General features: G+C 47.1%; 4 protein-coding genes across 6 annotated transcripts; 1 reads left to right on the top strand and 3 right to left on the bottom strand.

Annotated features, from left to right (window-relative positions):
* Positions 1–11,268: 11,268 nt before the first annotated feature.
* Positions 11,269–13,898, bottom strand: LOC132582731 (uncharacterized protein K02A2.6-like; the record flags this gene model as incomplete). Its single annotated transcript, XM_060254432.1, has 4 exons — positions 11,269–11,302; positions 11,405–12,367; positions 13,183–13,369; positions 13,442–13,898. Coding segments are annotated over 4 exons (1,641 nt in total), but the record flags the coding sequence as incomplete, so codon positions are not given.
* Positions 13,899–61,485: 47,587 nt separating this feature from the next.
* On the bottom strand, positions 61,486–67,957 carry LOC132582796 (cystatin-2-like). Its single transcript, XM_060254513.1, has 2 exons — positions 67,754–67,957; positions 61,486–61,635 (listed from the first exon to the last, which is right to left on the bottom strand). Exons 1-2 carry the CDS (start codon positions 67,955–67,957, stop codon positions 61,486–61,488), a joined length of 354 nt encoding a protein of 117 aa, XP_060110496.1.
* A 5,751-nt stretch (positions 67,958–73,708) lies between these two features.
* CCT5 (chaperonin containing TCP1 subunit 5) lies at positions 73,709–102,079 on the bottom strand. Its single transcript, XM_060254408.1, has 11 exons — positions 101,632–102,079; positions 94,405–94,465; positions 94,147–94,311; positions 92,965–93,163; positions 91,207–91,399; positions 90,845–90,994; positions 90,346–90,465; positions 90,077–90,262; positions 81,124–81,261; positions 74,440–74,620; positions 73,709–73,957 (listed from the first exon to the last, which is right to left on the bottom strand). The coding sequence occupies exons 1-11, from the start codon at positions 101,734–101,736 to the stop codon at positions 73,830–73,832; spliced, it is 1,626 nt and encodes a 541-aa protein (XP_060110391.1). The 5' UTR covers positions 101,737–102,079; the 3' UTR covers positions 73,709–73,829.
* A 313-nt stretch (positions 102,080–102,392) lies between these two features.
* On the top strand, positions 102,393–121,300 carry ATPSCKMT (ATP synthase c subunit lysine N-methyltransferase). 3 transcript variants are annotated; one of them, XM_060254405.1, is made up of 5 exons: positions 102,393–102,642; positions 113,602–113,891; positions 116,466–116,603; positions 117,179–117,229; positions 120,941–121,300. In XM_060254405.1, the coding sequence occupies exons 2-5, from the start codon at positions 113,613–113,615 to the stop codon at positions 121,115–121,117; spliced, it is 645 nt and encodes a 214-aa protein (XP_060110388.1). In that variant the 5' UTR covers positions 102,393–102,642; positions 113,602–113,612; the 3' UTR covers positions 121,118–121,300. The 3 variants fall into 3 exon arrangements, with proteins under 3 accessions (XP_060110388.1, XP_060110390.1, XP_060110389.1); XM_060254407.1 differs by lacking the exons at positions 102,393–102,642; positions 120,941–121,300 and adding an exon at positions 117,537–117,626 and having other exon boundaries at positions 113,589–113,891; positions 117,179–117,250; XM_060254406.1 differs by lacking the exons at positions 102,393–102,642; positions 117,179–117,229 and having other exon boundaries at positions 113,589–113,891.
* Positions 121,301–123,430: the final 2,130 nt, after the last annotated feature.

Here is a 123,430-nt window from a genome sequence, read left to right as displayed (position 1 = left end):
TATATGTATTTCAGTCCACTGTACCTTATCCCCTTGTCTGAAGAGGCATACCTGCATGTGAAAGCTTATGTTCTGCATAAAACTTCATTGGTCTTAAAGGTGTGACTTGATTCCTACTCTGTTCTACCGCTTCAGACCAACACGGCTGCTCACTTGGATCTGTTTGACTTTCTCTGCTGTCTCCGTCCTCCTTCATCCCTCAGTCAATTGAAGGAAGGTTTTCTTTCTCTCCTCTGTGAATCAGTGCAATGGGCAGCCTAGCCAATGGGGGAGAGTAGGGAGAGCCAGTAACTGCCAGATCTAAGGTTGGTTGTATTTTACTGACAGAATCAGCTTTGCTGGATAGCAACAGATACTTGGCCAGGAGAGAGGAGCAGACTCAACCAATGACATACAAGTACTCTTGATTGCTAGTTTGACATGCCAAAGGTTGATGAAGTGCAGTCCCACCCAGTCCCAACGAAGCAGGATGCTGGGATTTTCCAAGATGAAATCAGTTTTATGACTATAGATAAAGTATATTGCTTCTCAGCCTCCTCATGTTTTGCTCAACCTTGGCTGGGTTTCCCTTGTTTAGTTGTCCAACTGGAGGTTGGCAACCCTACTTTTGTATCACCTAAGCTACATGATTTGACCTCTACTTAAAAGAGTTGTGTGTTATTTATTTTATTTAATTCACTTGTGTCCCTCCTTTATCCCTGAGTGGGAACCCAAATAGGATTGCCAGGTCCAACTCAAAAAATATTGGAGGACTTTGGGGATGGAGTGAGGAGACTTTCCCATTCCCTAAATATATATATACAGCAGTGCAGTTCCCCTGAATACAATCTTCATTTTCTTGTCCCCCAGCACTTGCACTTCCACTAAATGAAAGTGAACACACCCACACATACTCTCACAAAGCAGCCAAACCGCCCCCCCCCCAAACCACAGTTAGCATGCACACAGTTTTGTGATCTCACTGGGGCAATCTACTGACAGGAGTTGCTGAATGCAACAATCTGCTGTATTTCAACCAACTCCTTCAGACAAACAGGAAAACAAAAGCAGAGCTGCTTAGGGGGTGGAGTTTTTCCTCTTATCTTCCTTTCGCATATGATTCACACACACTAGGAAGACCCACCTGGCTCTGCCTACTTGCCCTTTGCTCAGATTTAAAGGCACATACATAGTCCAAAACATAAGCAGTTTGCAGGCTTCTTCTAAGCCTGCCGAGTTTTAAAGGCGCTTGGTGGCTGTTGGGGTAGGGCTTCCCCTTGCTGGCCAGCTGGCTGGCAGCAGGGAGGAGCCTGCAAAACTGGGAGATCCTCCACTGGGGCCTGGGGGCTGGCAAGCCAAGACCCAAAATGGCTAACTTTGTTATCCTCTCCTACATTTTATCCTGACAACAACCCTCTGGACTAGGTTAGTCTGGGAGTGCTTGACTAGCCCAAGTTCAGTTAATGATTTGCACTAAAAGAGGAGGGAATCAAACCTGGCTTTCCAACACTCTAATCACTACACTACACTCTCTCTCTTAGGAAATGCATGAGGTTGGCAACTCCTAGGTAGGAAATTCCTGGAGATTTGGGGGTAGTTTGAAGAGGGGAGAGAGCTCCGCAGAGATGTGAAGCCATTTTCTGTAAAGCTACCATTTCCTCCATGGGAATTGATTTTTGTAATCTGGACATCATTTACAATTCTGATAGAATTCTAGGCCTCACCAGGAGGCTGGCAACTGTAAAAACAATCGCTAACTATCATAATGTGTAATATGATCAGTGCATTTTCTGGAGCTTTTGTTTTTTTTTTTCTCTTTCTGGTACATTCAGAATTTGTTATAGTTACCCCCATTTCCAGGAATTGAAACTCGAAGACAAAATTCCCCGTAATACGTTTTTTTTTGTTTGTTTTAACTTTTACTCTGGCAAACTCTTTCAAGTGTTCAAGTGGCTCCCACAACCTCCTGTTAAGGAAAAAGTTAATTAGATTCACCAATTGGTTTGGATAACTTTGCACAGGGACATCCGGATGCAGAAGAAACATTTTTACACAAACTCCACTTCATTTCAGTATAAGAAGATGCATGAGCGCTTTGGGGTACATTTAATTAAAAGAAAAATGCCAGCTGTAGCATTTTGGGTTCTTCCCGCCCTCCATCCTAAATACCTTATCTCTAGCAATCATGAGACCACTTCACAATCACAGGAAATGGTCACCATGGATAGTGTATTTGTAATGTGTCTGCAATCTGCAGTATTACAAGCATTGCAAACAGCTGGGAATATTTGAGTGTGTTCAGTTTTGTAAATCAAACCATAACTTCTTGAACTGCATTTGATATTTCTTTATCCACAGACAATATGAGTGCTTTACAAACTATTATTTTATGATTTTTTTTGTATATTTATTGCGTTCAGAATTTCTTGATTTTACAAACATTTTGTTTTTCACATATTTACCTTTTTCCCTCAGCTTTTTTGACTGTTATGATTTTGGATTGGCTGAAAGTTATTACCTCCCCTTTTGCTCTTTCTGTTAGATTGATGACAATGCGTGCATTGTTGAACATTGGGTTTGTCTTGTTTTTTATCCTGGATTTTTAAAAACTTCTGCTTCTGTCTGGAAATATGGCTTGTTAACCCATGTTCCATTTTTCTGTAGGTGAGGTTATCAATCTTGTCCCAATCATGACTTCTCGTTTTTTGGCTGCTGTTGATGTACAAAGAAAAAAACTCCTTGTCTGTGCCATGGAAAAAGAAATCACAGGTAAACTCCTATTTCTAGATATCATGGTCATCTGCAAAGCTAACCTTCAATTAGGTCACAAGGTCTACAGAAAACCAACTGATAGTTATTTACACAAAAACACCAATCATCACCCTTGACAAAAAAGAGGCATGATCAAAACATCAGTAGACTGTGCAAGATGGATATGTGAACCGCATTTTCTCAACTATGAACTAAATCATCTAAGCCACACACTTCAAGCAAATGGCTCCTCCAAGAATGAAATCAGAAGAGCGATTAAACCAAGGATTAAACAAACAACTGAAGAAAAACAGTCTCCCACAAAAAAGGTCTTTTTGCCCTATATCAAAGTAATCACTGATCAGAAGGGAAAACTTATGAAGAAACCTACAAACAGTATTCAGACCCACCAGAAAAATACAAGAGATGCTATGATCAGCAAGACAGAAGAGACCCCCTCACTTCTGCAGGAGTATACCACACACCCTGCAATTGTGGACAGGTTTACATCTGGACCACACAATATAGCATCCAGACAAGAATAAAAGAACATGAAAGACACTGCAGACGTGGCCAACCTGAAAAATCAGCAGTGGCCTAACTCAAACAGGACACAGTATCTTATTCCAAGACACTGTAATGCTGGACAACACATCCAATTACCATGTCAGATTACACACGGAAGCCATTGAAATCCATAAACATAAACACAATTACAACAGGAAGGAAGAGAGTTTAGAAATGAATAGGGTATGGTTTCCAGTCCTGAAAAACACAAAATTATCTACATCTTACAACAGCACTACAGATAAGATTAGAATTTCAATAGCCAATCCATATACAAAAGAACCACCTCAGGAAAGCTCCTCCATTAGCATGTCACAGCCTCAGAAGCTCCTAAGCATCCCTACCCCACTTTCTTGAGTAGATATAAATTACCTGTCTACCATCTTCTTCTCACTTTGACCCAGAGATAATTCCAGTTTTCTGGGTTATACCTTAACCCAGGATGCCAGTCACAGTTGCTGGCAAAACATCAGGTCTCACAAAGCCAAGACCATGGCTGTACATCCAAAAAAAATCTAGAACTACTGAGGCAAATAGTTTCTAGAAAAGGGAGGGGGGGTGATCCCTAGCCAGTCTAAAGAAGAGGATCAAGAATGATCTTGAGTTAGGGAAGTGGGAAGCTTACCCCATCCCTAACAAGTCTGAGCGAAATAGCTAAGCATAGATAAGGAAAGATAAATAGCTAAGCATAGATAAGGAAAGAAATTTGAACTTTTGTGAATGTTCCTGCCTTCACCAGCTTAAGTGTCTACAATAGAAAGAAGCTTATGGTTGTGTATTTAAGCAGAGACTATTAAGAAATCTCTCTCCTCAAGTTTTAAGACCTGTCTGAATAATGGAAACCACTGTTTGTTTGTGAGAAATTATTGGGAAGTGAAGGCACTGTCCCCTATCTCAGCCTCCAGACGTCCTGGCAACAGAGTAGATAGCTAGATAGTCACACTGACCTTTGCTTCCTGTGTTTACTCTTCTGCCAGTATCCCCTTTGAGGTGTAGACTATGTACTCAGGGAACAACTTCCTTCTGTTCACCCACTCACACAACCCCCTTTTCTCCCTGCACACACCAAGAGGAACAACATATTCTCCCTTCTTGCCATCTGCTTCCATCCTTAGCTAGTAAATTAGTACTCTATCCTGTCTCTGCTGTTTCCTATCTAAAAGTGTACTTCTCAAATAAAGAGGAACTTGTCCTTTTAAACCTGCAACATGACTCTGTGCAGCTTTGTAAACTGAGTAACCTGGTAAAGTGATGCTCCTGTGTTCTGTAGCCTTATTTATGCACTTTGCTAACTAGTGGGAACTGGACTAACTATAACAGTTAATCCCAACAGTTAGCTCATTCCTGTTCAACTCATGAGTCCTACACCTGATTCCAACCTGATTTCACCTAGGGTTGCCAAGTCCAATTCAAGAAATATCTGGGGACTTTGGGGGTGGATCTAGGAGGCTTTGGGGGTGGAGCCAGGAGACATTGGGGTGGAGCCAAGATCAAGGGTGTGACAAGCATAATTGAACTCCAAAGGGAGTTCTGGCCATCACATTTAAAGGGACGGCACACCTTTTCAATTCCTTCCTTCCATAGGAAATAATGAAGGATAGGGGCATCTTATTTTGAGGTTCATAGAATTGGACCCCCTGGTCCAATCTTTTTGAAACTGGGGGGGGGGGGGGAACTTTGGGGAGAGGCACTAGACGCTATACTGAAAATTTGGTGCCTCTACCCCAAAAAACAGGGCCCCCCCCCCAGAGCCTGAGATACCCACGGATCAATTCTCCATGATTTTCTATGGGAATAAATCTCCATAAGGAATAATAGAGTTCCCAGAAGACATTTCCCTCCCCTCCCCCCGCTTTCTGACGACCCTGAAGCGGGGGGGGGGGAGGGCCTCCAAACCAGGGGATCCCCTGCCCCCACCTGGGGATTAGCAAGAGAGCCCCTAAGGGTTCTGTGACTAAACCAGCCTCCAATATGCTCAACAAATTCTCATTAAAGTTTATAACAGAAACATAAACAAACACTTAGAGCAATAAATTGTACATAAGATGAAGTCATACAATATGCATGGTCCTTGAAAAGGACAAAATAGGTGAAGTTCTATAATATGCACAGCCTTTCTTGGGACCAATACTCCTTTCAAATGGTTTCAACCAAGAACTGGCAAGATAGAGTCTTCTTCACGAGTCAAACTGCTGCCTCTCTGCCTCCATTTCTCAGAAGCTTCCACAGGCTGAGTGAAGAAGAATACAAACTAAATATACAAATAATACTTACAGAAATAATTTCAAATGTTCAAATGAGCCATTTTACCTTAATGCAAAAAATTACAAAATTGACAATGGAAATCAATCCTTCAAGTGCAATGTAAGTGATGTTTATAATGTGGTGCTCCAGCGACCATTAAAACCCACTATACAGGCATACAATACAAAAACACATTTACAGGTGTTCCAAGTTAACATACTCATTTAAAGGAGCCACATCAAGTCTACTGATGCTGCAAACACTCATATAAAACAGGACAAATCACATTCATTGTTTAAACCATTTGGTTGGAGGGAATTACATTTAAAAATCCAGAATGCCTCACGTTGTAATAACCATTTGGTAACATCATTTCTATTATATACATTGGAGTTGAATTTTTCAATAACACAAAATCTTAAAGACTCAGGAGCATGTTTCTTTGCTGTGAAATGTTCCACCAAAGGAGCTGATTCAGTTTGATGTTTTAATCTGCTCTTGTGTTCCAATAAACGTGTACGTACCACCCGTGTAGTACTACCCACATACACCAATGAACAAAGGCATAAAATTAAATATATACAAGCCCTAGTGGAACATGTAGTAATAGATCTCAACTTGATCCTAAAACCTGTTTGTGGATGCACAAATTCAGTGATGTTTAAAGACAAATTGCATACCAAACAGGTCCCACAAGGTGCATGATGACCATATGTTATTCTATTGTGGTCAGTAAAATCTGAATGAATCAGCATATTATAAATATTCTTACTCCTTTTGTAACCAATCCTAGGTGGTGATTCACAGCCAGGTAAGTTCTTAACTAAAAAACAATTTTTTTTATTAATGTTCTGGATTTGATAAGATAAAGAGTTAAACTGAAAAGCACAACTTAAAACATTCTTATCCTTCTTGATTTGATTGCTGGATAATAATTTAGATCTCTCAATACTATTAGATTTCTCCAAGGCTTGTGTAACTATCTGTGCAGGATATCCTTGTGCCAAAAATTTGTTGCTCATTGACTCAACCTCCTTATTATAGAAAGCATTTTCTGTAGAATTTCTTTTGGCCCTAATAAACTGGCTGAATGGTAGACTTTTCTTTAGTGCATTAGGATGGCAAGATTCAAAATTTAAAGGCATTCTTTTGTCCAAAGGTTTACTATAATATTTTACAGCTAATCTATTTTTGCAGGATCTATACACCACAGTATCTAAAAAAACAACTGAATCTGAATCAAAAACTGCAGAAAACTTAATAGATGGATCTTATTTAGCCACTCAACAAAAGGCTGTACAGCGTCTAAATCTGTCATAACTGCTACAATGTTGTCTATGTATCTTTTGAACCATAGCACATTGATAAAAAAGGGCTCACTTTACAATTCAGAATGTATTCCTTTTCCAAATCAGCCACGAAGAGGCAAGCCACACTAGGAGAAAATGGGCTGCCCATTGCCACCCCTTTAGTTTGTAAATAAAATTGATCTTTAAACCTAAAAAAAGTGTTTTCCAAAATGATATCTACTAGTTCCATGAGGAAATGGGTGGGTCGGACTCTGGTCTCAATTCAAGTACATTTTGATTCACTCTGCGGGCTTCTTCGTGTGGGATGTTAGTATATAAAGCCTGCACATCCATAGTCAAAAGAATGGCATTGTTATTAATTTTAAGTCCCTCTGCTTTCTTAATGAAATCTGCTGTATCTTTCAAAAGGTTCCAAATAAAAATCCACATATTGGCTAAGTGGTTCCAGTATAGAGCCTACAGCTGAAACTATTGGCCGCCCTGATGGTGGAAATAACTTCTTGTGCACTTTAGGAAGCACATAAAAAATTGGGACCCTAGGATGTTTGTTCTTTAAAAATTCTGATGTCTTAACAGAAATGTCCCCCATCAATTCTGCTTCAGTGGTGACCATATGGATTAACCTGGCAACTTTATTGGTGGTATCACCTTCCAAGGGGCAATAAAATTCTTGCTGTCCTAAGTGTTTAGATATTTCTGCCAGGTAATCCTTAGTATCGAGTATTACAATACTACCTCCTTTGTCTGCCTGCTTTATGGTAATATCTTTATTATTAGCCAAAGCATCTAAGGTCATTCTGTCTCTTTTAGAAAAGTTGCACCATCTTTTCTGTTTAGTCTCTTCAAGCCTTTTAATATCTGCTAACACTAATTATTCAAAAACAGAAATGCATGCATCAAAATGTTGTGGTCTGAACATAGATTTGGGTTTAAATGGTAAAGTCTCCTTTGTATCTGTTTCATTTTTGAAAAAATCTTTCAGTTTAAGTTGCCTGATCAGTTTAAACACTTCAACTCTAGTCTGCAACGGATTGTATTGTGGTGTAGGCACAAACCCCAATCCCAAATTAAGAATCCTCTTCTCCTCCTATATGATGAGAGATTAGGAATTAAGTCTGGTTTCTGCTTTTCTTTGAGCGTTTGGGTAAAAAAGTCCCCCTTCTAGTATTAAAATTGTTTCTTTGATTTCTTAACTGATTTCTATTTGGATGGACCTTCATCCCCAGAGGATATAGACTCTTCTATATCAGTAATTTCAGATTCAGAATATCCATCTGCCCAAGAAACCATTTTAGATTCTATATTAGCTCTCCTAGACTGTTTAAATGGAGTAGGAGTCCACCAGGAGTAAACTCTTGAGGATTCATAATCTTTAGTGTCTCTTAAAAAATTTTTTCTTCTTCATCTCCTTAACTTTCATTTCAAATTGTTTAACTTTGTCTGCTATTTCCTGTGTATTAATTTCAAAAGTATTAGAGGATGTTTTTTTTCTTTAAGGGAAGAAATCATAGTATCGATCTCAATTTTCGTTTGAGTCATCTCAGCCATAGATCTCTTGATAATTAAGAGCATGAGAGCCATAGAACATTTATTCAATATTGCTGCCCACTGACCTCTAAACTCCTCATCAGAATTTTAATACTAGCAGGGGGACTTTTTTTTTTTAAACTCAAAATTTTTATTTGTCAATAAACAACACTTTTCAATGCAAATACAGCTTATTCCATCTTATTTGAAAGATACAGCAGATTTCATTAAGAAAGCAGAGGGACTTAAAATTAATAACGATGCCATTCTTTTGACTTTTTTACTCAAACGCTCAAAGAAAAGCAGAAACCAGACTTAATTCTTAATCATATAGGTTGTCTACTGAGGAGAAGAGGATTCTTAATTTGGGATTGTACAGCCAAAAATAGGCAAAATAGTCATTGGGCGCTGGGGAGGGGGACGCCAAATTGGGCTCTCCCCCTCTCCAGGTGCCCTAGACAAATGTCTTATTTTCCCCCAAAACACAACACTGACAACGACATTAGGCTGCCCAGCACGCCATCTTCCACCCCCACACACACACTGCCGCTGCACACTCTGAAGAGGGAAGCCAACCTGCTCCTTGCAGGCTCCGATGGTGGGCTTCTGACTGTGGCACTCTCTCTAAGACCACACAGGCTGGGAGAGCCTCGCTCCCCCTCTCTTCCAGTTCCTGAAGGAAGGGGGAGAGGAGCTCTCTCAGCCTGCATGCTCTTAGAGAGAGCGCCACAGTCAGAACCCCATCGAAGCCAGTAAGAAGCAAGCTGGCTTTGCTCTTCTGAGCACAGGTGAGTGCATGTGTGTGCGTGCACACACGTGGCAGGATATGACACCTTATGGCACCACAAACAAGAGCAGGAGGGAGGGGGAGGGGCAGCAGTGGTGGCACACAGGAGGCTGGAGAGCCGGGGAAGGACTCCTGCAGCCCTCAAGCCATGGGCCGTGCAGGTGGCAGTGCGCAGTGGCACAGGGCAGAGCCGCAGAAGGGGGCGGCAGGCAGCGGGTCTGCCTGGGTTGCCACATGCCCTAAGGCCAGCCCTAACCACCTCATAAGGAAGCCTGTTCCCCTGAGGAACTGCTCTATCAGGAAGATCTTCCTAATGTTTAGTCAAAAACTCTTCTGATTTAATTTCAACCCATTGGTTCTGGTCCGACCTTCTGGGGCAACAGAAAACAACTCAACAGAATCTAATTGCTGCGATCTTCAAATGGGCAATGGGCAGTGCAAGACCTTGCATGGCTCCAGGTTGCTGTTGAGCGGGGCTTCCTGTGTTATGAGCAGCCACTCATGTGCACAGCTTAGAGGGGAAACTGCCCTTCACCCCCTCTCCTCAACTCTTGGACCATCCTCTGATTGCTTAGGTGTGGCCTGCCCGCCACCCTGGGCTCCATCAATGCCCTCCAGTTAGGGGTGAGGTCTGGCTTCCTCCTGGTTTCTGGACCAGTGGGCCTCCCTCTGTGCTCCCGGACACAAGGCTTCAAACCTCTCGCTGGCTGGTGCTGCCCCCAGGATGTAACTGTCAAATAAAATCGCCACAAAAGGTTAAAAGCACTGCTTGTTCTGAAAACTCGCAACGTTGGTCTCACACTTTCTTACTCTTTCCCTGTGTCTCCTTTCCCTCCACTCCCTAACCTCTAGCTTCCATGGTAACACACGTGTTGTTTAGTTTTCTATCAAAAACGTAACAAACGATGTATCTAACCTGGTAGCCTTGTGTGGTTTGTACTCTACTCAAAGAATGCCTGGGAAAATGAACTTATGTATCTTACTATGCTGGGAAAGGGGGGGGGGGGGATTGCTTAGTAGTTTACCCTATATTACTGGAGGAAGATCTGGGAGCACCCCAGATCTGACTCAGACAGGACGTCTGTACCTATAACTCTGGATCTTACAATAAAAGGAACTTTATAAAGAATAAAAGATATTTCATTGATGGGGAACCAGGGGGGGATTTGACAGTAACTCTCCCCTGCCTCCGCCTGACTCCAGGTCCTTCCTGTGGATCCTGCCTGTAAAGTACTGGGGTCGGCGCAGTAAGAGACCAGAGTCGGAGAGTGATTTCAGCAAGCTTTACTTCAGGAACACCAACACAGACTGAGCTCTATGCAAACCTCCCGCTCCTTTATACAATTCTTGCCCCCTTCTGATTGGACCTTAACTATGTACATGGATTGGCTATTTACAGAGGCCTAAGGGCCTATCAGGGTACAGTATGAGCCTAGATGTTGATTGGCTACTTATGTTTCAATCCTTCCCCTGATTGGGCACGCTTAGGCCTTCTCTGGAACCCTGGTGTGGAGTACAAGCTTGGCTTGTTCAGCTTCCCTCCAAAAGTAACAGTTTTCCATTTGAACCTAGGACACAACACCCCTCCCCCCATAGTTCCAGCTATCAGGTGACATAGTCCTGGAGATATGCCGGAGGGCAGTGGTCTCGTGTCGAGCGTCGGAGCTCCGAGGGGACTGGACGTTCCGACTCTGTTGGTGGTTCCGCGGCTGCAGAGCTGGAGACATCTGGGACGGCGGCCCCGGGAGACCTGGGTTCAGCTGCGCGGTCGGGGGTCTCCTCCTGCTGGGCCAAAGCGGGCTCTACGGAACCCTGTTCTGTGTCAGGCTCACGGGGACTTAGGTTGTCCGGATCTGGAGCCTCTGACCTTGGCTCCCCGGCAGGCAGGCGACCTCGGAGTTGGTCGATGTGTCGCCTCAGGAGATGTCCACCCTCCAAGGCCACTGCATAGGAGACCGGTCCGGTGACGTGGTCCACCTTTCCAGGGAGCCAGGCGGGGCCAGTGGTGGCATAGTTCCGTGCCCACACTGTCTCACCTGGGTAGAACCCTCTGGGGGCTTTAAGGTGTTCCGGCGCCGGTCGCCTGTCTGGGGCTCGGTCAGGGTGCAGCTTGTCCAGCAGGGTGGTGATGCGGTGGCCCATGAGGAGTTCAGCTGGACTGCGACCTGTGGAGGTGGTGGGTGTGGTCTGGTAGGCCATTAGGAAACACGCCATGTCTTTTGGCCAGTCTGAGGGGCCCAGACGGTTCAAGGCCTCCTTTGCCGTGCGCACCATCCGCTCTGCCTGGCCGTTGGTGGCTGGATGAAACGGGGCAGAGCGAATGTGCCTGATGAGGTTCCTGGCCAAGAAGTCCTGGAACACTGCAGACGTGAATGCTGTGCCGTTGTCGGTGACGATGGTCTCCGGCAACCTGTGGGTTGCAAAGATGGCCCTCAGAGCTGTGATGGTCGCCTGCGACGATGGCGAGGGCACCTGGACCACCTCCAACCACTTGGAGTATGAATCCACTAGTATGAGTAGAGTCCGCCCATGGAAAGGGCCAGCAAAGTCCATATGCAATCTTGACCAGGGGGTTTTGGTGGATTCCCATGATTGCACTGGGCCACGTGGGGGGTCAGGCCTTGACACCTGGCATGTCGGGCACATTTTAACCCAAGCCTCAATTTCTGCATCGAGGCCAGGCCACCAGACATAACTCCGTGCGAGAGCCTTCATGCGGACTATGCCCGGGTGTGCCTCGTGCAGGGCTCTCAGCACTTGGTCTTGCAAGGGTTTGGGGATGACGACTCTGTTGCCCCATAGTAGGCAGCCTTTGTGGGTGGATAGTTCGTCTTTCCGGGCTGCAAACGGAGTAAATTCCGGCCCAGTCGAGCCCTTGGGCCACCCCCTCCCCACCCAGTCCAAGACACGGGAGAGGACTGGATCACGAACGGAGCGGGCAGCAACGTCGCGGGCGAGCAATGGCCTGTCCGGAAGCATGTCCATCAGTAGGATCTGAGGAGCCGGGGCTGGATTGGGATCCACGTCAGGCAAGGGCAAGCGGCTCAGGGCGTCAGCATGGCCCATTGCCTTGCCCGGGCGATGCACTAGGGTGTAGGTGTAGCCGGCTAAAAAAATGGACCAACGGAGGACCCGTGGGGACAACACCTGAGGGGTCTGCCGGTCCGATGCAAAGAGGCCCAAGAGGGGTTTGTGGTCCGTATAGAGGGTAAAGGGCCGGCCGTAGATGTAATCATGAAATTTTTTGACGCCGGCCACGACTGCCAACCCTTCTTTGTCGATTTGGGCGTAGTTCCGCTCCGCCGACGAGAGGGTCCGCGAGTAGTACGCGATAGGGACTTCGGTCCCATCAGGGAGTTGGTGGCCCAGAACTGCCCCCACGCCATAAGGGGATGCATCGCATGCAAGGACCAAGGGCAGGGTCTCGTCGAAATGGGCAATAATAATAATAATAATAAATTTTATTTGTACCCCGCCCTCCCCCGCCGAAGCAGGCTCAGGGCGGCTAACAACACAGTAACCAATGGTACATTAATAAATAAAACATTAATAAACAACATAGTAACCAATGGTGCATTAATTAAAACCATTACATTAAGAACATTAAATTAAGCATTAACTTAACCTTAAAAACCAGTAGAACTTTAATTGAAACAAACTATAACAAGGACGGAGTTGGACATCAGGAGGCCCTTGATATCCTGGAAGGCTTTAGCATGCTGGCGGCCCCACGCCCAGGGTCGGTTCTTGTCTAGAAGCCAGTGCAGGGGTTCGGCCACCGCTGCCTTGTGGGGGAGAAAAGCATGATAAAAGTTTAGGAGGCCGAGGAAGGCCTGGAGTTCTTGCTTGTTGGTGGGCGCTGGAGCATCTCTGATGGCACGCAGCTTGGCGTCGGAGGGGTGGACCCCCTGGGCATCGATGGAGAACCCCAGGAATTCCACCCGATCCACGCCCAGGAGGCACTTCTCCCGTTTGACCTTGAGGCCGGCTGTTTCAAAACGTTGTAGGACTCCTCTAAGGCGGGCGGCGAATTCTTCAGGCGAGGCTGCAGCGATCAGCACATCATCGAAGAATGGAGTGACTCCGGGAAGTCCTTTTAAAAGAGAGTCTATGAGTTCCTGGAACAACCCCGGAGCCACACTCACGCCAAATTGCAACCGCTTTACTCTAAAGGCCCCCCAGTGGGTCACAATTGTTTGGGCGTTGGCCGTGGCCTCATCCACCGGCAGCTGTTGGTAAGCTTGGGCCAAGTCCAACTTGCCAAAAATTTTTGCGCCGGCTAGGGTGGCTAAAACGTGGCTGACGATGGGCACAGGGTATGCGTGGGCCTGAAGAGCCTTGTTGAGGGTGCACTTATAGTCTGCACAAATCCGCACCTCCCCACTGGGCTTGACTGGAGTCACGATGGGAGTTTCCCAGGTTGCGTGGGTGACAGGCTCTAGTATTCCCTGTGCAATCAGTTTATCCAGTTCCTCCTCAATTTTAGGCTTGAGCGCGAATGGAACTCGCCGCGCTTTAAGCCTAATAGGCCGCACTGTGGGGTTGAGGTGTAGTGTAACCGGGGGACCCGTGTAGCAGCCCAAGGTGCCATCGAAAATGGCCGGGAACTCTTCACAAACCTTGTTAAAGTCCACTCCGAAAGTCTTATTGACCCCCCTGATCTCTATTCCCAGGGGCTTGAACCAGTCGAGACCCAAAAGGTTTGTAAGGTGGTTCTTGACCACTAGCACTTGTAGCTGGCCCTTGAACCCCTTGTATTGGACTGGGACCGGGCCCACTCCCAAGATAGGCACCTTATTCTTCTGGAAGTCCACTAAGGTAAACCCCGGGTCCCTGAGACGAGGCCTCAGCCTGGTGGGGATTTTAAAAAATGTCTCTGCCGCTATAATAGATGATGCTGACCCAGAGTCCACCTCCATTTGGCAGGGCACCCCCCCGATCCCTACATTGACCCGGATTTTGGAGGGCCTGACTGGCGAGGGTAGGTACTGTACCGGGTATGGGTGGGCGTGGAGAGCGTCGGTCTCGAAGTCTGGCTGGCCTTCAGAGTGCGCAGATCTTTGCGGGACGCGTGCTCGGGATGTGGATCTGCAGGCACAGGCGATGTGTCCTTCCTTGTTGCAGAGTCGACAGGTGGCATTCCGGAATCGGTAGGTCTTTCGCTCGTGCTGGCCCCCACAGCTTGCACATGCAGGTGGTGTCTTGTGTCTCATGCCCTGTGGGGCATGGGTGGTCTTCCTTCCTGCTGAACGATAGCCGGTTTGTAGAGCTCTGTCCTCGTCTGAGTCCTCTGTAGATGGTTCAGGGTCGATCTGGTGTGTCGCAGCCTGTCTTGTCAGCCGCGGCTCTGCTGATCTGCCCTTCTCCCAGCTGGTGGCCACGTCGATTGCGTTTGTTAGGTCGCACTCGGAGAGGGACAGGAGTTTCTGTACTAGTTTTTCGTCCCTCAAACCCCATACAAACTGGTCGAGCAGGGCTTCATTGAGGTCTGCGAAACTGCATCGGCTTGCCACCCGGCGCAGGCTTGTCAAGAACGCCATGGTGGTTTCGCCTGCCTTCTGTGTCCTTTGTCGGAAGTCCCAGTGCCGGGTGAGCTTGGTTGGCTGGGGCTGGAAACAGTGGCGTAGGGACGGGGGAGGGGGGGCAGGTCGCCCCAGGTCTGGGGGGCCCCTTGGCAATGCCAAGGGGCCCCTCAGAAGCCGGCTGCACTCGCCGCCTTCCCCGCCCGCGCGCGGGGCCCGGTGGCGGAGGCCGGAGAAGCGGCGGAGAGGACGGCGCTGGTCACTGGAGGGCCTCCAGCGACCAGTGCCGGCCTCTCCGACGCTTCCCCGGCTCCGCGACCGCCGCAGGGCCCCGCGCGCGGGCCTCCAGTGCAGGCGGAGGCCGGGGAGGGCGTCGGAGAAGCCGGCGCTGGTGGCTGGAGGCCCTCCAGCGGCCTCGCCGCCTCGCCGCCGGACTCGCCGCCGCCCTGGAAGCAGGTAAAAAGGGCAGGCAGGGAGGGAGGGTGCCGAAAGCGGGGGAGGGCGGCTGGCGGGAGGGGGCGGCCTTCCTTCCCTCCCTCCTTCCTTCCTTCCCTCCTTCCCTCCTCCCTTCCTTCCTCCCTCCTTCCTCCCTCCCTCCTTCCTTTCTTCCTTCCTTCCTTCCCTCCCTCCCTCCTCCCTTCCCTCCCTCCTTCCTTCCCTCCTTCCCTCCCTCCTCCCTTCCTTCCCTCCCTCCTTCCTCCCTCCCCCCTTCCTTTCTTCCTTCCTCCCTCCTTCCCTCCCTCCCTCCTCCCTTCCTTCCCTCCCTCCTTCCTTCCCTCCCTCCTTCCTTCCCTCCCTCCCTCCCTCCTTCCTTTCTTCCTTTCTTCCTTCCTTCCCTCCTTCCCTCCCTCCTTCCTTCCTCCCTCCCTCATTCCTTCCCTCCCTCCTCCCTTCCTTCCCTCCCTCCTTCCTTCCTTCCTTTCTTCCTTCCTTCCTTCCTTCCCTCCCTCCCTCCTCCCTTCCTTCCCTCCCTCCTTCCTTTCTTCCTTCCTCCCTCCTTCCTTCCCTCCCTCCCTCCTTCCTTCCCTCCTTTCTTCCTTCCCTCCTTCCCTCCTCCCTTCCTTCCCTCCCTCCTTCCTTTCTTCCTTCCTTCCCTCCTCCCTTCCTTCCCTCCCTCCCTCCCTCCTCCTTCCTTCCTTCCTTCCTTCCTTCCTTCCTTCTTCCTTCCTTCCCTCCTTCCCTCCCTCCCTCCTCCCTTCCTTCCCTCCCTCCCTCCCTCCTCCCTTCCTTCCTTTCCTCCCTCCCTCCCTCCCTCCTTCCACCCTCCCTCCCTCCCTTCCTCCCTTCCTTCCTTCCTTCCTTCCTTCCTTCCTTCCTTCCTTCCTTCCTTCCTTCCTTTCGGGGCTCTCAAATATCCGATGTTCATGTCTTGCGGCTCTCAAACATCTGACCTTTATTCTGTGTTGCTCTTTTGTTAAGCAACTCTGGCCACCCCTGGAGTAGACAATACTGACTTTGGTGGACCCAAGCACTGATTCAGTGTAAGGGAGCTTTGTGTTTGTGTCTTCTGGTGCAATTTTGATCTCAGATCCTGTATTTACTTCATCAGTATATGGGATAAGGCACTTTCTCAACTGTGCTGCATAATGCAGCCTATTTATTTTGTCCTGTTTGCTCTGTTGGCTCTATCTGTGCCACCTTCATCACTTTCGGGGTGTGGATCCCCCAGTGGGGTGGGCTCCCGACTCCCTCCACTGGCTGTTTCTGATAGCCCTGCGCCAACAGAGCAAACAGGACAAAATAAATAGGCTGCATTATGCAGCACAGTTGAGAAAGTGCCTTATCCCATATACTGATGAAGTATATACAGGATCTGAGATCAAAATTGCACCAGAAGACACAAACACAAAGCTCCCTTACACTGAATCAGTGCTTGGGTCCACCAAAGTCAGTATTGTCTACTCCAGGGGTGGCCAAAGTAACAGTCCACCACCTCCAGGGGTGGCCAAAGTAACAGTTCCCTCCAAAAGTAACAGTTCTCCATTTGAACCTAGGACACAACACTGCCCTTGGCCTATTCCAGTGTCCTTAGCCTGTGATGACTATGCCAATCTGGTCAGCTGTCCCTGGCTCTGTTGGTGAAGCCTCCTGCCCGTTCCCCCCTTCTGGCAGGTGAGTCTTCTTGGCTCCTTCTCTGCCCTCTTCCCATGGTATCGTGGGCCAGCCAGGGCTCTTCTCTTCAGGAGAAGAGGATTTCTCAAAAGAAGAGGAGCCCCATGCAGTCAGCTCTGAGTTAGTAGAAGCCAACAAGCAGGGAGATGAAGTACAGCAGGCCCATGGCTGTGGAGAGGTTTCTGCCCCTGACTTGTTGAGGAGGCCGCCCAACTCAGGGCCCCTTGAGCTGGCTGTGAATGTGTGCAGCTTTCCAGCTTGGCTGTGAATGTGTGCAGTGTCTTTGGGGAGAGATGCAACTGTGGGGCTGTTGTGTCCTAGGTTCAAATGGAGAACTGTTACTTTTGGAGGGAACTGTTACTTTTGGAGGGAAGCTGAACAAGCCAAGCTTGTACTCCACACCAGGGTTCCAGAGAAGGCCTAAGCGTGCCCAATCAGGGGAAGGATTGAAACATAAGTAGCCAATCAACATCTAGGCTCATACTGTACCCTGATAGGCCCTTAGGCCTCTGTAAATAGCCAATCCATGAACATAGTTAAGGTCCAATCAGAAGGGGGCAAGAATTGTATAAAGGAGCGGGAGGTTTGAATAGAGCTCAGTCTGTGTTGGTGTTCCTGAAGTAAAGCTTGCTGAAATCACTCTCCGCCTCTGGTCTCTTACTGCGCCGACCCCAGTACTTTACAGGGGCCTTTCTTGGTGCACCTCCAAGGAGTCTCCCACTTGCACACCCTCTCCTCATCCATCAGCCCCCAGGCAGGGCCAGCAAGAAGCCAAGAGGGACCAAAATACAAAGAGAGAGAGGTCAGGTATATGCTGCTGCTGCTGCTGCTGCTGCTTCTCTTCCTGCAGTGCCCTCCACCACCATAGGTTCCTTCTTCACGTGCAGCCTCTGCTGCAAGGTCCGAATGCCCCTCACACCTGACTTCAGTCCAGTTCTGCCTGGCAGCAGCTTGGCAAAACAGGAACACAGGAAGACCCAGCAGTCCCCCCTACAGATCCTGGCTGGGAAAGTTCTCTCCCCCACCCCCTGCCACAGCTTCATCAGCTGGTTGGGGGAACAATGTTCTTATCAGAATGCAAACCCCCATCCAGAAAAGAAAAACTGCCCCTGCCCAGAGACCTCTCCCATTGCCTCTTGGCCTCCTCCTCGGGGCAGCTATTTCTGCATGCTGGGCCAGTAGAGGTCCCAGAGATCCATGCCCACAGGTCAGCACCCCCTCCCGTCCCATTCACCAGACGCTCAAGTCCGCACAAGGGCACCTGGGTTGCTCCTCCTCCTGGGTGGCTGCTTCCCCTTCAGCTTTGGACTGGGGCTGCTGCTGGCAGTGGAATCAGAGAGCCGTGCTTCATCTTCTGACAGCAGGAGAGAGTGGTGTGACTGCCCCAGGGATGCCTGCCTCTCCCCCACCCTGCGGCCTGGGTGCCCTCCAGCCGGTTGGCTGCTTCTCTTAGTGGGCCCTCCTTCACCAGCCTGCTGGCCCTGACTTTTTAAAAAAATCCCAGTACCCCCTGATTTTTTAAAAAAAAAATTGACCTAAAAATCCTGGCTACACCCCTGAAGTGCAGGCTTGTCAGAATTCACAGCCAACAACTGATGCAGAGCCACCATCACCCTCCAGCCCTGATTCAGCAGGGCTAAGCTAATTGCTCCCAGCCCTTCAATATCACCTACATCACTGCAGACAGAGGCTACAGGAAAGACAACAAAGTGCTTGCCTCCTGGTCCAACGCCAGCATGCTTGAGCAAGTATGACTCTAAAAAAACCAGCCAAGGACAGGCTGTTAGGCATGGAAACAAGAAGTCACCATACCTTTGGCCATAGGTTTGGCCTCCCTCCTGTGACCCAGGGACCTGCTATTGACTCTGATCTTCTGGAACAGCTCTGCCTGCTTGGACTGCTAGCTCTTGCTCTCAAGACACCTCCCTGAATTCCATTCTGACTTCCCAGTAACCAATCTCTGGATCTGACCCTGATTTAGATTCTGGAATTCTGCTCCCTGTCCTGCTTGTGTCTGTGACACCTGGCTGCTTCCACTGCTTCACTGCTGCCACAGACCTCCAGTGTTGTTCTGCTGGGCCATATGGGTGTGGAGAGGGCTTTTCCTGCCCTGCTGACGTTGCTGCAGCTGCCCAGCCTGGTTCTAGTGCTGATGGTTGGTGGGTTGGGGCTTGTGGGGGATGCGGGGTAGGGTTTCCAGATCCAGGTTGGGGAACTCCTGGAGATTTGAGGATGAAGCCTGGGGAGGACAGGGACCTCAGTGGGATACAACACCATAGATATACCCTCCAAAGCAGCCATTTTCTCCAGGGGAACGGATCTCAGTAGTCTGGAGATGAGCCGTAACTCTGAGGAATCCTCAGGTCCCACCTGGAGACCGGCATCCTCCTCCCCCCACCCCAAAGTTCTCTGTAGCCTCCCAGTCTGCCTCCTAGCTGAGGATAAGTGCAGGGAGGATGAAACAACATCATTTGGTTACAGTGAGTTAAAAAATTGCCACCAGTAAGGTGTTCAGTGCTGGCAGCTTGAAGTTGCCTTTAACTTATAATTGCCAGCCTCCAGGTGGCAAATGGTGATTTCCTGCTATTGCAGTTGCTCTCCAGACAACCAAGATCGGTTCCCCTGGAGAAAATGGCTGGAGTGCAGACTCTGTGCGTTATATACAGCTAAGGTCCCTTCTCTGGACAATCTCTCCCTCCCAGGCTCCACTACCCAAATCTCCAGTTATTTGCCAACCTGAGGCACCAAGAAACTGGACAAGGTGGAAGAACATAAACCAGAGAGAGAGAGAGAATTGAAATGAGCTGGGCCACTGCTGGACTGGGTAGAGAAACTGACATGTCTCAAAAAAAGAAAGAAAAAAGAATCTTTTTCACGTTGCATTGCATCTTGTTTGGATGACCTTAACACTGGAAGCCATCATTTTTTTTGGGGGGGGGGGGGTTGTACTGTAATTTCCTGTCCGTTTTGCAAGAGATGAACTGTAGCCTTTGCTACATAAAACTGGCATTTCTTTATCAGCCACATTCTCAGTTTCCCTCACATTGGCCTTTAGAAGCATGATCTTGATGAATATGCAGAAGAAAAAGCCTGCCAACAGCCAGTCACATAGCTGGCCCCCTTGACCTGTGGATTTTTGCTTGGAAACACAGTAACATTCTTCCATGGTACTTCAGGGGGTAATATATTCCCAAATGCAACAAACGCCTAAAAAAATTAAGTAAGGAAGAACCTTTGGATGAGTTGTAACTGTGCCAAGTGTCTGTCTTGGAGATAACATTCAGGGTGGTCCCATTCAGCTTATTTCCCCAGGACCTATTTGAAGACATCAGTCCTGTCTTATTGCATTTAACCTTCTCTCTAGTTGCCTCCTGGGAAGGCATTCAGGAAATAGGGTGGAGTGGGATGAACTAAACTGGGAAGTCATCCAAGTTTGGAGAACAAAATGAGAGATCTTACAGGAACAAAATTCAAGGATGTTGCCTAATAACAGAGATGTACTAGCCAGGTACAACTGTTGCTCAGGCTGAGGTTGGGAGACTTGAGAGGTTTTGTTGAACAAGCAAAGCTAGAAGACTAGGCTGCCTGTGTCTATACCATACTTAACAATTCTGAAGTTTCAAACTGCCTGTCAGATCCTTCCTCCCTTTCTTCCACCTACAGAAGGCTCTGAGGTCAATCACCCAAAGTCTTCAGTCCCAGGGAGAGAGGGGGAGGCAGGGAAGAGCCCGGGGAGGTAGTAGTCTGGTAAGGTTTAGGAAACTAGGTGATCCTGCCACTACCTGGCTAGAGTTTTTAAAAGGCTACCTTGAGATGAAGGCAAACCTTTTTTTGAAGCACTGGTGTGATCTTTGTTAAACTTCTCCTAACTAGATTCTGGGATAAACCAGATTTCCTTCCAAATCAGGTGCACCCTGTGACAAGAGACAAGCTGTGGTTTACCCTATGGAAATTAAAAAATGCACTGGCCTTCAGTGACTGAAGGCCAGATGCACACACACCCTAATCTCTTTAAAATTGAGTCTGATCTGGCCTAGTTACACTGCCTTTTGGAGAAACCTGTGGTCTTTTTAAAGTGTCCCCTATCTGGCCTAGTCAATTGAGATTGAAATGCTAAAGCCCTTGTTGTGTATGTGATTCTGTATCTGTTGTTGGGGTTTTTTCATTATTTATTTATTTTTATATCCCGCCCTCCCCCGCCAAAGGCGGGCTCAGGGCGGCTCACAGACATGGAATACCATGATTTGAATAAAATACAATGTAAACAACAATTTAAAATACAATTCAGTTACATAAGTTAATTAAAATGAATAAAACAGGTGCTATAAGGTGCTATAGATCACAATCCTGCATAAGATGGCTAGATGGCTACAGGTCAATTTAGCCAGGTTCTGTCTTAAAGGCAAGCTGAAAGAGAAAGGTTTTGCAAGCCCTGCGGAACTGATTCAGGTTCCGCAGGGCTCGCACCATCTCTGGAAGTTGATTCCACCATCGAGGGGCCATTACTGAAAAGGCTTGCTCCCTGGTTGTCTTCAGTCTAGCCTCTCTTGGCCCAGGGATTTTTAAAAGATTTTGAGAGCTAGATCTCAGTGCTCTCTGGGGAACATATGGGGGGAGGCGGTCCCTAAGGTAGGCAGGTCCTCGGCCATATAGGGCTTTAAAGGTAATAACCAGCACCTTATAGCGAACACGGTACACAACCGGCAGCCAGTGCAGGTTCCGCAGCCCAGGCTGTACGTGTTCCCACCAAGGTAGTCCCACCAGCAGCCTGGCTGCTGTGTTCTGCACTACCTGGAGTTTCCATGTAGAGGGCATTGCAGTAGTCTAATCTCAAGGTGACCGTTGCGTGGATCACAGTTGCTAGGTCGCTGCGTTCCAAGAAGGGAGCCAACTGCCTCGCCCTCTTGAGGTGGAAGAAGGCGGATCCAGCAGTGGCAGCTATCTGGGCCTCCATTGATAAAGAGGATTCCAGTAGCACTCCCAGGCTCTTGACCCTGTGCACTGGTATCAGTGGTGCACCGTCAAAAGCCGGTAAGGTGATCTCCCCTCCTGGCCCGCCGCAGCCCACGCAAAGGACCTCAGTCTTCGCCGGGTTCAACTTCAGCCCACTCAGCCTGAGCCAGTCAGCTACGGCTTGTAACGCCTGGTCCAAATTTATGGGGACATCACCAGTCCGGCCATCCATCAATAGATAGAGCTGGGTATCATCAGCATACTGATGACAACCAAGCCCGTACCTCCGTGCAATCTGGGCAAGGGGGCGCATATAGATGTTGAACAACATCGGGGAGAGAACTGCCCCCTGAGGCACCCCACAATGAAGTGGGTGTCTCTGAGACAGTTTACCCCCGATTGCCACCCTTTGTCCCCGACCTTCAAGGAAGGAGGAGAGCCACTGTAAGGCTAGCCCCCGAATTCCTGCGTCAGCGAGGTGGCGGGTCAGCAGCCAATGATCGACCATATCGAACGCAGCTGATAGGTCTAGCAGCAGCAATACTGCCGAGCCGCCTCGATCCAGTTGCCGCCGGAGGTCATCCATGAGGGCGACCAAGACTGTTTCTGTCGCATGGCCCGGGCGGAAGCCGGACTGGCATGGGTCCAGGGTGGAAGCGTCCTCCAAAAAGTCCTGTAACTGCAACGCCACAGCCCTCTCAATAATTTTGCCCAAAAAGGGACTTATTCAGGGACTTATGCTGTAACCAAGTAAAGAGCTTTGATCACTGCAACCCAGCCTCTTCATGTGTCGAACCCACTATTTAACAGCCCTAAACTGGATTACTTGAGACTTGTTTTAAATAAGAAAAAAAAATCCTTAAAAACACCCTTATTAGTGAGGCAGCCTATTAACTGGCCCTAATCAAATCAAAAACATCCTCAGATGCCACAAAACTCCAAAAAAAACCCAACACTGAAGGGAACCAGGCTAATAGGAACAGAACAACAAGACCACTGATCTTTACCTAAAGAACCACACAGTCAAATCACACTAATCCACAACACCACTACAGTCCTCCTCCTCCTGCTCTCTCACCCTAGCCAACAATGCAAAGGGAATTCAGTGGCGAGAAATAATAAGACTAAGGTACACAAAACAGCATGAAACAACTGAGGAACAGATTAGAGCAGCCAGCAGCAACTCCCCCTCCAAGGAGAAGTCCAAAGGCACTAAACAGAACCTGATCCCAATTTTTTTTTTAAAAAAAAAATCTCAACTCAGGCAACCAAAGCAAACTCAATAATACACTAACGGACTGTGACACCCCCTCCCCAGAAAATGAAGGCAAAACCAAAACTTGTGAGCAACCCACCCCACCCCCATCACCAACTCCCTCCCACCAAGCAAGCAACCAGAAGGGAAAAAGAAAAAGGAGTGGGGGGGGGGGGGGTCTTTAAAAAACCAAACCTTGCCTCAACAACTCATGACAAAACCCAAAGAACCAATATCCCTATCAAGGACACAAACCAAGAAGACTCTTTAACAGCAATGCAAAAATACAGATTCAACAGCAACAGTGACCAAAAGCCCCTGCTCCCCCCCCCCCCAGGATTAGCCCAGCCAGCAGCAATGCAACAGCCCTGCAAAATGCAAATATTGGGTTTGATTGGCTGCTGGGACTCCTCTTCCCCTCCCCCTCCCTCCCTGATTCCAGGTGGACTTTGGGAGAGGTGGGAAAAGGCTTGAAAGGAGACAAGCAGCTTCCCTGAAGCTGAAAAACCTCCTTTCCCACCATTTCTTTAGAGTTTCGAATACCACCAAATACTGATTTGGCAATATTTGCAGTAGCCATATTGAGCTCCCGTATAATGCAGGGGAATGGGATCCAGCAGTACTCAGCACCAAGTATTGCCAAATCAGGGGGTATTTGGGGCTGTCTTCGGTTCAGCCGAACTGAATGCACACCCCTATTACTCACCTCAAGTTTCAGATCATTTATTAATAAATTACCGTATTTTTCGGACCATTAGACGCACCGGACCATAAGACGCATCTAGTTTTTAGAGGAGGAAAACAGGAAAAAAATTTGAAGCTGTGCACCCAGATCTGGGCACCTTCCCCCTCTCAATCCTGCCTCCGAACCCAGCCCTTGCTAGAAGCAGCAGCTGAAGCTTGGCAGACAGGCACAGAGAAAGCCCCCCCCCCCGCCCCGCAAACCCAGCGCTTCGCGAAGCGCTGCGTTTGCGGAGGGGGGGGGCTTCCTCTTTGCCTGGCTTCAGCTTCTGCTGATAGCAAGGGCTGGGATCCGAGGCTTGGCTGCCTCCGAACCCAGCCCTTGCTATCGGCAGAAGCTGAAGCCACGCAGACAGGGACAGAGGAAGCCCCCCCCCTCCGCAAACCCAGCGCTTCGCCAAGCGCTGTGTTTGCGGAGGGGGGGGGCTTCCTCTTTGCCTGGCTTCAGCTTCTGCTGATAGCAAGGGCTGGGATCCGAGGCTTGGCTGCCTCCGAACCCAGCCCTTGCTATCAGCAGAAGCTGAAGCCATGCAGACAGGGACAGAGGAAGCCCCCCCCCTCCGCAAACCCAGCGCTTCGCCAAGCGCTGTGTTTGCAGAGGGGGGGGGGCTTCCTCTTTGCCTGGCTTCAGCTTCTGCTGATAGCAAGGGCTGGGATCCGAGGCTTGACTGCCTCCGAACCCAGCCCTTGCTATCAGCACAAGCTGAAGCCACGCAGACAGGGACAGAGGAAGCACCCGCCCCCTCCGCAAACCCAGCGCTTCACAAGCGCTGGCTGTGGAGGGGGTGGCGTGCTTTCTCCCTGCTTGCCTGCCTGGCTTCAGCACTGATGCTTAAAGCAAGCGCTGGGATCGGAGGGTGGAGGGAGCGATCCTGGCGCTTGCTGTAAGCGTCAGAGCTGGAACCAGGCAGGCAGGGGCGGGAAGCGCCGGGACGGAGGCAGCGGATCACCCCCCCCCCCCCCCCCGAGGAAGGTACGTATGGTACCTTCGCTCCATAAGACACACACACTTCCCCCCCCCCCACTTTTTTGGGAGGAAAAAGTGCGTCTTATGGTGCTAAAAATACGGTAAATAGTACCGGCCCCAATACTGATCCTTGTGGGAACTGCTTACTTCTCTCCATTGTGAGAACTGTCCATTGACTCCTACTCTTTGCTTAATGTCATTGAACTACTTTTTAATCCATAAGAGAACCCATCTTCTTATTCCATGGCTTTTGAAAAAGTATATAATGTCTACCAGGTCACTGTTGTCTACATGCTTGTTCACTTTCTCAAGTGCTTTCACTCATGCTAAATAATGCCGTTTCAATCTACTTCAGCGACAATTTGTATGTGGATTTTGCCATTTAACAGAAAAATCCAATTGCAAAGTGCATAGAAAGTGGATTGAAAGTGCATTATTTAATGTGTGTTAAAGCACTCAAAGAACTCCAAAAGGTTAGTAAGGCAAGACTTCCTTTTGCAAAAGTCATGGTGATTTTCCCTCAGCAGAGTTTGTCCCTCTATGTGCCTAACAATTCTATCTTTGATTACAGTTTCTACAAATTTGTCTGGGACAAATGTTAGGCTGACTGGCCTGTAAATTCCTGGTTCCCCTCTGGATCCCTTTTTAAAAAACTAGTGTAGAATCATAGAATCATAGAGTTGGAAGGGACCTCCAGGGTCATCTAGTCCAAGCCCCTGCACAACCCCCCACAAATATCTATCCCAAATTCACAGGATCTTCTTCACTGTCAGGTGGCCACCTAGCCTCTGTTTAAAAACCTCCAAGGAAGGAGAGCCCACCACCTCCCGAGGAAGCCTGTTCCACTGAGGAACTGCTCTAATGGTCAGGAAGTTCTTCCTAATGTTGAGCCGGAAACTCTTTTGATTTCATTTCAACCCGTTGGTTCTGGTCCTACCTTCTGGGGCCGCAGAAAACAATTCCACCCCATCCTCTCTATGACAGCCCTTCAAGTACTTGAAGATGGTGATCCTATCACCTCCCAGCCGCCTCCTCTCCAGGCTAAACATGCCCAGCTCCTTCAACCTTTCCTGATATGACGATCTCCAGATCCCTCACCATTTTTATGTCACAGTGTAACATTTGCTGTTCTCCAGTCTTCTAGTACAGTGGCTGAATTTAGTGATGGGTTACATTACATATATGGGTTAGTAGATCTACTATCTCACATCTGAGTTCCTTAAGAACTCTGAGGTGTATGCTATCAGGACCTGGAGACTTATTGGTTTTTAATTTCCCAATAGGTCTAGAACAGGGGTGTCAAACATGTGACCAGGGGCCAAATCAGGCCCCCAGGTGGCTCCTATCAGGGCTGCAAGCAACTCACTGTCATCTGCTTCCTTCTCTCTCTCTTGCTTCCTTCTGCATTACAGCTTGCTTTGCCAGGCTTGCTCGATCACACAGGAGCTACGGAGTAAAACCTCTATTTTCTCCATTGGCTGAGACTCCTCCCTTGGGAAGGAAGGGGGGAGGCAGAGCTTGCTTTGCCAGGCTCTCTCAATCACACAGCAGAGCTACTGAGCCAAGCCTCTCTTCCTTTTATTGACTGAGGCTCCTCCCTGTCCTGGTCCCCTGGGGGAGGAAGAAAAGAGCCAGAGCTTCCTTTGCCCTGTTCCCTGGATCCCATGGAAGAGATATAAAGAAAGTACCTTTAAGACCAATGACTGCTAATGTTTTAAGCATGTTTTATTTAAATGTTTAACAAATCTTTAATTGTGTTTGTCTGTGTCCTTTATAAAGTCTCTGCTACCCGGCATTATATTTTATGACACACACGGCCTCGCCCAACAAGGTCTCATTTATGTTAGATCCGGCCCTCATAACAAATGAGTTCAACACCCTGGTCTAGAACTTCATCTCCAATCAGCTCAATTTGGCTCTGTTCTTCAGACTCCCTTCCTGAAAATAGGGGCTGTGGCATGGGTACTGCCCCACATTTTCCACAGTGAACACAGAAGCAAAAATATCATTGAGCTTCTCTGTCGTCTCTCCCTATCTTCTGCCATCACCCCTGCAAAAAAAAAAATTCTAAGTTTTTCCCAACCCGGCGCTAGACTAATTATTAGCCATTGTGAAGCAACCTGTCTCAGGCAGTGCGTTCTGAGAATACTACAAAGGGACAGCAAATTGTGAGTGATTGTAAATCATTGCGACTTATAAGTTATTAGTGCTAGAGGAAACCTTTGGCTGGTGTTTCTGCTAAGGCCCCTGTTGCGTATGTGAACCAAAGTATGTATTAATAGGTTCCTGCCTGGCTTATTGGAGCCTGATTGACTGAGCTTGGGGACTCAGAAACAATCGGCAGTAGGATTCAAATCCCTACTGCCCTGCTCCAATCACGGGCCCCTGCTGGTTTGAATGATCCAATGGCGTCCTAGCGTGGGAACCTTTAAGTGTATATAGGTGGTCCCATTGGCCCAGTCCCTCAGTCTTAAGTTCAGCCACTGCCATGCTGTACTTAATAAAAGCCAAAGCAAAACCACTGTTTGCACTCTTTGCATTCTCCTTGGAATCTTCTTGAAATTCATTGCGGAATCCATCCCCTCATAGAAACTTCCTGTATATTTGTGGTGTCTTTATAAATAATTTGGACACTGTACTCGTGTATTAATTGCTTATTTATTTCTGTGTACACAGTGGTTTTGCTTTGGCTCAGTCTTACAGTGTAGCCGCTTTGTCTCCTTTTCCATTTGGATTTGTACTTAATAAAAGAGCTTTGCTTTGATCACTGCTGCCTCATCTTGTCCATGCGTTGAACCCACTATATTATAGTCCCTGAATGCACTTGTGTGGACTTCTTAGCAGTAGCTATAATCAAGGGAGCCTGGTAGAAGATTTTATTTTGTAGGACAAAAAACAGGAAGTAGGAGGCTGGAGTTCTGCCCTGGGTCTTGTCTGAGCTGCTATACTGAATGATGTAGCAGTTGTTTCTGTGTAAGATTTATGATAAATCTTCTTTGACATCTGCTTTGTACTCAATTGCATGATGCAACACTTTGATAGCTACTCACATAGAGACACTCAAGAAAGCCATGCACTAAATTGACTAGTGTTACCATCTCCTCATCGGGAAATTCCTGGAGATTTTGGAAGTGGAACTGATCTCTCATCTGGAGATCAGTTGTAATCCTAGGGTATCTCCAGACTCTAGTCCTTTCTTAGCATTCTTCTCTCGCAGAGGCAGCCAAGTATTCTGATTGGAAATTGGGGCGGGGGGGGGGGGGGCTATTCACTGAGACTGCAACTAAATTTTACATGTAAAATTGGTGAGGTGATAAGGTTGCCACATCAGGCACAGTTTGTAAGCATTTCCCGGGACTGTGAAGTAGCCTCATGATTTCTATTGATGAGCTACGATTTCTTTAGACAAGTTATCTGTTTCTATAGATAACCCACTACAGGATATTTCCGCCTGCCCAAACTCCACTAGGTCCTTAGAACAGTGACTCTGTGGGCCTCACAACACCTTACAAAGTCCTTGCATCCTGCATCGGTCTGCTATGAGGACTTTTGTTCAGACACGTGAGATCTGTGCTCAGAACTCAATTCCCAGGCAAAGGAAGGCTTGATTGGGGTCAGGTTTAGGGATGAGCACTAACTGAACCACAAATCATGATTTGAGCTAAAAATCGCCAGTTTGTGGTTCGTTCCAAACTGGTTCATCTGATCCCACCACACCCAAACATGAACTACCCTTTTTTCTTGGCATGTCCTTTGGTTTGTGTTTGCTTCATTTTTCCAGACAGCCTGGAGTCAACGTGAGTCCTCAGCCCCTGTGCTTCCGGTCAGTTCCCAGGGAAACGGAGCAGAGAAATGGCAGCTCTGCTCTCCCTGGTTTCCAGTGAAACTGACTAAAAGCAGCAGCTCTGCTCTTTCCGGGACGCCCGTGCTTCTGGTCAGCTTCCAAGCTTCCTAGGGGGAAACTGACCAGAAGCTGCAGGGCGGATTTCCTTTCTTTCCCCAGCTTGACATATTCCTAGGAGAGCAGTTTACTGGGGGCACCTGCTTTTGGGGGGCGGGCTTTAGCTCGGCCCCCCAGATTCCAATTTGCACTGAACTTGGGGACCCTCTGCCAGTTTGGCTTTTGTAAGCTGCCCTGAGCCTGCCTTGGCGGGGAGGGCAGGGCATAAATTGAACTAATAAATAAACTTGGAGAGCAGGCAAAGGACAGCCAGCTGAAGAGTTTTCTGCAGGTTTGGCATCTCCAGCCCACTTGGGGGTCATTGTTCATCTCCCCAAACCAAATGATTCAATGAACCATGAATCATTCCGGAAATTACAAAAAAACGTGAAATGAACCAAACCACTGATTCAGGCAACCCAACAAACCATGAAACAAAATGAACCACCATTTTCTCATTCCATGCCCATCCCTAGTCAGGATCATGAGTAGTGTTGTCAGGTTCCCCCAGCCACTGGCAGGAGGTGGGGGGTAGGGTTGTCAAATCCAGATTGGGGGGTGGGGCCTGAGGAGGACAGGGACTTAAGTGGGCTACAATGCCACATAGTCCACCCTCCAAAGCATCCATTTTCTCCAGGGAAACTGATCTCTGCATGAAATTCCAAGGGATCCCGAGATCCCACCCAAATGCTGGCATCCCTCGTCAGTGGCCCCAGTACATGGATGATCAGCAAACTCTCATTCCCAAACAACGCGGGGACAATTTCTGCTTGTAAACCCAGCAAAGTGGAAGAAGAGCTTCTACCTTCCCTCTTGCACTGTTGGCCAAGCTGAAACAGCCAAGATGGTGGCTCTTTGCCCTGCTCAATCAATACGATGGAATCACAGCTTCCTCCCCAGGGCTGTCAAATGGCTCCCCCTGTGGCTAGTCTGAGATGCTAGCTGCTTCCCTTGGGTTGCCAGATGTAAACCTTTGTGTTTCCTCCCATACTATACTTTTGTCTGCCCTTTGAAGGCTGCCGAGCATCTCCCTCTGTCCGTTTGGTAACACTGATTGCTTTCTCAGGGGCCCTAAACACCTCCCTGTGCCCACTCTAAAAGTAAGAATTTAAGTTGCTTTTTTAAGATTGGAACTTTTTCTTGTATCTGTCTGAAATTGTCAGGGTTATGCTGAGAATTTAATCCAAATGTACGGAGATAAGAAGTTACAGTGAGATTGTTGTTATAGTTCCTGCTGCCTGTCACGAGTGCTTTCTTCTGCCGCAGGGCTTGTGAAATCTGGCAAGATCCCGAACAGCAGGGGGGATGGTCCCTCCCTGATAATATGATCCAGACGGGATGGAAAATAGACAAGTTATAGCCAGAAAATGTGTTTCCAATTAAAACCAGTGAAAATGAAAACAAATGAAAAAATGGGGGGAGGGGGAATTAAACTCTATAAAATACAAAATGTGAATATCCCTACTCAATGTTTGTAAATGAGGGAAATATTACAAAGATGCCTAAGGCTGGAAAACTGGGCTAAAACCAATAAAATGAACTGGGTTCCCCTCCCCCTTTTCACTGTCTTCATGCCCTCCAGTCTTTCTCAATAGGAAAGCATGTGAACTATTTAAAAGAGCAATAACAAGCCAGGATTAGGATGAGAGTGTGTGTCCAGCCCAGGTTTATTCAGCATATTTCCCTTGATTTCTCTTTCACATTTTCCTTTGATTGGTGATCTTGAACTTAGATTTCCCAGATAGTAGGCTGATACTGGCCACTGTACATGGCTGTCTCTCTGTTCTTGCACTGGCACATAGGAGTTGTTGTTATTTTTCTGGGGAAGACTATAGTTTTGTTCAGGGCTTTTTTTGTAACAGGAACTCCTTTGCATATTAGGCCACACACCCCTGATGTAGACAATCCTCCAAGAGCAGTACAGGGCCTACTGTAAGCTCCATGAGCATTGACTACATCAGGGAGTGTGGCCTAATATACTAAGGAGTTCCTGCTACAAACTCTCCCCCCCCCCCCCGGTTTTGTAGATAAGCACATAGCCCTCAGTTTGTACTATGTTGCCTTCACATGTTCTTGACCAGCACAAAGCAACTTATGTACAAAAGCTCACAATGTCCAACTGCTTCATGTTTTCCTCTGGGTCTTAGGCTCAAAGCATTGACTATGAGATCTTTGTAATGAATGTCAATAAATCAAAAGTAGGTTTGCAACTTATAGATGTGCACACTTGAACATATTTAAGATCGGTACAGCACAGACATTATCTGCAGTTTTTATGCAATAATTCATAGCAAGAGATGACATTTATCAGACTGTAAAACAAATTATTGCAAGAGTGCTAATGTTTTAAGCATGTTTTATTTTATTTTATTTTAAAAAATGGTGTTTGTGCCCTCTATAAAGTTTATATGTCAACTACCTGGCACTACATTTTATGACACACATGGCCCAGCCTGATAAGGTCTCATTTATGTCAAATCCAGCCCTCATAACAAATGAGTTCAACGCCCCTGATTTATAAAGATGTTGAACAAAACAGGCTCACATATTGTTGAATATGGGGTTGCCAGAGTGGGAAATTCCTGGAGATTTGGGGGTGCAGCCTGGGACCCCTAGTCATTCCCCGCACCCCTAGTTGTAGCCAGGTGGCCTTCTATGAGATTTCTGTGTGAGAGAGTGAGAGTAAGAGGTGTGGGGCAGAAAGAGATTATTAGAGATTACTGTGGTATATCATTCTTCTCTCACAACCCTGTGAGGTGGGTTAGGCTGGAAGTCCATGGCTGGTCTGAAATCACCCACTCAGCTTCCACAGAAAGGACCTGGGTCTGGCAGACTCCACTCTGAAGCCCTAACTTCTCTGCCTTCCTCAAACTCCACCATAGAATCTCCAGGAATTTCCCACCAACCTGGAACTGGCAGCCATAGTCAGGAGTGATCCCAATGAGTTGTGCCTCAGAGGCCTGTAGTGAGACCTTTCAGACAGTATGTCAGACTATTAAACTGGCAAACAGTCTGTTTAATAGGGATGAGTTCTCAGCCATTACATCAGGTTACATCATTTCCTCTCCCCCCCCTTTGATCTGAACAACAACAACCCCGTGAGGCAGGTTAGGCTGGCTTGAAATCACCCAGTCCACTTCTACAGCCCTCACCTGGAGATTGGCAACACTGGTTCCTCAGAAGGAAAGTCCTCTCCCTCAGAGGTTTGTAGTGATACCTTAGGAATTTCCGACTGACCTGGAAAAAGGTATCACTAAAGGCCTCTGGGTGAGTGCCCCCCAACCTTGCTGTCTTCCCACCCAAGTGAAGGCATTCACTCCCCCACCATCACCTCAAGGGAAGCTGATCTCTGCCATCTGGAGAGCAGTTGTAATTCTGAGTGATCTTCACCCCTCACCTGGAGATTGGCAACAGTAGTTGCCCAGGAGGAAAGGCCTCTCCCTCAGAGTCCATTCCTATCATATGAGCACACTGTGGCCTAATTTGAATAGCAAGAGTGAAGAGTATTTGCAGGTGGAAAGAGGGCAGCCTGTTTATTTGCTGCTGTCCCCTTCCTGCTGTGAATGAGCATTGCTTCTGTGTCAGTTGAACTGCTATTGTTTTGTCTCGTGAACACAAGCCCATAGCCCCCATGTTTTACCTTTCCGGCCCCTCCACCATTGCTTGCTGCCATCACTCTTCTGCAACCTTGCCCCCCCACACCTAAAATTTTATCCCCTGAACCCCTCCCCCCCCCATCTAAAATTTTCTGGCTGCAGGCCTGCATGAACATGGTTTCTCTCACAGTTTACTGTTTGCTTCAGTGTTTGTTTGTTTGAGGGTGTGGGGGGAGATGGACTGCCCTGGACTTCCTACAACAGGCCCTGAGGAGAGTCAGTACTGATCATAAGAACATAAGAGAAGCCATGTTGGATCAGGCCAATGGCCCATCCAGTCCAACACTCTGTGTCACACAGTGGCAAAAAAAAAATTATATATATATATATATATATATATATATATATATATATATATATATATATATATATATATAATATACACATACTGTGGCTAATAGCCGCTGATGGACCTCTGCTCCATATTTTTATCCAATCCCCTCTTGAAGTTGGCTATGCTTGTAGCTGCCACCCCCTCCTGTGGCAGTGAATTCCACATGTTAATCACCCTTTGGGTGAAGAAGTACTTCCTTTTATCTGTTTTAACCTGACTGCTCAGCAATTTCATTAAATGCCCACGAGTTCTTGTATTGTGAGAAAGGGAGAAAAGGACTTCTTTCTCTGCCTTCTCCATTCCATGCATTATCTTGTAAACCTCTATCATGTCACCCCGCAGCTGACATTTCTCCAAGCTAAAGAGCCCCAAGCGTTTCAACCTTTCTTCATAGGGAAAGTGCTCCAGCCCTTTAATCATTCTAGTTGCCCTTTTCTGGACTTTCTCCAATGCTATAATATCCTTTTTGAGGTGCGGTGACCAGAATTGAACGCAGTACTCCAAATGAGACCACACCATCGATTTATACAGGGGCATTATGATACTGGCTGATTTGTTATCAGTTCCCTGCTGCCATCACTCTTGATCTTGAACTCCAGATCAGAAAGTCCCCAGGAGAAACTGTCAGGAGAGAACAGTTTTGCTCAAAGGTCAATGGCTTTCTGATGGGGTTCTTGCCTGACAGAGCCGGCGGTGGGTGGGGGGGAGCCAGGGCCTTTTCTAGCTGGAATGCAGTGGAATGCTGTTCCAGCTGACCTGGGCAGCATTCCGGCTGCCTAGGCCAGCGTTCTGGCTCAGCCCAGGCAGTTTCCCTGGCTGGCTGGCAGGGTTCAGGGAAGCCAGCTACACTTGCAGGGGGGGGGGGGTGCTCTACATGTTCAGGTGTCCGGCGGGGCTCGGGGGCCTCCCAACTTCCCGCTCTCCTGCGGGGTTTGGGAAGGCCCGCCATGCTTGTGTAAGGGCCTCCAAATGTCTGGGTATCCGGTGGGGCTCAGGGAGGCCAGCCACATGTGCACAAGGGCCTCCCAATTTCCCGCTCTCCCGCGGGGTTCAGGGAGGCCAGCTGCCCTTGTGCGGGGGCCTCCAGATGTCTGGGTTGTCCAGTGGGGCTCAGGAAGGCCTACCGCACTTGCGCGGGGGCCTCCAGATGTCCTGGTATCTGGCGGGGCTCAGGGAGGCCAGCCGCACGTGCGCGGGGGCCTCACAACTTTCTGCTCTCCTGCGGGATTCGGGGAAGCCAGCTGCACTTGCACACGGGCCTCCCGATGTCTGAGTGTCCAGCAGGGTGCGGGGGCCTCCTGATTTCCTGCTGTCCGGTGGAGCTCAGGGCCAAGCTGCAGAGCACGGGCTTCCTCAGAATCAGCAGTTTTACGGCTGAGTTGCTCCCATCCCCTTTGTTTCCATTTCTTTATTTCTTTTCCATTCTTTTCTCCTTCTTTCTTCCTTTTTTCCCTCCTTTCTTTCACTCCTTCCCTTCTTTTTCCAGATTTCTTGCTTGCTTGCTTGCTTGCTTTCTCTCTCTTTCATCATTACTAATGCATTCAGAGAGATGTTTCCATACTTTGTGCCAAAACCCAGCACATGTTCTTTTTAAACTATTACATGGAATTTCTCTTTTAAAGTTCACATTCCCCAGAGCAGAACCCCACCCCTCCCTGTGGGTTGAAATTGCATCACATGCAAACTCAGACTCTAAGCCATAGATTTCTAGTCTGGCTGAATCAGGTGGAGTCAAGAGTACAGAGGGGAAATCCCATTTACTGCAAGAAAGAAAGTGGGTGATTCAGTGAAATGAAAAATCTCTCCTTTGAGTCAGGACTGGCTGGGGAGGCTCATTGCTTCAGCCAAGCAAAGGTCACAATGCCCAGCCCCTCGTGGAGCATAATCTAATCTATATGGTTGTGGCCAGAGCAGAAGGTTCTGCTCTCCTTGCTAAGATGTTTCTTTTTCTCCTCATATAGAACCCATCCTCACCCTTTCTGCTTTTTCTAGCTGCAGCAGTTCCAGGTTTAAAAACACAGATTTTATATACCTTTACAATAACCTTAGAATAAAGTTGCAGTTCGGTGGCACCTTTAAGACCAACAAAGTTTTCTTGAGAATGCTAGAAACACTTTCGTGTGCTAGAAACACACTTCATTGGACAATGAAATGGGGTACTATTAGCATTTCATTGTCTGATGAAGTGTGCTTCTGACATACAAAAGCTTGCATTCTCAAGAAAATTTTGTTGATCTTAAAGGTGCCACTGGACTCCAACTTTGTTCTATTGCTTCACAAACCAACACCGCTGCCCACCTGGATCTATTTACAATAATCTTATCAAAGATTTCAGGTTTTCACAGCTGGTAACATCATTAGGGTTTGTAGAGTCTTTCGGGATAAAGTTCCGTGTTCTACTGGAGAAAGTTTTCCTTCCAGACGTTTCGTTCTCAGCTGTGGAGAACATCCTCAGTGGTGTTGCAGCCGGAGCAGGCGCTCAGACCTTCTTGGCCACTCAATGCACAGCAGCCAAGAAGGTCTGAGCGCCTGCTCCGGCTGCAACGCCACTGAGGATGTTCTCCACAGCTGAGAACGAAATGTCTGGAAGGAAAACTTTCTCCAGTAGAACACAGCACTTGATCCTGAAAGACTCTACAAACCCTAATAATTACAATAATCTTGTTAGTTGGGTCAGTAGAATTATCTCTTTCTCCCTATTTGCTTTATTTCCCACTCGCCCCTCTCTCTGTCAGTCAGTCAGTCAGTCAGTCTTTTTTTTTTTTTTGCCAGTGTTTTCATTTGTATTTCTCATACAGTTTTCTGGAAACAAGAGCTGATACAGTGAGGAAGCGAGTGAAAGTAGCTGCACTCTCGAGGGGGAAAATTCCCATCTCTCATTTTAAAACTGCACACAGCATTTAATCTGTTGAGGACCGTTTCTAAATTTAAAATGTGTAAGCCAGAAGCTAAAAAAACCTGTGAGTTAGCTCACACTAATTCATCTTAGAGGTGGATGTGGCTGGATCACCGTACTTCTGGTGATGTCAGAGGCATGGCCTAGCATGCAAATGATGGTGATGTCAGAGGTGTGGCCTATTATGCAAATGATGGTGGTGTCAGAGCTGTGGCCTTGCATACTAATAAGTTCCTGGGGAGAGCAGAATCAGCCAATGGCACACCAAAGACAGTGCGAGCCAATCCTGTGCAGGCCACATCCAAGGAATGAAGGTCCTCAGAATTACCACCCCGGTTGGGCTTTCATTATCTTACAAGGAATAAGGCCCATTGTGGAGAAAAAATACAACAGGTTCTAGAAAGAGGCTCTGGGTAAGTGCCCCTCACCCTTGCTGTCTTCCCACCCACCCAACTGAAGGCATTAACTCCCTCCCCACCTCAAGGGGAGCTAATCTCTGCCATCTGGAGAACAGTTATAATACTAAGTGATCTCCAGCCCCCACCTGGAGATTGGCAACAGTAGTTCCCCAGGAGGAGATGGCATTGTACTTGTCTGAGGTCCCACCCCCTCAAACCCCACCCTCTCCAGGCCCCACCCCTTAAATCTCCAGGAATTTTCTAACCTGGAGCTGGCAACCCTATCTTCTTCCCTTATCTGCCTCTCTGACTTCAGGTTTCCATAGCCTTCCTCCTCCCTTCAGTCTCTAAATAGGAAGATGAAGGGAGGAGGAAGGCTATGGAAACCTGAAGTCAGAGAGGCTTTCTTCACAGTGCGGGGGACCAAAGCAATTTACATCATTCTCCTTTCCCCCCATGTGATTTGAACAACAACCTTGTGAGACAGGTTAGGCTGGGAGTCTGTGACTGGTCCAAAATCACCCAGTCAGCTTCCATAGCCAGAAGCTGGGTCTGGCAGATCCCGCTCTGAAGCCTTAACTCCCATGCCACAGTGGCTGTCATAGGGGAGCTGCTGCTGAATAGTAGCAAGCAGCCAGGTGTAGGATAGCCAACCCCAGATGGAGCTATCCCTTTACCTGTCCCTCTGACTTCAGGTTTCCATTGCCTTCCCCCTCCCTGCAGGCTCTACATAGGAAAAGAACAGTCTTTCTTCACAGTGTGTGTGTGTGGGGGGCCAAAGTAGCTTACATCATTGTCCTCTCCCTCTTTGATCCGAACAACAACCGTGTGAGGCAGGTTAGGCTGGAAGCCCATGACTGGTCTGAAGTCACCCAGTCAGCTTCCACAGCAAGAATATGTATTTGGCAGACCACACCCTGAAGCTCTGACTTGTATACTTTCCTCAGAGTCCACCACAGAATCTCCAGGAATTTCCCACCAACCTGGAAAGGTATCACTAAAGGCCTCTGGGTTAGTGCCTCCCCACCCTTGCTGTCTTCCCATCCACCCAAGTGAAGGCATTCACTCCCCCTTCCCACCTCAAGGAGCGCTGATCTCTTCCATCTGGAGAACAGTTGTAATTCTGAGTGATCTCCAGCCCTCACCTGGAGATTGGCAACAGTGGTTCCCCAGGAGGAATGGCCTCAGAGGCCTGCAGTGACACCTTAGGAATTCCCCAACAACTACTAAAGGCCTCTGGGTTAATGCCCCCCAGTCTTGCTGTCTTCCCACTCACCCAAATGAAGGCATTCGCTCTGTTCCCCACCTCCAGGGGAGCTGATGGTCTGTCATTCTGAGTGATCTCCAGCCCTCTCCTGGAGATTGGCAACAGTGGTTCCTGGGGAGGAAATTGCTGATAGCATCAAGGCACCCTGAGGTGCCTTGAACTACAGACAACACATCTCTAACCCCATCCTGGAGGAAATCACTGCATTTGGAGGGTGGACTGTGTGCCATTCTATTTGCCTGAGGCCTCCCCCTTCACTGAGAAATGTAGCCTGGGTTGTCTAGCAACAGACTCTGGCTAGCACTTCCCAGGGGGCAGGAAACACTCCCAGCAGGGCCAGGCTAGGGTTGCCAAGTCCAATTCCAGAAATATCTGGGGACTTTGGGGGTGGAGCCAGGAGACTTTGGGGGTGGAGCCAGGAGACACTGGGGTGGAGCTAGGAGCAAGGGTGTGACAAGCACAATTGAACTCCAAAGGGAGTTCTGTCCATCACAATTAAAGGGACCTCACAACTTTTTAAATGCCTTCCTTCCCTCCACACACCCCTTCTCCGATTCCACCCCAGAGGCGGAGCGGGAGATGCCGCCACGCTGCTGCCGCCTCTTCCCCGCCCCACTGCAGCCGCTCCTCCGAGATGGGCCCAGCCTGAGCCCATCTCGGAGGAGCAGCCACGGTGAAGCGGAGAAAAGGCAGCAGCACAGCGGCGTCGCCTGTCCCGCTCCGCCTCCAAGGTGAAACCAGAGAAGGGGAGGGTGGAGGCAAGCCAGGAGCGCAGTGAGCCACGAGTCCGGGTCCTAGAAGGACCCAGACTCGCGGCCCACCACGCTCCTGGCCCGCCCCCCCCCTCTGACTCCACCTCAGAGGCGGAGCGGGCGATGCCACCGCGCCGCCGCCGCCCCCTCCCTGCCCCATCCCAGCTGCTCCTCTGAAATGGGCCCAGCCTGAGCCCATCTCGGAGGAGCAGCCACGGTGAAGCGGAAGAGAGGCGGCAGCTGCACAGTGGCGTCACCCGCTCCGAGATGGGGCAGCTCGCCACGCTCCTTGGCGCCATTTCCCCCCTTCCCCCCGCTTCCGTTTTTTTGGGAAGAGGCTGGAAATCCTGGGGTCCCCCGCCAGGGCGGGAGAGTTGGGAAGCCTAGGCCAGGCCTTGGGTAAGCTCCGGGCAGAGGGCCGTTGCTGGCAGCCATGTCAAAGTTAGGCTGCAGGAGCTGAAGGCCTCAAACTTGGGCTTCAGAGTGGCTATGTGCCTTTTTTGCTGTAAAGTGGAAGTGGCCAAATTTTTGTCACAGATGGTCGCAGGAAATGGTGGAGAAGCAGTGGAGATGTGTCTCCATCTGTGGCAAGTTCATTTTGGTGACTGGGAGAGCATTTGGCAGTCTGTAGTGGGCAGGTGACACTGAGTAGAGCCAATAGGAAAGCCAAAGGTTGCAGAAGATACTGGAGAAGCAGCAGAGACGTGTCTCTGTCTGAGGCAAGTTCGTTTTGGCAGTTGGGGGAGCATCTCACATTCTACAGTGGGCGGGTGACACTGAGTAGAGCCAATAGGAAAGCCAGTCTGGTGACGGAGGCTTGATTAACCAATTGCTGATGAAGTGCAGTCTCACCCAGTCCCAACAAATGAGGGAGCTGGGATTTCCCAACACGAAACCAGTTTTATGTCTATAGATGATGATGTTGATACAATATGATGATGAATATAAGAAATGAGAGTTGACCTAGGAAACTTGTCAGCCGCAGCCACAAGCCTTGATCATATTCTCTTGGACTAGCTGTAAGTAACAGCCACACTTTCACTTTCTTTGAAGCTACCATTTGAAGTCTGCAAGCAATTACAATTTCACTTCTTGAGCTGCCTTACTTTTTATTATCAACATTGGATACTTTGCTGGTTTTTGAGTCTGTTTCCTCACACATTGGTGATATTACAAAGAATCAAGGGAATACTAACATAGGGTTTTTTGTAAATTTTATTATAATTGTTATTAGAATATTTATTATACAATATATAATAACTTTATATAATATTTATTATTGTTGTTATTATTATATAATTGTTATTATAATAAAGGTTACAAAAATGCTATATAAATATTTGTTTGATTCTTTGTAATACCACCAATGTATTACAATATCATATGCAACAAATATAAGGCATTTTGTGTTATCAAAGAGATTGAACCCAGCTTGCTGGGGGTAAAGTGTAAATGACTGGGGAAGGAATGACTAGGGGAGGGATGGTGGCTGAGTGGTGGAGCATCTGCTTGGTAAGCAGAAGGTCCCAGGTTCAACCCCCGGCATCTCCAACTAAAAAGGGTCCAGGCAAGTAGGCGTGAAAAACCTCAGCTTGAGACCCTGGAGAGCCGCTGCCAGTCTGAGTAGACAGTACTGCCTTTGATGGACCAAGGGTCTGATTCAGTATAAGGCAGCTTCATATGTTCATATGAAGGCAATGGCAAACCACCCTGTAAAAAGTCTGCTGTGAAAACGTGATGCAATGTCACCCCAGAGTTGGAAATGACTGGTGCTTGCACAGGGGACTACCTTTTCTTTACAGATTATGAACAGTTATGAACATACAATAGTGCATATTATACACAGTACACTAGTCATTTTACACAGTGTTCCTGTATTTTTTCGCTTTGCATACTGTTGTTATCCTGTAAATGAGGCTGGCAGTCTTCTATATCTTATGGAGCCAAATTAATCAGCCTAGTATACTGGCAGCTTTCTGAACAAACTTGCAGAATCGTTTTTGATGGATTAGTAATTCCTTTTGCAAGAACATGAACCCTTGTTCCTTGAACCCGTGGCAAGTGGCAGCAGGGGAGGCCTACTATGGGTCTTCAGCCATGTTACTATTGGTATGTTGCTGACATCACTTCCAGTGTCATCGCTGGTGATGAAACGATGCTCTGGTCTTTGGGCAGAAACGCTATGGCAGAAGCCATTTTTATCATGTTCTCTGAAAGAGATATCACCATGTTGCCAGCAGTGCTGGCTTAAGGCGCTTTTTGCTGCTGGTGACATGGCTAAAATACAGCGTTAGGCCCCCTGCTGCTGGTAGCTCCCCCCGCCAGCCAGTTAGTTTGTGACAGGGAGCATGGCCCATGGGTAAGGGATGCCCTGCCACCAGTGGGGCAAAGCAGCCCTGTGTTCACACTGTGGAGGAAATCACATCCTTTAATACCTTTATTATTATGGACACTCTTTCAGTGTTTCCCAATCACAATACTTACCACAATTTCTCATAACATAAACCGTTTTCACACACAGCTTACCACGTGGTCACGTCCCCGTTCTCTCCTCAGCGTCTGTTGGATTTCCCACCATCTGCGCCGGAGTTACAGGAAGTGCCGCGGCTTTTGCGTAGCAAACATAAACTGGGTTTTAGCGGTTTACGTTTGCTACGCAAAAGCCGCGGCACTTCCTGTAACTTCGGCGCAGATGGTGGGAAAACAGACGGATGCTGCAGAGAAAACAGGGACGTGACTGCGTGGTAAGCTGTATGCAAAAACGGTCATAATGTTATTCCCAGTGGCTAAATTCATGAGACTAAGACCCTGTGTTCCTTCAACATATGATGTTTTATTTCTCTGTGTACTCAAAATACAGCAACAGGAAAGATCTTAACACTTGTAACCTTATACCTTATTAGAGTTTGTAGAATCTTTCGGGCTCAAGTGCCATGTTCTACTGGAGAAAGTTTTTCTTCCATTGAGTGACTCAATGCACAGCAGCCAAGAAGGTCAGAGCGCCTGCTCCGGCTGCAACGCCACTGAGGATGTTCTCCGCAGCCGAGAACGAAACATCTGGACCTGTAGTCAGTAAGTTACAAGTGCTTTAAACAGTATGTGAATATTTCAATGAATGGATGTTTCATAAAGTGGCCAATTCTAGAATTTTTCCACAACACACGTTACAGTGAACGCACCTACATCCTGAATGTATATCTGTTTTTAAGAATAAGCTTATGTGCCTTCACATTACAAATGAAACTAGGGACCCATAACCTGGATAAATGTGGGGTTTCAAGCACACATTCAGCTACACTTGCATTGAAGGTATCAGGATAATTTCTCAAGGCACATATTTAAAAAATCAAGCATACGCTGTACACATGTGCTCACTGTAGTGGGGTTCAGCAAATGGCAGGATTTTCAGGCACAGCCTAGCAACAAGTGGGAAACCTGAGGTGCAGCCATTGGAAACAGCATGAAATTACTTCTGGGGGGAACTTAGATGTGACATCAGTCCTTCTCTAGGAATCCCTGGAAACTCTATGGCAAAACTTTAGAGTTTCCAGCAATTCCTAGAGAGTACTAATGTCACTTCCAGGTCTCCTGGAAGCCAGGAAAGTTCAAACTAGGGTTGCCTGGTCCTACCTGGCCACCAGTGGGTGATGAAGGGGGGTGGGGAGGTAGCATTGCCCAATCCATGTTGGGAAACTCCTGAAGATGTGGGGCTGGAGCTTGGGGACGACAGGGACCTTAGTGGGTACAATGTTATAGTCCACTCTCTGAAGCATCTGTTTTCTTTATGACATCATACCCCTCTGAGCTTCTCCCTTCTCCAGAACACTGCAAATGTGCCCCTGTTTGCAATCTAAAGCAGTCTACAATTCTACCACCTCATTTTGTATAGTACCAAAAATGGCTCTCATACTGTTACCCCTCCAGAATTCTGTAGGGTTATGCAAATGATAATGTTAATCAGCATAAAATCTAGTGGGGAATATATTTGGGAAGGGGAAAAAACAGACCTGTTGTTAACTAGTCAAAAGTTGGCCTGTATTGGGTGCAAGGCCAAGAAAAATATTTGTTTAAGCTCTCAGGGTTCTATTGTTCCAGCAGTTCTGTTGGCATTAAACTTTTCACTCTTATAAATATCTGATGAGCCTGCTAACTATCTCTGATGTTTATACAAGGAAATTGGACTTTGAGATATTTTAACTACAGGAAGGCCGAGTGAGTAGACATGTGAAGTTACAATGGCCTCCTTCGGCGGTGTTTTCTGTAGGATATTCAGAGCCTCTTGTCAGTGATTAGGCTGCTTGAAGCAGAAAAAGTTGTTTCCCTTTTGCAGCCAGTGAACGGGAAACCATAACAATGGTTTAGATTTTCTGATATTAGCAGCTATAAATCTCGCTGTTTTAAGACTCATTGTTCTTCTTAGAGGAACCACAGAGGTTCAGCATAGCACTCTTGCTACTTTATATGCACCAAACACCACACAGGAAGAATTTTTGGAGACAATGCTAGCAAAACTTGACTCCTTTGCAGAGGGTCATGTAATCCTTGGAGGCGATTTTAACAGTTATAGATACAAAGTTGGATAGATCTGGTACCTCTAGAAACAAGAATAAATATTATCTAACAAAAACCAAATTAGCAGGATTGTTGGAACAATACAGGTTGTGTGATCTTTGGAGGATAATGCATGGAACTGAATGTGACTATACCTTTTACTCCCATAGACACTCTTCTTATTCTAGAATAGATTATTTGCTGTGTTCACAATCTATTTTGCATAATTTTAAACAGGTAGATATTGGTCCGTTTATGTGGACAGACCATGCATTTGTGCAGAGGTCCTTTACAAAATTTGAGACATTTCAAAACCAGAGGCATTGGAAATTTAACAATTCTATTAGAAGAACATCATAAATTGCAGCTGGAAAAAGAGATTCTTCAAGTTTTTGAGGTTAATGATATAGAAGAACCGAATATCAGCTAGGTCAAAGGGGAGAAGGGGAGATGCTTTTCATTGGTAAAGGGGAAAGGCACTTTTAGATTGGGCATGTAATGGCTGGGACTTAAGGGTATATCTATATGTAGGGGGCTCAGTTTCACCAAGACTCCGTCTTAGAACTGTAACATCTTCATTTAACGAATAAAGCGTTATTTGATTACATCATAGAGGTGATCACTGATGGGGTTTGTGCAGCACTTGACAAAGGGGCCTTTTGCTGAACCACCACTGGGGATGGGTGATCCCTAGTCCTCCTTCCAAGGGGAAAGGATCAGACTCCTAGCAAAGAATCTTCACTTCCCAAAGTCATGTGCACTCAAACATACACAGAATTGCACAAGTGCCCCTACCCGTTCCCCACAATTGCCTATCAACAATCTGGGTTTGGAAACTCATAATCTAGGTTTGGAAACCTTTCCTCAAACACGAACCAGGCGTGCTTCTTTCTCCCCCGCCCCAGCCCCAGAAAAAAAAATCACAGAGAAGGGCCGCTCAATCCTCTCATTCTATCTCTCTAGTATTGCTGTATGAGTGCCTCTGAGTGCATGCAGAGCATCCCTTGCTCCCAGCGGCTTTTCTCTCACAGCCCTGCTTTTCTTCTCTCTCCCTCCCACTGCCTTCCTTCCCCCCCTCAACCTAGTTACCTGGATCTGGATGGAGCCTCTCGCACAGCCAGCCAGTCCTGCTCCCAGTCCTCACTCAGCTCTAGCTCTGGTGCCATCAGGCTACGTGTTGCCAGGCAACCTGGCCAAATGTCTGCCCAAAAGGGGAGAGGTTGGTTGCTGGGAGGCAGTTGAACTGTTGCCCAGCCGCCCCTCTCCCAAGAATGCTGTGGGAGGACTATAAAGATGAAAAAGAGGTGGGCTTGCAAAGAGGGGAAGTTGCCTGTCTGCGTGAGTGGGGAGACAGGAAGAAGAAAGGGTGGCAGAAAAAGGTAAGGCAGCATCAGGCCAAGGGAGGCGCCCAGATCCAAGCCCTCAAATGGCTGAGAGAAATTCACTTGCAGTGAAATCAGGGCTGAGGGCACCAGGGTACAGAACCCTGCCGAGAAGTCAGGAGCCTACCCAGCAGCAGGCAGGGGTCTGAGCCCTCCTTGGAGACATTGGCTGGGCATCGTCTCTCACCACAGAGGCACCAGCAGGCCACAAGGTGAAGTGAGGGCTCTGAGTTCCCCAGCAGCACTGAGTGCCTCTGAGTGCCAAGGAGTAGGAGCGGGGGGGGGGGGACGAGCTGGCAGTCACTGCTCCTCTGGCCTTGACAGGTGCTGCCAAAGGGCTACTGATTTTGTACATTCAATTGGACTTTAAAAACTCTTAGGTGCACAAATAGTATGTTTGTGCAAATTTGCAATCACTACAAAGAAGACTACCTTACCTTGAATTTATAACTTGTCTATCTTTGGCACCATCATGTGGCCATTTACAAAAGCAAAGGAAAAGGAAAGGTCCCCTGTACAAGCAGCAGTCGTCTTGGACTCTGGAGTGACGCTGCTTTCACATTTTCACGGCAGACCTTTTTATGGGGTGGTTTGCCATCGCCTTCCCCAGTCATCTACACTTTCCCCCCAGCAAGCTGGGTACTCATTTTACCGACCTCGGAAGGATGGAAGGCTGAGTCAACCTCAAGCCGGCTACCTGAACCAGCTTCTGCTGGAATCGAACTCAGGTCATAAGCAGAGGGCTCCAACTGCAGTACTGCAGCTTTACCACTCTGTGCCACGGGGCTCTCTCATTTAAGAAAACTTCTTTGTATTTCCGCATTGTCCCAATTTTAACCCTGTATCCAGACTTCTGAGAACTTTCTCTCGCCACTATACTCTGAGGCTGTCTGCTGACAGGGGAAGCAAATCTTCTTGGACCATTCATCAGCACTGGATACCACTGACAAGGATATCCTCCTGGGATAGCCCTCCTCTACTGGCTTCAATATTTTTATGTCAGAAGGTGCTGCAGGGAATCTGACTGGCCCTCAGTGTACAAGGAGCCTCTAGGTTCCATCATACATGCTTTTTCATACTGACATGAAGCCAGGCAGAGAGATCGTTCAGCGTTTCCCAATAAGAACATAAGAGAAGCCATGCTGGATCGGGCCAGTGGTCCATCCAATCCAACCCAAGTGCAGTTCCAGCAGTGGGACCAAAACTCCAAAAGCCTTCCCACTGTTGCCACCCAAGCACCAAGAATACAAAACAACGCTGTCCCAGACACAGTGTTCCATCTATATCAGGGGTGTCAAACTCATTTGTTCTGAGGGCTGGATCTGACATAAATGGGACTTTGTGAGGCTGGGCCATGTGTCATAAAATGTAATGTGAGGTAGTGGAGATACAAGCTTTATAAAGGACACAGACAAACACAATTAAAGATATTGTTTAACTTGAAATAAAAACATGCTTAAAACTCTTGCAATACTTGGCTTAAAATTGAAAGGTCCCCACCTTTCCATTTTTTAGCAAAATATTGCAAGCGTTTTAAGCATGTTTGTATTTCAAGTTATCACCTGCGACTCCTTGAGCGCTTTCATCAGCGCTGCCTTCGCACCATCCTCAACATCCACTGGAGTGACTTTGTGACCAACACTGAACTTCTCAAGCGGGCGGAGGTTACCAGCATCGAGGCACTGCTGCTGAAGACGCAGCTGCGCTGGGCAGGGCATATTTCTAGGATGGAAAACCACCACCTTCCCAAGATTGCTCTGTATGGCGAACTCTCCTCCGGCCATCGAAATAGAGGGGCACCAAAGAAGAGGTACAAGGACTCCTTGAAGAAATCCCTTGGCACCTGTCGCATCAACCATCACCAGTGGTCTGACCTAGCCTCAGATCGCAAAGCATGGAGGCACACCATCCACCAGGCTGTCTCTTCTTTTGAGAACGCACGCATAGCTGGTCTTGAGGACAAAAGGAGATTGAGGAAGAATCGCACTGCTACAGCACCAACCCTAAATCAGACTTTTCCCTGCAGCCGCTGTGGCCGGACCTGCCTGTCCCGCATTGGTCTTGTCAGCCACCAGCGAGCCTGCAGCAGACGTGGACTATTGCACCCTTCTTAAATCTTCGTTCGCGAAGCCAAGCCGAGAGAGAGAGAGAGATTTCAAGTTAAACAATATCTTTAATTGTGTTTGTCTGTGTCCTTTATAAATAGTGGGATTTGGCAATCCATTTTTAAAAATAAAGCATCAAGAAAAAGCACAAGGATCACAGCAGAAACTAGAAATTTAAAATGCTCTATCATGTCACCCCTCAGTCGATGTTTCTCCAAGCTAAAGATCCCTAACCTCTTCAACCTTTCTTCTTAGGGAAGATGTTCCAGCCCTTAATAATTTTAGTTGCCTCTTTTTGCACCTTCTCCAAGGCTATAATATCTTTTTTTGAAGTGAGGTGACTAGAACTGTACACAGTATTCAAAGTGAACCTGCACCATAGGTTTATACGGAGGCACTATGATATTGACTGATTTGTTTTCAGTCAGTTACTGCCAGTTTGGACCCTGTGGCGGAATTTATTTTGGGTTGGCCCTCTTTATGATCTTAAACAGACTCTTTATGAAATTGGCTAGAAGAACTCTTTCTGAAAGTAGCCATGCTCTTAGGAAATGAGCACTAAGCCCTTCAAACACCTTAGAAGCCTCTATATTTCTCTACGGTTTTTGGCTGCAGTTATGAACTTGGCCACCAGAGTTCTGAGTTATTCAACGCTATCATGCAGAATTTGGGGGGGGGGGGGGGGAACTAGGGTAAAGTTGAAAGTCTCTTAAGGGCAGGAAGACCATATATGGTTTGGTCCTTATTTGGCAGGGAGGAAACAAGATGGAGGAAGCAGCCATTTGCAAAGACCCAGAAAGTAGGTGAAAGGGAAGAGTGAATTGGGGACAATCTGAGCTCTGATTGTTTACAGTTGGTTGTAAAATTGTTTACATCAGAGGTGCAGTGTGACCCAGTAGGTCTGATAAAGAGATGTGCTAAAGCCTTTGTAAACCCTGCGCTTTTGAGCAGAAGGGGCGGACTGTATCAGAGTGGGGACCTCTGTGCCAGTCTAGCCCAGAAATTAACAAGCCTTTGTTGATTTCAATGTTGATCTTCACTACACTGCCTCTGTGTCAGATCATGCCAAGCTAATTGGAACTTAGACTCTTGGAGTCTTGGGTTGCTCTGTAGAGACAGTTTCTCTGCTGGACAACCTACGAGGAGAGACAGACTTTGCTGGTTTTAAATCACCTTCTGTTTGGGGCCTCAAACATGCTCAAACATAGCTTAATGCTATGCTAGAATATAGAGCATAGCTCTGTGGTCTAAGACTAAGACCTGGGAGATTCTAAATGGGAAAATGTAGACTAATAGGGGGAAGTCCCTATTGGGACTTATATTTTTCAGTATGCTTTATTGTAGAACTATGCTTTACGTTTGATTGAATTCTAACTGTGTAACTGTTTTCTGTTTTGCCTTTTTATCCATATATCTTAAGCCTTCTGTCTAAAGGAGAAACTGAAATGTACTAAGTTTATCTAACTGCTTTGTTTTCTATCCACTTGAAGCCTTCTGTCTAAAGGAACTGTATGAGCAACTGTACTAATGTAATCTCTTGTCTTGCCTTTCTAACTATATTTTAAGCCTTCTGTCTAGAGAAGAAACTTGGAGTCTAATAAACTGTTTTCTTTTCTAAACATGGAGTCTAAGAAGTTTATCTGTGAAGTCTTAAAACTTATTAGTGAGCATGTATTAGCCTTCTGATAACTGCAGGCTGTTTTGGGTTCCTGCAGGTTTTGATTTTGTGGTTTATATTGTTGGGGGTACAGTATAAATTCCCCAACAGACCCCATCAACATAAATTTATAGTTAGGATTTTTTGCTTCTTTCCTTTGCTCACTTTCCTTTCCTTTATACCCTTAGAGGCTCATTGATTCACAAATCTTGAGCAGTAGAAGACACTTATTCCTTTTTTTTTTTTTTTAATGCAAGGGCTAAAAGTACTGAGACAAATTTCGGAATTGCTTATGGTCCTTATCAATGAGCAGAAGAGGCAGGGTTTCAGGAGCACGGCAGGGGTGGTTGGTTGAATAAAGGCTTAATATAGTAATCTCTCATAATCTCAAAAAAATCTGTATCATCTGTATCAATCCTGTTAAGGGCAGATTCTATCAGTTTAGGCTCTATTCAGAAATCTCCCTTGCAAAACCATTGTAGGTATAATGTTCAGTCTTTTAAAAAAACAAAACAAAAATGGTAGTAAAGATTTTGGGTGTCCCACCTGCTCCCAGCCAGGACTGCCTCCAGCGGCTCTGACACCAGCCCCCCCCCCGACCCCAGAACTAGTGACCACCCAATGCCTGCGCTTACTGGAGAGGCCAGGGAGCCGACGGCCTCTGCTCTGGCCGCTGAAGTGGCAGCCCAACAGAATGGGACAGAGGTGAGCAGCAAAGCTGGGAGCAGCCTGGCAGAGTGGCGTGCCTGACCCAAAACACGAGCAGCGTATCTTCCACCCCCTGCCTCAGCTTTGCAGTCCAGCAGGGCCAGTTGGGCGCTGGGAAATTCAGCAGAGCATGAGGGGAAGCCACGGCTTGAGCTGTGGAGCCAGAAACCAGGCTTCCCAAGCTGCAGCAGGCCCTGTTGACCTGCCACAAGGGCCAATGATGCCATAGCAGGGAGGGGTGAGCCTGGCAGGTCCCGCGACCCAGAACTCACTGGGCGTCGCTCCTTAAAAAGGGGGAGGGGCCTGGCTGAGAGCCAATGGAGGGAGATGGGGGAGTGGGGATGGGTATAAAGGGAGGCAAGGGCAGCGAGAAGGGAGGTCAGCGAGAGCCCTGCAGTTGAACTGGAGCTGGAAGCTAGCCTGCAGCCAGAGAGAGCGACATGAGAAGGCCCATCCAAGACAAGCCGGACAGTGGAGCGACAGGGTGATGCGACAGTCCACCTGCTTCTGAGACCTCCCGGCTGCTCCAGGGTGGGGCCCAGAGCTCCACAAGGCAACAGCCACCCGAGGGGCGTGACAGTAAGAAAGATTAAAAAATAGGAGTGAGCATACTCTGCAGGTTCTCAGATTTGAACTACCATGGTTGATTTTGAGGACTCATTTTTTGATCAGAGAAAATGCTTTGGTTTTGCCCATCTCAAAAATATAATTCTAATTTTAATCAGTTTCTTATCCAGGGCTTTCATCCTGCTTGAACTGTGGGTATCCAGATTTAAAGTAGCAACAAACCACCTTCAGCAAAGAGCTGTTTGAAGGTAGATTTTTTGCTCCAATGTGGATTTCTTTGCACTTCTCATATTGAACCTCATTTGCCACATTGATTCCCATTCGCATTTGCCCAGCCTCAACAGATCCCTCTAGAGTGCCTCACAGGTTCTCACTGCCCTGAATAACTTAGGCCCTTTCTGCACTCACAATGTATTCCTGATCTTTCTAGAGTTTGATTCAGAAGTGATTTTACTCGAGTTCACCTCAGGTTTTCTGTTGATTTCTGCACCTCCTATTTTCCTCCCCTTTTTCTTTACGATCTTCAGATTATTTATTCTGCATTGCAAAGAGATAACATGAACTTCTTATCACAGCTCCAGCCCACTCATAATCTGCCCAATGTGCCCACAAGGCGGTGGAGTGCATGCAAACATGTCCCCAGGACTATTGGCCTTGTCAGTGGACAGGTCTATCCTTGCTGCTATCTGTCTTTCGTTTGTTGCTTACCTTCTTCCTATTCAGTGGCTCCGGATGTGCAATAGCTTTGATTTGCAAGCAAAAAAGCATCCAGCTCTCTCCCTGCTTATCAAGGCAAGCAAATGCTTTCATCTTACCTTCCAGCTATCAGCTTTGTCTAGGGTTGGATAAAAGTCAGATTTAAATGATTTTGAACAGATCCTCATAAATTAATATGATTTTAAAAACTGAAACAAAATAAAACTGTAGGCCCTGTCTTAGTCCAGACAGCTCCACAAAAATCACTAATCTGTGGCTTCGTGATGCCATAACAGTGCAAAAACATGGTTCCTAAGCATCGATGGATGTTCATGATTTTTGCACTAGGTTACTACTAACTCACTATCAGATCACCTATAATGTCAATTGCCACAGATTGCATAGCAAAAACCACACATCTGCAGCTTTGTGACACCACAGCAGTGCAAAAAACCAAAGTGCCAAAACTCAGTGTTCCATGGATTCTCAGTGTTTTGGACTGGGTCACCCCAAGAGCACCATCAAATCACCTATTATGTTCATGGCCACTTGCACTACAAAAATCATGAGTTCATGGCAACAACATGGAGCAAAAACTTGATTCTGAAGCATAGATCCACAGGGTTTTTGCATTGGGTCACCCCAGACTCAACATCAAATCACGTATCATGCCCATATCTACAGCTTGCATCACAAAAATCACAGATTCGGTTTTGTGGTGATACCATGGCAAAAACCTTAATTCCAAAGCGTGGATCCATCAGGATCCTCAGGGTTTCTGCTTTAGGTCACCCCAAGCTCACCATCAAATTACAGATCATGGTCACAGCTTGGCCTGAGGTACCACCTATAGACTAGGACATGGTCTAGAGTATGATCATAGCAACACACAATTGTAAGTGACCTCCAAGAAATTCACAAATACCTCCCCCCTCCATACATCCCCAGTGACCCTTGCTCCATGCCCAGAAGATTGCAAAAACCTCCAAGATCCCTTTCTAAACTGGCCTGAAGAAAATTTGCTGAGTGACCCTGAAGTGGCAATCAGCATTTCCCTGGGCATGTAAGAAAGAGCCCCAAGAACTAAGCACTGATGCAACCCTCCCTGCCCTCCTTCTCATGATCGCCGTAATTCACAGAACCAGCATTGCTGTCAAATGGCCATGTAGCCTCTGCTTAAAAACCTCCAAGGTAGGAGGAGAGCTCACTACCTCCAGAGGAAGCCTGTTCCACTGAAAAACCACTCTGGCAGGAAGTTCTTCCTAAGGTTTAGCTAGAAATTCTTTTGATTTAATTGCAACCATTTTGTTCCTCCTGGGGAAACAAAAAACAATTCTGCACCATCCTTTATATGAGAGCCCTTTAAGTACTTGAAGATAGTGATCATATCACCTCTTAGCTGCCTCCTCTCCAGGCTAAACACACCCAGCTCCTTCAACCTTTCTTCATAGGACTTGGTCTCCAGACCCCTCACCATCTTTGTTGCCTTTCTCTGGATCCGTTCCAGCTTGTCAATATCCTTCTTAAAATGTGGTGCCCAAAACTGAACACAATACTCCAGGTGAGGTCTTACCAGATCAGAGTAAAGCAATACCATCACATCACATGATCTGGACACTATACTTCTGTTGATACAGCCCAAAATTGCATTTGCCTTTTTAGCCACCGCATCACTCTGTTGACTCATGTTCAGCATATGGTCCACTAAGACCCCTAGATCCTTATCGCACAGACTACTGCTAAGACAAGTCTCTCACATCCAATAACTATGCATTGGATTTCTCCTACCTAAATGCGGAACTTTACATTTCTCCCTGTTAAAATTCATTTTATTGGCTTTAGCCCAGTTTTCCAGCCTGTCATCCTGTATCCTGTTTCTGTCTTCTGTGTTGCAACCTCTCCCAATTTAGTATCATCTGCAAACTTAATAAGCTTTCCCTCTATTCCTTCATCCAAATCATTGATAAAGATGTTGAACGAAACAGGTCCCAGGACAGATCCTTGAGGCGCTCCACCTGTCACTCCTCTCCAAGAGGATGAAGAACCATTCACAAGCACTCTTTGGGTATGATCTGTCAACCAGTTGCAGATCCACCTAACGGTAACAGGAGCTAAACCACATTTTACCAACTTGTCAACAAGGATAGTATGTGGAACCTTATCAAAAGCCTTACTGAAATCAAGATAAACGATGTCTACAGCATTCCCCTGATCCAGCAAGGTAGTCATTTTCTCAAAAAAAGAGATCAGGTTAGTCTGACATGATTTGTTCTTGAGAAAACCATGCTGGCTCTTAGCAATCACAGCCATCCTTTCTAAATGTTCCAGGACTGGCTGTTTGATTATTTGTTCTAAAATGTTTCCAGGTATAGACGTCAAGCTGATGGGTCGGTAGTTACCTGGATCCTCCTTTTTCCTCTTCTTGAAGATGGGGACATTGGCCCATCTCCAATCTTCCAGTACCTCTCCTGTTCGCCAAGAATTCTCAAAAATAATAGCCAGAGGCTCAGAAATTACATCCGCGAGTTCTTTTAGAACCCTTGGATGCCGTTCATGTGGCCCTGAGGACTTCGTTTCATTTAAAGAAACTAGGTATTTATGTACTACCCCTACACTGATCCTAGGTTGGAACTTCATATCCTCCTTATATGTTCTGTTTTTGCCATGTTGAGCATCATTTCCCTCAGAAGAGAAGACTGATGAAAAGTAGGAATTGAGCAGTTCCACCCTCTCTTCATTACCTGTTACAATTTCACTTTCTTGCCCTCGCAATGGGCCTATCATGTCCTTGCTCTTTTTCTTACTCTGAACATAAGAAAAGAACCCTTTTTTGTTGTTCTTTGCATCTTTGGCCAGCCTAAGCTCATACTGAGCTTTAGCTTTCCTAATTTTTTCTCTACAAGCACTGGTGATTTGTTTATATTCATCCTTGGTTATAAGGCCCTCCTTCCAATTCCTAAAGGAGTCTTTTTTTATTTCTCAAGTTTTAGAGAGCTGTTTATGGAGCCAACTCGGCTTCTTCCATTTTTTCTTCTCATACGAATTCCCTGTGATTGTGCTTTCAGCATTTCGCTTTTAAGAAACTCCCACCACTCCTGAACTCCCTTCTTCCTAAGTATTTCTTACCATGGGATTTTACCCAGCATAGTTCTAAGTTTGTCGAAGTTTTCCTTTCTGAAGTCCAACCTATAAATCTGACCACGTATAGCTTTTCCCTTCACTAAAACTGTAAATTCCAAAATCACATGGTCACTACTGCCCAGGATGCCCACTGTTTCTACTTCTTCAATCAATTCTTCTTTGTTGGTGAGAATCAAACCCAAGTCAGCAGATCCCCTGCCTCAAAAAAAGGAAGAAGGAAGGCAGCCCTTCTGGCAGAAGAAAGGCAGCCATGCACACGCTCCCAGACTAGCTGGGTTTGCAGGGCTGAGCTGATCTGTGGTGGCAGTAGCTTGCTGGAGCCCAAGCTCATTGGCTGGGCTCATGGGCCAAGCCACACTGCAGTGGTGGCTTACTGGAGCCCAGCTCGCCAGTCGGACTTGTGGGACCCTTCAGAGTCATGCTGAAGTGCTTCCAGAAGAGCTGCAAGTACCACGCTGGCAGCGCCCATCCGCCTGAGCAACACCGATACTTCCCGCCCCTGCTGCACTTGTCCTTGGAAAGCACCAATCAGTGGCTCCCTTGCAGCAGCAATACCTGGGAAGTGGTTGTGGCGGCAGCAGCAGTGGAGCCTCCCCACGTGACCTGCTTCTGTTGGACAACTGGCCAGCCTCGGGCCTCAATGGCTTGGTGGAGTGAGGTAAGAGGAGGCGAATGAGAAGGGGGATGGCATGAGCTGGCATTCTCCTTGGGAGAGGCATGGAGGGACTCAACTCAGCTTAAACGCCTTGCCTGGAAACTGTGCATGTTTACTCAGGAGCAAGCTGCAGTGCGTTCCGTGGGGCTTCATTTCTGGGACCTGTGCATCAAAGTGCAGCTTTAAATCCCAGATGTGGTGACTGTTTACAGATAGGGAATCAGGAATGAAGAACTCTGCATGTGCTCAGAGGCATGTTACCGTTGTCTCCCCAGTTGCAGTGCCTGAGCATGGATTCTCAAAACAGGCTCTGGCTCAGATGAAGTCCAAATGGGCCTACATGCTGAGGCAGGGACATTGAGCCTGAAGCTTCTGCTGACAAGATTCGCCTAATATTGTATAAAATTGGGGCTCTGACTTACCTTGGCAAGTTATCACAGTAGACATGATGAGCGCATGGAATCGGCCTTGTTTAAGCTGACTTCAGTTTCCCTCTCAGATGGATTTTTCTCTTTCTTACGGGTGCCTTTCAAATAGCTGGCAATCAAGTTGCTTCTCCCCCCCCCCCCCGCCCCAATTCCAAAGATGTTTGCAACTGGGCCATCTTCAATGGTTTTTATTAGTTTGGTTTAACTTTTACACACGTTGCTGGTGGACTAAACTCATGCACAAATGAACAGTGGGGGGGGGGGGTACATTTCTTTGGCCTTTCCTGATACCTCAAAGGGCGCCAGCTTTTTAAGATTGTTTTCTCTCCCAGATCTGCTTCTGTAAGAAACCCATTATTGTCAGAAACGCATGAATGTTTCCCATTGGACCAAAGACATTTCTTTATAGCTTTGCAAATGTCCATAAGCTCTCATCCTACATAGGGTTTGCCAGTTCTGGGTTGAGAAATGCCTGGAAATTATAATATGAGCTGATGGTATGCATTAACTGTGCTATGGCAAATAGCCCATACTTTCTCTTGTTTGGGGACAAATCTTACACCTTTCAATTTCTATAGTTGCTTAGAGGTTAAAATTAAACTTGAAAATACTGTGCAGCATATTAAAAACAAATCGTGAGTATAATTTGCTATCTGCTGGAGTGACTACAGTGTCTTTACTCTCTCTAGAACTTCCAGCATCAATCACCAGAACAGAATATAAGATTGTGAGCAACAAATGTCAGTAAGTTTCAAATCTTTTAAAAATCTCATTCCTTCATAAGGTAAATATGGTATCTTTATTTTCAGCTCTTAACCATGACTGAAAACACTAGCTACAAAATTCACTGACAACTACACACAAGAAAGGATTTTTTAAAAAAAATGGCTAGAGAACTCTCCTTTTATAGCAAGGACAGACAAGCAATTCTGAGTTGGCAGCAAGACGTTCTGTTCAAGGAGTCATCAATATCACTGCTCTTCCTGAGCAGGGAAAGGACCTTCAGTCAGCCATGTGTCCCCCTGCAGCGACGGGTTCACTGGCACTCATTTTTTACCAGCCTGACTAAGTTATTCCAAGGAACAACGACCACTTCAAAGGTGCAAGTTGGTGCCTGAAGACAGAAAAGAAAAGATCCTTAAATATGAAATGTGCACTCGGCACTGACAATGCTACAGCACCTTAAAATTATGCCCATCTTAGTAGCAGGCATATCTAACCACCTACCACTGGTGGTAGCACTTTTAAATCAGGTTGATTTCCAGGAGAGAGTTAGCAGACCTTGAGCAAGCTCAAACTATGACAGGATTGTTCCCAGTTTTAGAAGCATCTCACTTTATGCTATGCAAAAACACATATCCATCAGTCCAAACCCTCTGAATACCCCTTTTCCGTGGAAAATACTGTACACACAGCATGGATTCCATGAGCACAAGCCACTGGTGCTGTCCCACCCCCTCCTGCCCTCAATGTTAAAGCTCCACTGGAAGGAATGGAAGTTGCCTGACTGCACCACAGATGTATACAAAAGAGATAGATAGATAGATAATTTTATTTATATCCCGCCCTCCCCGCCGGAGCAGGCTCAGGGCGGCTAACAACATCATTCAATTTCCCTTATACAAAAGACAAGGTTACATTAACATTAAACATTAAAAATTCTGATAAGTTTAAAATCACTTAATTAAGTTGATAAAAGTGCTAATGCTAATTGTGCTTTTATAATGGCGGTAATCATTAGCAATTTCTTTCCTCGTCGGCGAAAGCCAGTCGGAAGAGGAAGGTCTTGCAGGCCCTGCGGAATTGTTCAAGGTCCCGCAGGGCCCGCATTTCCTCTGGAAGTTGGTTCCATAGGTTCGGGGCTGCAGAGGAGAAGGCCCGGTTACGGGTGCATTGCAGCTTCACCTCTTTCGGTCCGGGGGTGGTCAACAAGTTTTTTCCAGCTGACCTCAGTGCTCTCTGGGGTTCGTATGGGGAGAGACGGTCCCTAAGGTAGACAGGTCCTCGACCATATAGGGCTTTAAAGGTAATGACCAGCACTTTGTAACGAATCCGGTATGTAACTGGCAGCCAGTGCAGCTCGCGCAGCCCAGGCTGTATGTGCTCCCATTTAGGGAGCCCCAACAACAAGAGTAACACAGCTGATCTCCTACTACACAGAACTTTGTGAATCATCCCTGCAATGATTTGAATTTATATATGTGTGTTCCTTTACTTGTCGGTAAGTTGCAGTTGCAGTTCCTTTACTTGTCGGTAAGTTGCAGTTGAGAAAGGGAGATGAAAGTGGAAGAGTGAGTGAGGTGATTGGTTGGTGACTGGGAGAGTGTGGGCAGAGCTAAGAAGTATGTGTGGAGAGAGAGGGAGGGAGAGAGATAAGCGTGGCAGCAGTTCACTGTCAGTTGTGGTCAGTCAGCAGTCTACAGTCTGAGAAGTATACAGTGCTGTGAAAAGCATGAAGATTCTATAGTAGAAATACTTTAGAGGACATATTAGAGGCTAGATAGAGCCCCGTGGCACAGTGTGGTAAGCTGCAGTACCGCAGTCCAAGCTCCGCTCACAACCTGAGTTCAATCCTGGTGGAAGCTGGGTTCAGGTAGCTGGCTCAAGGTTGACTCAGCCTTCCATTCTTCCAAGGTTAGTAAAATAAGTACCCAGCTTGCTGGGGGGAAAGTGTAGATGACTGGGGAAGGCAATGGCAAGCCACACTATAAAAAGTCTGCCGTGAAAATGCTGCGATGTAACCCCAGAGTCAGAAACGACTGGTGCTTACACAGGGGGCTACCTTTACTTTTTTAGAGAGCCAAAACCTAATAATGTCAGAGCATTATAGGAGTGTGAGAGAGACAGAAGCTGTCAGAAAGTTGAGTTAAGAAGTTAAAGAGTGACACCTCAGTCAGAAGTTATTATCCATTGAAGAATTAAGCTATAAACATCTTGAACCAATACGCTTATTGTGCAAATAAAGTTTTATTTTGTTTTATATCAACCTGGAGTCCTTCTATGATATTAAATTATAAGAGTCTCATCCTCAGAGCCACATAGTCCAATAAGAAGCCTTAGAGTTTAGGCATAAATTTAGTTGGGAATGTTAAATAACACGCTTTGAATTAAATTCCCGGTGACCGCATTACACACAAATTAAAGGAGAAGTTGTGACAATCCTCATGCAAGGAGAGCACCATAGACTTCTTCACCGTCCCTGAGCCAAGTGCACCATGGGCAAAGAGAGGTGCTGTATGCCCAGTCAGCACTCCAGAGTCCCAGCATGCATCCTGTCCCCCCAAAGAGCATGTGGCCTGTGAGCCAGTGGCCTAGAAAGGGCAGCAGTGATGGACCTCCAGTGGTGCTCTTATTCTTGATCTTCACATAAACCATAAGGATCAACTGGCTGTTTGTAGATAATACAAGTGACTGATTCAACGAAACTAACAGGAAGAGCATGGCTATAAGGGGAAGTGTGCGGGCTAGACATTCTCAAAATAGAATTTGAAGACCACTAGAGATATGTGATGGGATCCATGCGTTCTTTGTATAGAACATGGTGAGAACTGAATACACCCACCTGCTTAGCCACTCTCCTTTATCTACATGTCCCCTTATACCCCCAGGGTTCTGTTTCTAGGTCACTCTAGTGCACAGGTCTCTGATGTAGTGCCCAAGGGCATCATGGCACCCACTGACACCTTTTCTGGTGTTTACCAAGAATTTCAAAGGTGCCGTAGACTTGAAATGGTTGGGTGCCCTGGTCTAGTGTTATGGGAACAAGCTTCAGTTCTGTAATATGCAGAGCCGGATTAACAATTAGGCAAAGGAGGTGATTGCCTATGGGCCTGCCCCCCCTTGGAGGGCCTCATGTGAGTGACACAAATCTGTCCCCTCCCCACTCCCCAGGCTGCTGGTGGCGATGCGAGAGAAGGCACAGCAAGGCAACTCAGTTTGTAATCACAGTTACGGGCCCCACCCCACATGCAATGAGAGCCTATCCCCAGGACGCTACACCAGCATGGCCCTCCTCCCACTCAGCCCGGGGCCTGACTCATCAGGCTGTGCAGCCGCAGAAAAAAACCTGGCTGGTCTCGTGTGGTGTGGAGGCGGAGCAGCTGCTGCACACACCACAAGCGAGAGAAGGCACAAGGCAAAGCGACGGCGCTCCTGCCCGCTGTGCAGTCCTAACAGGACAAGAGCCCCCTGCCCCTGGCCAAGTGTGTGGCGGCAAAGGACTCCTTCCTCCTTCCTGGGGCACAATGGTGCAGCCGGAGGCTGGGAGTCAGGAGGGAGTCAGGGAACAGCTGCTTAGGCTGGCCATGGGCCAGGGGAGGGGAGGCGGCGGCACATGGAAGCTCTGCTCTGCCCCCCCCCCCCCCCCCCGCAGCGTCCCTGGGTGTGTGTGTGTCTAGGATGATGCACCTGCCAGCTGGCTGCCAATTGGGGCTCCCTTTCTTTCTCCCAGACCACCTTGCTTCGGATTTCGTGGGTTTGGAAAGATGATTTTCCTCAGGGTGCGGGGGGGGGGGGGGGGGCGGAGTTTATCAGTTGCAAACCCGGAGCTGGAGGCTTTTGGGAGGTGGGTGGAGCGCAGAGGACAGTTGCAAATAGGAAAGTAGAGATGATTTTGGGGGGGAAGGAGGCTTGAGAGGGCGCTTGGTGGAAGGGGCTTGTAAGGGAAGAACTCGCCTCCCTTCCCACCTCCAGGTCAGGAAGCTGAAAGTACAGGGAATTCTTACCAAGACTGGCTTCCGGATACTAGTGTGGAGTAGGCATTATCTTTGCTTTAAGGGACGGCAGCGGTGGGATCTGGCGTCTGATTCTTGCAGGGAGAGAGAAGAGGGACCAGCTTGGCAGGAATTGGGCCAGTGTCGGCAGAGAGACTGGAAGATGTGCACTTTGTTCACATCAAGTGTCTGATTTTTCTTTAAGAAATGATGCTGAAATTTGCAATGGGATGTGGGCATTTACCTGAGAGTAACATACCATTGACTTCTGTAGGGTTGCGACTTTGTGAGCAGACTGAGCTCTGCCTCTTCAGAAGAACATGCTTTCCAGTGGCGCAAAAAAGGAGAGAAACCCTCCCAGAGGGGAAGGAAGATTTGCCCCTTGCCAAGTTGCCACTAAAGAACTGCCTCCCCCCTTTGAACTGGCAATGGGGCTTTAGACCTTTTTCTTTTCAAGCCTCTGTTATAAATTGGGACCAAGTCTCTCACGGCTTGTTGATATCTGAGCCAAACTAGTGGGCAGTTGGAGCTGAGCCCATCAGCTCTGTTCTGAGCACTTTAAACTTGCTTCCCTGCCCCCTTTGGTTGCTCTTTTGCAGCTGTGAGTTTTGGAGAGCAGACCTGCAAATGAATCCTGTGCCCCCCCCCCTTCCCTGTGCTGCAGAGTCTTGTGTTGGAGTGCAAGTTATTTACATTTCAGAAATTATAGAAGAAGAAGATATTGGATTTCTGTCCCGCCCTATACTCTGAATCTCAGCGTCTCAGAGCGGCTTACAATCTCCTTTAACTCTCCCCACCCCCCACAACAGACACCCTGTGAGGTAGGTGGGGCTAAGAAAGCTCTTACAGCAGCTGCCCTTTCAAGGACAACTCTTACAAAAGCCATGGCTGACCCAAGCCCATCCAGCAGGTGCAAGTGGAGGAGTGGAGCATCAAACCGGTTCTCCCAGATAAGAGTCCGCACCCTTAACCACAACACCAAACTGGCTCTCTCATATTCATAGAGTATGAATATGATGTATTGTAGCTTATATCCAATTAGAAACTGTTTCATATGAGCTCAGCAAAGCTGTGCTGCTCACCATTAGAAATGCAGCTCCTAAAGAAGGGGAATAAAAGAGCAGACTCTGAATGACTGGGAAGGTAGTTTTGGTCTTCTGCACTCTTATTTGCAGAGTAATCTCTTTAGGATAGGAGAAGAGCAACCTATGATCATCTTAGATGTGCGTAGAATTGGGCTGAAAGTTGTTTGGTCTGCTAAAATGGGGAGGGGGGACAGAGGCACTGGCAAGTTGCAGGGAGCATCCATCCATGGTCTGTAGCATCCATGGTCTGTAGCCTTCCAGAAAGTGGACAAGCGCACCTTGGAGAGGGGTGAGGTGGAAAAAAACTCCTAACCTTGCCAGAAACGTGGAAACGGCTGAGCGCAATCACACACTCTTCCGCTTATGAGTTGCCCCAGGGCATTCAGACAGCTGCAGATTATGCGACCTACATCTGATTCAGGGGGATGCTACTGGGAAAATCCAGGTCGCTTTTTGATGCGGATAGGAGGCGTCTGGAGATAGGGTGAGAGCGGGTGTGGCTCAGAGGGCAGATGTGCTTGTGGGATTGTGCACTTTTAATCCAAATGGGAGGCGGGGCTATGTCGGGGCAAATCTCCTGTGTGAAACCACCCTCTGATTCAGAGAGAAGGATGGGGTCTTCTTCTTCTTCAGGATACCCTGGCACTAGAGTCCAGTGCATTTCATATCAGTGGTGAACATCAGGATCTGCCTACCATAATCATGATGTGCAGCAAATGACGTTCCCTGCAGGAGCAAACAGCAATTCTTCTTCAATATGATTAACAGCAGAAGTAAGTACACAAGACCACCAGTGGGGTTCAGGGGAAACCTGCAGCCGCCCCACTCCTGGGGACCCCAGCCACTGAGAGGTCCATCACCCAGGAATGAGAGAATCCCAGTTTAGACATGGTTTCTTGGGCCAGATTTTAAAATGTTGGCAGGATGGACATACCTGTGCAGCTTTGCAGACACCCAGCATCTGGCTTAAATTGGACCACTGTATATGCCATACTGCCAGGACCACAAGCTGGGCTGCCAGCTTTCAGGTGCAGCCTGGGGAGGCCAGGTTTGGGGAGAGAGGGACCTCAGTTGGATATAATGCCAGAGAGTCCACCCTTCAAAGGAGCCATTTTCTCCAGGGGAACTGATCTTGGTTGTCTGGAGATCAACTGCAATAGTGGGAGATCTCTAGGTGCCACCTGGAGGTTGGCAACCTGAGGGTCTAGGCAGCCTGGCAACCCTAAGGTCTGATCCAGAGAAAATGACTTGACTGTGAGGTTGCTGTGATTAGCTTGTGTCGCTGATTTCTGTGGGGCGCAAGGGCAGCAACAGTGGCTGAAACGGGTCTCTCTCCATCCCCCAAGGCCACCTCGTGCTTTTTTTCAGTCCCCCCTGGCATCTGAACAATGTGTGTTTAAAGAATGATCGAGGTATGTTCATTCCTGAGAAAATCTCTCCCTAGCAACAGATGTAGTGAGGGGTAGGATTAAAAGTTTGCCTGGATTTCCAGAGGTGTACCATACAAAATATTTGCTTGGTGTACAAAGAAATAATTGTGTTTGATTGGGTGCGTGTGGAAATTTTCTTGCTGTGGGATTTGGGGTAGGGGCTGTCAGCAGCCCAGAAGCATTCCAGCTGAGCCGGCTTGCCTTCTCTAAGTATTTCAAGATCTTTTTCAGGAGTAGGGGAGGATCAGCAGCAATTAAAAAGGGAGCCAGCTGAAGTTTATCGCATTTTTGAAAACCATGTGCAAGAACACACAATGTGTCCTGTCTCCCCAGGATTTTTTGTTTTTTTGCAATATCCCTGATTCTACCCTTACCTCTTCTCAGCACAACAACCATAGCTTCTAATACATTTAATAATGTTTAACAGTCTGCTTATATCTGACACGCACCTTTGCCTGATCCAACTCCAAGAACGCACAGTCCTCGACAACCGTTTCGGAATTTCTGCAACTTGTTCGCCCAACTTTAACCTTGAAAATGTACTTGATCCCAGCAACAAGCTGTAAAACACACAAAGTGGATTTTCATTAAGAGAATTTAAATAGCTGACATAAAAAGAGACTGGCCCAATTGTGGAAAAGATGCTGGCAAATTTGTAGGGAGCTCTCAGTGGGCCCCCACCCTCAAAATGTGCCCCTGGAACCCCATTCACTCTTGTTAAAGGAGGTGGGTGGGGGGAGAGAGATTTATGCTTGGTCTTTCTGTTTTCAACGGGCTACAATGCTTTGTCTCATATTTCTGGATTGTTACTGTTCTCAGCCAAGGATTCCCTGGAACTATGCCTGGAATTCTGAGGAAGGGACTGGACCTCACCAGAAGACACCTGCCACGAGGTAGAAGAAGAAGAAGATATTGGATTTATATCCCACCCTCCACTCCGAAGAGTCTCAGAGGGGCTCACAATCTCCTTTACCTTCCTCCCCCACAACAGTCACCCTGTGAGGTGGGTGGGGCTGGAGAGGGCTCTCACTGCAGCTGCCCTTTCAAGGACAACCTCTGCCAGAGCTCTGGCTGACCCAAGGCCATTCCAGCAGCTGCAAGTGGAGGAGTGGGGAATCAAACCTGGTTCTCCCAGATAAGAGTCCGCACACTTCACCACTACACCAAACTGGTACATGAGTATTTTTCTTTCTCTGGTTGGGAGGTGGTGGTGGTGCCTATCAATTAAATATATCTGAGGGCCAGTGGATGTGGCTTTCGAATTCTGTTGCTAGATTTGTCTCTTGCCAGGCGAAAAATAATGGCTTTAGTTTTGCAACAGATTATAGTTTTAAATCCAAATTTAACTAACCTTTATCCAGCTGAAACAAATCTTTTTTGGGAGGAGGGATAGTAGTTACCATTCACAAGTCTTCGTGAGTTCGAAGACTCCAGTAGGGGAAACCGGTTGACTTTAACTCTGGGTAGTTCACAGATTTTCTCTGGGGTTGCTCTGAAGGTGCTCCATGTAGTGTGACTGCTACACAGATAGGGAAACTTCCCTGGGGGGGGGGGAGCTATAAAGTCTTCTTCCTCCTCTTTCCCTGCATATTCCGACTCTGCTTTACTGTCACTTCTTTCTTATTCAGTTTTCCTTCTCACAGTGAGAGACCATCTTCCCCTCCCTTCTGCAACTGCTATTGTGTGGAAGCAGTTTTTTGACAAATCCACCCACCCCGATCCCACCATCAGAGACCCAAGACAACAGGAACCAAGGCAAGGATAAAGTTATCATCTAGCAAAGGGGTGTCAGACTAATTTGTTATGAGGGCCAGATCTGGCATAAAGGGGGCCTTGTCGGCCCGGGCCGTGTGTGTCATAAAATGTCATGCCAGGTAGCAGAGATATAAACTTTATAAAGGACACAGACAAACACTATTAAAGATTTTAAATGAAACAGGATTAATACATTAGCACTTGTTGGTCTTCAAGGTGCTTTCTTTGCATCTCTCCTATGGGATCCAGGGAGCTGGGCAAAGGAAATTCTGGCTCTTTCCTTCCTTCCCCAGGGGACCAGGAGGGGAAGGAGCCTCAGCCAATAGAAGGAAGAGAGGCTTGGCTCAATAGCTTTGCTGTGCAATTGAGAGAGCCTGGCAAATCAAGCTATCCCTCCCCAAGGGAGGAGCCTCAGCCAATGGAGAAAACAGAGCTTTGCTCTGTAGCTCCTGTGCAATTGGAGCAAGCCTGGCAAAGCCAGCTGTGATACATAGGGAAGCAAGAGAGAGGGAGAAGGAAGCAGATGAAAGTCAGTTGCTTGGGGGCCTGATAGGAGCCCTCCAGGGCCCTGATTCGGCCCCTGGGCTGCATGTTTGACACCCCTGATCTAGCAGTTAACAGATGGACCAAGAAGAGCCCGGAGTACTTGGAAGACCTGTGATATCAGAAGACCCACTACATTCTCTGCCATCATAGTAAAAGCCCTTTGGAATTCATTGCCACAAGATACAACGGGAGCCAAAGGCTTTCACAAGGACTGGACAAAGTCTGCCAAAGATCACTTGCTGTAATAATTAAGTGGACTATCCAGGCCCAGCAATAGAATACCTCTGCATCTCAGATACCAGAGCCTACCACTGGGCAGATTGTAAGGATCAACCAAGCAGGCTCTCGCTTATGAAATAAGGTAGAGTTTAATAGTTTGATACAGGAGTTAACCCTCTGGCAAGAATTGCCAGGAATGAAAGTAAAGAATACAGACAGTGAAGATATACTCAAAATGTGCAGGCAAAGTTGGTTCTTCCCCCTCTGTTTCTCACACCAAATTGTACATCAGCCAGAGACAACACAGTCCTTTTGGTTCACACATAACCAAGGCCACTGGCATATTCCAGACAAGGGAGGCACAAGGCGCTAAGTCTTCATTCCCATGGTAACAAGATAAGCCATGAGTTACAGACTCCAAATTCCAATAATAAACGACGAGCTTCTGAAACTACAAAGTAAGCAGCATCACCTTCCCCCACCCCCCAACACCAGACTAGCAAGTGACTGGGTTACACAAAGCATGCAGTGATTGAAGGCAATAAAACATCTCTGGGCAGGACAAAAAACATCTCATGACAGGACACCTCCTGACACAGATTCCAAATGTTTTGCTGGGGGTGGGGAGAGCACAGCAGATACCATGCTGGCAGCAGCAAGGGAAACCAACTTGTAGGCTGCTTCTAACAGGAAGGGACAGTTACCCATTGAACTCTGGTTAACCCAGCCCTGAAGCAAGTCATGGGCTTCCTTTTTTTAAGGAACTTATCCAAGTTAGAAAAAGACTTCTGTAAACTGCAGAAAGGACACAAAACAGGAAAAAATGACATGGGGGAAGAGAACCTTCTACCATAGATGGGGAAAAGAAAAACATCTGGCTCCACTTTGGGTGTCAGTGAATCACATTGGCATCTTCCTTTCTGTGTTTACATTTCCAGCTATTGCCTGCTGTGGGGACAAACTAGCTGCCACTCAACCAGTGTCAACTGAGAAGGCCTTCCCTGCAGGCGAGGCAATTCATTTGGATTACTTTTGTGTGCCTTCCACTAAAGCAGTGGATCTCAGCCTCCAGGTCAGCACCCACTGGCTCCTGAGTCAGCCCTCCCTACGGCTGCTCTCCCCTTCCATTCTTCTTTTGTGCATTTTGGAAACCAAGATCTGACCCTGGAAACATTATCTTTCATGTCATACATTAGTTGACCTTTGTTGATCAAATAAAAAAAACATCCCACTGGTTATCAGAGCAAATTGCTTAGAATCTTAGGGAGGATTAGAGGCAGAATGGAAAGGGACGGGTGGTCAAAGGTTGGAATGCAACCTCAAAAATATGCTGTAGAAAATGGAATGCTGAACTAGATGAGTGCCAACATCACAGTTCGCCAGGCCCATAGACAGAAAATTTTGGGTGGAGGGCTGCTGGGCTTGGCTCCTTCTTACTGGTTTTGCTTTCGGCCTCCCCCCAGCCCCAGGCGATGGTCACTTCCTCCTCCTACTCACGAGATAGCCTCTGCCCACCAGAGCAGCTTGCAGCAGGCCACAGAGTGAAGGGGGGAAAGCTGTCAGGGCACCGCTCAGGTTCAACCCCCTTCCCCAGCTGTTTCTCCCTCTTTTTCTCGCTGTTACTCCTTCTCTATCCTGCTTTCTCATCACTTACTCTCTTGCTCTTCCCTCGCTCTTTCTCTTCCCCCTCTCTCTCTTACGTGCTCTCTCGTTGTTGCCCCCTCTCTCTCTCCCTCTCCATGTCACTCCTTCCCTTTCCTCCGGTCAGGTGGCAAAGAAGCCTGAAGCTGTGTGGCTGGCCAGTTTCACCCCCCTGAACGCCCCCCCCCCCGACCCAGCGCTGGGATTTTTGCTGCCCCCAGCACTGGCCCAAATCGGGCTCCATCTGCACAGAGGGCTCCTCTTGAGGGTGCAAATGCCACTGTCGGGGTTTCCGCGGTGCGAGAAAGGTCAGTGGGGCCAGATGGCTCTGTTTGCATGGCAGGCTTCTCTTGAGGAGCCCTCCCTTCTGTGAAAGAGGCCGTGGGCAAGCTGATCGAACCCGTGGGAGCCCTAACCGGCCGAGGGAAGACCTCCTGTTGCCCCCCCTCTGAAATCCCACGTGAGACCCCCTCAACAGCGGCAACATTTGCTCAATTAGAGCAGCAGCGGCAGATTCTTCTACTGCAGCTTTAAGCTATGAGGCAGTTACGAGACAAATGCTGTGGCAACGAGGAGAAGTAATGCAGGCGGTGAGCTTGACTGATTGGAGGGTCCACGTAGGTGGGGGGAGGGGGTTGAAAGGCCGGGCTGAGCCCCCTCCCCCCGGGGCTACGGGCCTGCAGTTCATCTGGGGTGCCAAAAAATGTTGGGCAAGCCCTGGCTGGATCACCAGACCAAGTATATTTGGACTTGTGGGTCACCAGACCAAAAAGGCTGGGAACTGAACTGCTAAAGTAACATGAGGATGTGGAGGGAAAGAATCGCCTTTCTCGCAGGAGGACCTGACAGACCTGTAGCCAGAAACTTTTCGGCGGAGGGGCCCCCGAGGTAAGAATGGCCCCGTTTGCACGGAGGGCTTCTCCTGAGAAGGCCTTCGGGCAAACTCCACGAGTTCCCCTGCCTCCTCTGCCCGCCTGCTGGCCACCCTCAAACCCTCCTCCCTTCTGCTCGTTGCGGCGGCCTGGGCCTCTGGCTCGCCGGGGCCACCACTGCCGCCCGCTCCTCCTTCCCCATCCCTTCCCGTCACCTCCCCCGCGTGGAATCACAGAGTTGGAAGGGACCTCTAGGGTCATCTAGTCCAACCCCCTAAGGGCCCTGTGATCACGCGCAGGGGGGGAGGCGGCAGGAAGGGATGGGGAAGGAGGCACAGGCCGCCACGGCAAGTGAGCGGGTGGCACGATTGGGGGGGGGGTGGTTTGGGAAGGGGCTGGCAGAGGAGGCAGAGGCCGCCACAGCGGGCAATGGGGGGTTGCAATGGGAAGGGGGGGCAGCAGGCTGGCCGCACTGGATGGAGGGGCCCTACATTGGGAAGGGGGGTTAATGGAGGGGCTGTGCCCCCCCCCCGCCCCGTGGCTCCGAACCTGGGACCTGAATACAGGTACGCCACAGCAAGTGCCGAACCCCTGGTGCTGCTACCAGGTCAGGTCCAAACCAAGTCCCCTGGCAAACACCCCAGTCACCTCCCATGCAGCTGATAGTTGAGAGGCAGACACGGCCTGTAGTAGAGCATCAGCTTTGGCCTGGCCGTGTCACTCCGCAGTTACCTGGGATTTGGAGCGGAGAAGCGGCCTGGGCATGTGCGTTACTCCGTGGCGGAGCAGCTCCCAACACCCACTAAGGTCCCAATGGGTCACCTCTAGTGAAAAAGGTTTCCGACAGGCCAGCGGCTACTGCAGACACACCAAGAGCACCCAGACTCTGTAGCCCCCGCTAGAGCTGCCAGCTCTGGATTGGGAAAAGCCTGGAGCCTCGGGGGATGCAGCTGGCGGAAGGCGGGGTGCGGAGATGGCATTCGCTCCAGGGAACCTGACGTCTGCCACGTGGAGATCCGCTGGGAGAGCAGGCGCTCTCTAGGCCCCGCGCGGCGGCTGGCCAGGCTGGCCACAGCCCCCCCCCTCCTCCCTCCACAGTAGGGGTGCCAAGTCCAATTCAAGAAATATCTGGGGACTTTGGGGGTGGAGCCAGGAGACATTAGGGGTGCAGCCAAGATCAAGGCTGTGACAAGCATCATTGAACTCCAAAGGGAGTTCTGGCCATCAGATTTAAAGGGACGGCACACCTTTTCAATTCCTTCCTTCCATAGGAAATAATGAAGGATAGGGGCATCTTATTTTGGGGCTCATAGAATTGGACCCCCTGGTCCAATCTTTTTGAAACTGGGGGGGTACTTTGGGGAGAGGCACTGGATGCTATACTGAAAATTTGGTGCCTCTACCCAAAAAAAACAGCCCCCCCCCCCCCCGAGCCCCAGATACCCGCGGCTCAGTTCTCCATGATTTTCTATGGGAATAAATCTCCCTAGGGAATAACAGAATTCCCAGAAGACATTTCCCTCCCCTCCCCTCGCTTCCTGACGACCCTGAAACGGAGGGAGGGCCTCCAAACCGGGGGATCCCCTGCCCCCACCTGGGGATTGGCAACCCTCCACAGGGGCCGCGAGCACAACCCCCCGCTGACCTGCTTGTGCACGCTGACGACCTCGGCCACGCGGCTGCGGTAGGCGTCGTTGCTGCCGCGGTTGTAGCGCTCCATGGCGAACTGCAGCGCTTGCTGCGCCTCCGCGTCCAGGGGGGCCTCCCGCGGCGCCCCCACCAGCCCCGCCGCCCAGGCGCCGCTCAGCAGCAAGAGGCCAAAGGCGCCCAGCCAGCCGCGCGCAGCCATCGCTCGCTCTCGCCTCGCCTCGCCCCGCAGTTCTGCCGTCGGCTGCAGGACCCGCCCCGGGGGGAGGAGGACCTCCAGCCGCCCACCCGAGGCCCGGCTTGCCCAGCAGGAGGCGGCCGCAGCCGCTCACTCATTCGCTCTCCTGCTTGCCGGGTGATTGATGCTGGCGCGCGCGCACTGGCCGCGTGAGTCGCTGGCGCCTGGAGGGTGGGCTCTTTTGCTTTGGGGCCTCTTTTCCTGTCTCTTACAGTGTTGCATAATGGTTGCCAGCTCCCGGTCAGGAAATTCCTGGAGATGGAGAGGTAGAGCCTGCGGGGGGGGAAGGTGGATTTGGGGAGGGAAGGACGTCTGGTGCCACTGAGCTCGTTTTCTAGAGGAGCCGTTCTCTCCAGAGGAATTCTGTAGTCAGGGGTCAATTGCAATTCTGGGAGATCTCCAGGCCCCCCCTAGACACTGGCAGCTGTAGAAGCCAGACGTCAGCAACGCCTCATTGGGTGTTGTCACTGAGCTAGAGAAAGCATTCATAATTGGATTCTCCCAGGTGGAAAAAAAGATTATCTGTTTGCAAGTGGTTACTGTTGCGCACCGTGACCTGGACAGGCTCTGCTGGTGCAACGAGGCCACCGTGGGAGGTACTAAAATTAGGGACAGCAATTGCCCATAGGGAATAATGGCGATTAGGTCTGCCAAGACAGTAAGGGAGACCATGCTTTCCCATAGAAAATTACTGAGATCACTTGCCCTAAGAACAGCGATTGCCCACAGACTATGATGCTGTAATGGGGCCAACAGAGAATGCAAATAGAGAATGCATAGGGAATAATGGAAACAATACTTGCCTTACATTCAGATGTTTTCATGTGTTTAGACGGGATAGTTATTACTAATAATTGCATCAGACACATTAATACTTTATTGGTAGGCAGTGTGAGGCTGCGCTCCTGGCCAGTCTCAGTGTGAGCTCTACCAGGCACAGCCAGCCAGGCTTGGGTTATGTGGGATCAACAATTCCTTCCTACGCCATGAGCTCATTGGCTTCTGTCAAATCACTCCAGCCATTTTACTTTCCTATTTATAAAGCAGCGCTTGATGCACCTCATGTTAGACTCAGGGCAAGCAAGGAAATAACCTAAGAAAATTCGCTTCTGAATCACTACCAACAAATTGGCAATTCAGGCATGTGCACAGAGAAGCATATTAGCCATAGCTTCATAATCTTGTCCATAAGTCTCCTACAGCGCTACCACATTTTATCCTGTCCTTTCCAGTTTGGTGTACTGGTTGGTTAAGAGCAGGAGACTCTAATCTGGAGAACCAGTTCTGATTCCCCACTCCTCTTCCACATGCAGTCAGCTGGGTGAGCTTGGGTCCTCAGAGCGCTCTCAGCCCCACCTACCTCACAGGGTGTCTCTTGTACGGAGGGGAAAGGAAGGAGACTGTAAACAGCTCTGAGATTGAGTGAACGGCAGGGGTGTAAATCCAACTCTTCTTCTATCCAGGGAGCCATGGGCAGTGCACATGGATTCACTCTCATTTTACATTTTTCCAAAAAGGCCTGTTAAATGGCGCAACTGGCATCTTCAGCAATCCCCAAGAGCTATTTATTTCCACCTGCTGTACCCAAGCTCTTTAAAGTTGCTGAGGATACATACAAAGTGTATGCTCTATGAGTGAGCTATGGCGTCTACTCCATAGTTTTCAGTTCACACAGCTTTTGATGGCAGAGGCTTCATTATAGTGACTGTAAATAGTGTAGCCTTAAGGTATTAGCAGCCAGACTTCTGCAGAAGGGCAGTCTTACAAGATACCCCTCCTTATCACCCCCCAAATCATTTGTGTGCTGTACAGCCTGGCCTAGAAATGGGACCAAGATGGAGATGGAGCAAACAGAATGGATGCTGGCCATTTGCAGGGGGCATCAGAGTTTACATTCAGCAACTTCATCAGAAAACACTTTCAGTCTACACCAGACAATCTTATTAAGCATTGTTAGTCACACAGAGCCCTGTGGTGCGGAGTGGTAAGGCTGCAGTACTGCACTCCACGCTCTGCTCGAATTGTGGGCCCCAGTTTTGGCAGCTTTGTTTACACAAATTGATCGGGAAATTCCCAAGGACTGGGGAGCAGCTATCTTCATCCCCATATATAAAAAAGGTAACAAAGAAGACATACATAAAAAAGTAACAAAGCATTAGGTAACCTAATGCTGAGCTAAGAAAGTGTCGCTGGATATGTTTTTAGCCACAGAATTTATCAAGATTTAAGTTATAGCACCATAATTAATTTTAATACAATTTGTAAATGGATTTATGTCGATTTTATAACTATAAGCGTAAGTACTATGTATAATTTTATAATTTTATTGTATTGTATTCATATGTTGTGAGCCGCCCTGAGCCTGCCCTTGCGGGGAGGGCGGGATACACATAAAAAGTATTATTATTATTATAAGATCCAAACAACTATAGACTGATCAGCCTGTTAAGCGTAACAAGCAAGCTATATGCTAGACACGTACTGTGGAAATTTAGAGACTGGCTTGAGAACAATTTTTGCCTAGGTGAGGAACATGCTGGCTTCAGAGAAGGTTGTGCCTTATTAAACCACTGCATGCTCTTGGACCATTTGACTGTAAAATATTCCTCAAACTCAAGTGTGTCATTATATGCTGCATTTCTAGACCTGAAGTCAGCCTTTGACTCTATTTCTAGGACCATCCTATGGGATAAATTAAGAGCCACCAACATTGACAGACGGTTGCTATTTCTTATTCAGGCCCTTTATGATCAAACAACCATCCGGGTCAAATATTTCCATCAAGGCTGTTTGACAGACCCCATTTCTACCAGGAAAGGAAAAGTACCCTGTGCAAGCACCAGTCGTTTCCGACTCTGGGGTTACGTTGCTTTCACGTTTGCACAGCAGACTTTTTACGGGGTGGTTTGCCATTGCCTTCTCCAGTCCTCTATGCTTTCCCCCCAGCAAGCTGGGTACTCATTTTACCCACCTCGGAGGGATGGAAGGCTGAGTCAACCTCGAGCTGGCTACCTGAAAAAACCCAGCTTCCACCTGGGATCGAACAGAGGTCGTGAGCAGAGTTTCGGACTGCAGTACTGCAGCTTTAACACTCTGTGCCACGGGGCTCTTATTTCTATCAACAAAGGGGTTAAGCAAGGATGCCTCCTGGCCCCCAACTTATTTAACTTCTATATCAATGATTTGGCATTGCATATAAATAAACCAGAATGCCACCCACCGAAGCTAGGTAACAAACCTACAGGAGTGCTCCTTTATGCTGATGATGCTATTTTACTTTCAAGGACTCCTTTAGGCCTCAGAAGAGCCTTGAAAGCTTTCACTCAATATTGCCTGGAAAACAATCTAGAAGTAAATTACGCTAAAACCAAAGTAATGGCCTTTGGCAAAAAGATACCCAGATCACACCATTGGTACTTAAATTCTATTCCCATTGAACAAGTTTATGCTTTAAGTACCTGGGGGTCATGTTTCAAGCAAATGGAAGAACCACCACCAACATGATTACCTCAAATGCCAAAAGGAGTGCGGGGGCTATCCAAAAATTCTACTGGGGCAAAGGGGGTAAATGCATAATTGCAGCCCTTAGATTGTTTAAGGCTAAATCCCTCTGCCAGCTAACATTTGATGCCCCAATCAACATCACAAAAAACTAGAGAGTGTTCAATCAAATTTTTTAAGAACAGTTTTCCAGGTACCCAAGGGCATTCCAAATGCATTAATTAGAACAGAAACTGGCATGATTACAGTAGAAGCGAGGCTTTGGATTTTGGCCATCCAGTTCTGGTTGAAACTTATGTTTTTTCCTAAGGGCTTGATCAGTTTAATTCTGCAAGATACCTTGGTCCCAAGATGGATTAGGGCCATAGAGGACAGAATTCATTATTACGGCCTTTCGAAACAATATCTCAGTTCTCTTACATGATAATGCTAGGGAGATAATGAAAGAGAATATTGGACGTTGTCAGACAAAACGACCTCAATAGCACAACCAAAGGCGAGCTCTGACAGAACCAATCAACAGGGTGACCCCGATGCCTTATCTATGCCGCTTAACAAATAATGAATATAGGAGAACGTTTACTCTTATGAGGTGGGACGTTCTCCCTTCAGCGGTGGTGGAGGGGAGATACAAAAAGGTGCCGTTCCAAGAATGATCGTGTCCCTGCTGCAATGATGGTATCGAATCTCTAGTCCTTTTCCACGCTCTCTGTTCACAACCTGAGTTCAATCCCGGCAGAAGCTGGGTTCAAGTAGCCAGCTCAAGGTTGACTTAGCCTTCCATCCTTCCGAGGTGAGTAAAATGAGTACCCAGCTTGCTGGGGGGAAAGTGTAGATGACTGGGGAAGGCAATGACAAATCACCCCATAAAAACTCTGCCGTGAAAATGTCGTGATGCAATGTCACCCCAGAGTTAGAAACGACTGGTGCTTGTACCTTTACCTTTAGTCACACTCATGCAAAACATCATGAGTTTCCCTTGGTCTTGGGAAAGCCATGAAGCCTTCCTCAACAAAGCCACCAAGCCTCCCTTTCCCCCCTAAAAAGCCAACCATGGTATTATTTTAGGAGGCACATACATCAGATTGCCTGAGGGTCAATTTTTGCTATAACTGGGCTTATCTGAGCCCATTGTGTGAGTTCTCCTGGATCCAGAGCTCATGCCTGATATGCAGGTAATTTCATCCATCTTTGTCTAGATATCACCTACCCCCAATCTGTATCCCCATGACTCTCTTTTATCTTTGTTAGCCTTTATGAGTGTTTTCCCATGTGCTCTTGTGTACGTTTTGCTCTTTTATTCCTTTTAAATCCTTTCTATTTAATTTGGTTTACTTTGAGAATTCTCACTTGTTACCTACCCCCTCTCACAAGCTCTGTCTCAATTATGCTAATTCCCCGCAATAGATTTGGAGACCCTTCAGAATCTGGGTAACAAGTGAGCCGTAAATGATGATATTCGAATATGACAGAAGTGTCTATCTTCTCATCAGACATTTCCTTGGCCACCAAAAGAACCCCAATTCCAAATGGTTCAATGTTTCCAGGAGCTGCCCTCAAAAGAGCAAACATGAAAAAACTGAGCAGTCTGTCTATACACAACAGCAGACCTCCTCGTCGTTGTGATGTCAGTTTACCACCATTCCTTGCATTGGCTTAGTTTATCACAAAATACTCAAGGCACTAAGCAAACATCAAGCTTGCAAGACGCTATTGTAAACTGAGAGGATACACCTGAATATCAGCATAATGATGATACTCTATCATCCACAAGTCACCATTCTCTCCAAGTCAATGGCTCAGATCCAGCTGAGCACGTCCATGAGCACACCTCTGGAATGGAACTTTCTTGCCTCTTGACCCTTTTCACCTGCAGGAGGAGGCTGTGCTTTGTGGGTGGAAACCTTTGCGCCCAAAGAAACACTCATCCGGATTCAAGCCAATGTCTTCTTTCCATGTTGCAACCTGTCCCCTCCCAAATTCCAGCCTTGCAGAGGCCCCAGCAGTAGCCCAAGGAACCAATCTTTGTATTTAAGCTAAGATGCAAAATTAGAGTGTTATACAAATCTTATCCATTAATTTTAGCATTAATAACATGAATATGACCAGACATAGGATGTGAAGGGCTATGAGAAATATGAGCAACATAATTTAAGCTCTTTCCCTAGACAATGCGTGTTTAAATACATTAGACCTTAAAAAACACAGTGATACTTCAGAAAGCCGTAACAGTGATTTATTGATCTAACTAAAAATCTGAAGCAAACGCAGCCTCTGAGTAAGTACTAGCATCTGGCTGAAGTAGCCTCCCGGCCATATTCTTAATTTTATGCTTCTATTCTTCAGATTCACCCGGTCTGCGGATATCATCAATCTTTAAGATCATTCTAACCATCTGAGTGGCAAGAGAGATTTGTTGTTTCTTCCCAATCAAAGTTTCTATGACATGTTGCTCTTTCATATCTGCCAAGAGAAGAAGCATTTCAAATGTCTTCACTGAAATTAAATGGCACCAATACAAGTTGTGTGATATCCTTACCCCACTCCTAGTCCTACCTGGAAATTTGCCATAAGGGCTCTGCCAATTGTTTTAAAAGCAGCTTAAACTACAATCTGCTAAATGGAGGAATATATTTTAAAACGCTTTTTGTAAAGTGCTTATCAACTGCCAGTGCATCAATACTAATAGATGCTGCAGTCAGAGGACCAGAAGATCTGAATTTCACATACTGGGAAATACTGCATCCTCCTGGAATGTCAATGCACAAAGGAATGCACTCAGTAAATCCAGCTGAAGGCTCTACTTCCTGCGCAAGAAGGGCCGACAGCAAAGGGGAGGGAAGCTAATCTGCAGTAAAGAATCTCCACAGTTTTAGTAGAATTCATATTTAGGATTCATTGGTGCTATCAGAATACAAGGAACAGTCAGCAAGCAAAGCTCTTACCATTCGTCCCTTTGTGTAAACAATCAATCCCCAGAGCAGGGTTCTCTTCCTTCACCTGGCGAGCTCGCACTTCTGCCATTGTTTGGATGGGATTCATACCACTGTTCTCTGAAAGTGCCATTGGAATTACTTCTAGAGCATCAGCAAAAGCTCTCATGGCATACTGCTCCAGAGAGGGGCACTAGAATAGCAAATATTAGAAGCTTTGAGTACAAAAGCAGTTGAGAAAGACAATTCTAAATGGAAAAAAATAGTGGTGCTTTGCATAACCACCTTTTGGGGATGCACACTAATTTGCCCCAACCTAAAGAGGGGGTTTCCTGCTTCCAAGAAAATGTTGAGAAACTTCTAAGGGGTAGAACTGATGCTGAAGAGTGGGTCACCTAATGAGAGAGAACACTTTTGCCTTCTTTAGCAACCTCAGTGGAGAAAAAAAATCAAAAAAGACAGTAAGAAACCTGACTGATACCACAAACATATACAGCTATAAATGGAGTAAATAGGTACTGCAATACAGCATTTAAAGGGCATTCTACATCCTGGTTTAATAGGGAATGTAGAAAAGCAAAAAGGGAACTGAATGCTAATTATATTAGACACAGGAGTAACCCAGAGGATATTACGCAGGTGGTATTAAAGTGCTTCTTAATAAGAAGAAAAAAGCAACGAAAGGAGACTGGACACAGTTAAGTCAGGTGGTTAAGCTTAAGAACACCTTATTCCGGTGCCTTGTATCTGATTGCCCAAACAGCTCTTCTGCAGTTATAAATAGCTTATATAACTGAAGTCTGGGGAAAGTATTTTAGAAGAATGTATGCTAGCCCTGACCCCAAAGAAGCTGATCTTGAGAGCGTGGGGAATTTGCCTAGCTGGCCGCCAGTTGAGCCTGCAGAGGTGAGGAATCTTATCCAGACCTTGAGCTCTGGTGATGCACCAGGTATTGACTTAATTCCTCCTGAATAACGATGATCTTGGAGTGGTGGGTGCCAATATTAACATCCTTATTTATGGTAATTGATAAAAAGGGAAGAATTCCAAGGGACTGGGGGACAGCAATTACTCCTATTTATAAAAGAGGCAATAAAGATGTACCATCCAAGTACAGACCAATTAGCTTACTTAGTACACTGAATAAACTATATGCAAGACATTTGCAATGGCAATTAAGAGACTGGCTCAAACAAGAAAGAAAAGCTGAACCAGAAAGAGGAAGCTGAAGGGAATGGGAGCACGGGGAGTTCTCTTCAATCCTCCTTTTGTAGGAAGCGAGATACGACAGGAGTAGATAATGGAAGTGAACCACTGGTTGCATTGGTCGTGCCAGCAAGTTTCTGGGACCATGCGATAAGTTTCCTGGATGACAACCTACTAGCAAGCGATGGGCTTCACCTGTCAAGGTCAGGAAAGAATGAACCTGGCGAGGTTCAGAAACAGGGCTTTAAGCTGACACCGCAAGGGGAAGGAGACAACCAACACGGGGATTGAAATGAAAGAGAGAAAACAACAGAGGCCCATCTTGGAGGGCCAGTTCTAATGGAGCCAAACATGCAAGGCTTCAGGTGTCTATGTATCAATGCCCAAAGTTTGGGCAATACGAAGGTAGAGCTTGAGCTTCTAATCGCAGATGGAGGGATATGATTTAGTAGGCAATGCAGAGACTTGGTGGGATGATCCCCATTGACTAGAAAGTAGTAGTGGACAGATATGAGTTGTTCAAGAAAAGAAGAATTGCAGATTTATACCCCGCCCTTCTCTCTGAATCGGAGACTCAGAGTGGCTTACAATCTCCTATATCGTCTCCCTCCACATCCTGTGAGATGGGTGGGGCTGAGAGGGCTCTCACAGCAGCTGCCCTTTCAAGGACAACCTCTGCCAGAGCTATGGCTGACCCAAGGCCATTCCAGCAGGTTCAAGTGAAGGGAAGACTACATTGTATTTATATTCCACCCTCCATTGTATTTATATTTCACCCTGAATCTCAGTCTCAGAGCGGGTCACAATCTCCTTTATTTCCCTCCCCAACAACAGACACCCTGTGAGGTGGGTGGGGCTGAGAGGGCTCTCACAGCAGCTGCTCTTTCAAGGACAACTTCTGCCAGAGCTATGGCTGACCCAGCAGGTGCAAGTGGAGGAGTGGGGAATCAAACCCGGTTCTCCCAGATAAGAGTCCACGCACTTAACCACTACACCAAACATTCCCCAACCAAAAGGGCCAAAGAGGCGGGAGAGTGGCACAGCAGAGAGGGTTTATTTGTCAGGAAATGCTGGAGGACGACGACAGCACAGTGGAAAGTATCTGGGTGGGAATAAAAGATGGAAGGGTATTGTAGTTGGAGTCTGCCACAGACCTCCTGACCAGGGTGAGGAGGTGGATGCTGCCCTCCTTGAACAGGTTGACAGGGTATCCAAACAACATGACCTGCTAGTTATGGCTGTCTTCAACTACCCTGATGTGTGCTGGGAGACAAACTCAGCAAAGCATCCACAGTTCCTGATCTGCCTGGCTGATAACGTCCATCATCAAATGGTGGAGGAAGCAACAAGGGAGGGACTTGGTCATACTTAACTTAATACTGGCCAACAGGCAAGAGATAGTAGATGGGGTAAAGGTAGTGGGGATCTTAGGGGAAAATAACCATGTCCTGCTAGAATTCCTTTTGCTGTGGGGGACCAAGATAGTTCATAGTCACACTTGTAGGTTAGATTTCAGTAGGACAGACATTAATAAACTGAGAGGCATGATGGGAATCATTCAATGGACAAGGCTGCTGGAAGGGAACGAGCAAGTGAAGGGTGGGCTCTCCTAAAACAAAAGTTCTTGCAAGCTGAAGCCATGACTATTCCAACAAGATGGAAGCATGGTAAGGGATCCAAAAAGCCAATGTGGGTAAACAGAGAACTCTGTAATGTGCGAAAGGAAGAAAAAGGAAATGTTCATGAGATGGAGGCAAGGACAAACATCTAAAGAAGAGCATCATCTGTGGGTTGCTAGGCACTAGGTCAGCCATCAGAGAGACCAAAGCTCACCAGGAGGTAAAGCTGGCCAGGGAGGCTTGCTTCAACAAGAAACTCTTCTTCAGATACATGAGGAACATTGTCAAGAACTGAGTCTTGCCATGACTGGATTCCTTCTGCTTTTGTTACGTTATCATGTCTGGATTATTTGCAGGCTTTGCTTTGACTATGTATTCTTTGCAACTTTATATAAGTAACCGTTCTACCCTAGCCAGCTACACACATTCCTTCTCAACTGTGTGAAGGCCACCAGATATCTCAATGGCTAGAGAATCTTAAACTTTCACTTTTAGGAAGTTGTGCAAAGGGAGGGGGGAGGGATGAGAAGTGTCTGTCTTTGAATATTAAGTCTGCCAGAATTAAGGTCTGCGTAATTAATAGCTCTTGGTAATCTATAAAGGTGTGACCTGATCAGTACAAGTCAGTTTTTAGCAAGACTTGTCCTTGCTGTTGACATGCTCATCATTTAACTAAAATCTAATTTGATTTACTTGACGATTGCCACACAGAACTTGACAAACATAAGATAAAACAGGTGATGGGGCCACGGCTGGGTGAAAATGGAGAAACTCTGACAGAGGACAGAGAGAAAACAGGCTTAATGCCTATTTTGCCTCAGTTTTCCCCCCGAAGAAGAGTACAGACTCATCCAGAGATGGTAGTAGGCAGATGTGAACAAGATGCACTTTAACAAGGATAAGTGCCAAGTTCTACATCTGGGTAACAAAGACGAGCAACCAGCATACTGAAAGGGGGACACAGTTCTGAGTAACAATGTGTGTGAAAAAAAGATCTTGGGGTACAGATGGACTGTAAGTTAAATATGAGCAGCCAGTGAGATGTAGCGAGAAAAAAGGCTAACACAATCTTGGAGTGTATCAACAGAGACATAACACCCAAATAGCAAGATGACAAAGTCCTGCTCTACACTGCATTGGTCAAGCCACACCCGGAGTGTTTTGTGCAGTTTGGGAAGCCCACGAAGGACGTGGACAGAATGGAGCAGATGCAGAGAGCGGTGAGGATGATCAGGGTCCTGGAGACCAAGCCCTGTGAAGAAAGGGGGAGGGACTTGGGAATGCCCAGTCTAGAGAAGAGAAGGTTGAGGGGGGCATGACTGCTCTCTTGAAGTATCTGAAGGGCTGTCACTTAGAGGAGGGCAGGGAGCTGTTCCTGTTGTTAGCAGAGGAGAGGACTTGCAATAATGGGTTTAAATTAAGGGCAGGAAGGTGGTGGCTGGATATTAGGAAAACCCTTTTTTACTTTAAAAAAATGCTGAACAGTGGAATTAGCTACCAAGGGAGATGGTGGGTTCCCTCTCACTGGCAGTCTTTGAGCAGCAACTCGATAAACACTTGTAAGGGATGCTCTAGGCTCACTGAGAAGGGGTTGGATTAGATGGCCTGTATGGCCCCTTCCAACTCTTTGATTCTGTGAGACGGCTGATGAACAAGCTGAGTTTAGACAGTTGTTCAACTTTAAACCAATACATTATACTGGATCATTTACTTGCAAAATATTCCTCTAAAAATACAGGCATTTATGTTATTGTGGTATGATGTATTACACTCTGCTATTTTGGAAGGCAAATGTAAGAGAATACCCTATGAAGACGGTTTATGTCCCTGTGGGGATGGGAGCACTGAGTCATTAGTGCACATTTTCTTTGATCATAAAATCTATAAATACATTCGGGAAGTATATATTAATCCCATAATTTCTTGCATGGCCATGGAAATAGGATTATCTTTTAATAATGTTAGTTAAAAGAATAGGGAAATTACCTTTAAAGTTGCTAAATATGGCTGGCCGGCCATTAAGATGAGGAAAATATGGCTAACCAAGATAAGGAGTGATATAATTAGGCAATGTTTGGATATATAAAGTTTATGACTATTATACTGAAGTCTGAGTTTTTATAAATGTATGGAGATATTTAAATGTATGTTTTTAATATGAGCATATGAATACATATTGGAACTGGTCTTTTATTAGTCTATATATGGTATGTATACAAAAAATGGTCCTATTTTTGCCAGAGTTCTGTTCTTGTTGGTTGAATTTTTACAAGTTTTGCCGGATAAATTTTACTAAACAATTTTAACAGATGGCAATTGCCTTTTTAAACACTGCTTTAGAACCTATTTGGCTCAATGTTCTCTTTTCATCCTCTTGATGTCAGTTGTTTTATGTTCTTTTAGTAATGGATAGTCTGCAATGGCATTGGCTAATTTAAAAAAAATCCACAGGATGCAAATCTTTTAACAGAATGCGCACCCAAATTTGCAGCAGCCCTATCTGCATACTCCACTAACTAAGTAAACTAGTTATACGGACTGCTTCACTTCAAAAGTAGTACCATTACAGAGCTTTAAAAAATGCTGAGATCCAGAACATGTCTAAGTAACTATACAAAGTGACTTGTTTGGGCTGTAGGTGTCCAATTGCTACGGATACTTTAAAACTGTACAGCCAATGGGGGAGGGGGGGAGAGACATTTTATTTTTGCTACAGTTTGTGGTCACACAGCTCAAGCCAATAGGATAGAAGAATCACTTGAGTGTGAAAGGTGGCTTATGTCTGAATAAAGCAGAACTGAGAACTTCCCATTCCACTATGACAAGAGGAAAAGTCTCCACTAAGGGAATTGCTGATGAAGAAGCTGAATATGAATTATGCTAGTACACCCCCCACCTCCATTTTGAGTCTCAAGAACTGTAATATAGCTAAGTTAAAAAACCCATGGGCTACGATTCTCAGTGAGCCATCTGTATATATTCTAGTCAAAAGACAACAATCCAGTAACCAAACAGTACATGACAGACTACAAAAGATTCTTAAGCAATCATTCCTTTAAAATTATATGCTACCTGAATTTTCCAATGTTACCATTTTTAGAAAGTACCAATACACCACTTTTTACATTAGTTCTTCTTTTGAAGTCTACAAAAAATATCCCCTACCTCACAAATCCATTCTTCAATCCAAAATTATGAAAGGAGGAAGTTGACTGAAATGTCTGACAGAACAGAAACTACTTGTATGACGGAAAAGTATTTGGAATGTCTCTATTTTAAGTCTGAATTCTGTCTTGCAACCATCGCAAAGACTTTGTGCCCTTAAGAGCACTTTCTATTTTTGTATGTTTTTTGCACAAGATACAATGACTCAGTTTGGCTATATTGTCTCAAGCACTTTTAATTTTATTTCTTACCCTTTTTCTAAGGACACGGGGGAAACTATACAGTCTTCTCATCCCATCAATCCTAGCATAAATCTTAAACTAAGAGGCAGTGATTGGTCCCAGTGATTTTCAGGGAGAGTAAGGATCTGACCTCCAACACTTACTGGTGTATTTACTGGTCTCCCAAAATTTCTGAGTTTTTTTTTTTAAAGTTTAACTGGTATCAGGAGCCAATGATTTGAAGATTTCTTGTAATGACAAAGTTTTTCAGCTTTGTAGAATTAAAGTTTTATTAATCCATTGTACCACCGTCTACTGCTTGTAATAAAAATAAATATTAAAAATAGAACATCTGACAGCATTTAATCAGTCCACTAAATTTTGCAATGCTCTGCTCTACATCAAGCAAAATTAAGTGTCCAAGGTAGCATTTCAACATGACTATGCCCTTTTCTGACCTCCGTGTCACAGTCTTCCTTCCTCACCTTGTCTGCGGTTTCACTGACAGCCAGAGCACATGAGATCTCAGAAGCACCACCGCCATAAACAATACGGTTGTCACGAACCAGATTCCTGATTACACACAATGCATCATGAAGGGATCTTTTGGCTTCTTCAATGATCTTCAATTACAGAATATAAGCAGAGACATACAAAGACGTGAGAAGTGTGACATCATTCAAAAGAGAACAGGCAATCCCAAAAGATATAAGCTAGCATTAGCAATTCTTTACATTGTCATCTGATCAAGTGACAAGGTGGCTTGCACTTGGCCTTGCTTCAGTCTTTCAAAAGCAGCACTGGCAACACCAGAGCCAATGCAATGCTCCAACAAACCCAATGGCAATTCTTCTGCAACAGCTTCTCTCTGTCTAGACAGAACACACTCCTGCTTCGACTCCCCCTCTCCCTCAGAGGGCAAGATCTGCTCCTGACAAGAGAATAAAACACTGTACTTACCTGAAGCTTTCTTCTCTTAAGTGGGATGAAGTCATCCATACTGGTTAGGTCACATTCCCTCTTGCAACTTTTTGTATGCCTTCCAGACTCCTAGTCTTTTCTCAACTAGTTAAAACTTTTCTCTCTGAAGTGTGTGTGACTCCAAGGTGCTTTCCTGTTTGAGGTGTCAAGATCCCTTACCATGAACTCTCTTTTCGCATTTTTTTCTCTGGCTTATGTTTGGATTAAGCTGACCTGTGTAATTGGGAGGGAAGCTTTTGCTTGCATGGTACTGTTTGTAACACGTACGTAATCTTTCAGCCCTACAGGGGAGGCCTGGGAAGCCAAGGCTGCTCAGACACTGCTATAGAGACTATCTGGCACCTGGATTGTGCCATGCAACTATTGGGGGGGGGGGGGGGGGGCAAACTTGCATTGGTGGGAAGTAAGTTTTTGAGGAAAGGGTATAATGATCTGGCTAACCTGTCAGTTACCAGATCTGACACAAAGAGTCATGCTGAACCAACAGAGAGGCCTAGTTATTGAGGACTATTGCTGAGCTGACATAGTGTCAGATCTCCCTCAGGAGTGTTTGAACTGGCAGTGCCACTCTTGCCACTACGAGAGGAGCAGAGGGACCTGACTATGGGACGACTCCCATTGATGCTGGGTGCAGTTCCCAGGGCCCTGTGGCATATCCTGGACCCACAGCGAAGAGTCGTGCAAGGAGGCAGGCTATGGGACGAGAGGCTGTTCATCACCCCCCCGGCTTGGCAGCTGCACAGATCCGACCCTGAGGAGGCCTGGAGAGCTTGAAGGGTGCTCCTGCTTGGTGAAAGTGACCCCAGTGGAGCAGCAGGTGGTGGAATGGCAGACGACAGAGGAGGGGATGCACCCGCCCACAGGGAAGGAGAGGATGACATCGACCAAGACAATGAAGACGAGGGGGAATCGAGAGACCCCACAGGTAGCGCCAGGGAGAACTCAGCACAGGGCAAGATCCAAGACCCCACGCAAAGAGAAGTGAGCCATAAGGGAGTTTTGGATGCAAGAAATCCAAAGCCATCTTGCCACCCCAAAGGTGCAAGCTACACCGGATGGACGCAACCCCCCAACACGGCCCTGACGGGAGGAACTCCCCACTGATAACACCGGGCGGAGGCCAACGCCCTCTCTGGGAGCACACGGCCTGGAGGCCAAGACGGACAACAACCTGAAGAAGCTGGAGTACTTTATCATCCAGGCCAGGGATTACCTATGAGAGTGAGGCCAGCAGTTCCCTTCAGAAGCAAGCAAGAACTTCCTGGGGTCTAAATTAGAAGGGGCTGCCACAAGGTAATATGTTACTATCTACAAGTCCCAGGCACCCGAGCTGCTTTCAGCGCAAACATTCCTGCACGCCCTCCTGGTGCAGTTTGAGGACCAATTGAAAGAGATGAGAGTGTGCACCACCCTGCAGAACCTACGCCAAGACTCACATTCAGTCCACGAGTATGCTGCAGAGTTCCGAGCCAAACTGACTGAAGTTTGGAGTTGGAATGAGTGTATGAAGATGACATAGTCCACAAGGGCCTGAATGCTAACTTGCTGACCTGGACCCCTGATTGGATAGATTCAACTGGCACGTGAGGTGGAGACTCACCTGCAGCGAGTGGTCCTGCAACGACAGCAACAAGGAGGAAAGGGGGGACAAGATGCTTGATCCGAAGACAAGCTGGCCCTAAGAAGGCCACTCAACCAGGGGACAGACAGCACAAGCCACTTCCTCGCCTCTGCTTCCGGTGTGGGTTCCCCTCACACCTAGCCCCCCACTGGGCCTCGAGTTCCCCCCTCTATTCTGAAGCCAGGGGGAAGCAGTGGAGCTGAGGCAAAGAAAAGTGGCCGCCCCTAGTGGAAGTCTCTCACTAACTTTATGTGGGAGAGGAGGTCTTGGGAATAAATTAACACATCATCTAGATAAACAACTATGCCCTTGTAAAGGAACTTGTACAACACTTCATTGATCAGATAAATGAATACTCTGGGGGGCCCCTGTAACCCGAAGGGCATCGCTACCTAGTAATGTTCATTTCTCAAACTCTCCCAGCAGTTGAAGGCCATCTTGAACTCGTCTCCCTCTCCGATCCTGACCTGGAAATACACATCCCAAAGGCCCATCTTGGTGAACATTTTCCCCTCTGCAACTTCCCCCAATAAGTCTTTGATTAGTGGTACTGGATCGATACCACATTAAGCCCCCAATAGCCTGTGCACAACCACGGACTCCCATCTTTCTTTTTCAAAATAACACTAGGGTTGGATGGGGGGAGTTGGCAGAACGTGTGACTCCTCTGGCCAAGCTCTTGTCCAAGAACTTTCTCAGTTCAGCTTTCTATGTTGACATCATTGAATATAGTTTAGATTCTGGCAAAGCCTCCCCCAGGATCAATTCTATGGTACTGTCAGTAGCTCACTGGCCTCGCTCTCCTCAGACACCGCACTTAGCTCTCTGCACGCCTGAGAAATCTCACTCACTTCTTCCCTGGTTAAGCAGACTGCCTTGAGGAGAGGAGGGATTGGGCTCCACCGTGAATCCCAGGTATGTTTTTTACAGTGTTCATCTGTGAAATATAGTCTTTGCTCACTCCAATGCACATAGGGATCATGGTTTTTCAGCCAATGCCCAACACCACTGGGAAACTCGTTGAGGGGAACACCACAAAAGTGCGTTCATCCCAGTGTCTCCCCATCCCCAGTGCGATGTGCTCAGTCTCAGCTCACTCTGCATCGTGGTACCATCTGTAGCGATAAACTGTAATTATGAAACCAAGTTTTAATCCTCCAGCAAGTGACTGCAGTTTTCCCCCACTCCTTCACTTACAGCTGCTAGAATGGCCTTGGGTTAACCTTAGCTATCGCAGGAGTTGTCCTTGAAAGGGCAGCTGTTGTGAGAGCACTCTCAGCCCCACCCACCTCACAGGGTGTCTGTTGTGGGGGGAGGAGATTTTAAGTGGTTCTGAGTCTCTGATTCAGAGAGAAGGGCAGGGTATAAATCTGCAGTCGTCCTCAGAGCAGCCAGCAGCTGGTAACCTTGAGAGGGAAAGTTATCTCGACTCCTCCTTTTTTCCCTCTGTAGATCATTTCAATCCACAGCTCCTACACATGGAGACCATGTGGGTTTTTGTCCATCTACACATGGGTTTTGCTTAAGTGACGTCATAAAGCCATTAGCAAAGAACCATTTCATTAGTTCTACAGTCATCAGACCAGATGACTGAAGAACTTCTCTTTCTAAAACCCTTCTCTTTTTCCTGGTAATTCGGTCTCTTTGTTAATCTTACTGACTCCATGCCAGTTTGGCAGAAGGTCTCCACTCTGTTTCCCCTGGGAAGCCTGCCAGGCTGCTGGAATGCTGAGAGAGGACATCTGAATGAAACCTGCCTGAGATGTGCTGGACATTAACTATAGCTAGAGAAAAAACCTTTTATTATTCTGACAGCACTATACTTTTTCGTCGTCATCTTAATGAAGTTTTCTTAAATATTCTAATTTGTGTCTCAGTTACTGATTTAACCTTGACTTTCAGGAACCCTGAGCTGGTCATATGCTACCAAGGTTTGGTAATTGCTGCCTTTCTGCTTCCGGCAGTTTTGAGTCAGGCCGAAAGGCAAGACAGGCCTGCTTGACCTTGGGAGCTACAGTACACCACCCATCTGCTCAAAGTGGATGGGCTTGGGGATGTCTACTGAGCCCCACTTCCGGTCCTGTGACTAGGGTGGGACTGATGAGGTCCCTCGTACACCCTGACTCTAGTAGGGCCTGCACTCGTATGTGGGTGGTTAGCTTGGGGTTCGCTAACACAATTGGGACATAAAACAATGTTCCCAGTGTCCTCACCCTGGGTGGCGCTTCAGGTTTCCGGACCTGCCGCTTGGCTCTGTTCACAGCAGGTTGCTCCCATTTCCCAGGAGCTAGAGATTCTAGCTGTTGCCATCAGAGGATGTTCTTTCACTTCCTCCATCTTCAGGGTAGGGGTTAAGCTGTTGCTACACCGTCCTTGCCTTTTCGTGAGACTTCCTCTGGGCGTCCTCTGGTCAGCTTCTTCAGGGCCTTCCTCTGCTTTGCGTGTGGGGAGGTTCAGGCTCCCGATGGACAGTTGGCTGCAAAATGGCCCCCCCCCCATTTCAGGCATAGTTGCTGCTTCATCCAATAGTCCCTCTCAGCTGCTAGGAGGCCTTTCTTCAAAGGGGCTTGTCCCCCCAGGCTGTCTTTTCCACTGCAGTCGAAGCCTGGATGATGCTGCTGTTTCATGAATTTCACCATCTGCTCTCGATTCTCTACTTCACAGGCTAGCTGTACCCACCCAAGTAAGGTGTGCAGGTTGTCCATCATCAACACCTTTGCCACCAATTCAGCATTCAGGCCTGCTTTGTAAAATTCCACTTTCACGCTTTCATTCCAGCCACATACCTTCATGGCATATGATCGGAATGTGGCCGAGTACTGATGCACTGACTTGGACTCCTGGCATAGCTGCTTCACCATCGATTGGGCCTGTTCTTCAAGGGGGTCCTGGAACTGCTTGCACAGGGCATGAAGAAAATTCACGAAGTCTAGTAAATCTGGTGACCCAGCCTCATATAGGGTTATGTACCATAGAATCAGAGGGTTGGAAGGGACCTCCATGGTCTTCTAGTCCAACCCCCTGCTCCATGCAGGAAACTCACAAACACCTCCCCCTAAATTCACAGGATCTTCATTGATGTCAGCTGGCCATCTAGCCTCTGTTTAAAAACCTCCAAGGAAGGAGAGCACCCCACCTCTCAAGGAAGCCACTGAGGAACCACTCTGCCAGGAAGTTCAAGGGACCAGTCCGCAGCTGGTCCCTCCAGTCACAAACCCAAGTGGATTTACTCTGTTAGCTCAGGGAATGTACCTTGACATTCGCGTAGAAATTCCTGAGCTTCCACTAGAAAGTAGCCCAGTTTCTGTGAATTGCCATCAAACGGCTTCCAATTTTCTGACCCCTCGATAGTCCGGGATAGTTTCCGACCCCTTGGGGTGGAGGCCCCTGGGGCTGCTGGTTGATCTGGTGGCGGATCTTCTGCCTGCACCCCTGACCGTGCTGCCAGAACATTCTGCAGCATAGTTCCCATGAATTCCATCAGGGCTGTGATCTCTGCGTGTAGCTCCTCCCCCATGGCATGCATCTCTGCTCTTCAGTGTGTGTGGTCTTGCGCTGTGGTCACTCGTGGGCCCCCTGCTCATCTGAGGGTAGGCCTCCCTGGCAACCGTTGCCCTGATCCCTGTCATACTCAGGGTGAGCCCTTGGACTAGGCAAACCAGGTGGCTGCCTGGGGCCCTGGCAAGGGTGCCAGTGCAAGCCCCAGGAGGGCGCTGGAATGACCCTCCCATCGGCCCTTGCCTCTATGATGAAGGAAATACCGGTGAAAGCGGCTGCGGGGAAGCCACATGCCTGCGCTGCAGCGCCTGCCGCAGGGATGCCGATCACTCTGCCCCCTGCATCAGATGCAGGGGTGGAGCTAGGGCAGCCTCACAGTGCGCTCTGCAGTGAAGGTGCACAGCTGCTCCCTGCCGCTTTCGGAGGGGGCGGGGCACCCTGCCTAGGGTGCTGTTCCGCCTCAAGCTGCTCCTGGTCATACCCCCCAGCTTCCCGACCAGCCAACAAGAGCTGCGTCTGCCACTGTCTGGGAGTTACGCTTGGCCATTCTGCAGCATACCTACTCCGCAGGAGCCCTGGCCTCCACTCCGCGACAAACTTGAAAGGTAGCAGGGTTCCCCTCCCAGCACCTGTGCCTTTCCGTCTCATGTCAGGGACCTACGGCTCAGAGCTCTTCAGCTTTTCCTCACCCAAGGGTCTGTGTGGTGCTGGCAGACCCATCTCCCTCTTCACCAGATCCACTCATGGTACTGGGTAGATGGAATGATCCAGCACATTCGCAGCTGTAGGGTGAGTCTGGCAAAATGTAAGGTTTTGCCGAAATTCAATCACAAGGGGTCTTAGGTTGGTTCAAAACAAGCTTTTAATGATGAGGCTTGAAGCACACTAATGACATGCATTGCAAGCTCAGGTCTTGCCAGACTGAACTTGCAGACCCTTGGCACATATAGGTTACAGAATAACGGCTCCCCTTTTCCCCGTGCCCGCTAAAGGTATTTTGAATTAATCAAAATTTTGAATTAATCAAAATGTTTTCCCAGGCCTTAGTGCTGCTCTCAGTCAAAATCACATCCCACACACTCCAGTTCAGTTGGTTCCTATCAGTATTACCCCCAAGAGACTAGATTAGTGGTGTCTCCCCATGCTCCTCTTCCACCTACTGGCCTGGAACATCCCACAGAATACAATATATCAAATGTCTGCAAATTCAATAGGGTATTTGTGGATACACTTGCAGTATGGAGTTAGTACATCAAAGAAATGCAGTGGCAAATACCTGATAACAATGGAGCATTCACAAGCAAAGAAGTACTAGTAAAAGCAACATTCATAACTCTCAGGGACTTGTTCTTGACACCCAGAGAAGCAAGCAGAAGGGGGGGGGGGTGAGAGAGAGAGAGAGGCAGAAGCAAGCTTGTCTTTGTATCTCTCCTGCACAAAGCAGTCATGGAGCTCTCCATGTACATGCATGTGAGCATGCAAGAAAGAGAGAGAACATGAGGGAGGGACGGAAGAGGCAAGAAGCAGGAAACAAAGAGCAATGGAGGGAGCTGGGGGAAAAGCAAGCGACTGTGCAGTATCATCCCCGGAAAGGAAGCAGGAGGATGTTGCTGGGGTGTGTGTGTGGATTTGAGCAATCCAGCCTGCGGGCAGCATGTCTGACAGCCCTGCTCTAGGCTGATCCTGCACTGAGATGGCCTGCACGGCCCCTTTCAACTCTTGTGATTCTATGCAGTGGGGATTACTTCCTCCATTGAAGGAGAACAGATGCATGCTGTGTAGCATTTGGCTTGACTGGGATGTTTCTGCTAGGATTTGGTTGCAAACAGGCCGCGGACCGGTACCAGTCTGCGGCCAGGGGTTGAGGACCCCTACTGTAGGACAATGAAAGATTATTACAGAAAGCAGCCAAGGAGGGGTTCAGCACAAGAACTTCAACTGGAACCTAAATGACCACATGGAGCACCTACAGATACAAACATCATTGAGTACTTAACTGGCCATTTCATATATGGAATCTATCACGGAAGTTGAAAAGGACAGCTGTGACCCATGGGAACTTACATGTAGGAAGCACCTGTATCCTAAACAGGTCTTTGTTATGACTACAGAGTGGAATATGGGGACCCAAACAAATGAAGCCTGATTATTATTAACAGGATGTACTTTTCCAGGGTGTCAGAGGGGACAAGCTTGGCTGGGTTACAGGAAAAGCATAATAGAACCATGTTATCTTTTAACAAAAGAAAAGTCTGGACAGGTCAATAGCAATTTGATTGCAGTCAGCTAAGGCACAGAGGTTAACATGTCAGAACTAGGACCTAGTGGAGTGTCTAGCTAGTTGGCAGAAAGACAGTACAGAGTAGCAATTAATCTTGGGAGAGGGTGGAAGGAGGAAATTGGATTTATACCCTTTCACTGAGAGTGGCTTACAATCTCCTTTCCCTTCCTCTCCCCACAACAGACACCCTGTGAAGTAGGTGCAGCTGAGAGAGATCTTTTGAGAACTGCTCTTGAGAGAACAGCTCTGAGAGAACTATGACTCACAAGGTCACTCAGCAGGTGCATGTGGAGGAGCAGGGAATCAAAGCTGGTTCTCTCAGATTAGAGTCCATGCTCATAACCACTACACCAAACTGGATCTAGCAACTACACCAAATGAGAGTAAGAAAGAGATGGACGTACTTTATGGTACAGCATATGGATACAACAAAAAATTCTGCAGAGACAACCTCCACCCCAAAGCAGGACACTATTGCTTCCAAGGAAGGAAAGTGGACTCCACAGTGCCCTTCTCTTTAAGGGAAAATAATCCAAAAATTAATCCATCCCATTACAATTTTCAAGCTTCAGTTACAATTAGGAAGGTTCAAACTGTATGTTTTTGACTTGGGGAAGTCTGGTGTGATAGTCTGACCAGCAGACAAGTGCTAAAATTCAAACACAATTTCCAGGGTATTCACTTAAAATTTGCTTCTACAATCTCATGCAACACTGTTCCTGAGTATGCCTATCAATATACCTGCATACATACAACCACATACAGCAAGAGAACTGGTGACCCTTAAATCAGCTGACACCCATCTATAAAGATCAAACAGCACCATCATTATTAACCTCCCACTTCAAGCAAATTGAAAGAAATCAGACTGACGGCAGCCCAGGAGTCAAACTTCTAGTGCCAGTCTGCTCTAACCTATTCCTCTGAATACTTCTTAGTTTCCTTATTTCTAAAGTTCAAGATGCACTAGCAGAGAGAATCATTACTTCTTACAAGCAGAAAATTGCAGACAATAGCTGGTCAAGTTATCATTATCTAAAGTAATTATTGAACTCACCATTTTATTTCCACCTCTAATGAAGATGGTCACAGCCCTGGAATTCTGGCACTGCTCAATGACCAACATTTTATCTTTTGTAGTCCCAAACGAGATCTCCCGGACAATGCCAGCAAAGCCTAGTTTTTCAGGTGTGAGTTCACAGAATCGAGGAACAATGCGCCCTCCAGTTGCAATGGCAATCAGCTGAAAGCAACCAGGTAAAGCTGTGAAAGGAGAAGAGCATCGCACATCACAGAGAAAGAAGAATAGTCAAGCCATTTACTTACTTCTATTTCTGGTCCACCAACCCAACGAACAGCAGGCAACTCATTCTGAAGCAGCAAGTGATTGGCCTCGTCATCAAATCCCCACTGGCAGATAGCTAGGTTTGCACCAGTGTCTTTGATCTAAAAATGATTTATCAAAATATATTAAACTACACAACAAAAAGATCAAACACATACCCAAATGAGTACAAAGCTTAACAACTATTCATTACATACTATCCCTGTACAAAAAGGAGCAAAAATGCTAACACTGAGCAATCATGGTTCTACTTCTAGTAATTCTATTGCCAGATCCATCCTCTATTCAACTCCTGACCATTAGGAATACTATTTGGATACACCAATATTTTATTCATTTATTACTTTAAATTTCTATCCTGCCCTTTCCACAAGCAAACTATTTTGATATGCAAATTTTATGACCGTTTTAAAAAGCCTTCAATTAGCATATATACAACAGAAAGAGCATATCAGGAAAAAGGACACAGATAATTCTAACCTGCTTCACCATCTCTTCAAACTTTTCCTTCTCGTATTTCTGCAATGCTCGGTAGTCTTCCACTGATGTTACATCAAGCTTGTGTTTAGTTTTTGGCTTAGGAGGCTCAAATGGACAAGTCAGAATGGCAATTTTAGCATCATTAACTTCCTAGAAAAGAGACAGTTGCATTTTAAACCAAATCACAATTTCTGATGACAAAATAAGAAAGTTATTGGCTCAAGAGCCATTGTCTGAAGCCATTCAAGATATTTTAAAGTTATTATTTTGATGAGAGATGATGAAATAAGCAAGAAACGAGGAAATCCAAAGAGGCTTTATTCAGAAACATATAGCCCTCAATAGTCAAAAAAGTCACTCACTTTAGGCATCTGGGGATGGCTGAAGTCCTTATCTACGATCACACCTTTTATCAGTTGGGTGTCCTCCAGTCTACCACCAACTTTACCTTGGACTTTTATCAATTCAAAGTCAACGTCTTTGCGTTCCATATCAGCCACAGTCAGTATTGCATTTACTGCTATTTCTGCCATCTGTCTGTGACAACGGTTTATTCTAAATACAAAAAGAAGACACAGAATATCTTGCTGTAGACATACTTTATCTTGATTTCAGTAAGGCTTTTAATAAGACTCCACATAATATTCTTGTTAACAAGTTGGTAAAATGTGGTTTGGATCCTATCACTGTTAAATGGATCTCTAACTGGTTGACAGACCACACCCAAAGAGTGCTTGTGAATAGTTCCTCATCCTCTTGGAAAGAAGTGTCCTGGGACCTGTCTTGTTCAACATCTTTATAAATGATCTGGACAAAGAAATAGAGGGAATGCTTATTAAATTTGCAGATGATGCTAAATTGAGAGGGGTATCAAATACTGTAGAAGACAGTCAAGATACTGTATAAGCTTTACAGACTGGAAAACTGAGCTAAAACAAATAAAATGAATTTTAAGATGAATAAACGCATTTAGGTAGAAAAAGAATCAATTGCATAATTATAGGGAGACTTGTCTTGGCAGTAGTATGTGTGAAAAGTATCTAGGGGTCTTAACAGACCATACACTGAACATGAGTCAGCAGTATGATGCAGTGGCTTAAAAGGCAAATACGATTTTGGGCTGTATCAACAGAAATACAGTATCCAGATCACAGTATCCAGAAGTAAGGGTATCACTTTACTCTGCTCTGGTTAGACCTCACCTAGAGTATTATGTTCCGTTTTGGGCACCACATTTTAAGGATATAGACAAGCTGGAATGTGTCCAGACAAGGACAATGAAGATGGTAAGGAATTGGGAGACCAAATCCTATAAGGAAAGGTTGAAGAAGCTGAGCATCTTTAGCATAGAGAGGAAACAGCTGAGAGGCAATATGATAACCTTCCTCAAGCACTTGAAGGGTTGTTATATAGAGCAGTGGTCCCAACCTTTTTGGCCCCAGGGACTGGCCTGCCGACTACGGCCCCAGGGCCGGCAGGATGGGGGCACCCAATTCAGCCTCCCTCCCGCTTCCCCCACAGAGCCTCCTCCACCCCCCATTTCCTCCTCCCTTCTTCGCCTCCCCTGCACAGCCTCACCGCCTACTTTGTTCTACTGCTTCAGACCAACACGGCTGCCCACTTGGATCTATCATCCTCCCCCCGTTTCCTCCTCCCTCCTTCGTAGCCTCGCCTCCTCCCCCCGTTTTCACCACTTTAAGGCTGGGGAAGGGGTGAAGTGCCTCCCAGGCCAACCCCCGCCCCCGGCATAGATCAGCCGGGAAAGCCGCTGCAGCAGCAGCAAGTGACGCTGCCATTGCCTCCTTCCCTCCTCGCTGCGGTGGTATAATGAAAACTATGCCAATTTACACACTGAGTATTGCATTTACTTGCTGCAGCAGGTTATGGGCTGAATATCTGACCAATTAATCAGTCAACTATTAAGCAAAAAGTTACAACAAATTCCGTCTCCACAATCCAAAACAAACTACGGCACAACATAAAGCATTTCTACTCATAAATACTAGTAACACAGCTACCCTTTTAATGATTTAGTGATCACTATTTTACCAAGGAACACTTAACCACCTCCAAGACATCAACGGTAAAACTTCAATTCTCAGCATTTGACATATACGTACACTTTAGATCCAAGAGTTGTCTTTGCTGTCTGAACGAGGGGCTCAGTATTCTCTGGGTCAACAGGAAAACTGTCACTGATCTTGTCCAAATGCTCAAGGGCAATGTGAGAAGCCTGTTCATAACCATCTGCTATTCTGATAGGATGAATGCCACGATCTAACAGCTGTTCTGCCTGTTCCAGGAGTGCACCTGCCAGAACTTGAAGACCAAACAAATGACAAATCACTTATGGTATAATACAGATACTGCTAGTTCACCACACTAGTATCCTCCGCTCAATATGATGGAATACATGTGTATGTACAATAAAAACCACACAAGAACATGTGTTTTTTTGCTATGTGGAGATATCAGATAAAGTAGTCATTAGGTATGAATAGAAATTAAAGTTTAGACAGATGGACAGCCAGCACCTTTGGTGACTTGGTGGTCTCTGGCCCTATCCTATCAAACCATATTACCAGTCTGACGATAAACAATCTTGTTATCTTAATGCTCCTTTCTTTACAAAGAAAAACAACCTTCCATAAAAACTATTTCGCGTTAAGCTTAGGCTTTATTTTAAACCAAATTATTTAGTGAAGAAACACTAATTAACTACCCTGGTCTTGCCACTACAGAGGGTGTACTTGGCAAAAATGCTGATTTTTTTAAACCCTGATTATTTTACAAAGCCCTTTAAGCAGCTTACAAAAATCGTACCACTAGTTCAAAGAAAGGCAAGAATTCCTGAATACAAAATCTTGCTCACTGGCACAGATTACAGGAATTGTTTCAGAATGTTCAAAAACCTAATTCCTTGTTTGGGTTGTTCTAAAAAATACTGTTAATGCTTTGTGAAGCAACTTAATAGGATCTGTTCTAGATGCATAAAACAACAGGCTGCAGTAGCACATGATCATCAGCAGTAAACTGAAGTCTTCAGCTCTTTACCCTTAAAAGGAAGGGTCACTACAGATATTACCTGCTTGGTTTCTCTAACATTTGGTCACAATGATTCTGGTTTTATAGCCAAAACATGACAAAGAATATGAATAATATACTCAGAACATACAATAGTCTCTGGTCATCATCAATTCCTTTTTGTATTTTATTATCACATTTACTTTTAAAATAATCTGTAATTGGAAGTCACTTTCAATTTATGAAACTGAAACAGGACTTGCACAAACTAATCTTACCAACAACCCCTGTGGTACCATCTCCAATCTCATCATCTTGAGATTTAGCCAGCTCAACCATAAGTTTAGCAATCTGATGATCCACATCCATCATGCTCAAAATAGTTGCACCATCATTTGTCACTGTCACATCACCATCCTTGTCAACCATCATTTTATCAAGGCCTGCAATAAACAAACAGCATAGGTCAACAAAGGCAGAAAAACCCTTACCAAAAAAAAGGCTAAAAGTTCACAATATCAAATCTTCATGCTTACCGTTGGGCCCAAGCGATGTTCTGAGTGTATTTGCTACTGCCTTAGCCGCCATTATGTGAGACTATTAAAAAGAAAGTTGATATTATAAACATACAAGGTCTCAAGTACTCCAAACAAGGTTTAGATAAATATTTTTTCTATTAACCAGAACCAATCATAGCTTTTCCAAAAACGTATAAGCTTAAAAAAAATTACTACTTTCAAAACAGCATCTGCTCTACAATTGGTTTTTTAATAAAAAATCTACATCTATGCATGGAGACATTGCCCATAACGAAATGGTCTCAGTAAACTCTTGCAATATAGCAGGCTAGTGGTAGCCGCCCTGAGCTTGCTTTGGCGGGGAGGGCGGGATATAAATACGAGGAATAAATAAATAAATACTAAGGGGCTAGATGAAGGTACCAGGGATGATTAACAATTCTCTGTCTAGCATTCCTTGTTACCAAAGATGCCTGTCGAACTGGCCAGGTTCTTTCTAGCAGGCATTAGAGTACAAGCCTACTGATAACTCTAAGCATATTTCAGAATTTTTTGTGGCACCCTGCAATACAATACAAGCCAACAGTGCCAATGAGGGAAAGTGGTTTGTTTTTGACCAAGGTGCAGATCAAGCCACACTTACTGCAGAGCACCACTATCTGTAATCATGCTCCTTCCCAAATTAGTGTAGACCACAGCATTGTGGATTCAGTTTTGTGGCTGAGATTCAAAGCAGGGGCTTGATGGGGTTTATGCTGAAAGCTGCAAGATGGCAGACTGTTTTTGTTACAGTATTGAGGCAATTTTATTTACCTAGTTTTAAGCTGTTTCTGAGTTGCATTGAGCTTTACGAACAGGTGAGTTGTAATTTTTTTAATTAACAGACAGCTCCTGGAATTGAACACCACTGCATTGGGCCATTTTGATGCTTTTGTGGCCTAGTTAATACATGCAACAAAGGTTGAACAGTCACAAGATGATATCATAAACTCATCTGATGACACAAGAAATGCCATTCTGATTGTTCTTGTAGAAGATAAAGGATTTATAATGGATTTATATCCTGCCCTATATTCTGAATCTCAGAGCGGTCACAATCTCCTTTACCTCCCCCCCACACCACAACAGACACACTGAAGTAGGTAGGGCTGAGAGAGCTCTTACAGCAGCTGCCCTTTCAAGGACAACTCCTGTGAGAGCTATGGCTGACCCAAGGCCATTCCAGCAGCTGCAAGTGGAAGAGTGGGGAATAATAATAATAACTTTTTATTTCTATTTCTATTTCTATCCCGCCCTCCCCGCCTAGGCGGCTCAGGGCGGCTAACAACAACTTAGACATTAACATAAATGATAAAACTTTAAATTTAACAATTAAAATTAAGCATAAAAACCAGTCAGTTAAGTTAAAATACATGATTTCCGTTAGCCTAGATATATATGAGTGTATCTGGCAGCGATTGAGCTGTTATGGCGCTGGTTCTGCCAGTTTAGGTAGTCTTATAGATGGCGGTTCTTACACCAGGCAACTCAGCAGTCAGTGTCGTTATAAGCTTGCCTAAAAAGGGCGGTCTTGCAGGCCCTGCGGAACTGGCCGAGGTCCCGCAGGGCCCGCACCTCCTCCGGAAGCTGGTTCCACAATGCCGGTGCAGCCGCTGAAAAGGCCCGTACTCTAGTATGTTGGAGTTTGACCTCTCTCGGCCCAGGGATGGTCATTTTGTTTTTACCCACTGACCTCAGTGCCCTCTGGGGTTCATATGGGGAGAGACGGTCCCTTAGGTAGGCTGGTCCTCGGCCATATAGGGCTTTAAAGGTGATAACCAACACTTTGTACTGGACTCGGTAGATAATTGGTAGCCAGTGCAGCCCGCGCAGCCCCGGCCGTATGTGCTCCCATTTCGAGAGCCCTAACAGTAGCCTGGCCGACGCGTTCTGCACCAGCTGTAGCTTCCGAGTCCGGCACAGAGGTAGCCCCAAGTAGAGGGCATTACAGTAGTCCAATCTTGAGGTGACCGTTGCATGGATCACTGTTGCGAGGTCCCGGCGCTCCAGGAAGGGGGCCAACTGCCTTGCCCGCTTCAGATGGAAGAATGCTGACTTGGCAGTGGCTGCTATCTGGGCCTCCATTGATAATGAAGGCTCCAGTAAAACACCCAAACTTTTTACCTGGCGCGCTGGTTCCAATGGTGCGCCATCGAAAGTTGGGAGAGCTATTTCCCCTCCCCGAGCGCCACGACCCACACAAAGGACCTCTGTCTTCGCTGGATTCAACTTCAATCCACTCAATCTGAGCCACGTCGCCACAGCCTGTAAGGCCCGATCCAGGTTCCCCGGGGCGGAGCCAGGCCGGCCATCCATTAGCAGATAGAGCTGGGTGTCATCCGCATATTGATGGCAACCCAGCCCAAACCTCCGGACAATCTGGGCAAGGGGGCGCATATAAATGTTGAACAACATTGGGGAGAGAACTGCTCCCTGAGGCACCCCACAGTCAAGTGTGCGCCTCTGGGATCGCTCACCCCCAATGGCCACCCTTTGTCCCCGATCAGAGAGGAAGGAGGAAAGCCATTGTAGGGCCAACCCCCCAACCCCTATGTCGGCGAGGCGACGCTTTAGCAACTGGTGGTCGACTGTATCAAATGCCGCCGACAGGTCTAATAACATCAGTACCGCGGCGCCGCCCCGATCCAGATGCCGCTGGAGGTCATCTACCAAGGCGACCAGCACTGTCTCCGTCCCATGGCCCGGTCGGAACCCAGACTGGCACGGGTCAAGAACGGAAGCGTCATCTAGGAACCTCTGTAGCTGCAACGCCACTGCCCTCTCAATAATTTTACCTAAAAATGGTAAGTTAGACACCGGACGGTAGTTTGCCAATTCGGCCGGGTCTGCTGTACTTTTTTTTAGGAGAGGGCGAACCAACGCCTCTTTCAAAGGCATTGGGAAGTGCCCCTCTACGAGGGATCTATTTATGATGTCCCGTAAAGGACATCTAAGCTCCCTCTGGCAAGATTTAATCAGCCAAGAGGGGCAAGGATCCAAATCGCATGTTGTTGGGCGAGCAGCGGAGAGGATCCCATCGACTTCCTCCAGGTTGAGCGGATCGAAGTGATCCAGGGCCAAGCCCGAAGACAGGCACGGAGCCTCAATTTCACTCACTGTTTCCAAGGTGGTAGGCAGGTCTTGGCGGAGCAGTGAGATTTTATCCGCAAAATATTTCGCAAATGCCTCACAGCCGATCTCCAATTCCCTAATGTTTGGTTTGCCTTGTGGCAATGTTATAAGATCCCCAATTATTCTAAACAATTGTGCTGGGCGCGAATCTGCGGATGCAATCTTGGTTGCAAAGTAATTTTTCTTTGCAACCTTGACTGCCATCTCATAAGACTTCATAAACGTTCTGTAGGATGTTCTCACTGCTTCGTCCTGAGTATGTCTCCACTGCCTCTCTAGTCGTCTGAGCCCTTGTTTGAGCTGGCGCAGTTCTGAAGTGTACCATGGCGCCAGTCTCGTACGAGGGCGCAGAGGGCGCCGGGGTGCTATTTCGTCGATGGCCCTGGTTAGTCGGTCTTGCCAGATTTCCACAAGGCCATCGAGGGAATTGCTAGTGGGCCAAGGATCCCCCAGGGCCGTTTGGAACCGTTCCGGGTCCATCAGGCCCCGGGGGCGAGCCAAAATAGGCTCTCCGCCCATACAGGGTTGGAGTGGCGTCCCCACACGGGCCTTAAGGGCTAGGTGATCCGACCATGGTACCGCTTCTACCGCGATATCGCTCACCGAAATCCCGGACGCAAAGATCAGGTCTAGTGTGTGACCAGCTTGATGCGTGGGAGTCGTAACAAGTTGAGAGAGCCCCAGTGTCGCCATGGAAGACACTAGGTCCATCGCCTGAGTGGAGGCCGTGTCATCGGCGTGGACGTTGAAGTCACCCAGGACCATAAGCCTCGGGAACCTCAACGCCCAGCCCGCCACTGCCTCCAATAGTGATGGTAAGGCGCTGGTTGGTGCGTTAGGCGGACGGTACACCAACCAGACTGCCAACCCCTCTCCGGCATCCCACGCCAAACCGGCACATTCAATACCATCAATCTTTGGGTCCGGGAGGGCCCGAAAGGAGTAATCCTCCCGTATGAGTAGCGCCACTCCTCCCCCCCGCCCGCTAATCCGTGATTGGTGAAAGACCGAGTATCCCGGGGGGGACATTTGGGAGAGTGCTACTGTCTCCCCGTCCCTCACCCAGGTCTCGGTCACGCAAGCCAGGTCCACGTCCTGCTGGAGCAAAAACTCCCTCAGGATCACGGTCTTGTTGTTTATGGACCTGGCGTTGCATAACACCAATGACAGAGGCGAGCAATTCCTCTTGGTCCCACTACCTGCCACCGTCGGGATGGGAAGTAGACTGGAAGGCGACCGAGCCCCTTTTTGTCTCTGTCTCCTTCCTTTATATAACTGTCTACTCCAAACCTGGTTCTCCCAGATAAGAGTCCGCACACTTAACCACTACACCAAACTGGCTCTCTAGGTTAAAATAATAGTAGATAGTCAGCACGGCATGCAACAGTCTGGAATAAAGATGGGCACAGAATGGGAAAATGGTGGTTCATGTCGGTTCATTTGATTGCCTGAACTGGTTCTTTATTTCATTTTGTGATTCCCATGGTTGCTTGAACCAGTTTGTGGTTCGTTTGGTTTGGGAGGTGTAAAACTCACCAGGAGTCTTCAGCTGGAGACCCTATGTGCCCTCCAAGTCTGGCAAAGCCTGGATTTCAAATGTCTGAGTTATAGCCCCACCACCACCACCAAGCAGGAATGCTCAGCTTCACCTCTCATAACAGCTAACTCTTTGAGCCCCTAGCCCTGGCTCTGGAATGACAGTACCAGAGTGAAACAATGGCTCCTGAGAGTGAACTCAGTGCTCTGGGACTGTCCTTCCTCTCTGGGGGCCTGGAGCACTCATACCAGCTCCAGGGACCGTCTTTCCACTCCGGGGGTTGTCATTTCAGGCACAGTGGGCTTCTTTAAAATTTGTTGCACATTTCTTTGTAATTTTTGTGTGCCATAAAGTATTTCAATAGAGATAAGGAAAGTCAACCGGCATTCCTAGCTTCCATTATATCCAATGGGCCTTCAGGAACCCCACATTTTCCTCCATGGGCATTCTTAATGTTCGCTTTAGCACATCCCTTTTCAAAAATTTTGTTTATAAATTGGGTGTGGGACATTATCCACATTTGACCAAATAAACACATTATTGTACTGTTTCCCTCCTTAAAAAAAAAGTCTGTCCACAATGGTCATACTTATACACACGCGCACATTTTTATTGGTAACATCCATAGCCATATCCCATCAGGACTAGACTGAAGCCCTATACACACAACAAACGCACCTAGGTAAGTTTGTGAGAAAAAGCAATCACATGCCAATTCAAAAAGTAAAATCACGTGGCAAAGTGTGTGTGCGTGTGTGTGCGGTGCATTCAGGTTTACACACGTTGTGACGACTGCACGGACAGTTACTAGGCTCAACGTGAGGTTTAAAATCAAACGTAGAAGCGCAGAAGGTGATGCGACACTCGCCCAACACGCAGGCATATATTAAAAACAGTGTGCACAAATACTGTACGCTGTAACTTGTGAATGCACGCAAAAGCTTATACTCAGAATTGAAACTTTGTTGGTCTTATGCAGGGGTGGCCAACGGTAGCTCTCCAGATGTTTTCTGCCTATACGGAACCTCAACTTTATGAGTATCGACTAACCCATGCACAAAACACTCCACTTCCACTACACGCTCACCGTTCCGTGCACACAACTCTATTAACTTTTTCACACAGCCTATATATTCCGGTATGGAAGCTGGTCAGTTACTGAACAGTAACGGGTTTCTGCTGGCATTTCAGACAGACCTGACTCAGTAACTGGCTGCTACCGGAATACTGTCACCTTTTCACACAGTCCCATGGCTGTCCCGATAGTGAGGCATGCCTGAGTCGTTACTAACAAAGAGCAGCTTCTTCCAGTTTTCAACCCCTCCTTCCGGGTTGAAATCGGTATGGGGCGCTGTGTGAAATGTGCAGCATCTAATCCGGGAGCAGTTTTTGCGCCGTTTTTCGCCTGCTGGCGCGCGATCTCCGGCTTTTTGGGGGGGGAGGAGGGACGTCGGGCTAAGATCACTATAGCGACATATCACAACAGCATCACCATAGGGATGCCTGGGTTCCATTAAGATGCCAGAGATCGCCGCCACTGAAACTTGGTAACTTATCTCAATGGAGCCTAGTCATTTCTATGGTGGTGCTGTTGTGATACGTCACTATAGCGCTATAGCACTATAGCAATCTTTGCCCGATGTTCCAAAAAAAAATAATAATAAGCCGGAGATTGCGCGCCGGCAGGCGAAAACGGCTGGCGCTGGTGGAAGCGAGATAAAAGCGGAACAGTGTGAAATGGCTTGCTTCAATCAAGGAACCCTACCGGGAAAAAAAACATGTGTCTGAAAACTCCCGTCCCTGTCTCGGATTACTGCAAGGGGCACAATACCGACTCCCTTCCGGTTTCCACTGGTAAGTGTGAAAAGGCCCTATGTAGGGTTGCCAATTCAAGAAATATCTGGGGACTTTGGGGGTGGAGCCAGGAGACTTTGGGGGTGGAACCAGGAGACATTGGGGTGGAGCCAAGATCAAGGCTGTGACAAGCATAATTGAACTCCAAAGGGAGTTCTGGCCGTCACATTTAAAGGGACGGCAAACCTTTTCAATGCCTTCCTTCCATATGAAATAATGGATAGGGGCACCTTCTTTTGGGGCTCATAGAATTGGACCCCCTGGTCCAATCTTTTTGAAACTTGGGGGATGTTTTGTGGAAAGGCACTAGATGCTATACTGAAAATTTGGTGCCTCTACCCCAAAAAACAGCCCCCCCCCAGAGCCCCAGATACCTGTGGATAAACTCTCCATGATTTTCTATGGGAATAAATCTCCATAGGGAATAATAGAGTTCCCAGCAGACATTCCCCTCCCCTCCCCCCTGAAGCGGGGGGAGGGCCTCCAAACCGGGGGATCCCCCGCCCCCACCTGGGGATTGGCAACCCTAGCCCTATGCCTCCCCTATGGGCTCACGTGTAGAGCGAAGGTGAAGCACACCGTGAAATGCTCGGAGCCCTCCTCCCTCGAGCGGGGCTGGCAGAGAAGGCGCTGCCTCTAGGCCCCGAGGGAAGCAAGGCGGGGGGGGGGCGGCCTTCTCGTACCTTGAGGGCCTCGAGCCCGGTCGTGCGACTCTTCCGCTCCTGGTCCTTGAGGATGAGGAAAGGCCTCCCGTACTCGTCGAACGCCAGGGTGCCCATGGCCGACATGATGCCGAAAGTGGAGAGAGGAGCCGGGCCGCGCGCCTAACGGAAAGACTCGCCGCAGCCCCGCGTGTCTCCGCCCGGCAACGCTTCTTCTCGCGAGATTTCATACCCCCGCCCCAACCACTTCTGGAAGCGTCGGAGGAAAGGCAACGCGCACGCGCCGTGGGACTTTTTTTTCCTAGAGGAGAGGGGGACAGAGGACCGACAGGCGCAACCTTAACTTCTGGTTTCGAATGGAAAGCCGCTCTCCCCCTCCGGCTTTGCTAGTTCTCCGCGCGCGCCAGCGGTGATCAGAGCGGGGCAGAGGACGGAGAGCGCTCCTGGACACGGGGCATTGCCTTTTCGTTTTATTCGACTGCGCAGGTCCGTGAGCCCCTAAGTGGAGTGATGGGAGTATTTTTAAACAACGGAATTGTTTGAAGTCTGCCGTGAGAGACCCCCTTACAGTCCCCACCGCGCCTTCGACCCCTGGGGTGCTGTTCTGGCGGGGAAACCCGCTCCGCTTCTGCGCTGGGCTCATCCCTCTGCGGGGTTCCTGCTTCCAAGGATGCAAAACCCTTGCAGGCTCCCGGCTCAGCCTGATGCACGTGGCACGCGGGGGAAGGGGGGGAAGTCAGCCTGAGTTTCAGAAGTGCGCGTGCGCAGAGAAGCCTCTACCCAGGATTCAGCCTCGTTGGTCTTCAAGGGGTGTCTGCAGCGCAGGCGGAGAGGAAGACGGGAGTGGAAGCCTCGCGGCTTCGGCTGGGGAGTTGAGGCCCCTCTTCCGCCGCAAAACTCCCTGGCCGGCTTTACCCTTGTCGCTTTCTTCCGGCCTGCTCTGTAGGGACGTTGGGAAGGAGGCTGCGCGGACTCTCGCTGAGGAGCAGAGCTGGGGGAGTCTCCGCGCTGCCCGCGGCCGGGTCCTCCCAAGTAAGTCCCGTCGAGTCCCGCGCTGCTAACGTCGAAGTAGGGCAGGCAGCACAGGCCGCGGCAGGCTTCAACGGGGGAGTTCGAGTTCTGGGCCACCTTGAAGGCCAACAGCGCTTATTTCTGGGGACCAGCTTTTGTGTGCAGACACACCTTGAAAACCAACGAGGCTGAATCCTGGGTAGAGGCTTCCCTGCGCGTGCAGACTTCTTCAACTCAGGCTGACTTTACCCCCTTCCCCCATGTGCAGCGTGCATCAGGCTGAGCCGGGAGCCTGCAGGGTTTTCGCATGCTTACGTGTGAGGGGATCCCAATGAATAGGATAGGTCAGAGATCGCATTTCAGAGCTTCAGCCTGAAATGTTGAAGACTGCACAGGCCTGTTGTGATGGTGCCCCCTGCCCTGTGTGCTAGAACCCCATGAACTAGCTTCTTGTCTCCCTTCTGTTCTGGCAGATGATACCGCTAAACCCGTAATAGGAAATGGAGAGGATTTGTGCATGAATTCTGCAGCATTCTGAACTCCTTTATTGTTTCCCAGCCTCAGGGCTGAGTTAGCATCTGCTAATGGGAGCTCTAACTAACGAAAGGTCATGCTGAAATATAAGTTCTTTGCCTTTATGGGGCCACTAGACTTTCATTCTGCTGCTATGGACTAATGCAGCTTTCTCCTCGTAGATATTCTAAAGAAGTGAGCAGTAACTCTTGAAAGCTCCTATCCTGCCACAAATTTTGTTGGTCTTTAAGGTTCTCCAGGACTCTTTCTGTTTTCTACGTAGGGTTGCCAAGTCCAACTCAACAAATATCTGGGGACTTTGGGGGTGAAGCCAGGAGACCTCTGTGATGTCATTTCCTGTGATGTCACTTCCAGGTCAAAGGTCAAGTGGGGTCACTTCCACTCATTTGATGATGTCACTTCCAGCACACTCTACTAAAACCCCACCTCTTCCTTTGACATCACTTTCTGGGCACTCTCCCAAACCTGCCTTTTCCTCTGAAGAAACTGCTCTCAAACATCTGACATTCATGTCTTGTGGCTCTCAAACATCTGACATCTATTCTATGTGGCTCTTACATTACACAAGTTTGGCCACCCCTTGTCTAGAGCATGGCATAAAAGTTCTGCCAAAAGTGAAGCCCTTTACACCGACTTTAGTAGGAAAGATAAGCATGCATTGTTGATTCTGTTAATTTCTTCGTGAATGTCCTGCATTGTGCAGGGGGTTGGACTAGGTGACCCCGGAGGCCCTTCCAGCTCTATGGTTCAATGATTCTATGCACTGAACTACACACTTCACACTATGCAAAATGCACAACAGAAAACTGTATGAACCTAGGGATGCCAGCCTCCAGGTGGGACCTGGGGAATCCCTTGGAATTACAGCTCATTTTTAGACTACACACTGGAGAAAACTGCTGCTTCAGAGGGGGGACTGTATGACATTATACCCTGCTGAGATGCCTTTCCTCTCCAGGTTATGTCCCCAAATCTGCACAAGTTTCCCATCTGGATATGGCAACCCAACTCCCCCATTCCCTGCCAGTGGCTAGGAGCGCCTATATTTCTTTTCTGTGGAAGGCAGCCTTTTGATACTTTCATTCTCCTAGCAGAAACTGCCTGCATCTTAACTATGATATATAACTAAAAGTACTACTGAATTTGTTTACTTTGCAAATTAAGTCTGTCAACTGAAAACTTAAGGGAGGCTGTAACTGTGTTTCACACATCTCCTTCCCTGAGTCATAGGGCAGGGGTGGCCAACAGTAGCTCTTCAGATGTTTTTGCCTACATCTCTCATCAGCCCCAGCCATTGGCCTTGCTGGCTGGGGCTGATGGGAGTTGTAGGCAAAAAACATCTGGAGAGCCACCATTGGCCACTCCTGTCATAGGGTGTTCCAGCCCCTCTTCTTTACAGTGCCAGTTGCTGGTTTGAACAACTAGCATCCACTGGATGTTATTTTGCTTTGTAATCAGTTCACAAATGTCTAGGAATCAGGCATTGAATTCAGCAGGAGCTCATAGGAGCACAGCTCTTGAACCTTTCTGAGGGTTCCCCTTCCTTCTCTCCACCTACATTCCTTGTCCATTGAATAGTAGGTGCGGCTACATAACAATCCCTGGATGAGCTCCATCTCCTATTTTTCTACAAAATGACCCCTGCTAGGAATTATTACAGGCTGCCAAAGAAGGAAGGCACAACTAGATTCACAGCAACATCAGTCCCAAAGCAATTCCATAACTGGCATAAAGAAATCTCTTAGCATATTTGCATAGCTGGACAATACCTTCACAACAGGCTGTTTTTAAACATTTGTAACTATGCATGGCTCTGATATGTTGCATGATTGTACATAGCAAACTGGTTCTAAAACAGAAATAACTTATCCTTTCAGTTCTCATGGAGATTAGCACAGAATAGCTCTTGTCCCCTTCTGATCTTTGTAGTTTGGAGATGAGCTGTAATTTCAGGGGAGCTCCAGCTCCCACCTGGAGGCCGGCATCCTTCCAGGATATGCTGCAGAAAGGCTTCTGTTCTTGGTTTTTTAGCTCCTTGTTTCTCTGCCTTCTTTCTATTCTCCACCCCTCCACTGTGCAAGTCTTTCCCCCTGGAAAATCCTCTTCCGTGCCCTTGATTTTATTTTATTTTTAAATCCCAAACTGGCCCTGAAATCCTTTTGCTGGAGCCCTATATTTTGTCCAGGTCCAAACCTCTCCCCCACGCCCACCTTTACCTCAGAAAAAAAAATTACAATTTACAGTGCAGTTGGGAGAGAAGAAGCAAAAGTTTGTTTGGGAGACCACGTGGAAGGAAGCCGGGGAAGGAGGAGGAAAAGCTGAATCTGGGAGGAGCAAGAGAGACTTTGGGAAGGAAGAAAGGTGTCGAAGTGGAACTGAGTGGGGGGAGGAGTCGAGGTGGGGAGGGGGGGAAGCTGGGAACCTGTTTAAAGGAGCAGAGGAAATTTCTTGCTCCAAATGCCACACTAGGCAGGCAAGTCCCAACTCTTCACAGTTTACTTAGCCATCCACGAGTGAGCACATAGCTGTAAATAAAAGCTCCCAAGCCTCCCAGCCTCAGTGTGTCAAGCATGCGGTTTCAATGACGAGTCAGGTTTGATACAAAACTAGGTTTATTGATAGACCGATACTTTCAGTGTAACAGATTCTTGAGAGTGATTTTAAAGATACATTGATACAATACTTTTAAGGCATACTTCAAAAGGTGGGGACAAGGGATGTGCTCTCACACATAAACTATCATAAATGTCTACATTCTCATGCCGTTATCAGGATTCCGTCCTTGCTTTCCCCAGATGTGCCACACTCCCTAACAGGAATGTATGGGAAGGTGCTGATTACTCTTTCTCAAGTTAGTTTCGTTTCTCTCTACTTCTACTTTGCAAGCAATAAAGTAGGAAGGGGGAGGGGGAAAGAATAACAGAGTTAACAGACCTTGGTCCTCCATGACATTTCACAGGCCAGCTTTATGGAGGACCCTAAAACAATCAATTACCAATGGAATTCTACCATGCTTGACACAGTGAAGCAACGAGCCCGATAGTATCCTCCACCCCCAAGCCCCGACGGCAAAGTGAAGCCTGCCCGGAGAGCCTGCATGCCATGATGACCACGTCCCAACTCTTCCCGGTAGTGCCAACGGGCCACCCATGCACTCGCCCAGCCCCAAGCACATGACTCCTTGCTCCCAGTCCCCCAGACTCAGCCACAGCAGCACCAAGCAAACGGCTAAATTGCATTTCCCTCTGCCCCCAGCTCCAACAGCAAATCAAGGCAAATCAAATATAAATTAAAAAAAATTAAAACCCCTCTGCCTGCAGCAAAGCCTGCATTGCTATTGCAGACTCCAGCTTTTCCCAACAGCAGCAGCAACCCGGCAAGGACCCTCCCACACTCTCCCACGTTGCTGGAGTACATGGCTCCAAAAGGTCCGAAGCCTCTTCTCTGCTGCAACAGCCACCCGCAAGGGGCCCTAATACATTCTCCCCCACCCCCGGTCCCAATGGCAGAAGCAGGGCCCACTGGCCACCTGGGGACTCAACAGCAGCCCGGCCTGTCTGCCCCGACTAAAGAAAGAGAATGCCTTACCTCCTTGAACCTTCCGCTCAGTGGTGCAGCAGCATGGCTGCTACTCACCTAAGCCTACTCTGCAGACTTGTGGGTTTGGGAGAGGGACGCAGGTGACCAGTAAGGAAGTGCCCAGCACCAAATGAGAGCTGCTGTGAATGGGTAGAGCTAAGAAGGTGGGGCGAGCCCATTCCTCCCTCCAGTCAATGCCTGCAGATGTGCAGTTGGAGATTTGTGTTCTGGCTGGGGGCGTCACCAGTGGAGGCAGTCAACACAAAAGGGAACTTGGAGCGTTGCTCCTTGGAGGACTCCTGCTGAGCTGCTCTGGGATTCATCTCTATGGTTTCCATAGAGTTCAATTCTAGAGCATCACACATGGCCGCCGTTTTGTCACCCGCCGGGGGTGGGGGCTTCAGATCGGGGGGTGGGGGGTGGGTTAGCAAGCCTATTTCTACGGCTACAGACAGACTAATGTGGCTCTACCCATCTTGATCTACCTCTGGAACAGGTCTCAGCCCAAGGAATCCGTAATTGTGGTGGTGTTGTTGTAATCCCTACATATAATTTTATCAGTGTAAACTTTGCAAAAGCAACGGGCTGGGCCCTGCTCCCAGTAACATTACTCTTATTTTGTCCATTTGGGCAATTTTTAGCCAACTTTCCAGTGTTCAAGACAGTCTCAGTAAAACAAAGATAATCAAAAATATAATCTACTGATAAAAAGGCAATAACAACCTAAAACAATGCAACAGTCAACCTGAAAATTTATCTCAGCAGAATGCAAAAACCTGTCTAATTTTTCATCAGAATGCCCTTTGGGAAGGAATGTCTTGCAAACAGATTTCCTGATCAATGATAATTCCAGAAAGCAGGAGCTACCGCTGAAGAAAGCGTTTGTTTTAGAACCCATTAGCTGTCCTTAGCAGAAAGAAGATACCAGCACCAGTGCAGCCTGGCCAGACTTCACACTGAGAGAAGCCTCTAAAACAGGGTGTCAAACCTTTATTGCCAGATGACCAAGGCTGTGCATTTTGTCCCTCTATACTGTCCCAGAGCTACTGAGTAATGGGTGGTAGAAGTGGACAGACTAATATGGCTCTATCCATTTTTATCTACTTCTGGAACAGGTCTCAGCCCAAGAAATCCGTAATTGTGTTGTTGTGTATCAGGGAGATACTTTAAGGAAATATTGTAAGAATGTTAATGTTTTAAGCATGTTTGTATTTTGAGTAAAACATAATGTTGATGAGTAGGTTTGCCTGTGTCCTTTATAAAAGTTTATATCCTCCATATATCTGGCATTAAATTTTATGGCACACACGGCCCAGTGTGACAAAGTGACAGATCTTACCCATGTAACAAAAGAGTTCAGCTCCTCTGTCTATAGAGTAACACTAGCCTCCTGAAATGAGCTCCGAAGTACCTGGCTTTGCAAAACCAGAAAAATAGGATCAGTCTTCCCAGCACCAAATAAAAGCTGGGCAGCTGTATCAGCTAAAGCTTCTGGGTTAATGTCAGGGGCAGGCAACCACACACGGAGTAGTCAAGCTTGGAAATTCACAGCAGTCTGGATCATTGTAGGTTTCAGACCCACTGATTTCGAAGTGAGCCTCGTTGAAATTAATGGGCTTGATTTCTGCATAAGCCCTAAACTAGCAGAGTTGCTGAAAGAGGGAAATTGCAGCAACTTTAAAGACCCTGGATGAAGAAAGTCTGCCTTCCTTGAAATTCTTAGAATACAGTTTTAAGCATACTTAATCTGAAGTGCTATTTATATATTTATTTGTTTATATTTTGCTTTTCTTTAAGGGAGATCAAGGTGGCTTATATGGGGCCCCCTATGCCATTTCCCATCCAGTTACTGAGCAGAGACAGACCTGCAATTTTGTGCAGTGACTGAACGTGCAGATCCATCTCAGTTGTGCAGCTGCACGAAGCTCTAATGTTGTAGCTTGGTAGCAGAGCACCAGCTTTGCACACAGAAGGTCCCAGGTTCAAACTCAGGCATTTGCAATGAAAATGGTGGGGTAGAATCATAGAGTTGGAAGGGACCTCCAGGGTCATCTAGTCCAACCCCCTGCACAATGCAAGAAACTCACAAATACCTCCCTCTAAATTCACAGGATCCTCATTGCTGTCAGATGGCCATTGAGCATCTGCTTAAAAACCTCCAAGGAAGGAGAGCACCCCACCTCCTGAGGAAGCCTGTTCCACTGACCGCTCTAACGGTCAGGAAGTTCTTCCTAATGTTGAGCAGGAAACTCTTTTGATTTAATTTCAACCCATTGGTTCTGGTCCTATCTTCTGGGGCCACAGAAAACAATTCCACACCATCCTCTGTATGACAGCCCTTCGAGTACTTGAAGATGGTGATCATATCACCTCGCAGCCGCCTCCTCTCCAGGCTAAACATACCCAGCTCCTTCAACTTTTCTTCGTAGGACTTGGTCTCCAGACCCCTCACCATCTTTGTCGCCCTCCTCTGGATCCATTCCAGCTTGTTTTTCTTAAATTTGGTGCCCAAAACTGAACACAGTACTTGAAGAGAGATCATACCAGAGCAGAGTAAAGTGATACCATCACTTCATGTGATCTGGACACTATACTTCTGTTGATACAGCCCAAAATTGCATTTGCCTTTTTAACCACCACATCACACTTATGTTCAGGTTATGGTACACTAAAACCCCTAGATCCTTTTCGCACATACTGCCGCTAAGGCTAGTCTCCCCCATCCTATAACCATGCAGTGAATTTTTCCTACCTAAATGAAGAACTTTACATTTATCCTTTTTAAAGTTAATTTTATTGGTTTTAGCCCAGTTTTTCAGCCTATCAAGTTCATCCTGTATCCTATTTCTGTCTTCTACTGTATCTGCAACTCCTCCCAATTTAATATCATCTGCAAATTTAATAAGCATTCCCTCTATTCCTTCATCCAAATCATTTATAAAGATGTTCAACAAAATAGGTCCCAAGACAGATCCTTGAGGCACTCCACTTGGCACTCCTCTCCAAAAGGATGAGGAACCATTCACAAGCACTCTGGGTGCAATCTGTCAACCAGTTACAGATCCACCTAGTGGTAGCAGGATCCAAACCACATTTTACCGACTAGTCAACAAGGATAGTATGTGGAACCTTATCAAAAGCCTTACTGATATCAAGATAAACTATGTCAACAGCATTCCCCTGATCCAGCAAGGTAGTAACTTTCTCAATGGGAGAGCCAGTTTGGTGTAGTGGTTAAGTGTGCAGACTCTTATCTGGGAGAACCGGGTTTGCTTCCCCACTCCTCCACTTGCACCTGTTGGAATGGCCTTGGGTTAGCCATAGCTCTAATAGAGGGCCAGTCTGGTGTAGTGGTTAAGTGCGTGGACTCTTATCTGGGAGAACCAGGTTTGATTCCCCACTCCTGCACTTGCACCTGCTGGAATGGCCTTGGGTCAGCCATAGCTCTGGCAGAGGTTGTCCTTGAAAGGGCAGCTGCTGTGAGAGCCCACTCAGCCCCACCCACCTCAGGGTTCCACACTGCAGGACAGAATTGAAATGCTGGAGTGTCTACACAACTGGACTATGTTGTAAAAGCAAACGTCCACACCCTTCTTTCAGAACACCCGGGGTTGCTGAGTGGCAGTGGAAACAGAACACTCAGGGTCTCTTGAGCTGATTGATTGAAGCATGAACTTTTTGGGGAGAGAGCCTGCTTTCCATGAAATGAAATCTCAGCAGAGAAGAGGCGGAGTGAGGCAATTCCAACTCTGCATGAAATGCAGCTGACAAGCCTCTCTTTAAGATTTGGGGCCCATGTATGGCGGATTCCCAAGCAAAATGCGTTTCTAAGACTATGACCAGTCTTCCCACCAGCCGTCATTCAAAACAGCTCTTTTCCCATTCTGCTTCTATTTATGTAATTTCCGTACTGCTTATGTTATGCTTCAGTTCTTACTGGTAGTTCCAGATACCTAAAATCCTGGTGCATTGAGTATCCCATTTCATCAATTGTACTGGCTCAGCTCTGCATTATCCAGAAGAAGAAGAAATTGGATTTGTATCCCACCTTCCACTCTGAATCTCAGAGCGGCTCACAATCTCCTTTACCTTCCTCCCCCACAACAGACACCCTGTGAGGTGGGTGGGGCTGAGAGAGCTCTCACAGAAGCTGCCCTTTCAAGGACAACTCCTGCGAGAGCTCTGGCTGACCCGAGGCTGTTCCAGCAGCTGCAAGTGGAGGAGTGGGGAATCAAACCCAGTTCTCCCAGATAAGAGAGCTCTGGCTGACCCAAGGCCATTCCAGCAGCTGCAAGTGGAGGAGTGGGGAATCAAACCCGGTTCTCCCAGATAAGAGTTCGCATACTTAACCACTACAGCATACTGGCTCTCCCTCAAGTCCATGTGGCTCCACCTTGAATCCATGTGACAGTTTGCTGTAGAGCCAGTTTAGTGTAGTGGTTAAGAGCAGTGGACTCTCATCTGGAGAACTGGGTTTGATTCCCCACTCTTCTACATCAAGCCAGCTGAGTGACCTTGGGCAAGTCACAGTTATTTCAGAGCTCTCTCAGCCCCTAAAAATGAGCCTAGCTTGCCACTTAGTGGTGCATAACAGTAAGACTTGCAGCTGCCAGACGATCTCAGGATCTCCTAGCTATTCTATACACCATGCCACACAATAATTATTTATTTATTAGTCCATGTGAGAAAGGTAGACTACAAATAACATATACAAATAAAATTTGCATGCAGAGCTGTTCATTTTCAGTTCTCAGTTTGTCATTTTTTGCTCATTTTTTTTGTGAATAGGATCCAATTTATGTATAAAGTTACCATTTCTAATGATGGAACACTGATGAGTGTTGGGACTAGGATAAGCAGAGCCATGACAAAGAGAAATTCCCCCTCGCCTTTCTCAAAATACTAGAACTCGAGGGCATCCAGTGAAACTATTAAAACTCTTATATTCATGAGGAACAAGGAAATACACACACACACCCTCTGGCAGCAAATTCCACATTTTAATCCCTCTCTGTGTAAAGTGGTATTTCCTCTTGTCCATCTTGAACCTCCTGCCCATCAAAGGGAAACTGATTACACTTTGAGCAAGCCAAGTCCTTTTTTTACCTCTGCGTACTGATTAATGTGTTATTTTTCACTCGATCTCCAAGCTTATTTTCCCTTTTGAGAACACAGATTTCAATATGAAAAGTTCATGTTCGGGTTCAGTCTTTTCCTTATGGAAAATAGTTTGATTCAAAAGATGTCCATAACCCATATAGATCAATTAAAATCAGTTATTGATTTAGATTTATTTTCTGTTAAGACACCTTTGTTTTATTTTATAATCTTTAAGAGTGGTTCAAAATTAGTTATACTCCGATACTCCTAAATTCCCTAACACTCCTCACAATTTCTCCGATCAGATTCAGGCCATGCATACAGAGCTCCATTAAGGTAAAAAGAAGAGGCCACTGGGAGACGTATCTGTGTGTCTCATGAATATGGTCTGATCTTACATGGCATAGTGCAGAGGTGTTTGACTCATTTGTTACGAGGGTCAGATCTGACATAAAGGTCACTTTCCTGGGCCAGGTGATGCGTGCTACCAGAGACATAAACTTTATAAAGATGATTTCAGATATTGAATGACAATAGCAGGTGTGGAGACACCAGCGTTCATAAGGAGAGGAAACCCTGGTCTCAGTTCCACCCAGGAGGATTCAGTCCAGAACGACGCAAACAAAAAATGGACATAAGTCCGATACTAGAAACCAGTTGCTGGCCTAAGAGCAGTAGTGCTTTTAACAAAGGAATTCCAAAGTGACATTAGAAAGAGAGACTGCTGAATTGCCATTGATAATGACGCTCAAGCCAGCGCAGCCTCCTGGACTGAACTGAGTGCTAGTTTTCCTGTCACATTACCAATGTGTGCTAATTATCATTTGTGTATCTGAAATAATTCCATTCTCCAAGATATAAGGACCAATCCACGTGTTCTAATTCCTAATCAGTATTTTTAAAAGAAAATAAACCCAGATAGGAACAGAGAAATCCATTAAGAAAAACTCTTCAGAGTAAGCCAAAACAATTTTCTCAATATGCATTGTACTTGTTAGAAGAATCCATCCTTCCATCTGCCCACCCTGCCTCTCTTCCTCCCTTTCTCCAAAGAAGTGTGCTTGTGCACACAAGCTTATACCTGGAATAAAAGGTCGTTGGTCTTAAATCTGTCATGGGATTCCAGCTTTTCTCTCTCTCTCTCTTTTCTCCCCAAAAGCTGAGAAGCAAGCAGAAGGTGGGGGGGGGGGCAGAAAGAGAAGGAAGGAGAGGGGCAGAGGTAGGCTTGTCTTTGTATCTCTCCTCACAAAGCAGCCATAGGGCTCTCCCTATGCCTGTGTGTGTGAGGGAGGGGGAAGTGGGGAAGAAGCAGGAAACAGGAAGTAAAGAGCTGGCGGGAAAGCAAGGGAACTGGAGGAAAAGCAAGGTATGGTACGACTGCAACGACAGCCTTGCAAAGGAAGCAGGAAGATGAAGTTGCATGGGGGGACAGATTTGAGCCCTGTGAGGGACCGATGTGGCCACTGGGCCACATGATTGCCACCCCTGGTGTAGTTGTTAGAGTTCAGACTAGGATCTGGGAGACTCAGTATTGAATCCCCACTCATGCCATGGAAGCTTGCTGAGTGACCAGGGTCCAGTAACATACTCTCAGCCTAACCTACCCCACAAGGCTGTTGTGAGGGTAAAATGGAGGAGAGGGGAATGATCTAAGACATTTGGGTCTTCACTGAAGAGAAAGATGGGATATAAATGCCGTAAATGAATAAAGCTTATGTGCAACTGGATGGTGCCCCTTGTGCTTCATAAATGGTTTCTGTTTTCCAGGTACATTTGTTATGTCAAAAATACTTCCTGGCGAAAGCTCAGGACAAGATGATGTGACTGTCTGCGATGAAGGTTTTCGACCAAGGCACTGGGGCTTGTTGGCCACTGGCATTCTTGGGGGCTCACTAGTGGTGCTGTATTCGATTGCCACCCCATTTGTTGCTCCAGCCTTGAGGAAACATTGTCTACCATTTGTGCCTGCTACTCCAAAGCAAATCGATAATGTCTTGAGTGTGCTGAAGGGCCGAAGCGGATCCTTGGTAGACATAGGTAGCGGTGATGGACGCATTGTAAGTTTAATGAAAGGTGTTTGAAGGCTGGTTTAGAATTCCCAAGTATTTATAAATGGATGGAACTCACAAGCAGACACGTACCATAAAATCGTAACAACGTAAATTACTTGTTGAATCCTTTCTTCTGGACCTTTTCTTACATGCCCAGGGAAATGCTGGTTGCCACTTTGGGATCAGGAAGCTGTTTTCTCCAGGCCAGTTTGGCCAGGGATCCTGGAGGGGTTTGTTTTATTTGTTTGTTTTGCCATCTTCGCCTCACCCTCACCTCCTGATTCAGCTGCGATGGAAGGATGTGAGAAATGGGAGGAGTGGGCAAATGCGTGGCTGCCTCCTCCTGCGCAGTTGCCTGCTGGTTTTTCGGGTTGGAATTTGCATATGAACAGATGCAGTTGCCTTATACTGAATTAGTCCTTTGGTCCATCAAAGTCAATCTTGTCCATTCAGACTGGCAGGGGCTCTCCAGGGTCTCAAGCAGAAGTTTTACTTGGTCCTTTCAACTGGAGATGCTACGGATTAAACCTGGGACATTCTGCGTGCAAAGCAGAGGGGCTCATCCACTGAACTAAGCCCCACTCTCGATTTTAAGCTCCTTTTACCTGTAATTTGGGAGTCATAACACAACACTGGCCTGTCTTACATAATCATTGTGATTGGGGAGGGACGGTGGCTCAGTGGTAGAGCATCTGCTTGGGAAGCAGAAGGTCCCAGGTTCAATCCCTGGCATCTCCAAAAAAGGGTCCAGGCAAATAGGTATAAAAATCCTCAGCTTGAGACCCTGGAGAGCCGCTGGCAGTCTGAGAAGACAATACTGACTTTGATGGACCAAGGGTCTGATTCAGTATAAGGCAGTTTCATATGCACAGCAGATAGCCTTCCACTGAGCCACAGCCTCTCTCCAACTTAGCTGCCCCTTTTTAAAAAGGATCCAGGCCTCATTTTGGGCAGGATTCACAGGAGCAGAGCTCTGGAACCTCTAAATTTTATTATGCTCTTTCTTTCCTAACATACACACACACACCCCGCAAATACTTGCTTCTGGGCTCTATTGTTCAACCCCCCTGTGAGAATTTTGCTGAACTCTGACAAACTCTCTAATATTTTTCCCCACAAAAAATGGGGAAATAACTAAAACTTATAAAGCAGATAGGTGGAAATCTTCATCATGCCACTGTCGTCACATTTTTGTTGTTCAGTCGCACAGTCGAGTCCAACTCTTTGCGACCCCGTGGACAAAGTCACGCCAGGCCCTCCTGTCTTCCACCATCTTCCAAAGTCTGCTCAGATTCGTATTAGTTACATCAGTAATGCTGTCCAGCCATCTCATCTTTTGCCGTCCCCTTCTTCTTTTGCCTTCTTTCTTTCCCAGCATCAGGATCTTCTCCAGGGAGTGCTCCCTTCTCATTTGGTGGCCAAAGTATTTGAGCTTCAGCATTTGACCTTCCAGGGAACAGTCTGGGTTGATTTCGCTTAGGACTGACTGACTGGATCTTCTTGCAGTCCAAGGGACTCTCAAGAGTCTTCTCCAGCACCACATCTCAAAAGCATCTATTCTTCTGCGCTCGATCACATAGGAGAAATTAATTTAAAAAGTATGATGGGAGGAAGGTTTTATTATGACAATTATAATTCAAGAAGATATTGGATTTATATCCCGCCCTCCACTTCGAATCTCAGAGTTTCAGAGCAGCTCATAATCTCCTTTATCTTCCTCCCCCACAACAGACACTTTGTGAGGTGGGTGGGGCTGAGAGGACTCTCTGCCAGAGCTATGGCTGACCCAAGGCCATTCCAGCAGGTGCAAGTGGAGGAGTGGGGAATCAAACCTGGTTCTCCCAGATAAGAGTCCGCACACTTAACCACTACACCAGACTGGCTTTCCACTTAACCACTACACCAGAAGCATTTTACTAGAAGATGCTGAGTGGATATAATTTAGTACACCTTCTGTTGATGTCGGGTGTGTGGCAAATGAGTTGTGCTAATGAGCTCCAGCACCTCTTTTTCTATAAAACGACCCCTGAGAGGATCTAAATAACTGCCTCCAGGGACTAACCAAAACATATATTCCTTCATTTGGAATACTGTGTACAATTCTGGTCACCGCACCTCAAAAAGAATATATAGATATATATAGATAGATATGTATATAATTTTTTTGGCCACTGTGTGACACAGAGTGTTGGACTGGATGGGCCTTTGGCCTGATCCAACATGGCTTCTCTTATGTTCTTATGACTCATGTGCTACTGAAGAACAAATTAGTGGACCCAATAAACTAAATAACGGGGTCTCTACAGAACAGAGGTTTAAGTATCAAACTGACCATAAGTAAGTAAAGTAAATTTATTTTTATATCCCGCCCTCCCCCGCCAAAGGCAGGCTCAGGGCGGCTCACTTGAGCAAATGAAAATCATTTAAGGCTACAAACCAAAGCACTTTACTAAGCCATAAAGACACTGGCTAGGTTTTAAATTATTTTCTATGTTGTCATTAAACACAGCCCTCAGATAGTGTGTGTTGCAGTGAGCCCATGTCTGCTGCTCAAGGGAAAATCAGTTTCTTCTTTTACAGGTCATCGCAGCTGCAAAAGTTGGTTTCAAAGCTGTTGGATATGAACTGAATCCCTGGTTAGTATGGTATTCCCGGTACCATGCTTGGAAAGCAGGGGTGCATCATAATGCTAAATTTTACATTTCGGACTTATGGAAGGTATGTGTCTCTGACAGCATTTGGTCAACAGAAAGTAGTGCAGAATTGGACATATTTTAGCGATATTTGTAAAAATCCAATGGAGTCATTCAAAGCAAAAAATTCTCTTCCTCTCACATATCCCTCATCCTTTTGTATCTTATTTAGATTATACAGTTTTCTGTGGAGTTTGATCAATGCAGCACTCCACATATACCCTCAGCTGCTAAAACTTTCCATTCTTGCCTTTGTTGTACAACTCTTCAAAATGCCACCAACTTCCTTGTTCACTCATGACTTGGCTATTGCAGGACTTTTTTGCTTGACTCTTAAGTTTCTCTCAGTCTTGATGGCAGAGCTGCAAGCAGAGAATAATGAGCCCTGTTTCTGGATCAACAGGCGAAGCCCCTAGGTGCAGGCAGCTTCAGCTGTCAGAGATGGACAGAGTGACAGCCAGCCCTGAAGTTACGTTTAACATCTCCCGAGTCTTAGGGAATGTAGATGATAGTTATTCATTTTGAGCACAAGTGTGTATGTACAGGTTAGGCAAACCCACACATATAGAAGGTAATGCTATTTTTTTCTCTTTTAAATAGGTCAGTTTTTCCCAATATACAAATGTGGTTATTTTTGGAGTACCTCAAATGGTAAGTTTCAAATTTTCTCCTGTCGTCTAAAAAGGTAAAGGTAGTTCCCTGTTTCTGACTCTGGGGTGACGTCGCGTCACATCATTTTCACGGCAGACTTTTGACGGGGTGGTTTGCCATTGCCTTCCCCAGTCATCTACACTTTGCCCCCAGCAAGCTGGGTACTCATTTTACCAACCTCAGAAGGATGGAAGGCTGAGTCAACCTTGGGCCGGCTACCTGAACCCAGCTTCCACCGGGATCGAACTCAGGTCGTGAGCAGGGAGCGTGGACTGCAGTACTGCAGCTTTACCGCTCTGCGCCACAGGGCAGTTGTCTAGATATGGAGAATTTGCTAAAAGACTTGGTAATTAGTTGATGTAATATAATAAGGTAATGTGTGTTCCCCAGGGCTAGGGGCTGCATACTCCTGGAGGGCATCTTTTCTCCCCATTGTCAGAAATGAGGAAACATACCAGAACTGTGAGGTTTGCACTGAGTGACTTGGTCCCTTTATATTGCCTGCTCCAGAGGTCCTGATGACTTCGCCGGCTCACTATTCATTACCTCCACCTGTTTACACCTTGCTGCTAGGAAAGTTATTCTAGCCCAGGGGTGGCCAAACTGTGGCTCAGGAGCCACATGTGGCTCTTTCATACATATTGTGTGACTCTGGAAGCCCCCAGTGCCCCAGTCAGCCAGTTTGGAGAAGGCATTTGGTGTAGTGGTTAAGTGTGCGGACTCTTATCTGGGAGAACCGGGTTTGATTCCCCACTCCTCCACTTGCACCTGCTGGCATGGCCTTGGGTCAGCCATAGCTCTGGCAGAGGTTGTCCTTGAAAGGGCAGCTGCTGTGAGAGCCCTCTCCAGCCCCACCCACCTCACAGGGTGTCTGTTGTGGGGGAGGAAGGGAAAGGAGATTGTGAGCCGCTCTGAGACTCTTCGGAGTGGAGGGCGGGATATAAATCCAATATCTTCATCTACCTCACAGGGTGTCTGTTGTGGGGGAGGAAGGTAAAGGAGATTGTGAGCCGCTCTGAGACTCTTTGGAGTGGAGGGCGGGATATAAATCCAATATCTTCTATCTTCTTTAAATCACTTCTCCATGCCAGCCAGTAGCTTGGAGAATGCATTTAAAGTTAAAGTTGCTTTCTTTCCACCTCTCTCCCTCCCTCCTACCCCAACTATTTTCCTTCCATCCATCCTTCTTTCATGTCTCATGGCTCTCAAACATCTAACATTCATGTCTTGCAGCTCTCGAACATCTGATGTTTTATGTGCCTCTTATGTCAAGCAAGTTTGGCCACCTCTGTTCTAGCCTGTAAAACCTGTACAGCTGCTTTAGCCTAACCACAGATTCTCCTAACCTCGTTGTTTGCCATTTATATCTTATTTCCATCACAAGGAATCCACTGGTGGAAGAAAAAACTGTTGACATCTTCTTCTCTAAAAGGATGCAGTCCAAAATACTGCATGGAATGGTTAAAGGCTGAGGGCATTCACTGAAAACTTGCTCCTTTTTAAAGCACAAGCTTCTTTTACTCCGTTTTTCATAATATTTTAGTCAATGTCCATTTTTGCCAGTTATGGGGATGGTTCTTATGTGGACTCCAGATAAACATCAAAATACATTTTTAAAAAAAGTATCACCTTTTTTTTCCTTTTGGGGAAACAGCTATAATACTATATATTATACTATTAATATTATATCTTGCTCAGACTTAGCCATAGTAATCCATGCAATGGTCACCTCCAAACTAGACCACTGTAACTCACTCTACACTGGCCTACCCCTGAGTTTGACTCGGAAAGTCCAACAGGTCCAGAACGCAGCAGCGCAAGTCCTGACAGGAACACCTAAGACAGCACTGGCTTTCGGTTGAGTACAGAGTCAGATTCAAGGTTCTGGTTATGACCTTTAAGACCTTGAGTGGTCTGGGACTGGCGTATCTATGGGGCTGCCTCTTCCACTGTGTCTCTGGAAAAGTGTTATGCTCTACTGGTCGAAACTAAAGAGGTCTGCTGTCCTCAATGAGGCCAGGACTTTTTCAGTCCTGGCCTGACCTGATGAAACCCTCTGCCAGAAAACACCAACGGCTCTGTGAGATCTTTTACAGTACTGCAGGGCCTGTCAGGCAGAGATGTTTCTCCAGGCTTTCAATTAAGGACAGTGACGGTTGTCAAGCTGACTCCTTCCCCCTCTCGCCTCTTGGGGGTCCCTCCCACCCAATGCTATGTCTGGAAATCTGGATTGGAAGAATTTTAATAGGACGCCACCAGGGTTTATAATTGTTATTTTAATTGATTTTGCTACTTTTAAATGTTTGTATTTATTGATTATGTTGTACATCACCCAGAGCCGGTGATGTCAGGATAGAGCGATTCATCAAGTCAAAGGAAAGAAGGAAGGAATAAATAATATGTAGTACTGTATATTATACCAGGGGTCCCCAAGTTTTTGGAACATGTGGGCACCTTTGGAATTCTGACACAGGTCACAAAATGGCTGCTGCAGGAGGTGGCTGCCACAAGAGGCAGAGCCACACAGAGGAAACCAATGTGTAGAGGAAAAGAGAGGTAACTTAAAAATACACTGTGAAAGAGGAATGAAAGAAAATAAAACACTGTGGCAACAGCTCCTACTGAAACATTTTTTAAATCTGCACAGCCAATCAGATCTCCCATGTAGTTACTATAATACTAGGTGTCAGAACTGGAAGAACTTCAAGCGAGGCCCAAGACTTTGTTGCAAAAGCATAGGCGTTTATTGAGAACTATAGTGCTGAAGGTACAGGATAACACTGATAACGAAGCTAGCATTGGTTACATTTTATGTGGTTGTAGCAGCAACAATAAAACGATCTTTCACACGGTCAGAGACAACTGTCTGTTTCTCAGGGTCTGTTATCAGCTAGGGAGGATGGAGCCCTGCTGAGCTGTCCTGAGCGGCTGGCTTCAAAGGCCACCTGCAGATGTTGACCAGAGGCTATCTGCCATCCTCCAGTGATCACAGGCTGCTTGGAATGCAGACTATTTTAGTTAGTGGCCTGGCATAGAGCACGCTGGGTTAGTATCTGGTTCCAACATGGAGTTAGTTAGGCTAACAGCATACAAGAAAGTTACCAGTTCTGACACTAGGGTTGTCTATAAAATAATATGTAGAAAGATCTCACCATTAAGTGCTGTCCACTAACGAAGTCAGAAAGACAGGATCATAATAAAGAAAATTGCAGGGGACAAGGTAGCAGAGGAGAAATAAATTGAAGGTTAAAGACTGAGGAAAAGCGCAACATTTTGTATGCTGTTGAAACATCTTCAAGGAGCAAGAGGTCTGTATGTCTGGGAAAAGAAGTCTGGTTTTTTCTGTATGGGTTCTTGTTGCTTTCTCTGCTGATCTTTTATCTGAAGTGTGTTAATTCCTCCCCTCAATTTTATTTTGTACATCTTTCCCCCCAGCATCTTTCTCCTTTTGATGTTCAACAAATTAATTATTTTAATTCCTGTATGTCCATTTTTGTTTGCAGTTCTTCGGATTCTTTGAAGAAGAGCTATCATCCATCAATTATGTTCTATTCCATAGTCTCCAGACTCATTTCCTAATGATTTTGCAGTCCCTGGGTCTTCTCTGCGAGCCCTTTAGACCGCTTAATGCCTTTAGTCCTTTTTATCTGTATTCTGTTACTGCATGCCATGTCCTCCATACCACCAAAAGTGCTTTTCATTTCTTCTTAGATGCTGCATCTTGAAGATAAGCTTGGAGAAGAACTCCAGCCAGAAGCCAAAGTTGTTGCATGTCGTTTTCCTTTCCCCCATTGGAAGCCAAGTCATAGTGTTGGAGAGGGCATCAACACAGTGTGGGGATATAATTCAGAATCTTTCAGAATGAAAAGAAAGATGACTGAGCTATGACCAAGCATACTCCTCCTGTTTCCTTAAAGTTCCACAAGGGCCGTTCCAATGATTTTAGGTTTGATCCAAAAGTACATGAGATGAAGTGGATGATAACTGTGCAAGTGGATCTTCTGTACTTGCCCCAGCAACACCCCCCCCCCCCGCCCCATGTGCCATCCAAATAATAAACTTGACATTTATGAGACTTTTGTAAAGAAAATGCATCAGGGTACAGGAGCTGTACTGAGGTGAGGGGGAAAAGCCCAGGCTATCTATCCACTGGGCACAGGCTGTTTGAATCTGTTGTAAGTCTGAACTCAACCTGCTTAATGGTGAATGCAATTGTTCTATAGATGGGCTCAGTTCCATTAATTTGCTGAGAGAAAATTTCAGAATTAGTAGCAAAAAAGAGAGAGTATGACAAGCATGCCTTGTGTTGTAAAAAACCCACCTAGTTTGCCTAGTGGGAGAGCCAGCCCTGAATCTAAAAAATCTATAATTGTACAAAAATGTGCAATCAGTTGACAGAGATCAACATATACAAACTATGACACTCTGACAAAGTGTGTGTGTGTTACCCCTTCCCTGGTTCAAAAACATATTTTAAGACTCCATCCAACTTGATGCTTTGTTATTCAACGTCCATCTTTTCTGTTCACAAATTATGAAACCAGTTGATTGAAAAACTCTGGTGGACACTTCATAGATCCTGAGGGGCGGGGCGGGGGGACCTAACTTGCTCAAAACCTGAATTCTAATCTTTCTACTCCAGTGTCTTGGAAATGATATTTTGACAGGCAAATAGGGTGTGAAAAACCTCAGCTTGAGACCCTGGAGGGCCGCTGCCAGTCTGAGTAGACAATACTGACTTTGTGGACCCAGGGTCTGATTCAGTATAAGGCAGTTTCATATGTCCATATGACACATACTATTAACTCAAATTTCAGTGTCTAGGGCAGGGGTCCTCAAACTTTTTAAATAGGGGGCCAGTTCACCGTCCCTCAGACTGTTGGAGGGCCGGACTGCCGTTACTGTACAAGGCCGCGGGCCGTCAGTTCTCCGTCTTCTGCATCTCTCTCCCTTCCCCACACCACACACACCGGCCTGGGAACTCACCTCACCTCAGTATCACCTCACACTCTGTCTCCGCCGCCTCAGCCCAGTGTGCGTTGCTAACGCGAGTTTAGGTCGAACGTCACTTCCGGTCTGATTTTGCCATAACCCAGTGGGCCGCATAAACGTCCTCAGCGGGCCGCATCTGGCCCGCGGGCCGTAGTTTGAGGACCCCTGGTCTAGGATGTTGAGATTTTGGAAAGTTTGCTGTCCAGTTTATTTGAGAGAATGGAACATTGCCAGTTTGGCTGCTGAAAATAAAACCTTGTACACGTGGGTGTAAACTATGGGGGCCACTTTGGCTTCCCCTGGGTTTTGCAGGAGGGGGATCTGAGCCATCCCCCAGGGAACCACTGCCAGGAGTAGCAGAAGTGTTCAAAAACTGGAATGACCATCCTCAAAGTGGTTCTCTTCCTAGAATCCATCATTCCACTCTAGGAGCTGTCATTCCGGTCCCAGAACATATCTGCTACTCCCACGGAGCATCATTTCACTCTGGGGCCTTTCCTTCCTGTCCTAGAACACTTGGAAACATGTTGGGAAGCTGCAGATCTCTCTGGTGATGTAAGACTTACTATGCTTACTCTACTTGAAACAACTAGCTGGAGTATGTGTTAGAGGAGAGAAAGGTGGAATGCATTTATTCTAAATTTCTTTTGTTTCCATTTTGCTGACCTGGTGCTGGGTTAAGGGTATATATGTAGACTTTTTCTTTTCAATAAATATTATTACCTTTTGAATCTGGTAGTGTTCTCTGGGCCACATAGTTCCCCTACCACCTTAGACCACGCTACGTTAAGAGGGGAGTCCCAGGAAGGGGGAAGGCAAGCAGCCAGGGCTCCAGGATCCCCCGGAAGGACTTTGGTCTCTGTGGTAACCAGGTGCTGGGTAGAAGAGGACCTTGAGGCCAGGCCTCAGACTTGGAAAGGGGGATTGAGAGTCTTGTTCCTTTCAGTCAGGACCCTTAAACTGAGCAGATGGTGGCAGCATGTCCTAATGGCACGAAGCAGAGCTGGCCACCCAATGGAAAAAGTGGGCAGAACTGGGTTTGCAAGGCAAAGCAGGCAGGTTCTGCCACAAACCTAAAAAGCAGAAATTAACCATGCACAGGAATGCAGTCATTTCCCATAAACTTAATTACGTGCAGTTTTTTACTAATTCATTCTGAATGTCTTGTGTTTTTAAGGTGGAGTTTCTAAGCAGTGTTCAAGAAGTAAA

The sequence above is a fragment of the Heteronotia binoei genome, chromosome 14 (genome assembly GCF_032191835.1).
Source record: "Heteronotia binoei isolate CCM8104 ecotype False Entrance Well chromosome 14, APGP_CSIRO_Hbin_v1, whole genome shotgun sequence".
In the NCBI taxonomy this organism is placed as follows: Eukaryota; Metazoa; Chordata; class Lepidosauria; order Squamata; family Gekkonidae; genus Heteronotia; species Heteronotia binoei.
Note: the sequence above shows the minus strand (reverse complement) of the source record. Positions and strands in the feature narration are given on the sequence as shown.

Excerpts from the sequence above, each read along its gene's own strand:
- ATPSCKMT (XM_060254405.1), top strand. The coding sequence starts at position 113,613 with ATGTCAAAAATACTTCCTGGCGAAAGCTCAGGACAAGATGATGTGACT. Across the intron at positions 113,892-116,465 it reads GTAGCGGTGATGGACGCATT|GTCATCGCAGCTGCAAAAGT; the intron begins GTAAGTTTAATG and ends CTTCTTTTACAG. Across the intron at positions 116,604-117,178 it reads ACATTTCGGACTTATGGAAG|GTCAGTTTTTCCCAATATAC; the intron begins GTATGTGTCTCT and ends TCTTTTAAATAG.
- LOC132582796 (XM_060254513.1), bottom strand. The coding sequence starts at position 67,957 with ATGGCTGCGCGCGGCTGGCTGGGCGCCTTTGGCCTCTTGCTGCTGAGC. Across the intron at positions 61,636-67,753 it reads TCGTCAGCGTGCACAAGCAG|CTTGTTGCTGGGATCAAGTA; the intron begins GTCAGCGGGGGG and ends TGTGTTTTACAG.
- CCT5 (XM_060254408.1), bottom strand. The coding sequence starts at position 101,736 with ATGTCGGCCATGGGCACCCTGGCGTTCGACGAGTACGGGAGGCCTTTC. Across the intron at positions 91,400-92,964 it reads ACAACTCTTGGATCTAAAGT|AATAAACCGTTGTCACAGAC; the intron begins GTACGTATATGT and ends TTTTGTATTTAG. Across the intron at positions 90,995-91,206 it reads GCCATCCCCAGATGCCTAAA|GAAGTTAATGATGCTAAAAT; the intron begins GTGAGTGACTTT and ends TCTCTTTTCTAG.